This window comes from Pristis pectinata, chromosome 41 (assembly GCF_009764475.1).
Source record: "Pristis pectinata isolate sPriPec2 chromosome 41, sPriPec2.1.pri, whole genome shotgun sequence".
Lineage (NCBI taxonomy): Eukaryota > Metazoa > Chordata > Chondrichthyes > Rhinopristiformes > Pristidae > Pristis > Pristis pectinata.
In genome coordinates, this window is record NC_067444.1 from 5126085 (window position 1) to 5270263 (window position 144179).

At 43.7% G+C, this 144179-nt stretch overlaps 1 protein-coding gene and 1 long non-coding RNA gene across 9 annotated transcripts; both read right to left on the reverse strand.

Annotated features, from left to right (window-relative positions):
• Positions 1 to 29696: 29696 nt before the first annotated feature.
• LOC127566438 (uncharacterized) lies at positions 29697 to 115045 on the reverse strand. 8 transcript variants are annotated; one of them, XR_007955716.1, is made up of 15 exons: positions 114986 to 115045; positions 71439 to 71471; positions 59161 to 59439; positions 57181 to 57483; positions 47369 to 47659; positions 45638 to 45934; positions 42175 to 42264; positions 41138 to 41165; positions 40704 to 40747; positions 39069 to 39105; positions 38611 to 38654; positions 36407 to 36447; positions 35460 to 35568; positions 34843 to 35256; positions 29697 to 29831 (listed from the first exon to the last, which is right to left on the reverse strand). XR_007955716.1 is itself a non-coding variant. In XM_052008850.1 (13 exons), exons 1-13 carry the CDS (start codon positions 115014 to 115016, stop codon positions 35503 to 35505), a joined length of 1584 nt encoding a protein of 527 aa, XP_051864810.1. In that variant the 5' UTR covers positions 115017 to 115045; the 3' UTR covers positions 33809 to 35502. The 8 variants fall into 8 exon arrangements, 2 of the variants coding, with proteins under 2 accessions (XP_051864810.1, XP_051864812.1); XR_007955714.1 differs by having other exon boundaries at positions 34843 to 35568; XR_007955715.1 differs by lacking the exon at positions 114986 to 115045 and adding an exon at positions 82058 to 82143 and having other exon boundaries at positions 34843 to 35568.
• Positions 87376 to 99210, reverse strand: LOC127566439 (uncharacterized). Its single transcript, XR_007955720.1, has 4 exons — positions 99158 to 99210; positions 93453 to 93536; positions 90539 to 90579; positions 87376 to 89286 (listed from the first exon to the last, which is right to left on the reverse strand). It is a non-coding gene; the product is annotated as an uncharacterized LOC127566439 (long non-coding RNA).
• Positions 115046 to 144179: the final 29134 nt, after the last annotated feature.

Below are 144179 nucleotides of genomic sequence, written 5' to 3' on the forward strand. Positions count from 1 at the left end.
CGACTATGTCGCAAAGGGGCACAGACAGAAATTCTGCGGCGTCTGTTTCAAGGCAGAAGTGGAAAAGAATTTCCACGCATAATATGTTTATTTTTAAAGAGTAGCTGATGTATTTTCTATTGATTTGCAAAACTGAGCCCGGATCACTTGCACAGCTGCGTGTCCATATCGTGGCTGCACTTTTCATTTGGACGAACATTATTCAGATGAACCAGTCAAAACACAAAGAGCAGTAGCACGGAGATCCACGGTCACCTTTGACTTATCAGACGTCCTGCGGACCTGGACACGTCAATTCGTCTGTCAATATCAAACGATTGTATCAGGCCGGACGATAATGTCTAAACAAAGTGATACGGTGGCGAGAATGGCAGTGGGTCTGTATCAATTTCCTTTCCTTTCATAGCACGTGAACCCCCTTGAGATCCATTCATACTGGGCAATGCAGAAATATTCTCTTGCAGCGTAGGGGAGGAAGATTTTGATGGTGCTAACTACGGAGATCGTGGATGGTCTCGTCATTATGGACAATATCCGATAGATTCAATCACGCTTTCACGGAGCTATTTCACATTGATATTCTTTGAATATTGGCAAATATAGTTCCGCGAGCTTGATAAATGTCACAAAAAAAAATCTGGTTTGCAGTGTGAAGTGTTAGAAGGGCAGCGTATAAAATACTACTGGAACTACTTCAACGTGAATTACTGCAGGGCAATCCTGTTTCGGAAACCTATCAGATATGTTTGAGATGGTACCAGGTGGAATAAATATAGACACACCCGCAATGTGATGCATCTGAACATTCAGGAAGTTTTCAGCAATTTGACACACGGGAGTTGTTAAAGGAAATAAAGATCATGTAACATTGGTGTACATGGAATACTGGTTAAAGATGGAAACTGCAAGAAAGAATGCACCTGACTTTTTTTGCATCTGGAATACCGGACTATTGCAGGGCACCGTGTTCATTTTTCGTTCCCGAATTCCTAAAGCTGATGGTTTGGAAGGCAATCGGAATGTTGGAATTTGTTACAAGAGGACTTAAGCGAAGATATCTAACTCCAAATGTATGGGGAACTGGTAAGGTCGCATCTACGATATTACATACAGGTCTGGTCTGCTACAAAGGTCAATTGCGATCAACGCAGAGCAGTAGCGGTTCATCACATAGATTCACGAGATAGCAATTTGTCGAATGTGGAGAGAGCAAGTAGATTTGGATTGTAACCTTCTGAGTGAAAAAGAATGAAAGTAGCTCGCAATCGGACGTCCTGCAGACTGACAAAGGAATCTGCTTGTTCGAGTTGTCACAGACAATCTCCAGCAGATTCTTAAACGGGTTCACGCAGCTCTTTTATTTCGGAAGTTTGTGAATATTGGGAGGTAGAGATCTGTGAGCCTGATATTCGTGATAGAAAAACTGGTGGGTTGCAGTGTAAATTGGTTAAAGGGCACTGGAGATATAAAGATGAGTATTGGATATAATCGACGTGAATTACTGAAGGTTAAATGTCTTTGGGATACCTATTGGATATTTTTGAAGTGATACCAGGTAGAATAGAAGGGTGTGTTCCAGCAATGTGTTTCATGTGTGCTTTCAGGTAGGTAACAATCATAGAAACAAGAGATATTAAACATAATAACAACCGGGCGGCATTGCGTGCAGAGAATATTGGTGATAGGATGGGAACAGGGAAAGAAAACACGTGACCATTTTTGGTTCTGGGATATCGAACCACTGGAGGGCACGGTGTTCCCTCCAAGGGCCAGAATAGCAAAAGATGGACGTGCAGAAACAGCGAGCAGTTCGTAAAGAAATCGGAATGTTGGAATTTGTTTCAAGAGGACGGAATTTTACGAGCAGACATATCTTCCTCCAGATTTATAAGCAGCTGGTATGATCGCCTCTGGAGTATTAGCTACAGGTCTGGTCTCCCCAGGAAACGACAAATAACGTGATAAAAACAGACCAGTGGCTGATCAGCACATTGATTCATGAGATGACAATTTACCGTTTAAGGAGCAAACACGCAGATTTGGACTGTAATCTCTTCAATTCAGGAGAACGAACTCTCTTCACCTCCATCGATGCTGAAACAAGGCGAAAGAATGCACCTGACCCGCTTTGGTTCTGGAATATCGGATCAGTCACGGGCCCAGTATTCCGTTCTCGGGACTGAACTCCTGAAGTTGGACGCCGAGGTTCAGCCAGCAGTTTGGAAGGCAATCGGAATGTTGGAATTTGTTATAAGATGATTGAATTTCACAAGCAGAGATATCTAACTGTAACTGTCTAATTAACTTATCATATCGCATCTCGGATATTGTGTGCAGGTCTGGTCTGTCCAGGGAACGAAAACTAACTTGCCATAAAGGCAGAACAATGGCGGGTCACCACATTGATTCATGCCGTGTATGGAGAGAATAAGTAGACGCGAACTGTAATGTCTTGAGGTTAGTAGCATGAAACTTATTTACAGGGAGCTGTACCGGAAGCACCAGAGAAAGATGCAGATAGATGCAGAGCTGATGATTCTGCTGAGTACAGGGTCGCAAAACGTCATAGATTGAAAATAGTTGGAAGTTTGCTCAAACCAGAAGTGGAAAATGAGTTCCATGTCTATGGTCTGAATAATAAACTATCTCACCAAGAGGGCGTTGCCGTCTCAATGCAGGTAACAATGATGCTATCACCAGGTCATTTCAGGTACAAATTTGTAGGCCAACATTTATATATGAGACCAATCACTTTGTTTTATCTCGCAGATATCCCTCACAAACCGACAGTCTCGCTTAACCGCGAGGATGAAGTATTCGTCAAAGGGGAGAGTGCCCTGCTCACTTGTACAGCCGCGGATGCATATCGTGGCAGCACTTTTTATTTGTACGGACAATATCCAGAGAAACTCATCAAAACACAGAAAGCGTCATCAGGGCAATCCAAGGTCAGCTTCAACTTAACAGATGTCCTGGGGACCGGGATGGAACACTTCTTCTGTCAATATCAAAAGACTGTGTCAGACCGGAGAATAACTTCTGCTCGAAGTGATAGGTTGACGATAACGGTAGTGGGTATGTTTCAATTTCCTTTCCTTTCATAGAAACTGACACCGCTTTAAATCGATTCATCCAAGTCTATGTTGAAATATTTTCCTGCCGCGCAGTGGAGGAAAATGATGCTTTCAAGACATCTGGGCATCGCTCCACATACAAGCAGAGACATATTCCTCTAACTTCATAGGGAACTCTGAACTCGCATTCAGAATATTGTGTACAGGTTTGGTCTACCCAGGCAACGAAAAGTTGCGAAAAGGGGAAGCAGTGTCCGGTCACCGCATTGATTCATGAGATGGCAGGTTGTTGTTCATGGAGAGATTAAGTAGGTTTGGACTGTAATTACTTGAGTTGAGAAGAATGCAAATTGCTCGTTTTAAATTTTTTCGAAGTGTCGGAGGGATGGGGAGGTAGATACAGGTGATAAAACACGACAGCACAACACAGGCCCTTCGACCCACAACGTTGTGATATTTTATCCTGCTCTAAGATCTATCTGATCCTTCCCTCCCACAGAGCCCCCTATTTTTCTGTCATTCATGTGTCTATCTAACAGTCTTTGAAATGTCCCTGATGTATCTGCCCCCACAACCTCTGCAGGCAGTGTGTTCAACGCACCCACCACACTCGTACCCCTGACAGCCCCTTATACCATCCTACAATCACCTTAAAATTATGCCTCCTCGTGTTCGCCATTGTCGCCCTGGGGAAAAGTCTCTGACTGTCCACTCGATCTATGCCTCTTATCATCTTGTACACCTCTATCACGTCACCTCACATATTCCTTCTCTACACAGAGAAAAGCCCAAGCTCCGTCAACCTATCCTCATAAGACATGCTCTCCAATCCAGGCAACATCCTTATAAATCTCCTCTGCACCCTCTCTAAAGCTTCCACATCCTTCCTATAATGAGACGACCAGAACTGAACACAATACTCCAAGTGCGGTCTAACCAGAGTTCTATAGAGCTGCAACATCACCTCGTGGGTCTTGAACTCAATACCCCGAAAATGAAGGCTAACACTCCATACGCCTTCTAAGCAACCCTACCGACCTGCGTGGACATGGACCCCAAGATCTCTCTGTTCCTCCACACTGCTAAGAGTCCTGCCATTAACCTTGTATTCTGTCTTCGAATTCGATCTCCCGAAGTACATCACTTCACACTTATCCAGGTTCAACTCCATCTGCCACTTCTCAGCCCAGCTCAGCATTCCACCAATATCCTGTCCTAATCTGCAGCAACCTTCTACACTATGCACAACACCATCAACCTTTATATCTTCAGCAAACTACTAACCCATCGGCAGATGCCAGAGGTACGAAGCAAGGAGAGGTGGTTGAAGATCGTTTATCCGACTGGATGCTGGGAATTAGCAGTGTGCCGCAGGGGATGGTGTTGGGAACCTTGATATTCGTTTTTAATATTAATGTTTTGGATGGGAATGTTAAAGGATTGATCAGTAAATTTGCTGATGGCATGAAATTAGGAAGTGTTACTGATAGTAAAGAAGTTTAGTGTAGAGTATAGGAGGATCTTGAGTAGTTAGGGAAGTGGGACGAGGAGTAGCAAATGGATTTCAATACAGATAATTGTGAGCTGATGCATTCTAGAAAGTCAAACCAGCGTGGAATTTATACGGTGAATGGTAGGACAGCAGGGACTATACTCAGACAGAGAGACCGAAGATACAAGTGCATAGTTAGTTGAAATCAGCGTCACAGGTAGGCAGGGTTGTCAAAAAGGCGTTCAGAACGCTGGCCTTCATGAGCCAGGACATTAAGTCTGGGAGTTGTGACATTATTTTTACAGTTGTGGTGGTCGTTATCGAAGTCGCACGTGGAGTACTGTGTGCAGTTTTGGTCAACCTGATATAGGAAATACGTGGCTGAACTTGAAGGAGTATTGAAAAGGTTTAGGTGGATATTGCAAGGATTAAAGGCGTTGAGCTGCAGGGAGAGGTTGGTGAGATTAGATCTTTATTCTTTGGAACGTAGCAGAAGAGGGGTAAACCGAAAGAAATGTTTGAATTTACGGTTGGTAACAGCCTCTCCTCCCTTGTAGGTGAGTCCAGAACTAGGGGGCATATGTGTGGAGTAAAAGGGGAAATATTTAAAAGGGGAAAGATTAAAAGGGACATGGGCGGCAACTTTTTGGCGCAGAGTGTGGTGACTGCATGGAACGGCCTGTCAGAGTAAGCAGTTGAGGCAGGTACAATGGTATCATTTATTCAGCACTTGGATAGGTATATGGGGCGGGGGGCTGAGCTTGGAAGGATAGGGGCTCAACGCAAGGAATTTGGACGAGCTTGGTGAACAACGCGGTCGGCATGGACTGCTCGACCGTAGGTCCTGTAACTGTGCTGTATTGCTCTATGACATTATGTGGAGTTGATCCTTCCGCTGACGACTATGTCGCAAAGGGGCAGAGACCGAAATTCTACGGCGTCTGTTTCAAGGCAGACGTGGAAAAGAATTTCCACGCACAATATGCTTATTTTTAAAGAGAGGCTGATGTATTTTCCATTGGTCTGCAAAACTAAGCAAAAGAGCAGATATTGATGACGTGCCTGGGTCCCTTCAGCTGACAGAGGAAACTAAAGTGCGGACTGATGAGACATCAAAAGATTAAATCGATTTTGTATTAGTCTCCACGCCAGGAAATCTTACGATATCAATAGATTTTTCGTTTAAAATGCATGCAGCGTGTCAAGAATTAAATGTCCATTAGGTGCATTAACGAAGAAAAGAACGCGACCGAATGTTGACGGACGCCAGGACTGAGGATCTGAATCCTGGGACTTTGAAGTGGGCAACTATGGAGATGTTGAGTGACCTGGTTGCGACAGACAACTTCCAACAAATTCTATCACGTCGAACACCGCTGACTCAGAAAGGAGGGGTTTGAATGTTGCGAAATATCGATCTGTGAGTCTGACGTAAGTGAGAAGAAAAATGCCAGATTGCACTGTAAAGTGGTGAAAGGGCACCTGAGGTAGAGACAAAGGCTGCTGGATGTAACCGACGTGCATTACTAAACGATAAATCGTGTCTGAGATCCCTGTGAGATACTACTGAGAGATTACTGGCAGAATAGATTGGAGCGCGCCAACGTCATTGTGCGCTTCGACCTCCAGGGCGGTTTAAGAAACCTGCCAGATTTGTGAAATGAAATAAAGGATTCGCCGTATCGTGGTACATTGAATGTTGGTTGAAGTACGGAAAACAGGGAGAAAGAGCACAGGTCACCTTTGTTGGTTCCGGAATATTAGACCAGCTAAGTGCACCGGATTCCCTTCCAGGACGGAACTCGGAAGTAGATGCATCCCCAGCAATTTGGAGTACAATAGAAATGTTGGACTTTGTTATGAGAAGATTTAAATTCATAGGAATATAAATCTCCGTCTTATTAGAAACGATCTGGGAAGATTGGGTCTGGAATGTTGTGTGCTTGTCTGCTGTACTCACGAAAGAAAAAATAACTCGCGATAAAGGCAGAGCAGTGAAGATCACCGCGTTGAATTATGAGATGTCAATTTATGGGAGATGAAGTAGATTTTGGATGCAATCTCGAGTGCAGAAGAATGAAATTCGTTCACATTCAGTGGTGCCTGAAGTAGCAGACGGATTGACAGGTAAATGCCAAGGTGCTGCTTCCGCCGAATACAATGTCACACACTTAGTGTCACACGCCTCATTTAAAGAGATGCATTTTCAAGGCAGACATGGAGATTATAATGTGATGCGGAAGGTTGTGAACTGTTAACTCTCTATCCAATATAGTTGTGGTGGCGTCATATGGGTGACCATCATTATTGCATGGTAAGATCACTTTATATACCCGTTTGTAGGTCACTGTCTGTCTCACAATACCATATGTTTTGTTCTTTCCACTTTTCCCTCACAAACCGACACTCTCTCTTAAAATGTGAGAATGAAGTACTTGTGAAGGGACAGACTGCCCATATCACTTGAACAGCACGATCTGAATAGGCAGGCAGCGACAATTTTGTGTTCTGATGAGGACAGGATAGACCGGTCGAAACTTACAAAGTCATCTCATGGCAATCCGCAGTCACCTTGAACCTAACAGACACCCTGCGGAGCGAGACACGAATCTTCACCTGACAATATATTATGAAATTATGTCATACCGGAAGATAACCTCAGAACGAAATGATACGGCGATGATAAGGGACGTCCGCAAGTGTCAATTTATTTTCCTTTCACAGAACCGACACCAATTCAGGTCAAACACAGGACAATATCATGACATCATGTTGCTACCTGGTGAAGGGAAAGGAGTGTTTTAGTGAATGGAATCTTCGCTCCAGTTACAAAGCACAAGACCTGACAGACTGATATTTGATATAATTGAAACAGTATTTCTGAGTTAATGGAAGGAAGTTGTTGAAACCACAACGTGTCTCCAGGTGGGAGCTTTGTGTTCACTGCATTGATTCACAAGGACATTTCACCGAAATGTGAAAACAGGATCAACGCTGCAAGATAAAACGGTGCATTCCTTTGATAATAGATGATAATAAGTTTATCTTAAAATCAGCGAATGCATTAATAGCTGATGGAAGTCATGGAGAGCGAAAAACGGGAAGCCGAAGATCACGAAGCTCCCTTTGACCGACATGGATAAATTACTGCATAGAACAAGACATCATGAATTAATTGAAGAGTATTTATGTTCAGGGTAGAACACAATGGACACCTGTCGGAAACAGCGGTCGATTTCAGGGTAAATGAAGGTTTCAGGCAGATAACCATTGAAAATGTATATCAATGGAGGTTAATGGTAATCGATGTTCAGAGGCCTCACTACTGTTGGCATGAAGGCCTGAGAGTTCAAATAAGTTCAATAGGACTATCGTAGACATTGCGTTTGTTACGGAAAACATTTAATAGATCATATCATGGTTCAACTCCGCTAGTTTATGCAGGAGGGTTATTGATCGGTGGAAGCACCAGACCAATGATGCTGAAGTCAGCGATAGTTTTCTGCATGGTATTAATGTTAATCTTTAACTCCACATTGCAGCCTTGTAGACCCGCTCTAATGATAAATCCTCTCTCTGTTGAATTTAAATCGTACTCCCTTTACAGCAATTACATTTTTGATCTCAGCATATGTCCAAACAATATCCCAGCCGTGATCTCACCAGGGGCCATTGATATTCTCCTAGGGCACCTTTACCCTGTTTGGCAAAACGCTCTGGCAAGAAAAAAAAAACAGATAAACATTTTCCCTCCTCATCCCCTACTGCACCTGTACCCCAGCTTTCAGTGACTTGTAAAGATGGGCACCCACGTTCACTTCAACCTAACTATTGCCCAGTTGCTCCAGATTTTTCAAATACTCGCCATTTCCGTTTCGTTTCCGACCCGAACGGCTTCATAATTCTCGGCATGGTCCTCCGTCTTCCATCATTTTACCCATTCTGTCAGTTAACTTATATCTCCATGAAAACTCCCCGTACCTTCGTCTGTAGCTCACTTAAATGTGTGACGTTGGTCCTCGCAGTTCGTTCTGTGATTGAATACCCGGGGCCGCACCACCGATCACTGTGATGCCAAATCGTCCTGGTCTGATAAACTGAGGAAGATCCGTTTAATCTTTTCTGTTTGCTATTTCGAAGCTAAAACAACTCTCAATCCACGCTAGTGCATTTCCATTAATGCCAAGGGCTCTATCAGTGTTCGCAAATTCCTGTTTTCCAATAGAAATCTGACAATCAATGCAGTCCGTCTGCATGTACCCCTCAAAGATTCTTAAAAGCAAGTCCACCGATATGCCAGTGGATTTATGGAAAAGTATCTACCTTGCAGAAATTATGGCATACCTTTATCAGTGATATCATTGTGTCTGTACGTGCGTTGATTTCCTATCCGTTTGTGCAGACATCCCAGTTGGTTGTGGGAACAGTAAGTAATTGCTATAATGGATATTGCACCATTATAAGAGTTGCATTAGTTGTTAATGTTAACTCTCATCACTGTCCAATTGAAACTCAATCTTCATGATGACTGTGGGAAATGCCATTGACAGATCCACTCCCAGAGAGTTTCCGCCTGATTCTTCTTTGATTTTCTTCTCCTCGCGTCGCAATGTGTCACAGTGTCCTGTAATCCATAAACGTTCCTCGTTTTACACCTCTCCAACATGTGATATTTTGAGTTTACGGAAATAGTTGTGTGTTTCATTTCCAGCAGTCACGTTTTCTTCCTTGCGTTTGCAGATCTCCCCAGACCCATTATATCTGTGGATTTCACTGATGTCGTTCAGGGTGGAGACGTTACCTTTAACTGTACAATCCCACAGGCGAACCCAATCCGAACATACTACTTAGACAGGCACGGGGGATCAAATAACTCAATTTCCCAGCCTGTCTATGCAGGGAACCATTCAGGGACCTTTACGATCAAAAATATAGATCTCGACAAGAGCGGCAATTACTCCTGTCGATATGAATACGTGGAAGGAGAAAAGAGTATAATGTCGGCGCACAGTGACTCGATACATTTATCTGTAAGAGGTGAGTGGGCCCACTTGCATAGTGGGCGTAGTTCAATTTCCTGTTTTATGTAACTTATTCTGCTCACTGAAATAAAATGTTAACCATTCTGCAGGGATTATAATGGCCAACGGAAATCATTAGATTCTTTGATATCAAGAATATTCTTTGATGCATTGATATAGGTGGGGGGCATAGGTATAAGCTGAAAGGGGAAGATTGAAGAGAAACTTCGGGGGCAACTTCTTGCACAGAGGGTCTTAGCTATGTTGAATCAACTGCCATAAAAACTGGTTGAAGCAGGTACAATTACAAATAAAAAGAAGCATTCAGACAGGTACATGAATGAGAAAGGATTGGAAGGTTATGGTCCAAACGCTGGCAAATGGGACTCACTTGGATGGGCACTTTGCTCGGCATGGACCAGTTGGGTCGAAGGGCTGTATTAATCTATGACACTAAGAAGATTGTCAGCAGTCAGAAGTTCTGCATGACTGTAATGCGTTGATTTGCTATTCTTGATCCATTCTGAAAGACAAATATACCGGAAGAAATTTTGTTTTTGTTCTGTATTCAATATTTTAGGATTTTCTTTGAAGCTTACTTGTTACTTGAGCATCCCAGCACTGACACTGGGTTCCTCACTAAATCTTCGCAAAGGATCACTGTCAAATTTTTCTTTGCTTTATTGATGTTTCACGTGTTCTGTATTCCTGCCGAATCCATATACCTGCTACAGCTCACGTGACATTATTTTGTCTACTTATCCCGCTTCAGCGAAATTGGTTGAACCCTGGATTCCAGCGTTGACTGCCGTGACCCTGTTGCTCATGTTTGCTGCAGTAGGTCTCTACTGCTGGAGAAAAGGTAGGTTAACCCGTGCGAGGAGTCGTCCTTTACTGCAGAGTTTTCTCACTTTGACCCCTCGAACAGCAATCCACCACTGAATACCTAACCGTGGGTTATCTTGCGGATCCCAAACCTGTTACATCCTGGTCATGCACCCGCAGACTCTGCAGTATTTACGTTGTTGTAGTGCGCATGGATTTGCCAGAGGCCCATTTCCCGAACTCCGGTCACCTCAATTCCGTACCAGATATAGCTAGCTTGCAGACTCTCTCTCTCTCTCTCTCTCTCTCTCTCTCTCTCTCTCTCTCTCTCTCTCTCTCTCTCTCTCTCTCTCTCTCTCTCTCTCTCTCTCTCTCTCTCTCTCTCTCTCTCTCTTTCAATCTCTATCTCTATCCCTGTCTCTCCCTTCCAAGCAGCCTGTTCAACGCAATGTCTCGTTCCATCGGACCATCCAGTACTATCAGACATTGTAGTTTGCATATGAATCCGAATTATCAAACTGTTGATTACCGAGATGGATTTGAATTCATTTGTGGAAAGGCAAAATTGAAATGATTTTTAAAGGAAATACTTTACGGAAATAGATGAAGGCAATAAGGTATATCAATTCAAGTTCCGACATACTGTCTTCCACTGCCCAGAAAGAAAAATGTCGAAGATGAATTGGAAGAGTTCTATTCCAATGCTTAAGTTTCCAAACCTATAGAAATATATCCATTTTTGTTTATTCCCAGACGAAGATTATTCTGATTAAGGAAGCAGATACCCCTATTCGGCTCAAACAACTCTGCAAGGTTACTGAGAACGCATGTGTCATATGGACACGTCACTTTTACTTGTCGTGAAATCAGCCATCTCGATTCGGGCTGAAGCTTTGACCTGTGTAGAGCCAGGAAACTTGCAATAACCGCGAGACTTGTGACCATTGGGAGACTGCAATATCAGGTGAAAATGTGTCCAGGTTAGCACGCAAAACCTCGGAGCCCATGTCATCAAGTCCTTAATCTGATTTTGACAGTATTGTGACAGTGCAATGGAAAGGATGTCAAGCAAAAGAGAGGTTGCGTCTGAACTCATACGTTGTTTAGATCCAGTCAAAAATTTGAAAATGCTGTAAACACTCAGCAAGTAAGATATCATCTGTGGGGAGAGGAGCAGCGTTATCGTTTAATTTGAATTGCCCTCAGTTGGAGCTGAGATAAAGGAAAACAGGTTAATTTAGACTGCAGAGAAAATGGAGGCGTGTGAAGTTATTGGGTGACTCCTGCATGCCCTGGAGAATTGTATCAATGGATTAATGGCGCAGTTAGGTGCTGATTCTGTAACTGCCTTCGCTGTGGGTATCAGAATTGGCTCCTTCCACTATAATTTATCCATCTATGACTTTTCCTTTCCCCCGTTCAGTCTGACTGAGAGTCATAGAGAAGTACAGGACCGATACCGGCCCTTCAGCCCAACCAGTCCATGGTACCGACCCAACAAGTCCCTATTCACTGCGTTCGGCCCAGATCCCTCCAAGCACCCGCCCCTCCATGTACCCACCAAAGTGCATCTGAAATAACACTATTGTACCTGCTTCATCCGCTTCCTCCGGCAGCTCATTCCAACCGTTGCGTGAAAGATGTGGCGCTAAAGTCACTTCTAAATGCTTCTCTTCTCACTCTAAACCCATACCCCCTCGTTTTGGACTCCCCTACCCTTGGGAAGAGACAGATACCATCCACCTTATCTACGCGTCTCCTGAATTCCAATACCTGATCCATGCCTCCCATAATTTTAAGGTCGCTTTTCATTCTCCTGCTTTCCAAGGAACAAGCCTGGTCAACCTCTCCCCGTAACTCAGGCCCTCTCGTCCTGGAAACGTCCTCGTAAATCTTCTTTGCACTCTTTCCAGTTCAGCCATATCTTTTCTGTGATAGGGCGACCAACACCGCACACAGAACACCAACTGCGGCCTCACCAATGACGCATACAGATGCAACATAACAGCCCCACTCCTGAACTCAATGTCCTGACTGGGTCCGTCCGCCAGTCTGGGTATGTCCACCTGCCCGGCATATTAAGACATATTACACGCCTCTTCCCACATTGCCTCACCACAGATGCAACTCAGAATAAAGATCCGGTTCTGACGATGGATCTTTCAGCTTACACTTTAACGCTTACTCCATGACTGCAGGCGCTGCCCGATCTGCTCGCTGTTTCCTGCGTTTACTCATTTTAATTCTGTTTTCCTACTTCTGCGTTTTGTTTAAATTTCACCCTCGTTTTCACCTTCTCATGTAACATCCGTTACCTTCAAAAAGTTTTGGATTTGCTCGCGGTTTTATTCTGTTCCAAAATGCAGAAATTTCAGCTGTTCATAGAAGCATGTTGTTCTCGACTGAGTTCTTAACTGTTCAGTTTTTAACTTCACCTTTGCCTCCTTGTCATTCACAGGGAAGTCCGGAGGCCGTGGAGAATTGAGGTGAGTACACAAGTTTCTTAGAACTCAATGGATATAACACTCATCATTAACTGGTGGGGAGCATTTTCGAATTCTGAATGCCATCTCGCAACCACGGTTAAGATAAAACTCCCCAACATGTAACACAACGGAGCACCCTAACCCAATATCTTGGTATTTAAATTGTAAGAGGAGTATTATGCAGCAAATTATTTCCCGGTTGCACATTGATTTAGATGACAGCTCTCCGAAACATCTCTGCAAATATACCACATAACGTGGTTTCGAAATTTGGCTCTTCTTCGATTCCATTTCAAAAATTATGAAGAATCTGCACCCATCCACGGTTAAGGCAGAATTCTCCACATCATACATGTTAATGCTGTGTGTTAACACCTCTCAGACTCCTGTGGATAATATCTGTATATTGTAATCCCTTCAATAAGGTCATAGCATCATGACTTTAGGTCAGTCAGCCCGCTGATCAGTGACGCACGTTCGTCTTCCACCATTGGGAAAAATGCATTGCATTTCAATGTTGATCATCCAAAGTGCATATTTTCACATTTTGTCATGTAATTGCAGCTGTCGTGTCCTCGGGCTTTCACTTTCCTGCCAATATTATGTTGTGTGCTCCATGCACATGTCCAAAAAGTATGCAGAAAGTTCACGTGTAATCTGGTATCCGTCAACGTCAATGTCTTGCTGCCTTTGACAAGTAAAATACGGTGACCTTCTAACCTTTGTTGATTTCAGGGCCGTACCGCCTCCTGTAGTCCGACCTGATGACAATCACGTTTGTAAGTATTGTGTAGTAGCCAGAATTACAAGAGATGTTCATTGTGTTTTGTTTGTCATTTGATAAAACACAACGAACACATGTTATTATTGGAATGCACGTGACTTTGCAATGTGCTCGTTATCTTGTGAATCTGGCGTGAACTGTATTCGGGATCCATGTCTCAAAAAACGGCCGTGCTCTGAACCAGATGTAACGGATACGTCACACTTTATATGCCTGTCACTCAACTAGCCATTTGAACGGTGGAAATAGTCCAGACATAATGGATTTACAATTGGTTTATTATTGTCACGTACCGAGGTAGAGTGAAAAGAAGGCTTATGGAATGCTTGCTTTCATTAATCGATGTTCTGAGTACAGGAGTCAAGAAGTTATGATGCATCTCTATAGGACTGTGTATAGGCTGCATTCCGAGTATTGTAAAATTGTGGTCACCTCACTACATGAAGGATATCAAGGCTTTAGAGAGGGTGCAGAGGAGATTTACTAGGATGCTGACTGTATTAGAGGGCATGTCCTATCAGGAGAGGCTGTACAAACTTGGGCTCTTTTCCCTGGAGCGGCCGAGGCTGAGGGGTGATCTGTTGTAAGTGTATAAAATTATGAGTGGCATAGATAGGATGAACAAGTAATATCTTTTCCCCCATTATTGAGCGATCCATTACCAGAGGGCATGCATTTTAGGTGAAAGGGGGTAGGATCGGAACAGATGTCAGGGGTAAGTTTTTTTTACTTAGAGAGTGGTGTATGCCTGGAATGCGTTGCCTGATAGGGTGGTTGAGGCAAATTCATTGGGGGTCTTAGGAGGGGCTTGGAAAAGCACGTGATTAAGAGGAAAGTAGAGGGCTATGGTCAGTATGTAGGTAAGAGGGATTAGCCGAAGGGCCTATTCTGTGCTGTATTTTTCTGTATTTGATGATCTAAAGTGACTTTGGCAATCAGAGGCACAGTTGACACAGTGAGGTTAGATTATTTGTTAATCTGAGCATATAAATATTTACAAGTGTGTCGAATCCCAGAATGGAAATTGGCTAAATGTTTGCAAAGTTCTGAAGATATTATTTTGCGAACGGATTTGAGAATCTTCTCAACGGGAAAATGAAGTCGTAAAACGTCGTGCTGCAGCGCCATCACCAGTGAGATGCCGGAATTACATGAAGTTTTTTTTTTCGGCGAATACTCCCGTCCATCCGATTCACTGATGACTATGAAGTTATCATTTTTTTATAATCCCGTTTTATTTTCTCCACAATCCCATCAATATCTCCCGTATTCCGCCACGAATTAACAAACCAGGACAATTTCATCTGTCCAATTAACCGAACTGCGCAGGCGCATCTGTGAGTTAGGAGAAACGTGGAGCATCCGGGGGAAACCCGCATGCTCAGAGGGCGAACCTGCAAACTCCACGCAAACGAGACCAAATTGAACAGAAATCCCTGAAGCGGCGAGACAGCAAGGTTACTGGCGGCCTGCTGCCTCACTCTGCCGCACCTGATGTCTGCTTTCGGGTCGGAGGGAAATGGGCAGAGACAATGAGTTCCAAGTACAATGAGATCAGCCTCAATGAAATTTGATAGCCAGCTCCAGCGTGGTGGGAAAAAAGGACTTCTAATCATTGCATTGTTATTTTGGTCTTATGTTATTCGTTTCTGTTGCTGTGCCTGTATTTGATAATTTGGGGGGCGGGAAGCACCTGACGATTTGTGGAATCTTGGTCTTCATACAGTAAATCAAATGATATGATATACAGCAAGCTCAAATATATAAACTTACAAAGAAGGATTTCAGAAAAAAAAACGAAAACTGCTCCAGGAAACTATAATCCAGATTGAAAAACAAAATGTCTCATGTCAGGGATGTAGAATTCAACATTTCTCTTGTGGGGCTACCTCAGAATTTGTTTCTTCCGATTTCAATATGTGTTGGATGTGTTGAAGTTAGCAACAGAATGCATTCCGTTGGTTAATCATTGTGTGCAGAGGACAACGCAAGCCTTAAACAGATGAAACATTCCAGTTCTGACGATCGCGGGCAAATCGTGTCGTCGCCCTCGGCTAAAGCTTGGCCAATCCACTCACGACTTGGAGATCGTGGGTAAATTAAAAGTACAACAGAGTATAGACATTGGCAGAGGAAAGTCCATTCACTGATAGTGGAGCAGGAAATGAAAATTAAGCATTTCACCCAACGCATCTACGGTTGAACAACGATCTGCTTCTACGAACACTTTCAGGTTAATTGTCCTCTGGAAACTTGTGCAAGTGTGTAGGAGAGAATCTGATTGGAGCTGATGAGAATGTGTGGTGAATACATGAACACCTTTACACAAATTCTACACTGCACCCACAGTATTCACCACACATTCTCATCAGCTCCAATCAGATTCTCTCCTACACACTTGCACAAGTTTCCAGAGGACAATTAACCTGCAAGTGTTCGTAGAAGCGGATCGTTGTTCGACTGTAGATGCGTTGGGTGAAATGCTTAATTTTCATTTCCTGCTCCACTATCAGTGAACGGATTTTCCCCTGCCAATGTCTATACTCTGTTGGATTTGGCGAGAAGAATGGTCAGTTCGGGGTTGTGATAGACATGTCAGCTATTGACCTTTGCAACTTTTTCTTCTTGAACATTTGATGGATTTTTTTAAACTGCTCTATTCTGCACCCGCCCGCACCAAGCACAACATGCAGCACTTCTCAATAGTATCAATCAGCCGCTGTTATCGTAGTGATGTCGGTTGGAAAGCAGTTATCTCACATTTCCTCACAATTCACTCTTGACCTCCGGCGCTGTCTGTTTGTAGTCTGCACGTTCCAGTCGTGACCAGACGGCGTTCCTCTGGGTGCTCGGGTTTCATTCCTCGTTCAAAATACGTGCGTAATTGTGGTGCAATTGACCGCTGCACCAGTGCAAGTATAACCACGCTCTTGTAAATGTTAAATTAAGCGTTTTAAACATTGATGTGTTGATTTTATTTTTGTGCAGATGCTGATCTTAAGGAGATACCTAAAATGAACAATCGCAGGGTAAGTTGTAAATTCCCCTTTCGTGACAATTTATAATTTCCTTTTGTTTCCAGAAAGTTATCCAAATATTGTTTGTTGAACGTCGGAGTGCACCATAGATTTCTTCCAGCATTCAGCAGAAAACGTGCATTTGTTCTGTCAATTTTGTGAATGTACATTGAACGGGAAATCGTCCGGGAGTGTACATTGATTGTTACCCCAGAAGTTCCCACTCCTTCCTGCTGCAAAATCACACAGTGCCACGGATTAATCTTTTAAAACGCGTTTATTAGCAGTATACTGGCAGGGATAATTCTCCTGACTCTCATGTAGAGTCTTTATCGGAGGTCTCCACAATACAGAGGGGCAGATATTAATTTCTACAGTCCTTGTCACACACTTAAACGATGCAACTACACCAATTTCAATTGGGGAGCCTAAGATGCAAATACAACCATCACACTCATTGATTAAGACAAACCTCACAATCATTGCTTAAGACAACCATCACACTCATTGTTTAGTATAATTGGATTACAATCAAGTTTTGGACATAGTAATTACCATCTGGTCCACCTGGTCTTGAGTCAGGGGCTTGCGTGCGTGGTATTTTTTTCGTAGTTATATGTGAGGTCACAATTTCTTAACCCTTTACTTCCTCAAGTGGAGATTTCCCGTTTGTTGACTCGTCTTCACGGAGTCAACACGTGACTCTATTCGGAACGATGTTCATTCGTTGAGTCATAAGGTTGCGCCGCCTATAGGAAATGATGGGCAGGGCTCGACTCTTCTGGTGACAGCGCTCTCAGTCCATGGTTTAGAATATTCTGAAGTGTAGACAGTTGCAAGCTGACTGTCCTTAATGTCCGGAACGTGCAGGATATTCTCGTGTAAGCAACGCGATTACCTTCTTCCCCCAACTGAAGCATCTAGTGTTGTAAAAGTTACTCGAGGTCCCTTCATACCACTGCAAATATTAACTTGCTCGCTGCTCCTGGAATTAAGGGTATTTGTTTTGCTGAGGTTGTGACTCGATTAGGCTGAGTTTGTCCGTTCTTTGCGACCAGCTCTCCTTGCCCGCGAAAGAAGACGATCCCTCCTTGATATCAACCCAACGACCTTGGGCTGGCATAATTTAGTGCATCTTTAATCACATGCATTCAGGGGATAACCTTCAAAAAGACCCACTATAAACATTTTGCCTTAATCTGTGCAGCAACCGCTCATCTGCCGGTAGAACTGTCTTCAGCTGTTAACAGATAGAGACCACCAAATGACTCACTAACCAATTGAATCGTTTACCTCAGGATAAGAAAGAACGCTTTGAAATCCACGGCGAGGATGGCACGGTCTATGCAGACCTCAAGCTGTAGAAGGTTCAGAGATCTTCCGGGCATCAGGTGTGTCCATCTCGCCAGAATACGCGGTACCGACCAATGCAATGCTCCTGTGCATTTTAGCCTGCTCCATATTATCCGGCGGCATTTAGCATTTGCAAAGAGCTTTTAAATTATGAAAGGAGCGAATTTCCTCTCACCCTCCTGACCTTTCGCTGAACACGCAGTGCCAAGACCAGTCTATCTGCCCTGCAATGACGTTCCCAGAGAATGAGTTCATCCTCCATTCATTGTTTCGCAATGGAAGTGCAGTGTGCGTTCCTTGTTAATGGAAAATGTAGAAAATAGGGGTGAAAGTTAACTATTCGGCCTCTTGGATTCTGTTACACCATTCAACACGGTCATATCTAATCTTCCATTTTAATAAGATATTCTATTTCGCTCTACAACACCTCTCATGTCTTCTTTGTAGTTCGGTCCCAAAGTTTGAACTCAGCTCCAAATCCTTTGGAATAACACACGGAACGGTAGCGGAAGCAGGTCAAGTAGGCCCTGACGCCTGTCTATCAGTGTTGAAGATCATGGCTGATCATTGCCTTCAGCATCACTTACCTGTACGAATTCCATATCACTGATTACAAACATCTGTGGACCCAAAATACAAGCGATAGAGCTCTTCGGTCATGTTGGCTAGAGAGCACCCACAGCGGTGCAGAAATTTACTCCCATACCAGTCCTAAGTTAAGTCGAATTTATTGTCATCTGCACAAGTACATGTATGCACATGTGCAATTAAAACGATACTTGCATCGGCATGATATAAGCAAAATTCACAAGAAAAACGTAAATCAAACATACATTATACACAATTTGTGCAAATCCAAACACGATCAGAAGGAAAAAAGAAACATTTTGGTGCAAAGTGATAAAAGTGGTCATCGTGTCGGTAAACTGCAGTGACCATGGTCCTGCAAGTTTGTTCAAGAACCGAATGTTTGAAGGGAAGTAGCAGATTATGACCCCTGCTTCTAGATTCAATTGAAATATTATTTTGCATTTACCGTGCCATGACCATTAAGAACTTTATTTTATGCAACGTGGTCACCAATATCCAGTATAGTATTGGCAAACTGTGTTCAGCATCTTCCAGAAAGAAAACACAAGCCGATGAACATTTGTTGAATTCCGTCCATGAGAAGTAAATGTGTTTTTCTCTCCACGGAGACAATAACAATGAAAAATAGCCATTGGCAACTTAATTGCCAAAAGTGGTCTTTACACGGTATGCATAATGACCAAAAATCTGTTTTCTGTTCAAATTACTTGCATGTTAACTTCTGTGTACACTCACCCATCTGAACACCAATACACTTCAATTTAAGATGTAAAAACATCTTCTCTCTATTATTCTACCAACCTGATTGACATCATCTTCTTCCAAAATATCGTCTGTCTGTGACGTCATCACCCCTTTCCTTCTTCTGTCTGGACAGCCCTGAGACTATCTGCAGCCTCCGCGCCACTAAACCTATCACCCAGCTTTGCATCAAATACTACAGTAATCGGTTGATCGAGGATTAGGTGTTGTGGTACTTGGGGAAGATTTCTCTGTTTCATTTTGTTTCATTTAATTAATCAACTTATTTTTGCCTCCTTGGATCTTAAAGAATGTGCATATTAAACTGAGCTTCCAAACAGAAAATAGCCCAGCTTTATTCCATGTGATTTATTGCTCCGGGTTTTCCGACCACTTAACCTTTATACAGTGGATCCATCTTAGTGATTTAAAATATGGAAATCATTGTGTAATTCGTTATACCGATCGATCAGTAAAATGTCACCTCGGGGAGAAAACGATATAAAACGTGTTAAATGAGGCGAATGCTTCTAATTCTGGGATCTGTCTCTGTTCGATTGTTCCCTCTGCGTTAAGCTTGGGCTAGATGTATTGCAGAATACCAGCGGTAGATTGCAGTGGATAAATATTCCTGTTTCCGGCATTAATGCTTTATAAGATATTTGGAGATGTGTAAATTTGGCTGTAAAACTTTGATTATTGAAATAAGTGCATTGCCAATTATGATGTTCTTTTAACTCGATAACGGCCTTGTGGATGTTTTCAAAGTCTTAATTCGATTCGATAGCAAACAACAGTATGGAACACCCTAACGGCATAAAACTCCAGTCTCAGAGGCAAAGTGGGATATTTTCGAATGCTTGATCGAGGTAGATGTTGATTAAGCAAGCACAAAGATGTTCCAAAGTGCAAGTTGCAGATTGTTGGGAAGGGAAAGCTAAGTTCTTCCACGTGTCATGAATGTGCTACTTGCTGGGTTAAATGAAGACTGTAAATTGCTCCCATTATGGGGGAGAGAAGACGTCAGTTATTCGGATAGAGGAGGAAAATGGGATGAGCGTTATACTTAGTTTATTTGTTACTGTGTATATGATGGTCCGAAGAGCCTAGTTTTGTCATAGAGCAATACAGCACGGATAAAGGCCCTTCGGCCCAACCAGTCCATGCTGACCACGTTGCCCAACCCCAACTAGTCCCAATTTCCTGCGTTCATCCCATATCCATCTAACCCTCTAAGCCCCTCCATGTACCTATCCAAGTGCTTCTCTTATGATACTATTGTACCTGCCTCACCCACTTCCTCTGGCAGCTCGTTTCATATACCCACCACCCTCTGTGTGGAAAAGCTACCCTCAGGTCCCTTGTAAATCTCTCTCCTCTCACCTTAAACCTAGTTTTGGACTCTCCTACCCTGAGGAAAAGACTGTTACCGTGCACCTTATCTATGCCTCTCATAATTTTAAACACTTCTATAAGGTCTACCCTACGTTCTAAGGAATAAAGACCTAGCCTGGTCAACCTCTCCCTATAACAGGCCCGCTGGTCCTTGCAACATCCGCTTTTCTGCACTCTTTCCAGTTTAAACACGCCTTTCCTATAACAGGGTGACCAAAACTGTACACAGTACTGCAGGTGCGGCCTCACCAATGATGCATGTTTTATAGTTTATGCTGCGCCTGACAGAAGAAAGCCAATATATATCGGTTAACCTCAGAATCAATGCAATTTATACCTCATTGAAAATAACCAATCCGTAGCTGCATGTGAGGAACGGCGTCTCACTGGGGGTGGTCGCAGTGCGGTTCGAGAGAGTTATTGCGCAGAATAAAATGAAACAATGCGATTGCTGTAAACGTGTGCTTGAGATCTCGCATGGGCTTTGTGGACTGTATGACCTTTTTTCTGCACTGTATGATTCCATACGTAATGTTACGTGCCGGCAACAAAAGAAACACACCGAGTCATGTATAAGTGTTAAAAACTATTTTATTATTAACTACTTACGATAATCAGAAAAATAGAAATGTTAGATGTTAAACATTAACCCCTAAAACTAAACTGGAAGTGTGTGAGTGTGGCAAATTCCCAAACTCCAAGTCCAGGAATAGTTCTCAATCTTCAGTTCAGAAAGCCATGAGGTCAACCGTGAGGAAAGTCTTTTGCGAAATCACCGTTGACTGAAGACAAAATGTAGAGAGATAATGGAAAAATTACGAAATCCAGATGTTCCACGATAGAACCCGTCCCACACCTCAGTCACTGATGATCTCCACTGCTTTGTTCCGAAGTATCTGCCACCCCGAAAGGCATTCGAGACCTGGCCGTCCACACAAATATCTGTTTCCCTCTACAGGTTAACGACAAAGTGGACTCCACCGGATTATTCCAAAACTCCATCGGTGGATTGTAGTGACAGACACAGTTATTTTTCTTCATCCACTGATACAGAGACCAGCAGGCAGTGTCTCTCTCTTCCTCTCTTTCATTTCTAACTGAACCAAAACGTCGGCACGTCGTTATCTTCTGCCGTTGTCGTAATGACGACACACACAGACACACACACACACACACAGACACAGACACAGACACAGACACACACACACACACACACACACACACACCTGTACTATGTCTTAAAGGGACATCCACAAATAGCAACCTAATCCGTAACAGTAATCATTGCATAACATAGAACATAGAACAATTACAGCACAAGTCAGGCCCTTCGGCCCACAAAGCTGTGCCGAACATGTCCCTACCTTAGAAATTACTAGGCTTACCCATAGCCCTCTATTTTTCTCAGCTCCATGTACCGATCCAACAGTCTCTTGAAAGACCCTATCGTATCCGCCTCCACCACCGTTGCCGGCAGCCCGTTCCACGCACTTACCACTCTCTGAATAAAAAAACTTACCCCTGACATCTCCTCTATACCTACTCCCCAGCACCTTAAACCTGTGTCCTCTTGTGGCCATCAATTCTGCCCTGGGGAAAAGCCTCTGACAATCTACCCTATCAATACCTCTCATCATCTTATACACCTCTATCAGGTCCCCCCTCATCCTCCGTCGCTCCAAGGAGAAAAGGCCGAGTTCACTCAACCTGCTTTCATAAGGCATGCTCCGCATCCCAGGCAGCATCCTTGTAAATCTCCTCTGCACCCTTTCTATAGCTTCCACATCTTTCCTGTAGTGAGACGACTAGAGCTGAGCACAATACTCCAAGTGGGGTCTGACCAGGGTCCTATATAGCCGCAACAATACCTCACGGCTCCTAAATTCAATTCCCCGATTGATGAAGGACAATACACCATATGCCTTCTTAACCGCAGAGTCAACCTGCGCCGCCACTTCGAGCGTCCTATGGACTCGGTCCCCAAGATCCCTCTGATCCTGCACACTGCCAAGAGTCCTGCCATTAAGACTATATTCTGCCATCATATTTAACCTACCATTGAAAGGTTAACCGGAAACCTGAGTGGTACGAGATTAGGAAAGCGAAGTAATCGAGAGCTTTAATGAAGCTACAATATGCTTGGTAATTCCACCGAAAATAAATTAAGCCGATTCTTGCAGAGTGGAAATATGCACAGAGCATGCTAGCAAAACATGAACTTCAACGGTTCAGGCAATGTCGGTGGACTGAGAAATTCTCCATGTTTCTCAGTCCAAAGCAAAACAGAAAACTCAGAATATTCGGCAGGTCAGGCAGCATCCGTGGAGAGAGAAGACAATGAATAAGGTCTGAGCTCTAAACTGAGAATGTGGGAAATAGTCAGCTGGCCAGGCACGTCTGTGGAAAGAGAAACATAGTGAAAAGCTAACGAGATGTAGAAAGAAGCTCGGCAAATCAGAAAGTTAGAATGATTACAACTTCAGCCGTATTGACATTCCGAGAGAGTTGTGTTCTCTTGAGCACAAGATGCAGCTGATGGCACAATGGTGTGAATCAATCAATTGACACGACCCCGTTGCGTAATCTGCCACAGCACCTAGCCGTGGCTTTGAGCTCCAATGTTCACTATCGACTGGCTAAAATACTTAAACTGGCGATGACCAGTTGGCTTCGAAAAGTTTAGAGTTGTTGTAAACCTAGGTTTGGTGTAGTGTGACTGTGTGTGTGTGCCTGTTATGACACTTCCGGAGTCACATGCATTGATTAAAAGAATAACAAAAAGCCATGCTTGAACTGAGATGGGCACGGTTTTGAATGGATATTTCAAGTTTGCACAACCGTGGACCAGGTCGTGGAAGCCGTGGAAGTAAGAAAAATCAGGAGTCGTGTCTTAGAATATATCTACATTATCACAGAGGAGATATTGGCGGCCTTAAGGTATATTAAAATCGTTCAATCCCCGGGACATTGATCCTAGCCGTGTGCTAGGGAAGGAAGTGTAGGGACACTGGCGAAGATACATGCATCCTCCTTAGCCACGGAAGAGACATCGCAAGGATGGATAATTTTGTGCTCTTATTCAAGCTGTACTGTAAGGAGAAACCAGGAAACTACAGGCCGGTGAGTCCAACGCCAGTGACGGGAAAGTTAATGGAGGGGATTCTGAGAAACGGAGTGAATCTTCATTTGGAATGTTATGGAACGATTAACGATTATCACCGTGGCTTTTCAGGCGAGCAATCGTTATGTTGAAGTGGTAAGGAAGAAAGTGGACGGGGGCAGAGACGCAAACGTTGTTTGGGTGTAGTTTAGCAAGGTCTTTGAAAATGGTTCGCATGGTTGGCTCGTCCGGAGATTAAATCACGTGGTTACCCGCGTGACCTAACCAAAGTATACAATATCTCTGATCTTTTTTAGGCATTACGATTTTTGTGTATTGTTATTGGTATTGGTATTGGTTTATTATTGTCACTTGTACTGAGGTCCAGTGTAAAGCTTGTCTTACAAATCGATCGTACAGATCAATTCATTACACAGTGCAATTACATTGAGTTAGTACAGAGTGCATGAATGTAGTACAGGTCACCTCAGTGCTGCCATCATCTTCGTGTTTTTTTTAATTCAGTGCATGAGGCCTTTTACCATATTTATAAGATATACGCAGGCACTTTTTATGGTCCCCTATGTTTTTCCTTCTTCTCACAAAACCACTGCTGCTTTTAAATTTATTGATATTGGTATTGGTATTGGCATATTATTGTCACTTGGACCGAAGTACAGTGAAAAACGTGTCTTGCATTCCAATGGTGCAGGTCAATTCATTGCACAGTGCAGTTAAATTGAGTTCCTACAGAATGCATTAATGTAGCACAGGGAAAAACAAAAACAGGACAGAGTAATGTGTCACAGCTGCAGAAAAAGTGCAGTGCAATAAGGTGCAAGGTCACAACAAGATAGATCGTGAGGTCAGAGTCCATCTCATTGTACAAGGGAACTGTTCAATAGTCTTATCACAGTGGGGTAGAAGCTTTCCTTCAATCTGCTGGGACGTGCCCTCAGTCTCCTGTATCTTCTACCCGATGGAAGAGGAGAGAAGAGAGAATGACCCGGGTGGGTGGGGTCATTATTATGCTGGCTGTTTCACCAAGACAGCAAGAGTCCAAGGAGGGGAGGCTGGTGTCCGTGCCGCGCTGGGCTGTGTCCACAACTCTCTGCAGTTTTTTTGCGGTCCTGGGCGGAGCAGTTCCCGTAACAAGCCGTGATACATCCAGACAGAATGCTTTCTATGCACATCTGTAAAAGTTGGTGAGAGTCAAAGGGGACAAACCAAATTTCTTTAGCCTCCTGCCAAAGTAGAAACGCTGATGAGCTTTCTTGGCCGTGGTGTCTACGTGATTTGCCCAGGACTGACTGTTCGTGCTGTTCACTCCCAGGAACTTGAAGGAATTTCAGGCTGGTGGTTGAAAGTGCAACTTTAAAACTATTGTTGAAATGCTCCTGTGAGAGTGCGAGTGACAATGTGTTTGAACTTGGGTGATATTGGCCATTATTGATGGCCTTGGTGCCGGGCTGTGAAATAAGCAAATCGCAGATCTGATTGTGTCGTCGCCGATTAACTGGACTCTGACAATTTGCAATTCTTTCTCAAACACTCTTTATTTTACTTGTGCACCAGAAGAAATTATTACATAATAAAATGTATATGTTGCAGAACACTCACAGATTTAAAATACCCTTTGGCCATTCATCATAAATACACTTCAGTAAGGTTCTCCCGAGGTATTGCATATGAAATTACTTCTCGCCTGTTTCGACTGGACTTCGATAGATCGCACTGAGGATTTCGTCCCATTCACGCCTCCCTGCACGGTGAGTTTCAGGCAGCGAATATATCAATTTAGATTTTAAAGATTTCTTCGCAACTCTCCAAACAGTAGAAAGAAAGCGCCGTTATTCCTGCTCCACTGCTTGACGATTGGACGTACCACAACTCTCTGGGGAACAGTGACCTAGACTGTTGCTCGCACAGAGAACAGCAACATGAATTATTGCAGAAAGGAGGCTGACGTGACATCGTGACAACGCAATCAATACTACATCACTGGCGATATCTAATTTGGAATGCAATGTCATTGGCCGGTGTAATATTCAACAGGTTAGCCTGTGCACACAAGTGAAGGATTACTGACGAAGGAGCCTGCCAAGGTCTCCAAACATAGGGCACCACTGACAATTGTTACAGATTGTTTGGGTCCCAAGGTCTCATCCTGCTCAGGAACTGCAGTGTTGGGAGATATTGCTTGTTTTATACATAGAAGGCAATCAGTTAGACAGCAAATTTTCAGGTCATATACGCTGGACTACAAAACATCTGAGCGACGGTACTTAATCCAATCGCCAGGAGTGTAGACATTGCATGACGAGTCATTTATCGGCTTCGAAAATAAATTCAGCAGTGGGTTCAGTGGTTCTAAAGAGTTCAGTCCTGGAATCGCCATTCTTCACAAAGGGCTGGTGGACCTGCAGATGTCAATGTTCTGTTACAGACAGTAAGGTTTACATTGACAAAACAATACAACTGTTGATGGCAATGATTGGGAACTGGTAGTCTGAGGTGATGCTGGTGACTTGAGAAACGATCCGCAGACGTTTCAGTGTCCGTGCAGGGAGTCACATTTCACTGACTGCAGGAAGTCACGGTACATTTTATGACTCGGTTATTCATGATATACTTTTCTGAGACAGTCATGATCCGTTTGCTGATTTCAGAACATGCTGCAGGTGAAAATGAACAACAGAAAATCTTCAGTTTATTACGTCCTGTTATTTTATGGGAGAAGTGAATCAATTTAAGCGGATTGCTTCTATTGATTTTTTTCCCTACAGATCGTCTTCAAGAGAAGACAAAGGTAGCGGAGACGCAGGCAATTTTCCCCCATTTTCACGATAGGAAAGGAAAATTTGAAAGACAATCTATTTAGTATCAACGACCATATAAAGCGATTGGATGTGACGTTTCGGCTGATTGCACAGGCAAATTTTCCTGCAACCAGTCACCATAATCGACTTCACTCCCATCAATGCTCTCCTCTCTTCAAAGGAAATTATCTCAAATGCGTGACAACTGCAGAGCAATCGATAGAGTCTTCATTAGAGTAATATTATATGAAAACACAGTGAAAGTGGAGTTGCATGGTTTTCTGCGCCGTCAGATATGGAAAACCAGAACTGGTTGAGAAGCCGGCTTATTTCATTGTGGTTCAAATGATTACTGAAATAAAATCGTTGGAATAATAAACAATTCAATCGTTCCGACAAAGACGGTGGAGGAGACATGTTGTTAACTCTTGTAGAAAATCCAGGAATTATTGGTGAACGATGGCCCATTATTCCGTCTTGCAACCAGAGCTGGCAAAAATATCCTTTTCTCGGAGAGCAGGCGGCTGATTGGAGAACTGACAGAAGGTATACAAAGTTATTTTGGGAATAAATAGCGAAGAAATGTTGGAGAGTGTGAAACATTTATCTACAGCAGATTTGCTTCCTGTAGAGGACAATGGTTTCGGGTAAAGGGTAAGATTTGCAGGCCATCTAAAATAGATATTGGTTTCATCTGGATGGTACAGTTGCGTGAAGCTCTGCTCGTTCTATTTAGGAAGGATGTGGAGGCTACGGACAGGGTGAAGAAGACATTTGCCAGGAGGCTGCCTGCATTAGAGGGTATTATCGATCTGGAGTTGTCGGCCAATCTTGGGTTGTTTTCTCCGGAGCTTGGGAGGCCCATGGGAGTTCTGATATTTTGCATAATTATGAGAGGCATCGATTAGGGTAGACAGGCAGAATCTTTTTTTTCCTCAGGGTAGAAATATCGAATACTGGAGGGAATAGCTTTAATGTGAGTGGGGGGAGTTTAAACGGGATGTGCTGAGCAATTCTTTTATACAGGGAGTGGTAACTGGCTGGAACGCTTTTCCAAGGGTGGCGGTGGAAGCAGATCGTGGCTTTCAAGGTGCTTTCGGACAGACATATAAACATCCAAGGAATTGAGCGATATGGATCATGTGCAGGCAGAAGACATTAGTTTAATTTGGCATCATGGACAGCACAGATATCGTGGTCCGACGGGGCTGTTGCTGTGCTGCACTGTTCGATGTTTTATAGCAATAGAAATCTGTAATGCACTCCCTCGGTCGGTGGAAGAGCCAAGTACACTCTCAGCGTTCAGTAAATATCCGAAGTTAAATCTCCAAGGGCAAGAAAGCCACGGACCAATGATGCTAAATGCATGGGTGGCATGGGCATCGAGAGCTGAAAGGCCAGTCTCTCTGTTGCGTAATTGCTCTTCAATGTCTGTGGGAACAGGTACTTCCCAGTAACTACATCGACCACCACGTGAGAAGAGACCTTTACAGATCCGAAAACTACTTTATTCTTTAATATGCAACGTTTCACAATAGAACACCCATAAATCATTGATAGGTACAGCAAGAAGATTCGTCACTTCAAATAAACTGGAGGGTTTTTATTTAATAAACGTGCCCGAAGTGTAATACGGTGTGCGGGAAAAAAATGAGTCAGATCCCAGTGGTTTTGGGAAGTTACTCTGTTAACGAGAATTATTTATAAAGGGCTTGCAAGTTCATTGAGTGATAGACCAATAGAGGAAGTCCCCGACTTACGAACGTCGGTAATTACGAACCGACTTTCGCTGTCACCGGGGCAAGTGCGCATGCGCGGATACTGTTCCAAGTTTCACACAAAATCGGGTTACGGACAGTCTCAAAAACGGATCCCGTTCGTAACCTGGGGAATTGCTGAACATCTCAACTTCGTTGTCGCTTTGTGACATCAAATTGCAAAGAACAGATCTTTCAGCGTTGGAGTCTGTAAAGTACTGGTGTTCGGTGCGTTACGCGTTTGCAGGCATCGCTGAAGTTAACACGCGGATAAAGCGAGCGATCAGGAAGTCAAACAGTATGTGGCAGAGGATATGAGATTTAACGGCAGGATCCTGAGACGGTTATGTTGGACCATTGACTATTGCTTGGGGATCTGCTCTCCCGACAAAAGGAAGGATCTACCTGTGATGGAGCACGCCAAACAGTCGTTTAATCAGGATTCATTTTCTGGGCTGGGATGATTTTGCACCAGCAGATATTAAGAAGACAAGGCCTCAGTGGGGATCAAGGTGCGTGTTTTCAGGGTCTTGGCAGGTTATAACATTTGCATTGCAGCGAGAAGCTGGAGGCACGAACTCACAAGAACGGATTAGCTGTTTAGCACAGGCGTGGAAATACATTTCTTCAATAAAGGTAGCTAATGTTTGTTCTGCTGCACCCAGGAAGTCAACGGAGGCTCAGTTGCTGAGTATACCAGAATCAATATATGATTGGAAAGTAGTATAATTCAGGAGGTACAGGGTTAGGACAAGGAAGTGGTGCTCATGGAGAATATCAACCGTTTATGGCTTCACAGGCTCCACGACATGCCTGGCCTCTTCCTAACCCGCGTTGTGTTTTATTTAATGGATGAGGAGACGAGTTTATGCTTTGGCACTTTCGACTTGTAAAGAATAACGGGTGAAGGGAATACGTTTACTGAAAGCGAGGACCATCAGTGTCACGAACCAGCAACAAAAGAAACACACTGAGCATGATTCAGTGTTAAAAACTATTTTATTAATCACTACTTATGATCATACGTGAAACGAAAGTAAAAATGTTAGTGTGTTAGAATTCAAAAATGTTAAACCTTGAACGTTAACCCCAAAAACTGAGCTCTTCGTGTGTGTGTGACAAAGTCCCAAACTCCAAGTTCAGGAATGGTTCTTAAAGTTCAGTTCCGCAAACCATAAGGTGAAACATGAGTAAGGGCTTCTTCAACAACCACCGTTGTCTGAAGATAAGACTTAGACGTAGAAAAACAGAGAGAGAGAGTAAATACGAAATCCAAATGTTCCACGATGGAACCCAAACGACACCTCAGTGTTTACTCGGTAGTGACTTCCTCACCCCGAAAAGCATCCTAATCGTGGTCGTCCACACACAAATACCTGTTTCCTTCTACAGGTCAGCAACAAAGTGAACTCCACCGGCCTACTTCCAACTTCCATACATGGATTTCAGTGGCAGACACAGTTATAGTTTCTCATCCATCGATAGAGAAAACTAGCAGGCTGGTGTCTCTCTCCCTTCTCTCTCTCTCTCTCTCTCTCTCTCTCTTTCTTCTTCTTCTAACTTCTTCAACAACGTCATTACGTCCTTTTTCTTTTATTGACGTAAGCACGCCACACACACACACACATACACTCTCTCTCTCTCTCTCTCTCTCTCTCTCTCTCTCTCTCTCTCTCTCTCTCTCTCTCTATCTATCTATCTATCTATCTATCTATCTATCTATCTATCTATCTATCTATCTATCTATCTTAAAGGGACATTCACTGAGTCCGTAACACCTCCCACCTAAAAAAAAAATTTCCCAAGAAAAATTTAACCGCGCATAGAGTTAGTAATGTTAATAGTTATCATTCTACACAACTACAGACTATCAGATTAGTACAGATACATGTTTCCCATTTAACATCGGGGAAGACAATCAGCAATCACATTATCTTTGCCTTTCATGTGAGTTATCATGAGATCAAACTCTTGCAAAATTAAACTCCAGTTTAACAGATTTCTGTTCTTGTTTTTGACTCGGCTCAGAAACACCAATGGGTTATGATCTCTATATACAGTCAATGGTTTCTGAGCGGTGCAAACATATACACTGAAATCTTGCAAGGCTAAAACAAGCGACAGTAATTCTTTCTCTATGGTGGAATAATTCTTTTGATGCTCATTAAATTTCTTTGAAAAGTAAGTTACAGGATGGTCAATATCATCAAGGTCACTTTTCTGTAACAACACAGATCCTGCAGCTTCATCACTGGCATCTACTGCTAATGAAAATGGCTTTTCAAAGTCAGGTGATTTGAGCACAGGATGGTAGCATAAAATGGCTTTCAGCTTCACAAATGCTTCTTGACAAGAATCTGTCCAAACAAACTTTACTCACTTCTTCAGAAGATTAGTTAGGGGAAGAGCAATATCAGCAAAATTTTTACAAAATTTTCGATAATATCCAACCATTCCCAAAAAATCTTCTAACAGTCCTCGTACCTGTGGGAATAGGGAACTCAGATATTGCTTGAACTTTTGCCTGAACAGGAGCTTGCTTGCCTTGACCTACAACATAACCAAGATACGTCACAGTGGCATGGCCAAATTCACTTTTAGCCAAGTTAACTGTAAGGTTAGCCTTGGAAAGTCTTTCAAACAACCTTTCTAACACAGAGATGTGATCCTCCCAAGTATCATTCCCGGTCACTAAGTCGTCAATGTAGGCATCTGTATGTTTTAACCCATGAATCACTGAATTAATCATTCTTTGAAATGTTGCCGGAGCATTTTTCCCTCCAAATGGCAAAACATTATATTCATACAATCCAGAAGGGGTTACAAAGGCTGAAATCTCCCTTCCTCTATCTGTTAATGGAACACACCAGTACCCTTTTAATAGGTCAATCTTTGTAAGAAATTTTGCCTTTCCCACTCTGTCTATGCAATCATCCACCCTAGGAATAGGGTAAGCATCTGACTTCGTTACAGCATTCACTTTCCTGTAATCTGTGCAAAATCTAACAGTTCCATCAGGTTTAGGTACAATAACACAGGGCGAACTCCAATTTGAAGTAGAATGTCTAATAATATCATTTTCCACCATGTATTTGATTTCCTGATCAACAAGTTTACTTTTTTCCACATTCATTCGATATGGGTGTTGTTTGATTGGTTTTGCATCCCCAACATCAACATCATGGGTAATTATCGATGTTCTGTTTGGAACATCTGGGAACAGATTTTTGAATTTTAAAATTAATTCTCTCATCTGTTGTTTTTGTGAAACTTGTAAATGGTCCAACTTCGTTTCAAGGTTCTCCAGGATATTTTGGTTTTTTAGTTTCGATGGAACAATATTTGGTCTAAATTGGCCTTCCTCAACATCAACATCAGGCATTCTAGAAACAACCTTCACATCACCCAGCAAGGCCACAACTGAATCTCTTTCATAATAAGGCTTTAGCATGTTTACATGACAGAGTTGTGTTTTCTTACGTCTATCTGGTGTTTTGATTCCATATGTTAAATCAGTCACTCGAGATTCAATAATATAGGGTCCAGAAAAACGAGATTGCAATGGATTATTTTGGCTGGGGAAAAATACCAACACCTTTTGCCCCACTGCAAATGTCCTAGGCCGAGCACGTCTATCAAAATATGTCTTCATTCTTATCTGGCTGGTTTTCAAATTCTCGGTCGCTAGCTGGCAGACTCTCTCCAACCGAGTTTTAAATTTTTGGACATAGTCCAACAGACTCAAATGCACTTCTTCTATCTCCTCACATGAGAGTGCTTTTTCTTTCAATTCTGTCAACTCAGGGTCCTTTGTCTGTTCCACCATAAACTCCTTCCTCGACAAAGACAAATCTTTAAATTCAGGCTCACTTTAAGGATGTTGATCCTCCAGTGAAGACAGAAAAGTCTCAGATAAGGCATCATAATTTTCTTCCTGTTTAGGACTGTCACAAGGAACCACATCAGACTGCACCGGACTGTCTGTCTTGGCTAATTCTTTAGCTCTAGCTCGAGTCACCGCACATGATGGGTAAACAACTGGATCATTCTCAGACTCATCAATCCTTGGTTTGGTCGTTAACCGTACCACAGGAACAATTTCTCCATCCGCAAGGTAATTCCCCAATAACAAAGAAACTCCTTCCACTGGTAACCTAGGTCTTATCCCTATCTCGACTGGTCCTTCTACGAACTTTGACTTTAAAAACACCCTGTGTAAAGGGACAGATATGGTGTCATCTGTAACGCCTCGCACTAGATTTACCTCACCAGTGTCACTTTCTTCACCAAAATTTAAAACACTGTCCAGCAAGAGAGATTGGCAAGCCCCAGTATCTCTAAGAATTTTCACTGGCACCTGGGGTGACCCATCATTCAGTGAAACAAAACCCTCTGATACATAAGAACGGAATTCCTTTCTCACCTCCTCCAACTTTTCCGCTTTTACCTCTTGCAAGGACTGATCTTTAACAGCATCTCCTAAACCTTTTTGATTTTTAATTGCCTGAAAGCAAACATTGGGCACAACTTCCTTCCTTTTCTTCAAAGGGGCACAATTAGATATCACATGGCCAGGTTTCTTACAGTAATAACAAGTACGCTCAACAGGTTTCTCCAGCCCTGGCTTCTTTTCATCCTTCCTTTTTTGATTACCTCCCAATTTAATCTCCGGTTTACCTGGATTGTCCTTGTAACTCTTTTGAAAGGTTTTAGGTTGTCCCCATTTGGATTTATGGGTTAAAGCATAATCATCTGCCAACCTAGCAGTTTCTTGTAAAGTTTCCACTCCATTTTCATTTAAATATGTTGTTAATTCAGCTGGAACACATCTTTTAAAGTCTTCCACTAATATCAATTCTTTCAATTTATCAAAATTCCCATCTACATTTTTAGCCATACACCATCGTTCAAAACATATTCTCTTTCCATTGGCAAATTCCATATGTCTGATCTGCAGATCTCCTCAAGTCTCTAAATTTTTGTCTATAAGCTTCAGGTACCAATTCATAGGCCTTTAACACAGCTTGTTTTACCTTGGTATAAGCAGCTGCATCCTCAACAGACAAAGCAGAATAAGCTTTTTGAGCTTTACCTTTAATCACACTCTGTACCATAAGAGCTAATCCTCCCTTTGGCCAGTTTGAACTCACAGCAACCTTTTCAAAATGTTGGAAATACTGATCAACCTGATCTTCCTCAAAAGAAGGGATAAATCGAACTTCCCTGCTGGCTGAAAAACCATCATCAGAATCAGATTCCAAACTCTTACGCTTCATTTGTAACTCATGCTTCCTCTGTTTCTCCTTCTCCTCACTATCCAGCTCCATCCTCTTCAATTCCATCTGCTTCATTGCTAGATCAGCCTCTATCTTCATCCGAGTTATCTCTCGTTCAGCCTCTAATTTCTTTTGTTCTCGTTCAGCCTCTAATTTCGTTTGCTCTCGTTCAGCCTCTATCTTCAACTGGGTTTGCTCTCGTTCAGCCTCTAATTTCTTTTGTTCTCGTTCAGCTTCTAATTTATTTTGCTCTCGTTCAGCCTCTATCTTGGCCAGCTGCACCTGTGCCTCAGAAATTGCTATTTCACTGCCAGGAAACTGTTTTAACACTTCCTTCTCAAACACCTTCTTTTCCCCATAATCGCCAGCTATCAGTCTCTGAATATCTGCCTTTCTCATAGACTGCTTTACTTCTGTAAGGTTTAGCCTTGTAGCAATCTTTATTAGATCATCCCTTTTGGCCACCACCAATCCCTTTTGGGTTGGTGACTCCAAAAATGCCTTAATATCAATTGCTGCTGGTTTCCACACACACAAGCCAATTAAAAAGAATTTATCAGACCTCCCTCAAAAATCTTTGGATTGAATCCCGAACGAATCTCGTCAATCTGGGGAACGATCCCAGACGACACTCATTAATCTTTGGATTAGATCCCGGACGAGGCCCCAATTTTGTCATGAACCAGCAACAAAAGAAACACGCTGCGCATGATTCAGTGTTAAAAAACTATTTTATTAATCACTACTTATGATCATACGTGAAATAAAAGTAAAAATGTTAGTATGTTAGAATTCAAAAATGTTAAACCTTGAATGCTAACCCCAAAAACTAAACTCTTCGTGTGTGTGTGTGTGACAAAGTCCCAAACTCCAAGTTCAGGAATGGTTCTTAAAGTTCGGTTCCGCAAGCCATAAGGTGAAACATGAGCAAGGGCTTCTTCAACAACCACCGTTGTCTGAAGATAAGATGTAGATGTAGAAAAACATAGAGAGAGTACATACGAAATCCAAATGTTCCACGATGGAACCCAAACGACACTTCAGTGTTTACTCGGTAGTGACTTCCTCACCCCGAAAAGCATCCGAATCGTGGTCGTCCACACACAAATACCTGTTTCCTTCTACAGGTCAGCAACAAAGTGAACTCCACCGGATTACTTCCAACTTCCATACATGGATTTCAGTGGCAGACACAGTTATTGTTTCTCATCCATCGATAGAGAAAACTAGCAGGCTGGTGTCTCTCTCCCTTCTCTCTCTCTCTCTCTTCTCCTTCTTCTTCTAACTTCTTCAACAACGTCATTACGTCCTTTATCTTCTATTGACGTAAGCACGCCCCACGCACGCGTGCACACACACACACACACACACACACACACTATCTTAAAGGGACATTCACGGAGTCCGTAACATCAGTTACATCATTGAATTGCGGGTAGGAATCGAAGGGCCGAGGGGCCTCCACTTGTCCCCACGTGCAGCGTTCCATGTTAAGCAGCGACACAGACTGAAGATCCCCGGTGAACTAATGAATAGAAGATGAAGTCATAATCCGGGAAACTCATGTCAGAGCAGATAGATCGGCCTTGTTGCTGTGACTGAAGAGAAATATCAGGGGAGGTGATGAGGATTTGCTCACTTCACCTCTTCCAGCGTTCATTGCAAGCACGAAATATCACTGGATGAGTTGAAGCAAGCTGAGACTGCTTCGTTCGGCGCCGACTATACCTGTGAGACGGACAGTTCGGATGCGCCGAGGACTGTAAAACTTCTAGGTCTTCACTGCCGCATACACCGTGTCATTTGGGTCGTTCATTTGGGATGTTTCTTGCCGGCCCTGATGTGAACGATTGGAATAGTTAGTCATTCGATGGTCTCTCAATCTACCAAGAGCCGAAAAGAAATTTATCGGCAGGTCAGTCTGTGCAATAAGAGAAGAAAACGAAAGAGTCCCGGTGGAACATTTGTATTGGGCCTATTTGTAGGCTGTTGTCTGAACACGAACGATTACTGGTGAGTACAATATAGCCAGCATTATGTTGTTCTGCTAATATTAAGGAGGTATTGGCCCCTTTCACGTGAATCTGGGAGTTCGCTGCAACTGCTGAATGATCCCACACTAACCGTGCACAAACTCACCATGACAAACGTCCCAACGATTAACCCCAAGGGCATCGGACAAGCTAACATTAGTTGCCTGGTGAACGACGCCGAGAGAAGTATTACAGCCTTAACTGTTTCAGTCGCGCAAAGCATAGAATTGTCTTTTTACTTAAAGATCCCCACGATTTTCCGCAACTTATGGGCAGCGATATTATAACTGGCGGGAATTGTCTGCAAATCCCCGAATGCAAAAATTCGGGCAGGAAACAGCGATTGTCCCAAACCCAGAGGTGTCACAGCCTGACAGGTTACAGAAGCATTGTTCCTAAGGGGGTGACTTATTTATTCGGTTAAAACCAACAAATAACCATTTAACTCCTATCCCCACCTGAACACTCATCCCTCTTAGTCCTTCAGGATTTACTGGATTGAGATAAAACCATGAATATTCTCCTTAAGACCAGGAAGGTCTCTTGGCAAGAGTGGCAATGGACAGATAGTATTTGGACCTTTTTTTCTGGCAGCGAACCATTGAGTTATAAGATTGCATGGAGGACTCGTTTTTAACTCACTTTGCGTTTCTTCGGGAGAGGTTTCATCTTTAGGTCGGCATCTGTGGTACAAATAAGAAAAATGCATCGATCACTAACAGCATTTTAATACTTCCATGACAAAGACAAGACTCTCAGAGAGCAAGTTTTATTTGGTCATGATGTTCTGCTTCGATTGTCAACGACTAAACATCGGTTTTCTATATTTTCATCCGGGCTGGATGAAAACCATCGCCGTCCATCAAGTTGGTCTGGTTCACAGAGTTATCCTGATCAGCCTCTAAGATTTCAGGTAACTCTTCTTCACACATTCTCGACTTCACCCACCACTGCACCACCTCGGCAAACTCCACCCTTCAGTTACATTCCAGGGTAAATTCAAATGGGCGACTGATGCCCCAAAAGGCACATCTTTGGTATGTGGGTGGAAACCAGAACGCCTTGGCAAACGTAGGCGGATACAGCGAGAACGTGCAAAATCTGCGCAGAGAGAACCGGAGTTCAGGATGGAAAACAGACAGCTGAAGTTCTGATGTGGAGGCCTAACCACTACTTCCCGTGACAGCATAACTTTCTGACTGGGATTGATGCAATTCGGTGTGACCTTGTTCAGGGGAGATAGCCTTCAGTTGAAGATCACAAGTAGCCTTGTTTCTGCGCGCCTGATGGTCTGACACCGAGATTGGTAATATTGGTATCGTCATTTGTACCCTTGTTTTCTCATTGCAAAAGCCAATCTTTTCCTATACATGGTCAGTTTAATATGCCACATCCCTTCTATATCAGTCTTAAATGTGCACATGATCTCTTTTCATTTTGTGCATTCCCTCCCCGTGCTGCGGTTTCCTCCGACATCCCAAGGAGTTGTTGCACCTGACTTCCCGAATTTTCATTCCCGCTTAAGTGGGAAATTGAACTCTGGTTGGATCACACTTGGATATTCTGTTCAGTTCTAGTCGCCTTATCATAGCAAGGATGTGGAAGATTTTGGGAGGGCGCAGAGGAGGTTTACCAGGAATCATCAGTAGGATTAAATGTCAGTACAGCATCGTAGGGCGAAGGGCCTTGCTGTGCTGTAATGTTCAATGACCGATGGATCGTAGAGAATGTCTTATGAGGAAAGGTTGAGTGCGCGAGGGCTTTTCTCCTTGGAGAGAAGAAGAATAAGAGGTGACTTGATAGAGGTGTACAAGATGAGAAGAGGCAGAGATCGAGTGGACAGTCAGAGACTTTTTCTTCCTCTGGGCGAAAATGGCTAACACGAGGGGGAATAATTTTAAGGTGATTGGAGGAAGGTATAAGGGGGATGTCAGGGGTAGGTTTTTTACACAGAGAGTGGTGGGTGCGTGGAACGCGCTGCCGGAAGAGCTTTTGTGGGCAGATACATTAGGGACGTTTAAGAGACTCTCAGGAAGGCACGTGGATGATACAAAATGGAGGGCTTGTTGTGGGAGGGACGTGTTAGATAGATATTACAGAAGGATTAAATGTCAGCACAACATCGTGGGCCTAAGGGCCTTGCTGTGTTGTAATATTCAATGTTCTATGTTCTAGTCCACAGGGAATTAGCGGCATTAGGGAGCGAGAATTCGTGGCAGGGAAATAAAATAAAAGGTTGGATGGAACTGATGGGATGATCGGTTGGGATCTGACATGGGGAATAATGGACTCCTTCCCTTTTACAGTTAGTATGGGGTGAAATCAGTCGGGCGAAGACGATGCTTTACAAATCTCGACTCTTCATTTGCACATCAGACTGTAATACCCATGTACCAATGGCGAAAGTAATCTGCAAATGCAGTGAATATTAAATCTAAGATGCTGGAAGCACTCAGCAGGTCGGCAGCATCTGTGGAAAGAGAAACAGATTCAACGTTTCAGCTCATATCCCAATCCCCAGATGCTGCAGGATGGTGCTGAGTATTTCTGGGACTTTCTGCAACGTTCGTTTCTCGAACACAATGCAGTATTGCGTCCAAATTTCACCCCGAGGTTAACTGAGTGACAAGCGCACAACGGCTAACATCTGCAGGGTTTTGGATTGAGATCGTGGACCTGATTTGAGGATCTGGTGTTGAATGCAACTCACAGCAGATTCACAGACGGCGGCGGTACAGAAAAGACGTATTCAATGAGTAAATCCGTATTCTTTCTGATGTTTGAAACAAGTGAAAACAGGCAATAGCCGGTCTGACTTTATATAAGAAAAGCGAAATTACACTTACAGACGACGTTGCCATGAGTTTGCACCTCTGGAGGCGGATCGACCCTTAAAACAACACAAGTCAACATTTTAGTCATCTTTCTTATCTGACAAAGGCTGCAAGGTGTTGAAGTTTGCTGTTAACAGGTTTCAGATTAGTATACTGCATATTACGCAGGAATAGGTGGGCGTGACTTTTAAGGATGCCGAGTGTATTCAAAGCGACATGAGCAGATCAGTGAATATTCGAAGAAAGGCAAATGACATAAACCGCAGAAAATGTGAAGCAATGAACCTTAGTCGAACAAAATAAAATAAAAGAGACTTTTTTTCAAATCATGTAAGATTTAAGGTTATTCCTGTTCAGCCGGACCGGGATGTTAACGAGTTATGAAATGTTTATCAATACGTACTGCAAGCAGTTCTGAATACAAAGATGCCTATAGTTTGCACACAGTTCTGCTGAAAATATGCACTCACCTCATTTCCCCACGGCTTCTGATCTTCTCTGTGACCGCTGCAGATGTAAAACAGAAGTTAAAAGGAAAATGAATGTGTTGTTTTCACAGTGGGAAGCATCTTTGAAAATCTCAAATTTATGCCCCTTGCCGCAAATAAATCTGTCATAAATCGAAGTGTTTCATGAACATGGAAGACTTAGATTAACCCAGAAGAAGGTGTAAACGATGGGTTAAGATAAGAGGTGCATTGCTGAGGCCGAAAAGCGCAATAACACAAATCAAAAGATACTGGGACACTCAGCGTGTCAGGCTGCATCCGCCGAGACAGAAACAATTCCGTTTCCAGAAGAAGATTTTTTTTTCATCCACACTAGGAAAAAGTGAATAAAAGTTCATAGTTTCATAGAAAAGAAGGCCCTGCAGCTCATCGAGTGTATGTCGACCTTTCAGCGCCCTTTACCACCAATTATAATTTATTTTCCCACATTCCCTCTAAGTCTCTCCTGGATTCTACCCCATCATCTACACTTCAGGGACAATTTAGAGTAGCCAAATGACCCAATGCGTTACGCATCAGAGGAGTGAGGGACGAACAGGGCCATCTGAAGGAATCCCACCTGGTCACAATCAGAAAGCGCAAACACCTCGGTAACATCACCGGAAATAATCGAACGTGGGATTTCTAAGGCAGCCATCTGCCAGCTACAGCCTTGTTCATTTTGCTCTATATTATCGTTTGCCATTTTCCAAGATTACACAGAGAGTGGTGGGTGCGTGGAACGCGCTGCCGGAAGAGCCTTTGTGGGCAGATACATTAGGGACGTTTAAGAGACTCTTAGGAAGGCACGTGGATGATACAAAATGGAGGGCTTGTTGTGGGAGGGACGTGCTAAATAGATATTACAGAAGGATTAAATGTCGGCACAACATCTTGGGTCGAAGGGCCTTGTTGTGTTGTAATATTCAATGTTCTATGTTCTAGTCCACAGGGAATTAGTGGCATAAAGGAGCGAGAATTCGTGGCAGGGAGATGAAACAAAAGGTTGGATGGAACTGATGGGCTGATCGATTGGGATCTGACATGGGGAATAATGGACTCCTTCCCTTTTGCAGTAAGTATGGGGTGAAATTAGTCGGGCGAAGACGATGCTTTAGAAATCTCATCTCTTCATTTGCACATCAGACTGTAATACCCATGTACCAATGGGGAAAGTAATCTGCAAATGCAGGGAATATGAAATCTAAGATGCTGGAAGCACTCAGCAGGTCGGCAGCATCTGTGGAAAGAGAAACAGATTTAACGTTTCATCTCAGAGCCCAATCCCCAGATGCTGCAGTGACGTGCTGAGTATTTCTGGGACTTTCTGAAAAGTTCGTTTCCCGAACACAATGCAGTATTGCATCCAAATTTCACCCCGAGGTTAACTGAGCGACAAGCGCACAACTGCTAACGTCTGCAGGGTTTTGGATTGAGATCGTGGACTTGATTTGAGGATTTGGTGTTGAATGCAACTCACAGCAGATTCACAGACGGCGGCTGTACAGAAATGACGTATTCAATGAGTAAATCGGTATTCTTTCTGATGTTTGAAACAAGTGAAACACAGACAATAGCCGGTCTGAATTTCTATAAGAAAAGCGAAATTACACTTACAGACGACGTTGTCATGAGTTTGAACCTCTGGAGGCAGATTGACCCTTGAAACAACACAAGTCAACATTTTAGTCATCTTTATTATCTGACAAATGGTGCAAGGTGTTGAAGTTTGCTGGTAACAGGTTTCAGGTTAGTATACTGCATATTATGCAGGGCGTGATTTTTAAGGTTGCCCAGTGTATTCAAAGCGACATGAGCGGATTAGTGCAAATTACACAAACTGCAGAAAATGTGAAGCAATGAACCTTAGTCGAACAAAATAAAATAAAAGAGATTTGTTTTCCAAATCATGTAAGATTTAAGGTTACTCCTGTTCAGCCGGACCGGAATGTTAACGAGTTATGAAATGTTTATGAATACGTACTGCAAGCAGTTCAGAAAACAAAAATGCCGATTGTTTGCACACAGTTCCGCTGAAAATATGCGCTCACCTCATTTCCCCACGGCTTCTGATCTTCCCTGTGACCGATGCAGATGTGAAACAGAAGTTAAAAGGAAAATGAATGTGTTGTTTACACAGTGGGAACATATTTGCAAATCTGGAATTTATGCCCCTTGCCGCAAATAAAGCTGCCATAAATCGAAGTGTTTCAGGAACATGGAAGACTTAGATTAACCCAGAAGAAGGTGTAAACGATGGGTTAAGATAAGGGGTGAATTGCTGAGGCGAAAAGTCGCAATAACACAGATCAGAAGATACTGGGACACTCAGCGTGTCAGGCAGCATCTGCCGAGAGAGAAAGAATTCCCTTTCCAGAAGAAGATCCTTTTTTCATCCAGACTAGGAAAAAGCGAAAAGTTAGTCATAGTTTCATAGAAAAGAAGGCCCGGCCGCTCATCGAGTGTATATCGACGATTCAGCGCCCTCTACCACCAATTATAATTTATCTTCCCACATTCCCTCTAAGTCTCTCCTGGATTCTACCCCATCATCTACACTTCAGGGACAACTTAGAGTAGCCAAATGACCCGATGAGTTACGCATCAGAGGAATGAGGGAGGAACAGGGCCATCTGGAGGAATCCCACCTGGTCACAATCAGAAAGTGCAAACCCCACGGAAGCATCACCGGAAATAATCGAACGTGGGATTTCTGAGGCAACAATCTGCCAGCTACAGCCTTGTTCATTTTGCTCTATATTATCGTCTGCCATTTTCCAAGATTACATTGCCGAAGACAACATGTTATTTCATGACGAAAAGTCAACTGGTTAACGGGACTGCTTTTCGCCACCTCTGCAAAATTCATACTGAGTGGTATCCGGAGTTGGGGAAACTTTTTTATTCTAAACACCTGCAAAAACTTCTTCAGATTTTAACTTTGATGCTTTCCCTGTAGAAGCCTAATATCTTGTTAATTTTGCCAGAAAATAACCACCCCTTACTGGTGAATTGTTCGTGGGCAGAGGTGAACAAAGCGTGCACCCAGATGCGGTCCCATGGGATTCCCCCGCATGCGTTAACTAACCTTTTTTCCAAATGTAGACGACCAGCAGTGTACTCAGTATGACCAGAGTTAAAACAGCTAAAGGTATAATCCAGGCCAGACCAGAGTTAGCTAAAGGAGAAAGAATGCACAAAATATATCCAGGTTAGCCTGTGCTGTTAATGCTGACAGTTAGACTTTCTATCCAATGGAGCTCAAAAGCTGAGCCAAAAATAACAACATTGATCGCAATCACCCATTTCAAGGTGCAGGGCTTCAACTACAGATTGTAAGATAGAAAGAAAATCCTGAAATATTCCTTATGTGAGCACAAACGTTTGTTCCGGACCCTCTTGTGTCTCAATGTCAACTGTCACAAACCAGCAACAAAAGAAACACACTGAGCATGATTCAGTGTTAAAAACTATTTTATTAATCACTACTTATGATAATACGTAAAATAAAAGTAAAAATGTTAGTATGTTAGAATTCAAAAATGTTAAACCTTGAACGTTAACCCCAAAACTAAACTCGTCGTGTGTGTGTGTGACAAAGTCCAAAACTCCCAGTTCCGGAATGGTTCTTAAAGTTCAGTTCCGCAAGCCATAAGGTGAAACATGAGCAAGGGCTTCTTCAACAACCACCGTTGTCTGAAGATAAGATGTAGATGTAGAAAAACATAGAGAGAGTACATACGAAATCCAAATGTTCCACGATGGAACCCAAACGACACTCCAGTGTTTACTCGGTAGTGACTTCCTCACCCCGAAAAGCATCCGAACCGTGGTCGTCCACACACAAATACCTGTTTCCTTCTACAGGTCAGCAACAAAGTGAACTCCACCGGATTACTTCCAACTTCCATACATGGATTTCAGTGGCAAACACAGTTATAGTTTCTCATCCATCGATAGAGAAAACAAGCAGGCTGGTGTCTCTCTCCCTTCTCTCTCTCTCTCTTCTTCTAACTTCTTCAACAACGTCATTACGTCCTTTATCTTCTATTGACGTAAGCACGCCCCACACACACATACACACAGACTCTCTATCTTAAAGGGACTTTCACTGAGTCCGTAACACAACAAAGTAAGAAGTCATCGTAGAAATGCTTCCAGTTCTGTCTGCTTTGGGCTTTCGCCAGAGAGAGTATCCGAGAAATGCTCACTAACAAGTTACCAAATTATAGATTGCTGCAGAAAATCCCAATCAAAATGTCGTCATTGTACTAAAACTGGGCACTGGGCTTTCAGTATCCTTCTGTGGCTCACACAGGGTTCGGTGACACAAACAGAAAGAAAACGAAATGTTAATTCAAAGATTGCGGGTTATTTGTTGCATTTGAAAGTAAATCGGACAGAGAAAGCGATACATTGAGAGAGAGTCATAGAGAGCGAGGTAGATACAGAGACAGAGAGAAAGAGAGACAGAGCGACAGAGGCAGAGAGAAAGAATGCGAGCAGGTTTACAGTTAAGTATTAGAGTGATGTCAGAAAGAAAAGTTAAAGGTCAAATATTGTATAAAGGTGAATCGTTGTTGGCGTTTAATATATTTTTAAGGCAGTTACCTGTCATACTCTTTTGTGAGCTTTACCTTAGTTTGCCACCTGGAAGGGTTCAGGCTAAATTAGGACAATGTCTGAACGAGAAACCATCCAGCCAAGGATCTTGCTGCTCAGCGCAGTCCTACCTATTCGACATCTATCTTGAGACACTGGAGTAACGGGATACTTTCTCCCTGTATACAAGCTGTCAAGACCCGTGAGTATGTCCTGCATTTTAAAGCGAGCACCTCTCGCTCTTCTAAATTCTATAGATCTCAGACCATTCCCCTCAGTGTCAGCACGTCGGGCGGGGTGGCAGGGAGGGGGAAACGTGGGCAACAACAACTGAAGAATCAGCCTGTGAATATTTGCTGACTCGCTGCGTCAGCTCAACTGACACTCTCAGAGCAGACATTGCCGAAGGTTGAAGGGTCACTTGGCTGAATCGGTCAGCGTCTCTTTGTTTCCACAGATGCTGCCTGACTTCCTCTGTGTTGGCACCGTTTTTAGTTTTTATTTCAGACTCCGCAGCAGGCTTTTCCCCTAATGGTCATGCACCTGAGCGATTTCTTCCCATCTCCGCCCACGCCAACCGATTCAATTGAAGTCATTGGTGATTTGGGTTCGTCTTCGGAAGAATAGTGGATACAGCTATTCATCTCAAAATCTCGCAGTTACGGCGGATGCTGATAGCATCGAAAAGCGGAAAAGAATGCATTGGAAAATTTTGAGAGAAGTGGTCTGATAGGGTCGTAGAGTCACAGGCTTACAGCACAGAAAGAAGCCGCTCGGCTCCCCATGCCAGCCATCAGTTACCCATCCAGAGCATTCGTTTCGCTTCAGCAAAATTCCCCGGTAGCTTTCCATGTCTCAGCGATTCAAGTGTTCATGCAGCTATTTGTTAACCGTTGTGAGATTCATTACCTCCCTCTCACCTTAATTCTCTGCGCTCTGGCTTTCGACCTCTCTCCTCAGGTGAAATGTTTCTAATGTTCTGCCCCATCTCTGTCCTTTATAATTCTGTACACTTGAACTATCTGCCCCCTTCCTCTACTCGAGGAAAACCGTCCATCTCGGTTTTCCGCATTACTGAAACACTCCATCTGGGATAACATCCTGTCAATCTCCTTTCTGACTTCTCCAATAGTTTTGAGACCAGAATTGCATTTAATACTACACCTGCAGACAAACCAGTGTCGTTCCTATTTGCACCATAACCTCCAGTCTCTCATGTTATATTCCCACTGGTTTGCTCTGCTAAATTTCAGTCCTTCCAATATTCATATTGCAGGCATTCAATGATCCGGTGACCGTTATTGCGGATGTGAAAGTGTTATTGTTTGTCAGCCTCTTTAGTTTGAAACTGAAATATAACTAAAAGAAACTGCGAAGTGGGCTCACAGAACAGGACAACAGAACACGGATAAATAAAATCTCATCAGATGTGGAAGCCTCTATGGTTGGAGAAACAGTGTCTGGGACTTCGTCAAGCACAGAAAGATAAACAATATAGTTCAAATGGAATTGACAAAAGTCTTGGAACAGAAGTTCATACCGTCAGTTACAGAGTCATGGAGCCATCAAACACTGCTAACACAATATCCTTTTCATTCCCGGGATCATTCTTGTAAACTTCCAAAGGACCCTCTCCAGTGCCAGCACATCCATCCTTCGCTATGGGGCCCAATACTGCTCACAATACTCCAAATGTGGTCTGACCAATGTGGTCTGACCAACACAGTATAAAGCCTCAGCATTACATCCTTGTTTTCATATTCTCGTCCTCTTGAAATGAATTATTTCACGAGTCCACCCATATTGCTTCACTGGCCTCACAGAGACGGCAGTGTTCTTGAATTAGATTGATCTCAGTGGAACGAAATAAGTTGTACACAATGGGTAACTGATGAAATTTTGTGCAAACTCCGCCATGGCACAGCTGCATGACTGGGAATTTTACTCACCTGTTATAGACAAATGTACAGAATCACTCTGCGCCGACTTTAGCTCCCTTCCGCCCTCAGTAGCTTCGTAACCACAGGTGTAGTTTCCGCTATTGTAGCCATATGGAGCTCTGATGGTGAATGTGACTGAGTTGGTCTGTGCGGTCGCGAACTGGACAACCGAGTAGTTTGATCCCCAGTGCCTGTAGAGGTAGAATGTCGAGTTTGCCCTCTGCCGTGGACTTGTACAGTTGAAGGTAACATGTTCCCCTTGACGAACCTCATTGGAATCCACTGTTATACTTGGTCTGGGCAGATCTGTAAATCAAAGGGAGACGGTTGGAGCAGTCTGAAACACATTGATACTTCTTAAACCCCAGCATTGGGTGTGGAAACAAGGCAACATTTCAGTAACACAATCAACTCAGACATGTGGTGGGACGCGTGGAGAAGAATACCAAAGGTCATAAGGGCAGTTAACCTCTGGGGGATGGTCGCTGATGGGATTGAACACACGCATTGTGAGGATTGTAATTTAATATTCAACAGTGATTGTAGTCAATTCGAACAAATGATGCAATTCAAAATGATAGAGCAATGTCAGAGAGAACAATTCTGGACATTTCCCAGGACAGATGGGGAGAAATGTCAAAACGTTTCCTCAACAACACCACAGGGTTTACATGCAATTGCGATGAACTAAACCATGAAACTCTATCATGGGTCTCCATACATTTCAGCAACAGTATTTTCTACAATTCAGAGTTGCACACTTGAGGAAAGAGAGGAATGGCATTTAAACGTTGGAGAGTGTTGTGGAACAGAGGGACAGAGGAGTGCAAGAGCACGATTCGCTGAAAGTGCCGCCACAGATAGATAGGGTTGTGAAGAGCGCGTTTAGTACACTGGCCTTCATCACTCAGAGTACAAGAGTTGGGAAGTCATGTTGCAGTTATAAGAGACGTTGGTGCGGCCGCACTTGTCGCATTGTGTACAGTTTCGTCGCCCCGCTGCACAAGATATGTTATTACACCTGAACGAGTGCAGGATAGATTTACCAGGATGTTTCCTGCAGCTGGGGCCTTGAGTTACAAGGAGATGTTGCGTAACCTCTAGGTGTAATTGCCGGAGCGAGATCGTTCGGCCGAAGAGCCTGTTTCCGTGCTGTATTACCCTATGGTTCTTTGACTCTGTGACTCCAAGTCCTCGTCAGCCGGCGCAGGTTCGGGGATTGATAGGCCTGAAGAAAATGTCAACCATACCCTGAGAGAAGGGGGAAGTTGGGGCAAACATTCCTATTCAGCGTCGGGCAGATTAGGTACTGACGCTACATGTTCCTCCTCTGTGAACGTGAATATTAGATATCATCTGAGTATACCCAAGATACCGAAGGGTTACTTTGATAACGGTGGGAAAGGCAACATTGGGGGTTTGGTTGGAGGGCTCTAGATGGGTGAGGTGTGTGAAGTGACGTCTTACCATCGGGGACGGAACTGATGACTTCCAAATCTTGTGTTGCCAATTGAGGATAATTTCTTCCCAGACTCGTTCTAAATTAAATAATGGCCCGGGTGACTGCATATCTTTGTTGAGCGATTCGTTGGCAACAGCTGCCAGGACTAAATGTTACTGTGGTCCTTTCAACAGCAGGGCGTTCAATCTTTCCGTAAGAAATAAACAGCCCGGGATCAACGCGAGAATTTCGAAGGCCCTGGACATACATTGAAGTAATTACCTTTCCACATTACTCACCGGCTATTGTAAGCGTCACACTGTCACTTCGCTTGGATGTTACATCCCTAGATTTAACCCAGGCTCTGTAGTCACATTGATACTCTCCTTCCTGGCTGATCTCTGTGACGGTGAAGGTTCCAGTGTTGCCCGTTGTGGTGATTTGATTCTGGTAAAGCCACCGATTATCTTTGTAAAATTTGATACGATAGCTATTCACGCCAGTCACTGTACAGATAAGCGTCACTCTCTCGCCTTTCAAATACACCCCAGTCGCTTTATCAAATGATATCTTTGGAGTGATTTCCGCATCTGCAATAAAATAGAAATGGAAGGAAGTGAACATTAATGTTTCTGTTGTGTGGTGGGGTTTCAATGATTACTCTTTTTAGATGCAAATCTAACGTCGACTTTCCGTACACGACCCAGCTCAAAAAAGGAAAGGAAGGCACCAAACAATTTTTCACGTGCTATTTGGGGAATCGGGGAAACGCGCATCGAAAGAACATGGACTTCTCCCAGATACTAAACATGCCATTTCTTTCAGGGCGAAAGAAGAAAGAACCTCTCACGTGCTACTCTGGCTGTCACACGGTCACTGGGCCTGGATGTTATCTGCCTGAATTGAAACCGCTCTGTGTATTTGCAGTGGTGATTCCCAGTGACAATGAATGTTGCAGGATTCCCTTTGGTGATTTGGTTCTGGAGAACATGCATATTATCTTTGTAAAAGTAGATATTGACGGTACTGAGACCCTTCACGTTACAGCTAAGTGTTACTGTCACTCCTTTCAAATACACCCCAGCCAGCTGGTCAAATGATATGGTTGGAGTTACGTCCACAGCTATGATAAAATGGATTGGATGCACATTGGGGTGTGGAGAAACGAAACACTGATATTTATGCCGTGCACCGAGTGCTCAGTCACTCATCTCTTTCAATGCAAATAGTTTCCTCGACTGTTGGTACCCCTCCAGAACTGAAACAGGAACATAAAATTGAATCTTCCATTTGGAAAAACGTGGAGACACGCGTCGAAAATAAAGTGGGTTTTCCCCAAATACTGAAAGTGAAATTTCTTGAGGGATGGAAGGAAAATGAGACGGTTTCAACGTCTCGTACGATCTAGTTTTAATGCAAATTCAACGTTGAGTTTGCGTATCAACCCACCCATCCCCCACCAATAAAAACGAAGGCACATAAAAATTGTCCGAGAGCCGTTTGGGAACCGGGAAACCGTACTTCGAATTAACATGGAGTTTCCCCAAATACTAAACGTGAAATTTCCTTTGGAGAGAACGAAGAAATAGAGTTTGGAGATCAAGCCAGGGTAGGAATAATATAGTGAATGGTAGGGCCCCGGGCAGTGTTCTGGAGCAGAGGGACTGAGAAGTGCAAGAGCACAGTTCGCTGAAAGTGCAGCCACGGATAGATAGGGTGGTGAAGAGCGCGTTTAGCACGCTAGCCTTCATCAGTCAGACTACAGGAGATGGCAAGTCATGTTGCAGTTATAGGAGACGTTGGTGAGACCGCACTTGGAGAACTACATGCAGTTTCGGTCTCCCTGCTCTGGAAAATATGTTATTAAGGTGAAAAGTGTTCAGAAACGATTTACCAGAATGTTTCCTGGAACTGGGGGCCTGAGTTACACAGAGATGTTGCGTAACCTCTGGTTGTCATTGGGGGGTGCGAGCTAGTTGAGCCGAAGAGCCTGCTTCCGTGCTGTATGGCTCGTTGGTTCTTTGACTCTGTCACTCCAAGTCCGGGCTCGGGGGATCGATTGACCTGAATCAAATGTCAACCATACTCTGAAAGAAGGGGGAAGTTGAGGCATACGTTCCTCTTCAGCGTCGGGCAGATTAGGTACTGACACCACATGCTCCTTCTCTGTGAACGTGAATTTTAAATATCATCCGAGTGTACCCAAGATACCGAAGGGTAACTTCGATAATGGTGGGAAAGGTAACAGTGTCGCTTTGGCTGGAGTGCTGGTGATGAGTGCGGTGTGTGAAGTGAGGGATAACCATTGGGGACGGAATGTGTTAACTTCCATGTCTTGTGTTACCAACTGAAGATAATTTCTTCCCAGGCTTGGAACAACTTAAATAACGGCACGGGTGACTGCATATCTCTGTTGACCGCTTTGTTGGCAATAACTGCCAGGACTTAATGTTACTGTGGTCCTTTCAACACCAGGGCAAGTGACATCTTTCCGTCAGAAGTAAACTGCCCGTGATGAAAGCCAGAATTTCGAGGTCTCTGGACATACATGGAAGGAATCACGTTTCACTATACCCAGCGGCTATCGTAAGCGTCACAATGTTACATCGCTTGGATGTTAATTCGCATAGATTCTACTCTAACTTCATCTGCAAGGTTGCATATGATACCACCGCAGGGTCTCAACTATCGATGAGTCGGAGTATAGGAAGGAGATAGAGAGCTTTGTGACATTGTGTTACGAAAGCAACCTTTCTATCAATGTCGGCAAAGCAATAGCGTTGGTCATTGAATTCAGGAAGGGGGAATGTGCACATATATCTGTCTAATTCAATGGTGCTGAGGTCGCGAGGGTTGAAAGCTTCTAGTTCCTGGGAGTGAAAATCACCAATTCCATGTCCTAATCCAACCACGAAGACGCCACGGCCAAGAAGATCATCAGCGACTTTCCTTCCTCAGAAGGCTGAAGAAATTTGGCAAGTGCCCTTTGTCACTCACCAACTTTTACCAATGCACCATAGAACACATCCTGTCTGGAAGCATCACGGCTTGGTACGGCAACTGCTCGGCACGGGTCCGCAAGAAACAACAGAGAGTTGTCGACACAGCCTAGCACATCACGAAAGCCAGCTTACCCTCCATAGACTCTGTCGAGACGTCTCACTGCCTTGGGGAAGCAGCCAGTATAATCAAAGACCCCACCCACCACAGACATTCTCTCTTCTCCCCCTGCCACCGGGCAGAGGATACAAACTCCTCAAAGCACGTACCACCAGGCTCAAGGAGAGCTTCAATTCGACAGCTAAATACTATTGAACCGTTCCCTCATACAATGAGATAGTCTTGATCTCACAATCTACCTTCTTATGACCTTGCAACTTATTGCCTATCTGCACTGCACATACACCGTGGCTGTGACACTTGACTCTATATTCTGTTATTGTTTTTACCCTGAACCACCCCAAGCACTGTTTAATACAATTGTCTGTAACAACGGTGTGCAAGATAGGTTTTTCACTGTACCTCGGTACAAGTGACAATAGTAAACCAATGCCAGAACCGAAACCAAACATACTCTGATGGGCAACTTGACTGCTGAGATGGTGATGAGATCGCCGTCTGAAGTGAATTGAGCGTCATGGATTCGTCAATAGCGAAACCATCTTCGGCCCTATTTAATATCAGACGAAATGCCTTCTGGACTTTGCATTGTGAGCCCAGCCCAAATGCATTGCCGTCAAAAAGGAATCCGAACCTTCTGGAAGACTCGTTGGATTTTCCGCTCGTCTTATCATTGCAACAACGGTGGGAGTGTTTTGAGCTAAATGTCACCAAGATCCTTTCAAAAGGCAGAGCAAATGACAGCTTTCAACGAAGTCCGAACAAAAAAGCTTGGGATTGACACTAGAATTGTTTGATCAAGTATGAAATACCATGAACATTGACGGAAATAATCCATTTTCCTCGTCACTCACCTACCATTATGAGCCTTACGTGCTCACTTGGCTTGGATGTTATTTGCTTGTGTTTCACCAGGGCTCCGTTAGCTCATTGCTATACCCTCCCTACTTTGTTCCCGTGACCGGGAATGTTCCTGTGTTGTCCTTTGTGGTGATTTGATTCTGGCGAAGCCATTTATTATGCTTGGAAATTGGATCTAGCCGGGATTGGGTCCCGTCACTGTGCAAGTAAGTGTCACTGTCTCGCCGTTCAAATATATCCCAGTCTTTACGACGAATGATATCACAGAACATGGGACATGACCGCACAGTACAGGTCCTTCGGCCCACGATGTCGTGCCGATATTTTATCCTGCTCTAAGATCTATATAACCCTTGCCCCCCACATTACCCTCCATTTATCAATCATTCAGTGGGTATCTAAGAGGTTTTAAATGTCCTTGATATATATGCCCCCACAAGCTCTGCCGGCAGTGCGTGCCGTGCACCCACCACTCTGTGTATAAAACACTTACCCTGACATCCCCCTTACACCTTCCTCCAATCACTTTAAAATTATGCACCCTCGTGTTAGCCATTGTCACCCTGGAAATGTCTATGACTGTCCACTCTATCTATGCCTCTTATCATCTTGTACACCTCTATCATCTCCTCTCATCCTCCTTCGCTCCAGCTCACTCGACCTGTCCTCAGAAGACACGCTTTCCATTCCAGGCCACATCCTGGTAAATCTCCTCTGCACCCTCTCGAAAGCTTCCACATCCTTCCTGTTATGAGGCGACCAGAATTGAACATAATATTCCAAGTGTGGTCTAACCTGAGTTTTATAGAGCTGCAACGTTACCTGGCGGCTCTTGACCTCAGTACCCCGACTGATGAAGGCCAATGCTCCATACGCCTTCTTCATAAACCTATCAACCTGCCCAGCAACCTTGAGGGATCCATGGACGTGGACTCCCAACATTACGCTGTTCCTCCACCCTGCCAGGAATCTTGCTGAGAACCTTGTATTCTGCCTCACAGTGAGAATGTTGAATTTTTAAGTAAACCGAAAATAATGCAAACGCTCAAAAAAAAGCTGAAGAAATTATACTGCAGCAAAATGACTAAGTCTATTCTCTCATTTCACATTTGGTCACCTTCAATGGCACAGACAAAATGTTGTCTGTTTGAATTCCCTACCTCTGTTGTATTTCGATTTAACACACATTTTAACGGCGGCTTGGTAAACGGCATAAAATTTTGTTAGTTCAGGAATTTGCATTAAACACAACCTGCCTGGGAGTCCAAAACATGAAAAAGCCCGGACTGAGAGCTCCGCTCAACCGGAGCTAAACCGACAGAAGATGAAACGAGTTGCGAAGAGCAAGTAACGCAGTCTAATTCTATTCTGCCTCATTTCCCCTTTATCTTGATTCACCTTTATTTTACAGCTCTTGCGTGCAAAACGTGTCTGAAGCAACACGCTATCTGGGAGAGCAGGAGGAGCCGCGGTGTGGACAGTTGAACGAAAAGATGTGAAGCAGATATCTTGATATTATAGTCAGACCTTTGAAAATAAATCTTTTTACCGATATATTTTCAAGTAAAGAATGGACATCAATAATGCAGAAATATCTTGGTTCAGTAGAAAGTGAAACTTACCCACGATCGTTATCTTCACCCTTTCACTCGGCTGTGAAACAACCTCTCTTCCTGACCTGTTCAGTGTATAAGTGCAGAAGTAATTCTCTGACCCATGACTCGTGTCCGAGATGGTAAACACGACAGAGTATGGCGACGAAATGTCTTCACTGCGTTTTCTTTGCACAAGGTGCCGCACAGTACAGAGGCTAACACTCCTGACTGAAGATGAATGGAAGGTTTCGCAAGTAAGAATAACCTCTTCGTCTCTAAGATATATTTTATCCTCACGGTCAGGTGACAGTCGTGGCTTCCCAGGAGGATCTGGAAGAACGGAAAGGAAATCTGAACAGACGATGACGAACCCATCATTCATATTTGGCTAATTTGTGACATGGATGTTTTGTAAAAATTGGAAGATTTAAACAGTTTCTGTTTCATTGAAGAAAGCTAAACTCGAATTCCGAATGCACCAAATACATATTTATGACGAATTACTCTTCTCTTTAATTTTCCAGTTCATGCGAACCTCACCTGTTCTGAGAAGCTAAATATAACATCTGTGGCATTACTTTCTCCGCGTGTCACCACTTTCCCTTTTAGAAACTTCCTCAAACCAACCCTGACACTAGATCCAGCCTTCAGTAGCGCAAACGTGAATTTTTTTTAAAGCTCCTGATCGTTTCCTTATGGCTATATACGGCATTGAATGCTCCGACTAAAAGACGGCGCAGTTATGGATATGTACTGATGTGCTCACGACGTCACTGTGCTGTAGGTAAACTGAAATCTCATTTTCTTTGACACTCATCCGCATACCCACGACGTTTATGATTAAGAAACAAATGTCTCTCGTGTAATCTGCGTTGGAAAATGCTTCCATCATTGAGGTGAAAATCCCGTTGTTTAGCTGCCTCTGAATGCTTTTCAAGCTTTAAGACTGCTACCAAATATTAATGAAAAACTATTCAAGAACACTCATCTTTTACATTTACTCGATGCCTTGAAACATTTAAAAGCTCTGAATGCAATACAAACAAAATATAAGAAGCACGTCTGGACAGATCTGGAACCAAACTGTGACAAAAACTGGGCATGTTCAGGTTGATCATGTTATCTCACTGTGCTCTTTACACAAGTGAAACAAGATGCACGTTAAGTTGTGAGAATTAATTTTCAGCTGTTGGAGTTTGTACTGCAAATTCACTTTTTTAAAAAATCATGGCAAACTGCTGTTAGTTTGGAACTTTGCATTCAAGCGTGGCTACATATAAATAGAGAATTAAGGAAAAACCTCAAAATGAGCTCCCGGAATTCCCGCCTGGCATCATTTCTCCGCAGAATTATTCCACCTTCAACTGAACCGAAGGAGAGTGGACGGAGGAGTAAAGAGCAACCAATAGGGTGCAATATTCGCTCCGTGCAACTGTACAACTCTCTTCACTCTCGTCAACTTGTGAATGAACAGGTGCCTGAAATATTAAGCTACTCAGTAAGAGGGAACGGGCTTGCGCCTGGTTAAGGGCTAAGCAATGCAAGTTCGTGTCACGCACAATGAAAACTAAGATGGACTTGATGAACAGAGTACAGGACAGATCTGTTGCAGTGAGAAGAGAGGACAATCATGACGAGGTTAGGAAAACTTGGATGTCGAAAGAGCTGGTGAATTTAGTCAAGAAGAGAAATGCAACGTGTGGAAGGTGAAGGAAGCTAAGATCAAACAGAGCCCTTGAATATTATAAAGGAGACAGAAAATAAAGGAAATAAGGGAATTGGGAAAGCCAGGGCGTGGCGTGAAAACTTCTTGCCAAGCTGCATTGAAGACAATCCCAAGGCATACTATACATACATCAAGAACAAGAGGACAACTGGGGGCGGTGGGGGGGGGGGCGTGGTGTGGTACCACCCAAGGAAAAGCCAAAGGATGTGGCTGAGGTCCTGAATGAGTGTTTTGTATCAGTATTTTCCAAGCAGAAGGACGTGAAGTACCGTGACGTCAATGTGGAGCGTGCTCATTTCCTCGGGCTTTGCGAGATAAACAAGGAGGTGGTGTCGGGTGTCTTAAAGGACATTAAGGCGGACAAGTCCCCAAGGCCTGATATTTTCTACACCAGGTTATTGAGAGAGACAAGAGATTGGATTGCTGGGGCTTTCACCACTATCTTCCTGTCCTGTCTAGCCACAGGCGAGGTCCCGGAGGACTGGCGAGTAGCTAATGCTGTTCCATCATCTAAGAAGGCAAAAACGGATAATACAGGAACCTACAGATCGATGAGTCTCATATCAATGGCAGGGAAGTTACTGGAGCGAAACCTCAGGGATAGGACTAATGAGGAATTGAAAAACTATGGCCTAATTAGGGATATTCAGCATGACATTCTGTCGGCAAGTCGTGTCTTACCAACTTGATTAGGATTTTCGAGGGGGTGACGAGGTTGATTGATGAATGTAGCGCTGTAAATGCTGTCTAAATGGATTTTATTCCGGCATTTGACAAGGTTCTCATGGGATATTCACACAAAAGATTAAGATGCATGGGATCCACGGCGAATCCAGCGTTTGGATTCAGAACTGGCTTGACCACAGTATACAGAATTTCGTGGTCGATGGGACTTATTCTGGCTCGGGTCCTTAACTGTTGTTCCGCAGGGATCCGTATTGGGACCTCTGTTGTGCGTGAGATAAATATATATGTGTGTTTTCGTGTGTGTGCGTGCGTGCGTGTGTGTTTGTGTGTGTGTGTGTTTGTGTGTGTGTGTGTGTGTGAGAGAGAGAGAGAGAGCTGAATTGAAACGTAAATGCGTGGATGACTAGGTTTGCAGACGGTATAAAAATTGGTGGTGTTGTAGATAGCTTAGAAAACTGGCAAAGGATACAACGGGATATAGATCAGTTGCAGATCTGGGCGGTGAAATAGCAGATTTAATTTAATCCAGTCAAATGTGAAGTGTTGCACGTCGGGAGATCAAATATAAAAGCTCTGGTTTGCACAACGGCGTATAAGAACTTTGGCTGCTGCTGAACGTGTTTATACAATGAGTACAACACACTGAGCTTGGATTTCTCTTGTCCAACTCGGTTTTGCACCAACTCTGCACTAAATTTGTATTTTGCATTTACCATTTTTGCAATACTTGCACTTGCAATTTTTTTTTATTTTTCTCTGTGTTAATTGTATCTCTTCTGTTCTATGTGTGTCCTCTGTTGTGTGAGTCTGGGAGAAAAGACATTTCGTTCCGCCATGTGTTTTTATCGCATCTATGAATGACAATAAACTAACTTGAACTTGAATTTGAACTAAAGAGAAAGTGCTCTGTTAATGACAAGCCCTGTTAAGGTTGACCATTTTATCTCACAGTGCTCCTCTTCACTCACGTCAATTGAGTTGCACATTCAATTGTGAGAATTAATTTTCACCTGTTGGAATTTGTACTGCAGGATTACCTTTCAGAAAGTTATGGCAAACTGCGCTTAGGGTAGGAACTTGCATTCAGGCATGGTTACATGGTAGTCGACAATTAGAAGAAACTCAAAGTGAGGTCTCGGAATTTCCTCGCGGAACTGCCATTAGTTCTCCGCAGAATCATTCCATCTTCAACTGAACAGAAGGAGGGTGGACGGAGGTGTAAAGAGCAACTAAGCCGGTGCAATATTCGCTCCGTGCAACTCCACATTTCTCTCCGCTCAATCTTATTTTCTACCATGTGAATGAAAATGTGTCTGCAATATTGAGGGACTCGGAGGATGAATGGGCATGCGCCTAGTTGAGGGAAACACGACGGTGGTGGAGACAATTACGATACAAGCGTTTAAGAGGCTCTTAGGTGGGCACGTGAATGTTCAGGAAATGGGAGCATATGGACGTGGTGTAGGCAGAAGGGATAAGGTTAGTTGGGCATTTGATTACTAAGTTAATGAGTTCTGCAGAATATTATGGTCTGAAGGGCCTGTTACCGCGCTGTACTGTTCCATAATTGATGAAAAACGGGATAGAAAAGTTAGGGATTTTACTTACAGTAAAAGTCACGTTTGGTAAGAAAGGTTCGTGTATAACATATACAGATTGTAAAGTAAGAAGGTTAACGTGTCGTTCAGCGACAAATGTGGGACAAACAGAGGAGAAGACGTTGACTCGAAACGCCCCTGTACCTCCAAGACTATCCCAGCACTCCCACGTTCTACAGAAATCTCTGATTTTGATCCGTCGCGAAGGCACAAATTCTCCGTCTAACTCCAGATTTCTCTTCGCTCGCCCCTACATTATACTTCCTGAACGAAAAAAGAAGCTACAGTAATCAGCTGCTCAGGAGAGCATGAAGGGACATGCGCCTGATAGTAGGATGCATTGTGTGATACCTCGTTATGTTTAATGAAATCGCAGAAAGACTTGGTGAAGAACTGAATAAAAATCCGGTTGTTTTAAGTTTTCGCTGGTCTTCTGAGCGACATCTTTCCATCTGGAGCTTGGCACAAAGCGCGGGCATTAATTTATACAGAAATATCTCAAAGCGGCAGAAATTGAAACTTACCCACAACAGTAATCCACACTGTTTCACTCGGTGCTGAGGATACCACTCTGCCAGACACCGTCCGTGCATGAACGCAATAGTAAGCTTCTGATCCAGCGCTGTTGAACGTGATGGTGAACTTGGCATCATAGGACGAGGACGTGCATTTCTTACTTTCTGTTGGTACATGTTGTCCGAATCTATACAGATCAAGACTGCAATCGGAGTAGAGATACCTTGTCGTGCAGGTGAAACGGGCGGCTTCGTCTGTCACATATGTTTTGTCGTCACGGTCAGCTGATAGCTTCGGTTTCTCAGGACGATCTACAAGGACAGAAAGGGATTTACACTGATTACGAACTGAGCAGCAGGACGGAAATCTCACGTCTATACATTGAAAAAATATGAAAAACATGCCTTTTTGGAAGGTGGGCCAAAGTAAATGACTAATACATGGCAATGATTATTTTGCAGAGATTGTCACGTTTCACTGTTCCATGAAAGGAAACGTGTCATGCAGCTACCTGATTAGCTGCTTCTCGCTGAAGGTGAAATGATGTGTGCATTTTCACGGGATCGGACATAGAATCATAAACACGCCGTCATAGCTGTTGTTAACATCGGTGGAACCCTTCAGCTCTGGGACAGCCGAAGAATAGCAACCGTATACAGTTCCACATTGCCCCATTTAGTCTTTGCCGCTACAGGCCACGATTCTCTTGTACACATGCAGATAATTCTTGAATGTGATAAGTTGAACAAGACGTTGGTGAGGCCGCATTTGATTTGGAATAATGTGTTCAGATTTGGTCACCCTGCTATTGGAAAGATGCCATTACGCTGGAAAGAGTGCAGAGGTTTAGGAGGATGCTGCCGGGATTCGATGGACTGATCGAAGGAGCGAGGTTGATCAGACTGGGGCTTTACTCCTTGGATCCTAAGAGAATGAGGGTTGAGCTCAAAGAGGTCTATGAAATTACTGAGGAGCAAATATCGGGTGAAAGCCCACAGTATGTTTTCCAAGGTTAGGGAATCAAGAACTAGAGGGCATACGTTTAAGGTGAGAGGGGAGAGATTTAATAGGAAGCTGAGGGGCATTTTTATTTTACCAAGAGAAAAGTCAGTATTTAGAAAGAGCTGCAAGAGGAAGTGGTTGAGACAGTTACATTAACAGCATGTATAAGATACTTGGACAAGCACACAGAGAAGAAAAAGTCTGAGAGGGATATGGGCCAAAGTCGGGCAAATGGGTCGTTGTTAAATTGGAACTTGGTTGGTATGTACCAGTTGGGGCGAACGGACTGTTTCCATGAGATATGAATCTACAACCCTGTAACTAATTCGAGCTCGTTCACTTTTTTCCTGCAGTATGGCAACCAGACATGTGCACTGTACACCAAGTAAGGCCCATTAAACTCCTTCTCATCGGAAACATGACATCCCAAGTCTTGTTCGGCCGCTGAAGGCAAGCATGCCGGACAACCTCTTCTCCACCCCGTCTACCTGTGTTGCCAGCTTCAGAGAACTATGGACTTGCATCCCATTGTCTGTCTGTTTAAGAAGATGTCCTACGGCCCGACCATTCACTGTGTATGCCGACACTGGGTTAATTTACCAAACTAAATCGGTTTTCACTTGTCAGCTTTAAAATCCACCTGCCTCCGATCTGCCACTTTTCGAGTTGGCCGACGTGCTGTTGTAGTCTCAGAAAGATTTCTTTACTACACCAGCATATGTGGTGTCATTTGCAAACTGACGAACCGTACCAGTTACATTCTCATTAAATACCAGAATATATATATCAGAAACAACAGGGGAGCAGGTGTGTGCTCTTTCATATTGCACCCGATCACAACAACGTTGGAGATAGAACTGGTGAAGAGTTTTCAGCATTTTGCATCAATGTTGTAGGTCAGTATTCAATTTGTTTATTTCCCTCCCACCCGTGGTCATCACGTGGAACAGGATTCTCTCAAATCCATACAAGTAAAAACAACTTACCCACCACAGTTATCGTCAATGTTTCACTTTCCGCCCTGTCTGCGCCATAAAAACACATGTAATTCTCTGTTATATTGCCCGTGTGGAGAAACTTGACCGATTTTGTCCATGATCCGTTTGCCTGAGGCATTACTTCCAATCTTTCCCTGCCGCCGTACAATGAAAACCCAGTGGATGAACGTGGAATATCGCTTTCACAAGTAAAAGTGATCGATTCTCCTTTCACGTAAACTTTGTCCGGACGGTCAGGAGATAGTCGCAGTCGCAGTTTATCGAGAGCTGCAAGGACAGAACATATATTTTTTTCCGATAGCGTACGAATCGGATCGTGAGAAATCTCACGTTCATTCAGCTGAAAGTAAAAGAATGCTTCAAAATTCGTGGACATGTTGACTGGATAATTTGCGACACTGATCCCTGTTTGCGCACCGGCAGAATTACCCAGATTCCGTTTCAGTGTTGAAAATGTACCAAAGTGCGATTTGCTACATGATCAGCGTGTTCCCTTTTCCTACTGGACTGTGCATATTTCACCGCTATTTTGGACACCCTCAAATAAATTCATTGTAAAATTACATTTTTTCCGTGAACACCGTTCATGGGTTTTTTTCAAAAATTACTTATCGCTGGTTTATTAGAAACCAGCTGGGATCTGTTCAATCAAATGTAATCTGAGCTGCATTGAACTAGAATACAATGTATCTGTACAGATGCTTTGTTTGTTTTATTAATTCTTGTTCCAAAATTTTGCTACGATAGTAATACTTATCTGAGAATTGAGGCCATCAATTTGCATTGAGGCCGGCAAGATTGAAACATGGAATGCGGTTTGTCCTTTTTCCTGGAAATTCCTGTTTTCTTCCTGTTTTGTTTTTATGAATGGATCACGATGGAGAAAGACAGACAGACAGAGAGAGGGGTGGGGTGGGGGAGAGAGAGGGAGAGAGAGTGTGTGTGACAAACATTGGTAATTGCACTGCTCAGTAAATGCATCAGAATTTTTCAAAGTTTGGCGTGAGTAGAATTGGAAAGAAGCAGTGGATGCAGTGTATTTATACGTTCAAGTAGTTTTCCATCAGGTGTCATTTCATATATTGAATATAATTGAAGAGATTAAGGATGTATATACAGAGGTGGCGGAAACGAGATTTCCACTCACAATTGTCACAAACCAGCAACAAAAGAAACACACTGAGCATGATTCAGTGTTAAAAACTATTTTATTAATCACTACTTATGATAATACGTAAAATAAAAGTTAAAAAAAATGTTAGTTTGTTAGAATTCAAGAATGTTAAACCTCGAACGTTAACCCCAAAACTAAACTCTTCGTGTGTGTGTGTGACAAAGTCCAAAACTCCCAGTTCCGGAATGGTTCTTAAAGTTCAGTTCCGCAAGCCATAAGGTGAAACATGAGCAAGGGCTTCTTCAATAACCACCGTTGTCTGAAGATAAGATGTAGATGTAGAAAAACATAGAGAGAGTACATACGAAATCCAAATGTTCCACGATGGAACCCAAACGACACTTCAGTGTTTACTCGGTAGTGACTTCCTCACCCCGAAAAGCATCCGAACCGTGGTCGTCCACACACAAATACCTGTTTCATTCTACAGGTCAGCAACAAAGTGAACTCCACCGGATTACTTCCAACTTCCATACATGGATTTCAGTGGCAAACACAGTTATTGTTTCTCATCCATCGATAGAGAAAACAAGCAGGCTGGTGTCTCTCTCCCTTCTCTCTCTCTCCTTCTTCTTCTTCTTACTTCTTCAACAACGTCATTACTTCCTTTATCTTCTATTGACGTAAGCACGCCCCACACACACATACACACACACTCTCTATCTTAAAGGGACTTTCACTGAGTCCATAACACCTCCCACCTAAAAAAAATTTTTCCCAAGAAAAATTCAACCGCGCATACAGTTAGTAATGTTAATAATTATCATGCTACACAACTACAGACTATCAGATTAGTACAGATACATGTTTCCCATTTAACATCGGGAAAGACAATCAGCAATCACATTATCTTTGCCTTTAATGTGAGTTATCATGAGATCAAACTCTTGCAAAATTAAACTCCAGTTTAACAGCCTTCTGTTCTTGTTTTTGACTCGGCTCAGAAACACCAATGGGTTATGATCTGTATACACAGTCAATGGTTTCTGAGCGGTGCAAACATATACACTGAAATGTTGCAAGGCTAAAACAAGCGACAGTAATTCTTTCTCTATGGTGGAATAATTCTTTTGATGCTCATTAAATTTCTTTGAAAAGTAAGCTACAGGATGGTCAATATCATCAAGGGCACCCTTCTGCAACAACACAGCTCCTGCAGCTTCATCACTGGCATCTACTGCTAATGAAAATGGCTTTTCAAAGTCAGGTGATTTGAGCACAGGATGGTAGCATAAAATGGCTTTCAGCTTCTTAAATGCTTCTTGACAAGAATCTGTCCAAACAAACTTTACTCCCTTCTTCAGAAGATTAGTTAGGGGAAGAGCAATATCAGCAAAATTTTTACAAAATTTTCGATAATATCCAACCATTCCCAAAAATCTTCTAACAGTCCTCGTACCTGTGGGAATAGGGAACTCAGATATTGCTTGAACTTTTGCCTGAACAGGAGCTTGCTTGCCTTGACCTACAACATAACCAAGATACGTCACAGTGGCATGGCCAAATTCACTTTTAGCCAAGTTAACTGTAAGGTTAGCCTTGGAAAGTCTTTCAAACAACCTTTCTAACGCAGAGATGTGATCTTCCCAAGTATCATTCCCAGTCACTAAGTCGTCAATGTAGGCATCTGTATGTTTTAACCCATGAATCACTGAATTAATCATTCTTCGAAATGTTGCCGGAGCATTTTTCATTCCAAATGGCAAAACATTGTATTCATACAATCCAGAAGGGGTTACAAAGGCTGAAATCTCTCGTCCTCTATCTGTTAATGGAACACACCAGTACCCTTTTAATAGGTCAATCTTTGTAAGAAATTTTGCCTTTCCCACTCTGTCTATGCAATCATCCACTCTAGGAATAGGGTAAGCATCTGACTTTGTTACAGCATTCACTTTCCTGTAATCTGTGCAAAATCTAACAGTTCCATCAGGTTTAGGTACAATAACTCAGGGCGAACTCCAATTTGAAGTAGAATGTCTAATAATATCATTTTCCAACATGTATTTTATTTCCTGATCAACAAGTTTACTTTTTTCCACATTCATTCGATATGGGTGTTGTTTGATTGGTTTTGCATCCCCAACATCAACATCATGGGTAATTATCGATGTTCTGTTTGGAACATCTGGGAACAAATTTTAAATTTTAAAATTAATTCTCTCATCTGTTGTTTTTGTGAAACTTGTAAATGGTCCAACTTCGTTTCAAGGTTCTCCAGGATATTTTGGTTTTTCAGTTTCGATGGAACAATATTTGGTCTAAATTGGCCTTCCTCAACATCAACATCAGGCATTCTAGAAACAACCTTTTCACCATCCACCAAGGCCACAACTGAATCCCTCTCATAATAAGGTTTTAGCATGTTTACATGACAGAGTTGTGTTTTCTTGCGTCTATCTGGTGTTTTGATTATATATGTTAGATCAGTCACTCGAGATTCAATAACATAGGGTCCAGAAAAACGAGCTTGCAAGGGATTATTTTGGCTAGGGAAAAATACCAACACCTTTTGCCCCACTGCGAATGTCCTAGGCCGAGCACGTCTATCAAAATATGTCTTCATTCTTATCTGGCTTGTTTTCAGATTCTCTCTCGCTAGCTGGCAGACTCTCTCCAACCGAGTTTTAAATTTTTGGACATAGTCCAACAGACTCAAGTGAACTTCCTCATTAACCCATTGCTCTCTTAATAACTCCAAAGGTCCTCTCACCCTATGTCCAAACACAAGCTCAAACGGACTAAATCCGATTGACTCCTGGATCGATTCTCTAACGGCAAACAAAAGTAAATGGATACCTTCGTCCCAATCCTTGGTGTTTTCAAAGCAATAAGTCTTCAGCATATTTTTGAGAGTAGAATGAAATCTCTCCAGAGCTCCTTGAGATTCTGGGTGATATGCAGATGATACAATCTGCTTTGCTCCCAGCTCATAGACTATTTGTTGAAAACTTTTTGACATAAAATTACTACCTTGATCAGATTGGATTTCTTTTGGCAAACCAAACAAGGTAAAAAATTTTACAAGAGCCTTTGACACCGTCTTGGCCTTAATATTTCTAAGGGGTATTGCCTCTGGAAATCTAGAAGTGGCACACATGATGGTTAACAAATACTGATTTCCAGTCTTAGACTTTGGTAAGGGGCCAACACAGTCCACAATCACCTTCGAAAAGGGTTCACCAAAAGCAGGAATTGGTTTCAAAGGAGCCACAGGGGGTTTTTGATTTGGTTTACCTACCATCTGACATGTGTGGCAGGTTCGACAAAACATCACCACACCTTTTCTCAAACCAGGCCAATAGAATTGTTTCAAGATCTTCCCTACAGTTTTATTCACACCAAAATGACCACCCAAAGGCATACTATGGGCCAGGTTTAAAATCTCATCCCTATAAACTTTTGGAACAACAACCTGATGAATAACTTCCCATTCCTCAGTAACAGGAACATGAGGAGGTCTCCATTTCCTCATTAACACTCCATTTTTGACATAGTATCCAGTTGGCACTTTTTCAATCTCCTCACATGAGAGAGCTTTTTCTTTCAATTCTGTCAACTCAGGGTCCTTTGTCTGTTCCACCATAAAATCCTTCCTTGACAAAGACAAATCTTTAAATTCAGGCTCACTATAAGGATGTTGATCCTCCAGTGAAGACAGAAAAGTCTCTGATAAGGCATCATAATTTTCTTCCTGTTTAGGACTGTCACAAGGAACCACATCAGACTGCACCGGACTGTCTGTCTTGTCTAATTCTCTAGCTCTAGCTCGAGTCACCGCACATGATGGGTAAACATCTGGATCATCCTCAGACTCATCAATCCTTGGTTTGGTTGTTAACCGTACCACAGGATCACTTTCTCCACTTGCAAGGTCATTTCCCAATAACAAAGAAACTCCTTCCACTGGAAAACTAGGTCTTATCCCTATCTCGACTGGTCCTTCTACGAACTTTGACTTTAAAATCACCCTGTGAAAAGGGACAGACATGGTCTCACCTGTAACGCCTCGTACTAGATTTACTTCACCAGTGTCACTTTCTTCACCAAAATTTAAAACACTGTCCAGCAAGAGAGATTGACTAGCCCCAGTATCTCTAAGAATTTTCACTGGCACCTGGGGTGACTCATCATTCAGTGAAACAAAACCCTCTGATACATACGAACGGAATTCTTTTCTCACCTCCTCCAACTTTTCCACTTTTCCCTCTTGCAAGGACTGATCTTTAACAGCATCTCCTAAATCTTTTTGATTTTTAATTGCCTGAAAGCAAGCATTGGGCCCAGCTTCCTTCTTTTTCTTCAAAAGGGCACAATTAGATATCACGTGGCCAGGTTTCCTACAGTAATAACAAGTACGCTCAACAGGTTTCTCCAGCCCTGGCTTCTTTTCATCTTTTCCTTTTTGATTACCTCCCAATTTAATCTCCGGTTTACCTGGATTTTCTTTGTAACTCTTTTGAAAGGTTTTAGGGTGTCCCCATTTGGATTTATGGGTTAAAGCATAATCATCTGCCAACCTAGCAGTTTCTTGTAAAGTTTCCACTGCCTTTTCATTTAAATATGTTGTTAATTCAGCTGGAACACATCTTTTGAAGTCTTCCACTAGTATCAATTCTGTCAATTTATCATAATCCCCATCTACATTTTTAGCCAGGCACCATCGTTCAAAACATATTCTCTTTCCATTGGCAAATTCCATATAAGGCTGATCTGCAGATTTCCTCAAGTCTCTGAATTTTTGTCTATAAGCCTCAGGGACCAATTCATAGGCCTTCAATATAGCTTGTTTTACCTTGGTATAATCAGCTGCATCCTCAACAGACAAAGCAGAATAAGCTTTTTGAGCTTTCCCTTTAATCACACTCTGTACCATAAGAGCCCATCCTTTCCTTGGCCAGTTTGAACTCACAGCAACCTTTTCAAAATGTTGGAAATACTGATCAACCTGATCTTCTTCAAACGGAGGGACTAATCGAACCTCCCTGCTGGCTGAAAAACCATCATCAGAATCAGATTCCGAACTCCTACGTTTCATTTGTAACTCATGCTGCCTCTTTTTCTCCTCGTTATCCAGCTCCATCCTCTTCAATTCCATCTGCTTCATTGCTAGATCAGCCTCTATCTTCATCTGAGTTAGCTTTTGTTCAGTCTCTAATTTCTTTTGTTCTCGTTCGGCCTCTAATCTCTTTTGCTCTCGTTCAGCCTCTATCTTTGCCAGCTGCACCTGTGCCTCAGAAATTGCTATTTCACTGCCAGGAAACTGTTTTAACACTTCCTTCTCAAACACCTTCTTTTCCACATAATGGCCAGCTATCAGTCTCTGAATATCTGCCTTTCTCATAGACTGCTTTACTTCTGTAAGGTTTAGCCTTGTAGCAATCTTTATCAAATCATCCTTTTTCGCCACCTCCAATCCCTTTTGGGTTGGTGACTCCAAAAATGCCTTAATATCCATTGCTGCTGGTTTCCACACACACAAGCCAATTAAAAAAGAATTTATCAGAGCTCCCTCAAAAATCTTTGGATTGAATCTCGAACAAATCTCGTCAATCTGGGGAACGATCCCAGATGACACTCGTTAACCTTGGGAACTATCCCGGACGACCCCCCAATTTTGTCACAAACCAGCAACAAAAGAAACACACTGAGCATGATTCAGTGTTAAAAACTATTTTATTAATCACTACTTATGATAATACGTAAAATAAAAGTTAAAAAAAATGTTAGTTTGTTAGAATTCAAGAATGTTAAACCTCGAACGTTAACCCCAAAACTAAACTCTTCGTGTGTGTGTGTGACAAAGTCCAAAACTCCCAGTTCCGGAATGGTTCTTAAAGTTCAGTTCCGCAAGCCATAAGGTGAAACATGAGCAAGGGCTTCTTCAATAACCACCGTTGTCTGAAGATAAGATGTAGATGTAGAAAAACATAGAGAGAGTACATACGAAATCCAAATGTTCCACGATGGAACCCAAACGACACTTCAGTGTTTACTCGGTAGTGACTTCCTCACCCCGAAAAGCATCCGAACCGTGGTCGTCCACACACAAATACCTGTTTCCTTCTACAGGTCAGCAACAAAGTGAACTCCACCGGATTACTTCCAACTTCCATACATGGATTTCAGTAGCAAACACAGTTATTGTTTCTCATCCATCGATAGAGAAAACAAGCAGGCTGGTGTCTCTCTCCCTTCTCTCTCTCTCCTTCTTCTTCTTCTTACTTCTTCAACAACGTCATTACGTCCTTTATCTTCTATTGACGTAAGCACGCCCCACACACACATACACACACACTCTCTATCTTAAAGGGACTTTCACTGAGTCCATAACACAATGCAATGGGTTAACGGACACACGAGCAGTGAGAATGTGCAATACGTAGTTGTGTACGGAAAGGGATCGTGTGTGTTGAGGAGCCAAATGTTTAGTGAGGAGATAAACCCGAGTAAGGAGAGGGTCGCATTAAAAAAAGTATCAAAAGCCTCAGGACGGACCGCAGCGGCACAACGCTGGTCACAAACTAAATAAGCAGCTCTCCACTACCACACGCTGACTTCTATCACAGAACAGAGAACAGTGCAGCACAGAAACAGGACCTTTGTGCCGAATGTTCTGCCTAACTGTTTAAATAAGTAATGAAATACCCAACAAAACTAATCCCTTCTGCTCACGCAGTCCATATCCTTCCTTGCCCCGCACATTCATGCGATTATCTGAGAGCCTCCTCAACGCCCCGATCGTATTTGCCTCTCACCATCATTCCAGGGAGCACATTTCAGGCACCCACCTCTATCTGTGTGAGAAAAGTGCCCCGTACATCTCCTTTGAACTTACCCCATCTCATCTTAAATGAATGCCCACTGGTATTAGCCTTTTCAAGCATGGGAAAAAAGATACTGACTGTGTACTCTATTTACGCATGCTTCTCGTAATCTTATAAACCTTTGTCAAATCTCTCCTCAGTTTCCTCCGCTCCGGAGAAACCAACTCAAGTTTCTCCTCCCTTTCCTTCTAGCACACGCCCTGTAATCCAGGCAGCACCCTGGCAAACTTCTTTTGCACCCTCTTCAAAGTGTCGACATCCTTCCAGAATAGGGTGAACAGAACTGAATGCAATACTCTAGATGAGGCCAAACTAGAGTTTTATAAATCTGCACCATAACTTCCTACCATTGAACACAATGCCTCGACTAATAAAGGCAAGCATGGAAAATGCCTTCTTTACCACCCATTCAACCTGTGTGGCTACTTTCAAGGAGCTATGAACTTGGACCCCAAGATCGCTCTGCTCATCAACACTTTTCAGTTTCTTACCATTAACAATGTACACTCTATGTAGATTTGATCTCCCAAGGTACAACACCACATTTCATCGTGTTAAACTCCATCCGTCATTTATCCTCCAATCCTTACAACTGGTCTGTATCCCGCTATATCCTATGCCAGCCTTCTACGCTATCCACAACACCGCCGATCTTCGTATCATCTCTAAAGTTACTAAACTACCCTTTTATGTCTTTATCCAGTTCATTTAGAATATCGAACACTACAGCACAGTACAGGCACTTCGGCCCGCGATGTTGTGCCGACATTTTTCCTGCTCTAAGATCTCTCTAACCGTTCCCTCCCACATAGCACTCCATTTCTCTATCATACACACACTCACACACACGCGCGCGCGCGCGCAGACACACAAACACACACACACACACACAAACACACACACACACACACACACATATTTGTGTGTTGTGTATGTATGTATGTATAGGTACATCACAAACTGCAGAAATCCCAGTTTGGATCCCTGCAGAACATCACTCATCACGCACCTCCAGCCAGAAATTTTCCATCGACCACTACATTCTGTCTTCCATGGACAAGCCAATTCTGAATCTAAATGGCCAATTTACAATGGATCCCATGCATCTACATCTTCTGGATGAGCCTACCATGAAAGACATTATCAAACGCCTTACTGAAGTCCATGTGGACCACATCCACGGCTCTACCTTCATCAATCACTCTCGTCACCTCCTTAAAAAACTCAGACAAGTTCGTGAGACACAATGTGCCCACACAAAGACGTGCTGACTGTCCCTAATTCGGCAACGGTTTTCCAAATTCTCATGAATCCTATCCCTAAGCATCCTCTCCAGGAACTTCCCTTCCTCTGACTTGAGACTCACTGGTCTCTAGTTTCCAGGATTATCCCGTTTTTCATTTTTTAAACAATGGAAGAACATCAGCTGCTCGCTCGTCCTCCGGCCAACATTCCATTATCAAACTACTTTGGTAACTAGTTGGCTAACTCACCCTGGATAACATGTGTTCTCACCCTCCCGACCGGCCGACCCATGTAGCACCTTGCTAAAAGCTTTGCTAAGTCCATGTTGCAAAGTCTACTGCCCTTCCTTCGTCAATCCTCTTGGCCACTCCTTCAAAACACTCAAACTAATTAGCGAGAACAATGGTGAATTTATGTTTTTTAACACAACGCAAATGTGGTACATCACCGTTCTTTGAATTCAATGTCATTCCCCACTTTATTGCAAAATTGACCAGAACAGCAATGCCTTCCTTCACGTTTAAGCTGCATAATCAACGCTGCCATTTTTGTAGTGTCTGTAAGCTGCTTTTATCATGCTCTTACGTTAAAGTCTCAAAAGTAACAAGAAGAAGAGACCCAATTGTGTGCCTTGTACAATCCAACTGAGTGTCCGTAAGAACATAATGACATTGGAAATCGGAGAATGAATAGGACATCTGACCCGTCGAGGCTGCTCCGCCAGCTCCAACTATCTGCATTTCCCCATTATCATTAATTCTTTTGCAATGAAAAAATCTTTCTAACTTGATTTTAACCATATTTAGTGATGTCGCCTTTCCTCCTTCCTTAAGCAGAGAATTCCACAGATTCACTATTCTCTGGGAAAAACTTTTCCTCCGCATCTCCGTCCGAAATCTACTCCGCCAAAACTTGAGGCTATGTCCCCTGGATCTCGTCGCACCGATCAGTGGAAACAGCCTCCCTGCCTCTCTATCCTTTCATAATTTTACATGTTTCCATAAGATTCCCTTTCATTCTTCTGAATCCCAGTGAATATAGCCTGAGGCGACTCAAACTCTCCTTAGAGGCTCAACCTCTCAGCTCACAGAATCAACCTGCTGAAAATCCTTCACATTGCCTGCAAATCCAAGTCTATATTTTCTCAATTAAGAAGACCAGCTGCGGCCTCATTAGTACCCTGCACAGTTAAAGCATAACCTCCCTGGTTTTAAATTTAATCCCTCTGGTAATGCACCGCAACATTCCATTTGGCTTCTTGATAACGCGTTGCACCTTTTGCGATTCATGTGAAAGTACTCCCAAGTCCCTCTACACAACAGCATGCTGCAATCATGCAATATTTAAATGACAATACGATTTACTATTTTGCCTTCCAAAGTGGATAACCTCGCCGTTACCAACATTGTGTTCCATCTGCCGGACCCTGACCCACTCAGTTCGCCGATCTATATCTCCCTAAGGACACTCTGCATACTCTGCACAATTTAGTGTCATCAGCAAACTCTGAAACACTACACTTGGTCTCCTTTTCCAAATCCTTTATGTATATCGTGAACAGTTGCAGGCCCAGCACCGACTCCTTCGGAACTACGGTCACCAGTGATCGTCAACCAGAGAAACACCCATTTATCCCAACTTTCTGCCTTCTATTGATTAATTAATCCTCAATCCATGCCAATACATTCGTGCATTCTGATCTCATGGATGTCTTTTGTGCGGCACCTTATCGAGCTCCTCTGGAATTCCAAGAATACAACGTCCACCTGTTTCTCTCAGTCCATTACACCCGTGATATCCTCAAAGAACTCCAGTAACTTTGTCAAACAGGACCTGCTCTTTCTTTATCCCTGCTGTGTCTGCCTGATGGAACCACTTCTATCCAAATGTCTCTCTATTTCTTCCTTCATGATGCCTTCAGCCAATCTCCCGACTACTGCTCTACAGGAATCTGCCTTTTACCTGCTTCCCTTTGCAACGGCAGCGTGACATTCTCCATCATCCAAACCACCGGGACCTGTCCAGAGTCCACTGAATTGTGGTTAAGTATAAGAAACTCCTCTATGATAACTGCCGCCATTTCTGTCAGGCCCCTGGAATGCATTCCTTCGGGACCATGGGCCTAATCTACCCTCAGGCCATTCGTTTACTCAGCACTACCTCTCCAGTGATAGCGAAGGTATCACGGTCCTCACTTCCCATCGCATCCATAACATCTCACTTTGTAACGTCAGACGTTCCGTCCATCGAGAAGAACGACAAAAAATAGCCGGTCAACGCGCCGGCGTTTTCCGCATTTCCTAATATTACTTGCCCATTCTCATCTTCCAAGGGACCTATATTCACTTCGGCCACCTTTTTCCGCCTTACATAATTCTGAAAACCTTTCCAACCTGCAGTATATTTTGTGTTAGTTTACTTTCATAATATATCTTCTCTTCGTGCCTTAGTGGCTCAGCTTTTCTTTGTTTCTTTTTAAAGTTTTCCTAATCCTCCAGACCCCACTACTCGAGGCGGCTTTGTAAGAATAAGCTTTTAAGTTTGATGCCTTCCCTTTTTTCCTTCGTTATCTAAGGCTGACTCTCCTCATCTTTGCTTTTGTCCTTGCTTTTAATTGTACCAACAGGATACCCACCAACCATTCTCCCGTGATTCGGCCATGAGCCGATGTTATATTCGATTTGCCACTAACTTTCCATGCATCAAACTGATTGACCAAATTGTCTTATTGAACTTTGCCAACAAAAGATGCTTAATATTTGCAGATTCCATGCATATTTGCAGATTTATCGTCCTTCATCTTCACCTCAAGAATAGAAGAATAATCATGAGTTGAAAGGAAGGAAGGATTAATCCGTATTTTGCTTACTGTCTGCTGTTTCGGCAGTGGTATCAGTTTAACAGAACAAATTCTAACAATATATTTTAATTTCATCAAATAACGAAGCAACGGAATGTACAGGACAACTGTGTTCAAACTATTATCTTCGGGACAACAAGAAGCAAACTTTGTCACTCACCTTGAGTATCGCTCCTCTGAACCGTCACGGTCACTGAAAAGAGAAAGTAAGAATTAATAATATGAACTTCAACAGCAACATGTTTCAGACAATCATTCAATGTCAATTCGCGGGAGGACCCTCGGCCCACTGTGCCTCGGATCTCTATTTGGCAGCTCTCTCCCGTGAATTACTGAGTCCCCCAAACGACATTTTCAGCCCCAGCCAGCTCTTCACGTATCGCCTTTAAATCTGTGACGGCCGTGCATCTAAACATATTATAGTGGACATTGCACATTTATATCGAACAGGATCATGTCAGAAACAGGAGCAGCAGTTGGTCAAATGGGAGCATAACCTTTCTCTGACACTCTATAATAAAAGGACTCGACCTGTATCTTGATTACACCTTGTGCCAGCTCCCCATAATTCCAGTGTTCCCTGGTTCTAGTAATCTGCAAACACAATAACCGAAAGTGACAGACAGGGCTGAAAACAGAAAAAGACCAGTTTGGTCACGACCAGATGCACCGCTCGCCTGGGTACAGGTTATTTAACAAGACGAGAAAGCATTAAGAAAACAAACATTCCTGTCAATTGCGGCCTTCACTGAAGGTGTCAATGAAAATTGAATAATTTCTTAGACGGAGCAGTTTTTCCTATTGCTATGGAGTCTAAAACTTGACGACATAGATTGTGTGAGAGAGGGCAAAGATTAAAAAATAACCTGAGGGGCAATGTTTCACACAGAGTGTGGTGGGGAGGTGGAATTAACTTCCAGCGGATGCCGCAGCGGCGGGTACAATTACAATGTGCCAATCCGGGATGCACAGCCGAACGCAAGTGTAGAACCTGAATGGCAATTAGACGAGAAGGAAACTAATTAAGCAACTGAAAAGTAAACTTTGCAAAGCCAGAAACGGAAGGGTGTGCAGAGGAGGATAAAAATTGTTATCTGAAATGTTTTGTCCTGTTATCTGCGTTGTCTTACAATAAATAATGCAGAGAATGTCTTCACTTCCTGATGGAAAATCCGATCAATTGGTAAATTGGTATTTGTTTGTAATGCAGAAATGATGCTGGGAGATGATTGTTGATTTCCAGCGATGTTAAAGGGTTGAACTGATTTTACTGCGATCTTCATGATCTTTTCTTTCTCTCAGATAAATAACAACAGGACCTGGCTAGACTGCAGGGGACAAAATATCCTCGAGTCCATGTGTCAGTTTTCATTGCACTACCAGCTGAAAGGTGGGGCTTGGAGACAGCGTTTCAACAAACTGTTAATGAATTTGCAGGCTGACGTTTATGGGGATTGAAGACTGCAATCGTTGGCACCTTTATTTGAAATCGGTGAGTGGGATCTTGAGTAAATTTGGAGGGCATTGGACATTCTGGCTGATAGGTCAACTCGAACTCAAGGATGAAGGAATTGCATTGTATTAAAAGGGGAACAGAAAGTTGCTTCACATGGCTCGTAACCAGTGTTTTCGACTTAGTGAGTTCATTATTGCAAGTAGAAAAGAACTACGCATTACCCGCAGGAGGCAAGGAAGAGACACACATACTTGCAGTAAAATATGTTACACATCCTAAAGTTCTTTAATAGATCACAAGGGTGCGTGGTTATAGCGGAAGTCAGATGTCTCCGTTCAGACCTGCTGCAGTTATCAAAAAGAAGAATTTAACCTTGAGAGTAAGGTCCATGCAATTAAGCACCAGGACAAAATGATGCAACCTTTTTTTATTAATTCAAATATAAATTTAGACAAGCCACGTCACTTTCATGCAAAGTGGTGTTCTGACCATCAGAATCTCATTGTTAATGTCATAACTTGACCTGGATATTTCCCCATTTTCTCCAAAATGGCTCAGCCTGTTCTACAAAGAGCCACCTTGATGGTGTCGGAATTTTGTACCGATCTGCCGATCTACATACTTAACTACCCGCCAACTTCCGACCCAACAACTTTCTCAGCAGGCAGTTCAACTTGCCAGGTACAAAGCATGTTCGGGTCTTGGTGTCAGATGTGAAAGGTATAGCAGGTGAGGGGGTAGGGCTTGGAGAGAACACCTAAGTGTTCAAAGAGATTGACAGTCAAGTCGTAAATTGATGGAATACCAATTGGTAATTCGAAGACGCAGAACTATATATTCCAATGGATGAGTGACATTTTCAGTTAATTTGAAGAATTAGGGCATTATGAGTTCTTCAGACCATCAACGCCGTAGATCAAAATGCCTGTGATATGGAGTTACATTTTGATACTCATGGAGCAGCTTTGGCTCCACGCACAGTGTTGCTGCTGTCGCATTAATAGTATCGACTGCAACCAGAACAAAGAAGACGAGCAAAATTTTTTAGAACAGCACATTGCTTCACTTCACTGGTAACTGGTCACTTCAGGGATTGAGATCCCTGTCGGAAGTACAAACATTTTGGCGTCATCTAGAGAGAAGAGGGAAGTGAAAAGGTACATTGAGAAGAAAGTGGATGAAAACATACCAGCTATTTTTAACTATAAGAATTTCAGCTCAAGGCAGAAGTCCGTTGTCTCAGCTCAGAGTTGCTTCAGCCCTGACCAATAGGAATTAAACACTTGAGAGCATGATCTCTGAAAGGAAGTACACAAAACAGAAGAATGCAACATATTGAATGTCTCCTCATTTAGGGATGAGCGGCATTCTCAATATCGAAGATTAATTACTAATTTTAAGACACATGCGACAATTTCCCCAATTCCCCAAAAAGGGCAGAGATCTCTCCTTCTCTGTCTCAGTCTCTCTCTCTCTCCCCCGCTCTCCCCTCCCCACCTCCCTCTCTCTCCCCCTCTCTCTCTCTCCCCTCTCTCTCTCTCACCTCCCCACCTCTCTCTCGTTCTCTCACTCTCTCATATCTGTCTACCTATCGAACTAGTACATATCCATCTCAATTCTCTCATTGGCGGTCTGACATGGGATTGGCCAGGGAGTAATCAGTTGCGGCAGTGACTCCAACAGTTTCACTCTTCAGATTCAGAGACAAATGAGCCGCTCAGTTCTCTGCTGCTGTACTCCCTTCCCTAATGAACATGAGTCTTCGCCCAGTCTGCAGTTCTATGTGATCTTCCGCAGACAGAGCAGAAGAGGGAGTAAGATACAGTTCCTGAACAAAATGCCATGTCAAGATTTTTAGTAGGATCATTTAGTTTACTTCTATCAGAGACGTCCTTTCAGTGAATTCGAAGAAACCTGAGGCGATAAATGTGTACTGACTATCAGAAACGTATTATTACTGTTAATACACTTCAGATACACACTTCCCCAATACCAGAAATATATTTCTACATTCTTTCAAGCTAACATAGATAATGTTGGAATTTTGCTTCTCCAGACATGCTGCACACCTTCCTGCCTAGCAACACATCCACTTTACAACGTACCAAACATCCAAACAGGTAGGTTCAACTTGCTTGTCACAAGACATGCTCAGATCTGCATGGACCATGTGAGCGCCGGAGCAGCTGAGAGAAAAGTTAAACGTTTGAACAGATTGACAGTGCGATGGTAAACTGACGGAATACAAGATGAGAGTTTTGTGAAAGGTTTCTGCCAACGGCCGAGTAGAAGATTAGGTTTGAGGAAATTGTGTGTATTTAGGAACTCCGGGCAGTTGGTCTTACAAATGAGAAACGTTGCAAATGAAACTTCAATTTCTAGGAAGTTTCAGTTTGATGTCACTGATCACGTTAGCTCCACGCTCAGGGTTCCTGCTATCCCATTGATGAGATCAACTAGAACAGATGGATCAGATTATTTGAATGCAAAACATTCGAACAACATATTGCTTCACTTAACTGATAACCAGTTCTTTCCAAGGAACTGAGCTCACTGACAGAAGTAAAAGAACAACTGCGTTATTTTGCCGGCAACAGGGAAGAAAACACACATACTAATGCTGAAGTACATAAAAAAGCGCAGCCTATTTTTAACCATGAGAACATGCTCTTAGAGCGGAAGTCTTTTGTCTCAGTTCAGACCAGCTTCAGCTCTGACAAACAGGGACTTAACCCTGAAGAGTAAGAACCTGAAGCTAAGCACAAAACAGAAATGTGCAACTCATTAAATTTGTTCAAATGTACTTGTCAGATAATTCACTATTTAAATGACAGGGACGAATTGGCATCAACTTCTCATTGGTTCATTTTAAGCCACGTTCGAAACATTTCACCAATTTCTCCAAAACGAAGAGCTACAGAATCTTTTCCTCTTCTCTGCATGGTGCCCCATTACTCTCCACCACTGTGTTGATGCTTTCTCATTCATGGAGTCTGCAGCAACTGAAACAGACAAAAAGATACATAGACAGGCAGATAGATAGACAGATAAATTGTTATAGATACACAGAGAGACAGACAGATAGATAGGTAGGTAGCTAGCTGGATAGACTGACAGGTCGATAGGTAGATCGACAGACAGACAGAAAGACAGACAGCCAGATAGACACAAAGACAGATAGACACACAGACAGATAGACAGATAGACAGATAGACAGACAGACAGACAGACAGACAGACAGACAGACAGACAGACAGACAGACAGACAGACAGACAGACAGATAGACAGATAGACAGATAGATAGATAGATAGATAGATAGATAGATAGATAGATAGATAGATAGATAGATAGATAGATAGATAGATAGATAGATAGATAGATAGATAGATAGATAGATAGATAGATAGATAGATAGATAGATAGATAGATAGATAGATAGATAGATAGATATGATTATGTCCATTGAAATCATTATTGTTCTGAGAACTGCAGTAGTTCTGAACTGTGAAAGCAGCCTTCGCTTTGAACTACTTACTCTCATGTCCATTAATAAATTTGCATTTTTGATGTTTGTACTTATTCGTTCTGGTATTCGTGTCGTTTTTCTCTGTCGATGAAACAGGGATTCCTGTGGCTGTGGAGTGAATTGAGCACCCGGAAATATATCTGCAATCTGTCAAATGATACAACGTTTCTTTCTATTCATTTAGGTTCCACAATTTTTGTGCAGTTTGTCGAGTTGACTCCATTAATGAGACGTGGTCAACCTCGTGGGTGGCGATCAACGGCGAAATAATGTGGGGCAATAGGGAATATTCTATCAGTACCTATTTGGGTAAAATTGTTGAAATATGTATCTTAAGTGTCTTAAAATTGAGAATGTGTAAAACTTGCTGGCATAGCCCTCTGCCTCAAATTTAGTGACTTAACTAATACCTACATGTCCGTTTCTGTGCTTGGTTGTTTGAACTACCCTCAAGGGTTAAGTTTCTACTTATCCGCGCTGAAGCAGTTCTGAGCTGAGGCAACAAACTTCCTCTATTACAACATTTTCTCATGGTTTATATATACTTTGTGATTCTCACATTCTTCGGTATCAATATGTGTCTTCTCTTCCCTGTTGTCTGCAGATGAGTCAACAGTTCTTTTTCTCATTTCAGTGAACTCAGTACCTGGAAAAGTAGCAGTTACTTGCCAAGTGAAGCAATGTAATGAGGTAATTTTTTACAATCCAGTTCCATGTTCAGAAATAAACATTGCACCATTGGATATTGGTTTGCCCGGAAAACGAATGGTTTCCATGAAATTTTCATAATTATTCAGAACATAATACAAGAAGTAACAGGCGTGTGAAAAGATTATTCTGTCTCTACGACATGCTGTGTAATTCAGCAGTAAATTCGACTCAACTTTGCTACCATCTTCGCCTTTCCCTTGATTCCTTTAACGATTTGATCCTCTATCGAAAGAGACGAAAGTTGACATACTAACTCAAAATTGCATGTATATTTTCAAGAGAACATCACCTTTTGCAATGTCTACACAAATACTCTGAGATTATTACAATTTCCATTTGAGTAAAGCGGAAAGCCAGCAGAGAATTAAGAGGAAACAGTCACACAAATAAAACAAAAGCTGATTAATTCTGCGACAAGGTTCATGCAGAGAAGTGTGCTAACGGAAGGCAGCGGTTTCAACAAAGACAACTGTTGACACAGAGAAGAAGACTGTGCCCCAGCACAAAGACTTCACACAAAAAAAACGACCAAAAACATTTTTAGAGAATACCCACTCAGGGCCTCCAGTCTCTCTTCGTTCCTGCATAAATTTTTTGGACATGTGTTTCTCATGGGGGAGATGGTTGCGCGCATGGTCACTGTCTTCCTGCTGCCAATGCTCATGGTTTACAATTTAACCTATATGAGGAAGGATAAAATAATATTTTCCCCCAACTTTGTAGCACAATCGACAATTCACTCAAGGATAATACAGCATTAATTAATCTGAGGATGTCCCTACAGCGTGTGAAGGGAGCAAGATTTTACATTTCAGAGCCATAACACAAACTGATTTTAACCACGACTTTGCACCATGGATAATGGTTCATGGACAATAGTTTAGCCGGTAGAATGAATGTTTTCCATTAAGTTTCAATAATTATTCAGAAATTAACAGAATAAGAAATGGGAACGTGAATACATTCTTCTGTCTCTCGGGCATGTTGTGTTATTCAGCAGTATATTAGTGGATATTCTATGCAAATTTGCTGTCATCTTCCTCTCAAATTTGACTCCTTTGATCTTTTGCCCATCTATCGACAGAGAGGAATTTGTTCAGGAACTCAACATTACGTGTACATTTAAAGGGAAACCTTTGCAAAGTCTCCTCAAACACTTTGAATTTATCACAAATTTCCTTTGAGTAAAATAGAAAGACAGCAGAGTATTGAGGAAACAAAGAAGTAAAAATAACTACTGAATTCTGCTGCAGGGTGCATGCAGAGAGGTGTGGCAACGGAAGGCAGCGGTTTCTGCTCGCACAAACGCCATATCAGTGCAGAGGCGTTTGGCCCGGACACAAAGGACTGACAGAACCAAGCAAACATAAAATATGTTCACCAAGAAAAAAGTCACCGGCTATTTCCACTATTCCTTCAAATCTGCTGACAATTCTCATACACAGAGGTAGTTACGGGAGAGATGTTGGCCCGCAATGGCCGTTGTCTTTCTTTGGCGAATTCTCATTCACTCCAAAGATTCACTATGGCCGAGTAATGACATTTCCCAAATTACCCACCTATTTTATAGCAACCTATTGTTTTAAATTCCGGTCACAGAAGGAGCAACCTCCCCGTTATTGCCCTCCCGGGCCCTATAATTATTCTGCATGATTTATATTCGATAACATAAACAATACTTGGTGAAAACTTACGCGGCCTACTCAATGTCTCCCTGGACATAATCTGAAGAAGAGATTCGAAGGTAGCAACAGATGATGAATTGCCCCGCTGATGGTGAATGGGATAAAGGCAGGGCCACGGGTATCGCAAAGTTTAATCAGGTTGGGTGCAAAGATAAAGGCGGAAAATATTGGCAGAAGATTCTTTTAACCTCGGTACAGTAGCAGTAACAGAAATATGTTGAACAGAGCTGCATGCAAGCTGCGATCGGATGGCTATTCTAACCTACGTGTCGGCAGGGAACCCAAAGTTGCAGAATCCCACAGCTAAGGAATTCATTGATCATGAAGGACGTGGATTACTTGCTCAGAATACTGTCCAAGTGAGCAATGAAGGGCTTGCTTTCGACACACATTGGTCCAATGACAAAAGTCCTGATTGATGTGCTGCTCGATCAAATGTCCAAAGCGATCACAATGTAAAGCAGGTTTGTGTTAATACCGTGAGTTATTCAGTTACATGTAAACCCAGGGACTGAAATTAGAACGAAGGCTGATAGGATGCCGTAGATTGCATAAATTGACATGGGAACAGGATGAGGCGCAGAGAGGGGAATCAGGAGGGAGAGAAACAAAGCTGGAAGTCAACGTTGGATATTCACTAATTAAATGTCCAAGAACTCTAACGCAGGCAGCTTGGTATGTCAGAGTATAAATAAATTTTTTTTAAAAACAGGTGCATGTTACATGTATAATATGCATGTGCGGGCAGGAAAACTGATGAAACGTGTGGAAATGAAGACATTTGAGTTCGAAGAGACAGGTCACTCAACAATTTGAGACTAGTCGGTCATTTTATAAGATTCTGACTGCTCACTCCATCAACTCGACAATCTTGAACATGTTATGTTTGGTTCCATCAGCTATGCATTTGATAAGGACTTTGAATAACCGATAAACAAGCACTTGTCGCAGTGTGGCAATCGGGCATGGGCCTGTTTGTTGCAACTCTTCTGTTTTTTTCTCTCATTTCTCAGCTATATACTCATCTCGTCTCATTAGAGAACTCGAAAAGTACGATTGTTCTTGCACAGATCCCTGATCACTCTGCCCAAACCTTAAGGCACATTAAGGGTCCATTTTATGCCATTGGAAATATGCTCAGGACAGGAAAAAGGAGGTGTCCTGTTGCAGTTCCCATTCGATTTGTGCCCGTTGACACAAATCGGCCTGCTCCTATCCTCAGAATCTGATTTGCTGTGTCAGTGTGAGTTCATGGAATGAATGGGGGCATACGGAGGGTAATGTGACTGGAAAACTTGTGTTAAAGAGCTGAATGAAGAGGGGAATTGTCAGCTGCCGCACAGTGTTTCATGAAGGACAGTTTTCTCCACCTACCTCGATCTCAGTGTCATGTTCAACAGCAGAAAGCAGAACAAGTGGACTTAGTTTCTCAGGGCGCAATTCTGCCTGAATATTTTCGGTAGAATAGTTTAGGTCTGGGAATACTGCAAGCGCCCGGTCACGGCGACAAGGAAGCAGCTTAACTTGAAGTGGAACAAAGAACAAGCATGAAGAAAATATAAAAGAAAACTGATTATATCTGACTCCAAAGTTCAAACAGATCTGTCAACAGGAAAAGCCAGTCTTTTGAGTGGGAGGAGTTAATTTAAAGAAAGCAGTAATTTGATCTCAATACAAAGAACTATCTGAGATGAAATACGCAGAAGTATTATATTCACCGTCCGTCTTAATCATTGCCTGTCACACCCAGTATTTCTCCAGCTCTTAAATATAAAGAACTGCCAAAACAGGGAGTACCCTTGTCCCGCGCTCCTATCCAACGTCCAACTGCAGTTGATGACCATGTCTGTGTTCGGATATTTACTTCCTCAAAGCAATTAACTGCTGTGTGTGCTGTGTGACAGCAAGGAGCATGTTCCATGACTTTTCACTGGGAGATTGGGGGTGAGCGAGAGGGAGGAGGGGGAGAGAGAGGGGGGAGAGAGAGGGAGAGACAGAGAAATTGACAGAGACGGAGAGTAAGAGTGAGAGAGAGAGATAGAAGGAGAGAGAGAAGGAGAGAGAGAGAGAGCGTGAGGGAAGGAGGGACGGGGACAAAGAGAGGGAGAGATTGAGAGAGAGCTTGAGCGAAGAAGGGACGGAACAGTGAGATAGAGAAGAGAGAGAGAGCGAGAGAGAGGAGCGGGCAGATATGGAGCATGAAGCAAGGCACCGTTGTTTCTCAAGTCCTGAGATGTGCTGAAAAGCAGCAAAGGACTATTTTGCAATGTGCAAAACCGTCATGGAAGGGACATCTGCTGCTTGCTCGCTGCATCTTTTTTTTCTGACATGGAGCTCCGTTACAGGAATGCCTCTGCTTCTTAAACAGGCAGCAAAATTGTTGTTGCGAATGTGACATCAATGGCAGGAGTTGTGTCTGTAAACCTTTTGGGTGAAACGTGAAAATAACGAACACAAATGGCAAATGTTTCACTGCCTTTTCCAAAGAACTCCAGTCTCCGCCCACCCTTCACATTTATCTCAGTGATGTGCTCAACGGCAGCAGAGAAAATGAGGAAGTGCTCTCAAAAGACATCCCCATCTCTCAGTATTGCCTGAAATTTTTTAGCAGGAGATTTCCGTTCTCCAGGCTTTATATATGCCCGTTCGCGTGTATCATGATATTCGGTTTAAATGGAAAAGCGGTCAGTAAATAAGAAAGTAAAGAAAATAAAAGTGGCGATTGACTACTTCTCAAAGAACGTTAAAGCAGCTGGGTGTCACAACGGAATGGTGCGGTTTTAACAGAGAGAAACGTTAATTCAAAGGAAGGGGAAGTTCTCCCCACAAGGCACGAATTCAAACTGAACAAAACAGCTAAAAATAGAGGTAGGCTCTCCACTAACTGTGGGTAACATTTTCTCTCTTTGGTATTGTGTGCTGTGTGAGCTCTATACGTGCATATTTGCTGCATCAAAATTCACCGGACAATACATAGTGTGGAGAATTTTAACAGTGTATTTGTGAACCAAGAAAATGTCTATTGATTTTGATTTCGCCATATAAGATTCCTCAGTAATTTACGTTGTTGTGAAAAGCAGTAATTTCCATTCAGATCAGCAACTTAAAGAAAGTGCAAAAATCAGCACATGCATGACCAGCGGCAGCTATCACGAGAGTAACTAAATCTTCCTATATTGCAGAATATCTGCAGACAGCTTCACAATACCCCTCAACAAAGCAGCAGATGACAGTTTCATAAATTGGCATATTTCGATCACTGATCAATCTATTGTTTGCCTCTTTGCGCTGAATTATTATCGATCACACGGAGCATTTAGCCTCACTCACGCTGACGACTGCGGTCAGTTGCATGACCTGAACAAATCAAGTTCAATATAAAATTGTTTCACCACTCACCAAATAGCAGAAACAAAGCGGCGGTATTCATGGTCTACTGCTTGCTGCTTGGACACATCATTGGTCTGTGGCGAACAGCAACTGAGACTGCTGTTCTTCCCAGGAAGTTTTAAGAGAACGATTGCGAAAGGGGAGCGTGAGATGTCACGTGACTCTGCCACGCAGGCTACACGACTGAGGGTATTATAAGATGAAATGCAATATGTTCAGCCGTTGTGCGCTTCAGCAGGTGAATCTTTGAGCACTGAAACGGATTAGAAAAGAAGGAGATTGAAAAAGGTCTGGAAACACTTCACAACGCTGTTAATAGTTGCAGATCTGTTACGGACTAGGTTACTATTGATGAATGTCTCTTTAAGATAAAGTGTGTGAGTGTGTGTGTGTGTGTGTGTGTGTGTGTGTGTGTGTGTGTGTGTGTGTGTGTGTGTGTGTGTGTGGGTGGGTGGGTGGGTGGGTGGGTGGGTGGGTGTGTGTGTGTGGGTGTGTGTGGGTGTGTGTGCCGGTGTGGTTACGACAACAGAATATAAAGGGCGTTATAACATTTTTGAAGCAGTCAGTCCGAGTCAGTCATGGAAGAGAGGGAGAGAGAGAGACAGACAAACAGACAGACAGCGAGACAGAGAGAGAGACAGAGAGACAGAGAGAGGGAGAGGGAGAAGGAGAGAGGGAGAGAGAGAGAGAGAGAGAGAGAGCAGCCTGCTCGCCTATGTTGGATTTGGATTTCGTAATTACTCTCTATTCTCTCTCGATATTTACGCCTTATCTTCAGTCAACGGTGGTTGTTGAAGGAGAAGCCTTTGCTCACGTTTCACCTCACGGCTTTCTGAAATGAACTTTGAAAACTATTCCTGGACTTGGAGTTTGGGAGATTGCCACACACACTACGAGTTTAGTTTTGGGGGTTAATGTTTAAGATTTAACATTTTGACCTAACATTCTAACATTTTTACTTTTATTTTTCTTATTATCGTAAGTAGTTATTAAGAAAGTAGATTTAACACTTATACGTGACTCGGTGTGTTTCTCTTGTTGCTGGTTCATAACAGATCCATTGTCTCTGAGATTCATGCCATGTTGAGGAACTGCAGAGCTGGGAAGTACTCCTGTTTCTACATTGTAGGCACTGAGTTTTACAAGAAAACTTTCAAGACTAATGGTCTGCACTAGAAGACATTTTAGCGACGGTGTGCTATGCAATCCTCAGGAAACGCCTCAGTGCTTTATTAGTAATTTATCTGCCTCGAAAATAAATTAATCACTTCACTTCATGTGTGTAATGTTTTGAACTATCAAAGAGCCATCCCTCACAGAGAGATTCTGGCAACAGAGCTGAGGACATCCAGACGTCGCAGATATTTTTGCATGGACGAAACGTTTCATTGATATTAATAAAAATATAAAATTAAATAACGTTGATGTTTGAAAGACGGAAGTCCGATCTGATGCTGGTCGTTTGAAAACTGATCTGTAAACCCTTCAGTTCTCGTGCAATTTATACCATAGACCATAGAATATAGAGCTCAAGAGCTGAGAACAAAGATATTGGTCTCCAGTCCAGTTCGGGTGCATATCGACCCTCTTGTGCAGGTCACCTCTGCCCCAGAATAGGTCCCAATTATCCAAATACCCGAATCCCTGCTCGCTGCACCCGCCCCTTGGCCACACTTTGGTCTCTTGTGTTTCTACTTCTTCCCTCAGTAACACGTGGCAATGGGACTAATCCAGAGATAACGGCCCTTCAGTTCCTGCTCGTTCACCTCTTCCCTCACTCCCTCTCCTCAATCTGTAGGACCCTATTCGTTTTCCAACTCATGTCGTTGTTAACCATATGCAAACGACCTCTGGCTGCTCAGAGTTGCCCTTCAGAATGTTCTGCAGACGCTCAGGGACATCCTTGATCCTGGCACCCAGGAGGCAACATGTCATACTGACGTCCTTTTGCGGGCACAGAATCTCCTGCTTGTTGCCCGAAAGGTCGACTTTCATGTCACTATCTCTTTGTCTGATTCCACCCTTCCCGGTTGAGCATTCGAGCTGGTCGCTGTGCCACACAGCTGGAAGCTAATGCAAGGCACTGAAAGATTATCCCTCCAGAAATATGCAAACAGCTCTGCCTGTTACCGAGGGGAATGGCCACAGGGGAAACCTACACTCACTGCAAACTGTCTTTACCTCTCCCTGGTGGTTATCCAGGTAGATGCCGCCTGCATCACAGCTGACTACCTCACTATAACTCTTACCTAGGATAATCTCAGCATCCAGATGGTCCTGAGTGCGTCTAAGTCCAGCTCCAGTTCGTCGACACAGTGATTCAGGATCTCCAGTTTAGCGCACCTCCCAGATGTGCATTCACAACGGAACCCGGAAGGTTCCCTGATCTCCCACATCCTGCAGGAGCTCACACCACTGTCCGGACTGCCACCCAGCCTTCTTTTTATTGGCTGCTGCAAGTCACAATTAGCCAATCCGAAATACTTCCCCGGCCGTGTTCCAATTTAAAAAAGCTGGTCTTTCCCCACTGCAGCTCCTCTCTGCTCAGCTTCCTGGCTGGAAACTAACCAGAGAGAAAAGAACAGCTCCCTTGCTGGGTGTTGGCTAATAGTTTCAAGAATGTTGGGGAATTGCTTATGACAAACAAGGCGCGTGCAGATATGTTTCAATGTGTAGGAATCTGGAAATGTTGGAGGTGTAAGCTGAGCTCTGCGCAGCTCCAGCACGGTATATGTGAGGCACCTACATCTGCAACCTCTGTGCTGATGAAAAGAATCACCCTTCAGCCTTCAAAGTAGAGTGCAATATCGGTAGATATTTCATTTCAAGGTGACTTGCAGTTGTCCAGGATGCATACGAACTCTCATGATTTGAAGAATGCGTGCGTTGTCTATTAAAAACATTGAAGACAATACATGTATGCGGCTTGGAAGATGTGTTTCTATTGCATCCTTGATCTGGCTGGAAGAGAAAATTGCATTAGCATATAGGGCCAGTAGGCGGCGCCTGCAAGGCAGAAACCTGTAAACAACTAAAGGAATGCGAAATAATGCTGGACTTGCTTTGACAGGAGTTGCTGAAATATTCAGCCATTTTCTAAAATCAGCGTGGGTGTATTGAACGATAGTAATATGCAGATAATAAGCATGCAAAATCGCAGCAAAATGAGGGTTGTGGTCACAGAGAAAGATGTGACAGTGAAATGAAACGACGTAAGCATCAGGGGTAGTTTATTAACATTTATTTCGTGAAACCGACACGTCCACTGTGATGGAAAGAATACTTGGATACATACCATCTGGGCAGGAAGAGGACATGGGGAATAGCAAAAACCTCATTTGGATCCAAATTTTTAATCAAGCATCTAATAGTTAGGGGAAGAAAACTATGAAAATGCAAGCAAGCTGACGTGTTTGCTTCCAGAAATTCGAAAAGCAGCAGTGGTCTTGTGAAAAGAATAAACATGAGACACCGTCACAAGTCCCTGCATAAATATTATAAATGTGGTCAAGTCCTCATGCATTGAATTAAATAAAACACGAAGATGATAGCTGCACTGAGATGTCATAAAAATCGTAATGCCTGAAAAATATCAGAGATCTTGGTCTGCGGGAACAGTTACCCGTCCTCGAACTCGCGTATCAAATGATTCACAGTTTGAAATTGACAGAGCATATTTGGGCCGAATTATGAATTCCAGAAGACATTACTTTCCTGCTTATTTAAATTGAATGCATTTTTTAAATTCACTAATTGCTTTATTCGTATTATTTATTAAACTGCTTATTTTAAATGAAGACTTTACTTTCCTGGCATTCAACATCAGAACAAGAAACATGCATTCAAAGATAAGGGAATTGATGAAACGAGATGGAGAAGGGGAGGTCCAGAACCGTTGTGGAACACAGACCCAGGAGTGGACCAGCAGAGTGAATGCGGATTACAACAATACTATGCAATGAAAGGCAGAAAGATAATTCCTCATGAGAGAAGCAATGAAGCAAACACAAAGTTGTGTTCGAGGATACAAAGCGGCAGTTATTTTAGGATTGTTCCAATCTGAGCTCACTTTCCTAATTGCAGCAGTGCAGGATATTTCTTTTCTTTTCCCCCTCTCCTCAGGAGGCGTGGACATCACCGGCAATATCCATAGTTACTTTGCAACCCCTATTACCCTCTACTGAACGGGTACCCCAGTTAAAAATAGAATGCATAACATTGCAGATTTCATTTCAACGAAAGGGAAGTTTTACGATACATGTGACTGGTCCTCGGGACATTTGCAGGAACAGGACGGAATAGCCTTATCCCTAACCCTGAAACATCCAGATGTAATACAGAGGGAAGCACACATACTGCTACCAGAAAGGATGGATTTCACATTTTCGATGAAGCTGTGAAACTGAACGATTTTCAGTGCATTAGACTCGTGGCCAGCAGGTGGAGCCACCCACTAGAAAGAGGGACAGTTGAAAAAAACTGGAAGCAGTCTCCCACAGGAACCATCGAGGGGCCCGGTATTGTTTCAAAATCAGTGAACCTCTCTTTCAATATTTAGTAACTTTATGTCTGCAACTGCTACGGCGTGGTCGCCATTCAGGTCTCTGGATCAACCGTCTGGCACTCAGTCCAGCAATGGTCCAGAGCAGTTTATTTCTTGTTTGAACTTTGTTATTGCCTATGGCCTGCGCAGCAGCACACCAGTCCGATTCCAAAAAAAAACAACAAGAATAGCCGATTCAGAAAACAAAATAGATAACAAAAGTATCTGTTTGGGAGATGGGAATAATATTTTACTATATTTATTTACAGTCTGTTCGGTTCTGCCTCAATATCTCTTTAATGTTGACTTTTACCAGTACATTCTAAAGAAGAACCAGATATATCGGGGAAAATGAAAATATTCAAGACGATCGGAAGTACTAGGACAGTTCAATCAACGTAACAGTTCAGGAAAACACGCATCGTCTAAACTGCATTGTACTATTTTACGAAATCCAATGATTGTGTTGCTGAACCTGTTTGAGATCAGCTGTGATGAAGTCAGTACCTTTGCTTCACTTGCTCGAGTTAGAGAACTGACAGACGCAGACAAACGATGATAATACTTGCAGACTGTCGAAGAAGTTCAAGGAAGGTCAGGCGGGGGCTTGATTTGCAACTTTAAAAAATATTGTTGAAATGCTGAGGTGAAAGAGCGAGTGAAACTGTGTTTGTGCTTGGGTGATATTGACCACCATTGATGGCCTCGGTGCGGGATTGTGAAATAAACGAATCATCAGAAGTGATTGTGCCGTCGCCGAATAACTGGACTATGACAACTTGCACTCGTTTCGCAATCACACTTTATTTCACTTGTGCACACGGAGAACAGTCCGGCCCCTGTCACCGAACTATTCCAATGATTAAACACACGGTTGGCCTTTTAAGCAGATTTTGACCAACTTATACCTTTGGTTATCTTAGAATCCTTTATTTGCATCCATAACATACCAATAACTTCTCCTTAAATTCTCGAAGCAAACATCACACCATCTGGAAAAAAAGCTGAAGATGAAAAGAAGATGGCTTCTACAACAGGATAACGATCCTAAACACACCTCAAAATCCACAATGCACTACCTCAAGAGGCACAAGCTGAAGGTTTTGACATGGCCCTCCCAGTCCCCCGATCTGAAAATTATCGAAAATCTGTGGATAGACCTCAAAAGAGCAGTGCATGCAAGACGGCCCAACAATCTCACAGAACTGTAAGCCTTTTGCAAGGACCAATGGGCCAAAATCCCCCAAACAAGAATTGAAAGATGCTTAGCTGGCTACCGAAAGCGTTCACAAGCTGTGATACTTGCCAAAGTGGGTGTGACTAAGTACTGACCATGCAGGGTGCCCAAACATTTGATTCGGGCCCTTTTCCTTTTTTGTGCTTTTGAAACTGTAAAAGATGGAAATAATAAAGTAATCTTACTTAAAATATTAAAGCAATGTGTCATCTTTAACTTTATGCCTTTTCCAAATCAGGTCATCTTTTACTCGCTCAGCTGTTCACTGGAACAGAAATTTTGACCAGGAGTGCCCAAACTTTTGCATGCCACTGAACCGATGTTAACATGCTGCTAACGCAAGCAATTAGGAAGACACACAGAATGTTGCAAAGCATATGTGCCTATGTGCAAATCCATGTAATTACATCTTCCTGCAATTATGCTAGACCATTGTGAATTAACATTGGGTCCTGCCTCCCCCGGGAGCGAGGGGAAGAACTTGAGATGAATGCACTGCAAAAAGTTGATAGGATTGATTTCTTGTGTTGGATTCTTTTGTGATGTGCAGATAGTCTGTTGAATGCAGGTGATCACTTTGCAAATTAGAAACTGCCGAAGAGTCTTCGAAAGTTAGGTGAAGGACTTTATTTCTCTCGAATCCAGAAACAAGGATTACAGTCCTCGAAAGACTTGGTCAAACATTTAGGACTGATCTGGACAAAAATTCCAACCAAAGTGGTATTTGGATTTTGAGCACCAAGTATTTAGTATTGTCCACCCAGCAAGGCAGCTGAGGTTTTGTTGATGAGTATGTATGGATTGATGTATGTTTTTCAGTTGATATAATCCAGGGATAATTGATTTCAGCAGGAATGATGCGCTCGGGGGAACATGATCTTATTGAATGGTCGAGCGTCCTCTGGGGCCTGTTTGCCTTCCCGCTCGTTCGATTATTTAATTTACTGTAATACATTGGGATTTGAGATCGAGCTTTGCCACTTAGCTACGTGGAAGGGATCAGGGTGCAGGAGAATATGCTGTTGGAATGTCTGATCATCGTTGATATTGTGATTGGTGCGGCAGTTCCATTAGCCTACTCTTGATCCCATTTTGTTTGTTATCTCTTGAGTGACAGCTCGCTCTGTTGTTTCGCAGCGAATCGAAGACGACGTCAGCCTGTGGGCGCCCAATAGTAGGGCTGACGATTGGTCTTGGTGTTGTGTGCGAAGCCCAACTTCAAGAGGGGTGACAGGGAAGTTGCTCAGTTCACCTGGTTCAAAGCATTTTGCAAGCACGAGATGTCGCTGCATAATGTGGAACATGGGAAAACACACGGGAACTTTTGCTTGTTCGGCACAGAGTATGCTGGTGTTGAGAACGCATTGGATGCCTCGAAGACCTTGAAAATCTTTACGGCCTCGCCACTGAATAAATCCCGCCATCCTCATCATCGACTTGAACGGTTTCTTGCTGGCCCTGATGTGAATGGTTTAATTGGTTAGTGGGTCATTTGAATATCTCTCGATCTGTTGACCGCTGAGCAGAATCGCTAAAGTTCCACTAGTTAACGAGAACCAAATTAAAATAAAGAGCACTTGCCTGTATCCCAGAGAATGAATACTTCCTTCGTGAATCAGCTGTTATGCCTGTCATCTATGTTTCCTACAGGTGGCACAATCTCACAAATCACAGCGTAATATTCGTGCTTGCAAAAGCCTCCCGTGGCCTGCTTGCCCGCCTACTGGCTCGATGCTGTAATTTATTACAATAGATTGGGAGCTGATATAAAGCTTTGCCACTGAGCTTGGTGGAAGGGATCAGGGTGTACGGGAACATCTTATTAAATGCATGATCATCCATGATATTGTGAATGGTGGTGCTGTTCGAGGGGCCTCCTCCGGTTCCGATTTTGCATATCCTCTGTTAAGCATCAACTAAGATTGCAGTTTCCCCAGCCAATCATTGAATGGAAGACGACGTCAGGGCGCCCAATGGAAGGGCCGATATGTTGGCCTTGGTACGGCCTGTCAAACCAAACTTCAAGGAGGAGATTGAAAGTTGTTCAGTTCACTTGGTTCAGAGCCTTTTGCAAGCACGAAATGTCGCTGCAGAATGTAGAACACGGAAAAATCCGCAGGCACATTGGTTTGTTCGCATAGCGCCTACTGGTTTTGTGGACATACTGAATACCTCGAAGACCCAGAAAATCTTTACAGCTTCACCACTGAATAGACCATTCTATCCCGATCGTGAACCCGAAAGGCTCCTATCCCGGATGTGGATTGTTTAATTGGTTACTGAGTGATTTGAACATTTCTCAGTCTGTTGACAGCTGTGCACAATCCTGAAGGTTCCCCTGATTAACGAGAGCCAAATTAGAACTCAGATCAATTCCCTGTGTCTCAGAGAGTGTATAATTCTCTCATGGATCAGCTGTTATACCTATCGCTTATATTTACTATAGGTGGCACTACCTCAGACGTCACAGCACAAGAATCGTCACAGCGTGTCTTGTTCAATCCGTGAATCACACAAATGTCTCCAACTTAACAGGGCTCGCTCTTCTCTCTTTGCATTTAACAGACTGAATTATGATCAAGCTGTGTATTTCTCCTGAATTCTAGCCATGTCTGTTGGCCACCCGAGAGCTGACAGTCTATGTTTATTTATTCTCTGGGAGCAGACATCTTAGATATAAATTGTAATGAAAGCATCATTTTCAACTTACATTTCGTCTCTTCGGTTGAGGTTTCATCCTGTGATCAGCACCTGCAGGACACAAGCAGAGGATGTCATTGTTTCAACATTTCCCAGACGATGGTTTGACCCTCCACCGGACAGGTTCTGTTTCCTCCTCATGTTCAGTATTTGGGATCAATGACAGAACTCGCGTACTTCCATGTTTTCATCCGGATAGACAGAAGGTATTTCGGCCGATCCAATGAATTCTGGTTCACAGAGTCATCCTATTCCGCTTCTCATTTCCACTGTGACCTCAGGTTTCCACTTTGGCAACACATCCCCTCCGCATCTCCGCACCTCCGCATCTCTGCAGACGCTAGGCAAGTTATAGTGCGTAAACAGCGCCTCAACCGGCACATCGATAGGATGTGGGATGGAACCCGAACCCCGAAGAAACCCAGGCAGCCACAGTGAGAACCTACAAAGTCCACACAAACAACATGAGGAGAGAACCCGTCCGTGAAGCCCTGAAGTTTTGCGCTGACCACTATGTCACCGTGACAGAACAACTTTCTCACTTGGCTTGATGAAAGTCACTGCTCCCCGGTCCAGACCAGACACACTTCAGGTGAAGAATCTACGTAAAATTGCTTCGACCTGCCTGATGATCTGCGAATGCTCACATTGGTATCGTCAATAAAGCCCCATTTTCTCATTGCATAACCAATCCTATGATTATATTTGCTCGGCTTCATGCCACCTTCATTCCACATTCATTCCAAAACCAAAGAACTGGTCATTGACCTCAGGAAACGTGGAGGTGCACACGTTCCTGTCTACATTCATGGTGCTGAGGTTCAGAGCGTTGAAAGATTCATATTCCGAGGTGTAAACGTCACCAATCGCCTGTTCATGTACAAAGCACATGGACAGCATCGCCACGAAATCCGACCAGTGCCTCTACATCCACAGGAGGCTAATGAAATTCGACTTGTCCCCGTTGACTCTCGCTATTTTTTATCGATGCATCACAAGAATCATCCTATCCGGATGCATCACGGCTTGCTATGGTAACTGCTCTGTCCGGGACCGCAGGAAACTGCAGACAGTTGTGGACACAGCCCAGCACATCACGGAAACTAGACTCCCCTCCATGGACTCTGCCTGCACTTGCAGCTGCCTCGGTAAACAGCCGACATATTCAAATACCCGACCCACCAAGGACATTCCATCTTCTCTCCCTCCCGTCGGGCAGAAGATACACAAGCCTGGAAGCATGTAACATCAGGGTCAAGAATAGCTTCTATTCCGCTGTTATGTGACTATTGTACGGAACTCTTTTACCTGAAGATATACTCTTGAGCTCACAATCTACCTCGTCATTGCCTTACCCCTTATGGGCTGCCTGCACTGCACTTTCTCTTTAACTGTGACACAACATTCTGCGCTCTTTAACTGTTATTCATTTGCTCAAAATCGATGTACTGATGTGATGAACTGATCTGTGTGGAAGGCATGAAAGACAAAGCTTCTTTTTCACTGTACCTCGGTACACGTGACGATAATAAACTCATTTCCCAATATTTGTCCGAATTTAATCATCGACCTTCTGACTGCTTGCATTTCCTCCTAGTAGCTTTGATTTTCAGCCATTTGAAACTAAAGCAGCAGCAATGTGCGCAGGAGATGACAAGAAGTCAACAATGGTGGAAATTGGAGGGAACAGTTAAAGACGGGCGGGTTTCGTTGACCAGACGCTGAGTATTGAACGAGCGCACGCAGAATGTCCACAGGCCAAAGGGCAGTTATTCCGAAAGTCACTGGTTTTCTGATGCTGGGAATTATGAGGGGAAGACATGTAAAAGAAAGAGTTGAGGCAGCGAACAACAAAGGTAAAGAGAGTGAAGGAATCGATGAGCAGATTATCATAAGGGAAAGGTGCAGAAATTCCAGGCATTTGGCACTCACTTTGTCAAAATATTGACACTGCATTTGATGGATGTGGTCAACTTAATGGAAACAGGGCAGTGAGTTAAAGCAGAGATTCAGCTCTGAGACGGTTTTCCAATATGAGTGGCTGCGGATCCGGGTGTAGATAAGTCGGAATAGAGGCGGATGAAATTGAGACGTTTCCTGTTTGGATCAAGCGCTTCTTCCGGATGACTGAGCGCACAACTTTCACGATATATTGTCACAATGTTGGGAACGAATGGAAGACACACGTTAACTCATCGACTTTGTTGATTAGTCCCTGCTTAATTACATTGCCCAAGTCGGTTCTTCGTTTTTTTTCCCTGTCAGGGAAAAGAGTCATTTCGGCTCACCGGGTCCGTGCTGTTGTTAAGCTCTCATTAAAGCCAATCCTGATTTACTCTCCCCACGTCCCCATCTACTTTTATCTGTTTTATGTCAGATATCGACACACGAGTGACAATTTATCCCGGTCAATTAAGCCAGTGCGTATGTCTGTGTAATATGGGGGGAATCCAGCCCACCCAGTAGAAATTCGCGGGGTCAGCTGAAGAACGTGTAAACTCTGCGTAAATAGCACCGGAAGTCAGAAACGAACCAAGGAGCCGAGAGACAGCATTCAACTCGCTGCGTCACTGTTCCTTTTTCGGACTGTCTTCCACCTTTTTATGAGATTATATTTTCTCAAACATTATATTTCATGAAAAGAACTTGCCGAATTAATGCCAAAGCTTCTGGTCAACGCTGCAAAATTACCCCTGTGGTGTCCGCTGGAGAATGGGAAGCTACCGTTCCTTTCTCATCATAAATAACTGCGAACTCTTCTTCAATATCAACCTCCAGTACTTTATCTCTTCATACACAATATACTGACAATTCTTGCCTGAAATAAAGTGCGCAGTGCAGGTACGCAGTTAGAAAGACAGGCGCACGATAAGCGTGCTGTCACTTACGTTATGTGGGGGTTCCGCAAGCATGGATTAACTTACTTTTTAAACCACAGTAGAGTCCCGAGGCAGCAAGCATTTGGATCAGGTTCACGACAGCTAAAGCTGGAATCCACGTGTATTCAGCTAAACATGGAGAGATCAGACAAAATATTGCCAAATTAAAGTTTATATTCAGATGCCTATTGCAGGAATTTATTGAGAGAGGGATAGATAGATAGATAGATAGATAGATAGATAGATAGATAGATAGATAGATAGATAGATAGATAGATAGATAGATAGATAGATAGATAGATAGATAGATAGATAGATAGATAGATAGATAGATAGATAGACAGACAGACAGACAGACAGACAGACAGACAGACAGACAGACAGACAGACAGACAGACAGACAGACAGACAGACAGACAGACAGACAGACAGACAGACAGATAGATAGACAGATCTACAGACAGACAGATATTTAGAGTTTATTCCAGTTAAGGTTCAAGTTGAGTGAGATAGAAAATACGCATATCACATCGGAGAATGTCGAATTACAATTCTGTATTGTTTGATAAATTCAGCAACGTGATGTTACATAATATCTCATCGCATTTGTAGTTTTTAATCTTGTTATGATTTTATTTTCGGTGTTTTAAACGCGATTAATAGCCTTTTTAACTATTTTTTCTGGCATAATGTTTTTTTCAGGTTTAAATGCATTTGACACCTGGAATGGTTCAGGATGGACCAGGAGAATGTTTGGAGGACAAATTGCTCCTCCAGGATCTTTCTCCTCACCGCAGTCCTCACTGTTCGATATTTATTTTGAGACACTTGAGTAATGGGGAATAATCTCTCTTATCCAATCTGTCAAGTTTCGGACGTATGTCTGCGTTTCAAAGACAACGTCTCTCACGGATCCCAACTGTATACAGTACAGAGCTAGTCGCTTAATATAGGTTCATTGGGCAGAGACCCAAGCGGGGAATCGACCTGGTGAACCATCGGTGCACTCGCTCTATGGCCTCTATTGTCCCTTTGAGAGCAGAGTAAGCTTAAATTTGAAGAGTCACCAGCCTGAAACGTTCACCGTTTTATTCTTTCCATGCAATCTTTCCGACCTGCTCTGCGCTTTTCTCACTTTCTGCTTTCATATCAGAATTACTTCAGATTCTGCAATAAACGTGCCGGGGGTTTTCACTGACGCTCGCCATGAAACAGTGGAGTCCACCGCCTGCGGAAGCCGTTGTTGACTTCCAAGGGACTCTTAGATGGCCACATGAATGATAGAGAAATGGAGGGTTATGTGGAAGGGAAGATTTCGATAGTTGTTGGAGTAGCATAAAATGCCGGCACCACATCGTGGGCCGAAGGGTCTGTACTGTGCTGCCGTGTTCTGTGTTATATGTTGAATAAAACATGTAAGCATTTGCTGCAGGTAAAATGACATATGATGTAACGTGAAATCGTCACACCCTGTTTTGAACCTTATGTCTTGCGTCTAACAACAATTTAGCCCTTAACTGCAAAACCGTTCTCTCGCTCTGTCTCTTATTCTGTCTCTCTCTCTCTCTCACTCTCTCGCTCTCTCTCGCTCTAGCTCGCTCTCTGTTTTCTCAATTTCCCATTTGTAACTGCAAGAAGTATACGCACATGTGACATTTTAATGACACAGGAAGGACAGGGGAAAAATGCTTGCGCAGACACAATGAAAATCTCAGTATTTCCTTTCCATCCTACAATCTACGGGAAAAGCCCAGCACTTGTGAGAATCATGGCTTAGATCTGCAAATCATCCATTCATTCTGCTTAAGCATATGCTCTCTGGCTTTAGACATCTCTTTTGCTGAAATGTCTCTGCCATCTACGCCATCTCTGCCGCTAATCATTTTCTCTGCTTGAATTATCACACTTTGGCCGAATAAAGCAAATAGACGATCCAGTCCAGTACTGAAAGACTCCATCTCATATGACACCGTGACCAATCTCCTTTGCGCCTTCTCCTATCGCGTGGTGATCAGAACTGAATGTCATACTCTACCTGTTGACTAATCAATGTCCTATATATTTGTACCATAACCTCCAGCCTGTTGTGTGCTAAGCCCATTGGTCTGGTCTGTTAAATATCACCTATTGCAAGGCATTTCTATAGGAGGATTTCAACGAAACATTTGCCGTTCTTGCCGCTTTAAATGCGTTTTGTTTTAGTATTGTTCATTTGAAACTGAACCTCAAGAGTAGATGTTAAATAATAGGGAGATGAACTACATTAAAATGTGCAGGTTAAAAGGAAAACAGAACACGTTAAAATTAAGACTCATCAGATCTGGTGGCGTCTATGAGTGGAGAAACAGAGTCAGGAACACTTCGCCAACCATAAAATAATCTAACTCTAACGAAGTTGCAAACACGCTTCGGATAGAAATTCGTAACGTCGGCTCCAGAGTCATGGAGTCATGGAGTTAAACAGCACGAAAAAGGGCGCTTCGGCCCGAAATATCCGTGAGGACCAAGTTTCCCAACTGGGCAAGGCCCATTTGCCACCACATCTCTCCAAACTTGTTCGATCCATGGCATCATTCAGATGCATTCTGAAGGTCGTAATTTTACTCGCATCTACCACTTCCTCCGGCATCTCGTTCCATATACCCAGCACCCACTGTTGAACAATCTTGACCGTCTGCATCCCTTTAAATCTTTCACCTCTCAACTTAGACATATTACCTTTCGCTTTCGACTCCCCTACCCAGCTTATGCAACATATATATGCCCCTCATGATTTTATAAACCTCTTAAAGGTCACCCTCAGCCTGCTAAGTGCAGGTGAAAATAAGAGCCTCTCCTCGGAACCTAAGCCCCCCAGTCCCTGCATCATCTTCGCAAAGGCCGAGCTACCAGAACTGTGCGCATTCCTCCATATGCGGTCTTACCAAGGATTTGCACAGATGTAACATGACGTCCCAACTCCTGTACTCGATAATCTGACCGATGATGGTCAGAGTGCCAAACGTCTTCTTCAACACGCTGTCGACCTTTGTCGCGACTTTCCGGGAACTATCTGCCAGCAGCTCTCTGTCTCTCTGTTCTGCAGCACTCCCCAGACACTACCACTTACCCTGGTTTGCCTTATCAACGTGCAACAAATCGCATTAATCAGAATTAAACTCCGCCTGCCATTCCTCGGCCGAGTTGATCACGATACCGTTGTAACCCGAGATAACTGTCTTCACTGTCCACGATACCACACATGTTACTGTCATCCGCCTGTTATTAACCATTCAACCTGCATTCTCATCCAAATCAATAACATGATCGGAAGCAGACCCAGCACAGATGCGCTGGTCACAGGCCTCCAGTCTTTAAAGAAAACAAGCCACGGCACAACACTGTGTCTCCTTGCATCAACCCAATTTTGTATCTGATTGACCAGCTCTCCCTGGATCCCAACCCAATGCAAACAACATCTACAACACTTCCCTTGCTTATCTTCTCAGTCACGTCTTCAAAGAATGGAGCAATTTCGTGAGACACGATTTCCCACTCACAAAGCAACTCCGACCTTCCTCAACTGGTCCTTGACTTAACAAATGCATGGAAATCCTCTCTCTCTCTCAGAAAACCCCAATACCCATCTGTCACTATCTTTAGGCTCACCAGTCTGTAATTCCATGGCTTATCATTGCAGCATTTCTTGAGTAAAGGCACAGCATTAGCCACCCTCGAGGCGACTGGAACCTCACCGGTGGCTGCAGATGATGCACATAACTCAGCAAGGGATTTACGTACCTCCCCCTTCTGTAAGGCGCACACTCTTCAGGACACCACTGTTAACTTCTCTGAGTTCCCTCGCATCCATGTCTTTCTCCGCAGTAAATACCGGAAAGAACTCACCCATCTCCGCTGGCTCAACACGCAGGATACCTCGTTGATCTTTCTGGGCCACTATTCTCTCCCTCGTTACTCTTTTGCTTTTCATGTACTCATTTAATCACTTCTGATTCTCATTTCCTTCATCTGCCAAAGCTCTCTCAGATCCAATTTTGCCCTCCTGACTTTCCTCAAGCGTATCCCTTTGTCCCGTATACACCTTCGGGGATTCACTTCATCCCAGCTCTCCATACCTGACAAATTGCTCCTGCATTTTCCTCACCGGAACCTCAAGATCTATTGTCATCCTGTTTTCCCTACTCCTGCCAGCGTTGTCCTGCACTCCAATAGGAACATGCTGTCCCTAAACTCCTCCTGTCTCACTTTTAAAAGCCTCCCATTTTCCAAACCGTCCGTTACCTGCAAACAGACTCCCCCTATAAACTTGTGAAAATTCCCGTCTAATTGGGCTTTCCAAAGTGGTCTTGTCCCAACTTAGAACGTTAACCTACGGTCCAGTTTCATCCTTTTCCGAGACGATATTTAAACCAAAAGAATCATCATGACCAGTCCCAAATCGCTCCCATACTAATACTTCAGTCACTCGTTCTGTCTTATTTCGCAAGAGTAGATTGAGTTTTGCTCCTTCTAGTAGGGTCATTTACATGATAATTGACATTTTTCCCCTGAATGCACTAAACAAGTTATTCTACATCGAAGTTCTGAACACCATGGCATTTCCAGTCGATGTTTTGGAAGTTAAAATCCCCTCCAGCTATAACTGTGTTATTCTTACAGCTATCTGCGAATTTCCAAGATATTGGTTCCTCTTTTTCCAACTGAGTGTCGGGATTACAATAGTAGAGCCCCATCACAATGATCGTCCCCTTGTTATTTCTCAATTCCACCGATATTGCCTCACAGGCCTCAGTGAGAGGCAGCGAGTGTTGTTCAATTATTTTGGCTTTGATTGATAGTGAAACGAAACAAGTTGCACACTAATAGAATTTTAAACTAATAGAATTGTGGCTAATGATCCTAAAATACTGCCACACTGACACTTCAGACACTTGCTCTGCCTCATTTTCCAAGAGGAGGTCGAATTTTGTCATCTTTTCTTGTCAGGCTTCAATTGGGCATCTTGGTCGGCATGGACCAGTTGGCCCGAATGGCCTGTTTCAGTGCTGTATCAATCTATGACTCTGTTGTCCTCAACTACTGAGGGCCTGTAGTACAATCACATCAAAGTTACCACCCACTTCTTATTTAGACCGTGAGACAGAGGAGCAGAATGAGGCCATTCGGCCCTTCGAGTCTGCCCCGCAATCCGTTCGTGGCTGATTTATTTTTCCCTCTCAACCCCATTCTCCGGCCTTCCCTCCTCAACATTGACGCCCTTAATAATGAAGAACATCCTTTCCACTGCTTTAAATATACCTCTCCGCGTCCACTCAATATAGACCTTTCAACGTTCGGTAGCTTTCAAAGGAATACCCCATCATCCTTCTGAACTCCAGCGAGTACAGTCCCAGAGCCACAAAACCCTCCACATACGTATCATTTTCGTAAACATCTTCTGGACCCTCTCCAATGCCAACACATCCTTCCTTGGATATGGGTTCAAAACCGCTCACAATACTCCAAGTGTGGTCTGACCAACGCCAAAAAAAAGCCTCAGCATTACATCCTTGCTTTTATATTCTCGTCCTCTTGAAATGAAGTATTTCTCAGTTCCACGCATATTGCTTCACTGGCCACACAGAGGCCATCAGTGTTCTTGAATTAGATTGTTCACAGTGGAACGAAATAAGTTGTACACAATGGGTAACTGATGCAATTTTGTACAATCTCCGCCATGGCAAAGCTGCATGGCTGGGAATTTTACTCACCTGTTACAGACAAATGTACAGGATCACTCGGCGCCGATGTTAGCCGCTTTCCGTTCTCAACAGCGTCGTAACCACAGGAAAAGTATTTGCTCTGATCCACATCTATATCACTGATGGTGAACGTGACTGAGTTGGTCTGTGCCGTCGCGGACTGGACAACCGAGTAGTTTGATCCCCAGTGCCTGTAGAGGTAGAATGTCGTGTCTGCCCTCTGCCGTGGACTTGTACAGTTGAAGGTAACGTTTTCCCCTTGACGAACCTCATTGGAATCCACTGTTATACTTGGTCTGGGCAGACCTGTAAATCAAAAGGAGACAAAGAGACGGCTGCAGCAGTCTGAACCACATTGCTACTTCTTAAAGCCCAGCTTTAGATGTGCGAGCAGGGCTACATTTCAGTAACACAATCAACTCAGACACGTGGTGCGACGTGTGGCAAAGAATCGCAAAGGGCGGGAGGCCTGTTAACCTCAGGGGATGGTCGCTGATGGGATTGAACACATGCACTGTGAGGACTGGATTTTCATCTTCAACAGTGATTGGAGTCATTTCGAACAACTGATACAATTTTTAAAGATGATGTGAGTCATCGATGGAGTAAACGGCCAGTATCTTTTTTCCAGCGTTGAAACAAAGGCAGACGGCATGCATTTGAGGTGAGGGGGGATAAATTCAAAGTAGATGTGCGGGCCAAGTTTTTTTACACACAGGATGGGGGGGGGGGGTGCCTGGAATGCCCTACCTGGGGTGGTGATGGACACAAGTATGATACAGGCGTTCAAGTGTCTTTTAGATCGACACGTGAATGTGCAGGAAATTGAGGGATGCGGACCCAGTGCTGGCAGACGTGATTACAAACGTTGGGCATTTGATTACTAACAATGAGTTCGGCAGAACTTTGTGGGCTGTAGGACCGGTTACGGTGCTGTGCTGTTCTGTGTTTGATGAAAAAAAAAGGCAGGTAAAAGATAGGGATTTTACTTATTGTAAAACTCACGCTTAGTAAATACGTTCGTGTACAATATATACAAATAAGAAAGTAATAAGGTTAAAGTAAGTGGGGAAAACAGAGGAGAAGACTTTAACCTAGAAGTCCCTGTATCTCTGAGACCATAACAGTACTCCCCATTCTGCAGAACTCTCTAAGTTTGATTCGTTCGCGGAGCCAGCAATATCCCGTGTATCTAGAGATACTCTGTTTCCCTGTTGCCGGACTTCCCTGTTTCTCGCCTTCCCTGTTTCTCGCCTTCCCTGTTTCTCTGTTTCTGGCCTTAACTGCTTCTCTGTTTCTCTTTTCTCTGTTTCTCGCTTTCTCTGCTTCTTGTTTCTCGCATTCTTTGTTTCTCGCCTTCGCTTTTTCTCCACTTATCTCCTTTGTTTCTCGCCAGCTCTGTTAGAGTTCGCTGCTGCTCAGGACAACATGAAGGGACATACGCCTGATTGAAGAATGAACTGTGCGTGTCCACGTTATGCTCAAGAAGGAGTTTTGAGGAACAGAATAAAAATACGATTGTTTTAACTTTTTGATGGTCTTCTGAGCAACATCTTTCCATCTGGAGCTTGGCACAAAGCGCGGGCATCAAATTATACAGGAATATCATAAAGCTGCAGAAATTGAAACTTACCCACAACCGTAACCGTCACTGTTTCACTTGGTGCTGAGGATACCACTCTGCCAGACACCGTCACTGTATGAACGCAATGGTAATCTTCTGATCCAGCGCTGTTGACCGTGATGGTGAACGTGGCATCGTGAGACGAGGAAATGTCTTCTTTACTTTTTGTTGCTATTCGTTGCCCGGGTCTGTACAGCTCAACACTGCTATTGGAATACAGACGCTCGATTCTGCAGGTGAAATGGACGGCTTCGAGGATTAAATATATTTTGTCGTCACGGTCAGCTGATAGCTGCGGTTTTCCAGGACGATCTACAAGGACAGAAAGAGATTTACACTGATTGCGAACGGTGCAGCAGGTCGAAAATCTCACGCCTATGCGGTGAAAATATATGAAAATAACACGTATCTTCAGGAAGGTGGGCCACAGTAAATGACTAATTCATGACTATGATTATTTTACAGAGATTGTCAAGTTTCACTGTTCCAAAAAAGGGAACGAGCCATGTAGCTGCCCGGTTACGTGTTTCTCGCTGAAGTGGAATGATGTGTGCATTTTCAATGGATCGCATGCAGAATCATAGACACGCCGTCATAGCTGTGATTCACACCGATGGAAGCCTTGAGCTCTGAGACAGCCGAATCTAATTCTGCATTGCCCCATTTAGACTTTGCCGCAACAGATCACCATTCTCTTGTACACGTGTTAATAATTCTTGAAAGTGACAAGTTGTAGAAGACGTTTGGAATACCGTGTTCAGTTTTGGCCGCTCTGTTACAGGAAAGGTGCCGTTACCCTGGAGTGTGCAGAGGTTTACGAGGATGTTGTCGGGACTCGATGGGCTGAACTATGTAGAGAGGTTGAACAGGCTGGGACTATTCCTTGGATCGTAAGAGAATGAGGCTGAGCTCAAACGTGTCTATAAAAATGTGAGTGGCAAATATAAAGTTAATGCACACAGTCTATTGTCTAGGGTTGGCAAATCATAAACACGAGGGCATACATTTAAGCTGAGAAGGGAAAGATTTAACAGGAACATGGGTGTTTTTTTTTACTAAGCGAGTGGTCAGTGTATGGAATGATCTGCCAGAGAAAGTGGTTGAGGGAGTTTCACTAACAACGTTTATGAGATACTTGGGAAGGTACATAGAGAAGCAAGGGCTTGGAAGCATATGAGACAAAGTCCAACAAATGTGTCCAGCTCAGATGGGAAGTTGGTCGGCTTGGACCAGTTGGGCCGAAGGGACGGTTTCCGTGCGACATGCATCTTCAACAATACAACTAATTCGTGCTTCCACCTCAGACCTCTTGTAATTACATGCAACCTCTTTCTACCACCAGTTTCCTCTGGTACAAATTTCATGGGAAATTCCCTTTTTTCTCTGACCTGGAGTCCTTGGAGAGGGTGCAGGAAATGTTTACCAGGATGCTTCCTGGATTCAAGGGCATAGGATAGGAGGAGAGTTTGGATAAACTTGGGTTGTTTTGTCTGGAGCGACAGAGGCTGAGGGGAGATATGATTGAGGGTTATCAGATTATGGGAGGCAAAGAGGCACAGACAGAGTTCACAGCCAGTATATTTTCCCAGGTTTGGAATATCTAATACCAAAGGGCACGCATCCAATGACGTTCACCAGCGCCTCTACTTCCTCAGGAAGCTAAAAAAATTTGTTTTGTCCCCTTTGACTCTCACCAACTTTTACCGATGCACCATAGAAAGCATTCGATCTGAATGCATCACGGCTTGGTACGGCAACTGCTGTGCCCAGGACCGCTAGAAACTGCAGAGAGTTGTGGACACAGCTCAGCGCATCACGGACATCAGCCTCCCCTCCTATACCTCTCGTTGTCTTGGTGAAGCAGCCAGCATAATCAAAGACCCCACCCACCCGGGACATTCTCTCTTCTCTCCTCTTCCATCGGGTAGAAGATACAGGAATCTGAGGGCACGTCCCACCAGACTTGAAGGACAGATTCTACCCCATTGTGATAAGACGATTCAATGAGATGGACTATGACCTCACTGTCTACCTTGTTTGACCTCGCACTTTATTGCACTGCACTTTCACTGTAGCTATGCCACTTTACCAAGTAGTTATTGTTTTTACCCGAACTACATCAATACACTCTGTTCTAACTCAATGTAAATGCATTACGTAATGAATTGACCTATACGATCCTTATGCAAGACAAGCTTTTCACTGGACCTCGGTAAAAGTGACAATATTAAACCAATACCAAATTAATTTGAGAAGGGGAAGGTTCAAGGGACATGCACAGGTCAACTTTTTTATAACGCAAAGAGCCATGGGTGGCTGGATGTTCGACAGCGGTTTTGGCGGAGGTAGATCCAATAGAGGCGTTAAAGAGCCTCTCAGATAGGCACAGGACAGTGCGGAAATGGAAGGATCTGGACATTTTGTAGGCAGAAGGAATTAGTTGGGCATTCGATTCCTAATTTAATTCGTTCAGCACAACATTATGGACCGAAGGGCCTATTCCTGTGCTGTACTGTTCTATGTTCCATGTCCAATGCTCTCCGCTTTACTGTTACAGGAACTGCACGCAACACTTAAGCTGTTATACCAACAGAATTCTGCACACTTCCATAACATCCCTCATTTCATAATCTCCGTCTCAGATAATAAAGCATTCCGCATGCTTCATCTTTCTCTTTGTTCTCCTGTTCCATTCCAAGTACATTCTGGTGGATGTATCGTGAATGACTTGCTTTTCTTTATCACCACTTAATATGGCTCATTCCAGTACCCTCGGGCACCACCCCAAATGCACTCGAGCAGAATTCCCTGGGTTAAATGCCATTCATCACTTCAATGCTCACTTACCTGAACATGCACGCCTTCCTTCACGTTTACGGTTTGAAGACAACTGGACAGCCAATTCGTAAGCTTCTTGTGTCACCATTATTGGACAGTACAGACTCGACAGACCGATATCAGAATTAACAACCCTGATAATTGTCGTCTTCCAGTTACAATGGGTTCCGTCCACCATTACCCATGGCTTCCTACCACTGAGACGCTTTTATGTCCAATTATCCCCTCTCAACGAGATTTCAACCAGGTTCTCTCATTTCATAGAGTCAAGAAGTCATACAGCACGGAATCAGACCCTTGATCCCAAATGGCCCATTCCATAGAACCATAGAACAATACAGAACAATACAGGCCCTTCGGCCCACCATGTTGTGCCGACCTTTAAACCACGCCTTCCTTCCACCTATCCCCCATTTTAAATTCTCCCATATGCTTATCTAAAAATCTCTGCCAACCTATCTGCCTCCACCACCACCCCAGCGAGCGCATTCGATGCACCAAGATGACTATCTAAGCTTGTCCCGTTTGCCCCCGTTTGACACATATCCCTCTGTACATTTCCTATCCGTGTCCCTGACCAAATGTATCTTCAATGATGTTGCTGTATCTGATTCAACCACTGCCTGTGGCAGCTCACTCCATATGTGTACCGCCTGCTATGTGGAAAAGTTGCCCCTCAGTTTCCTATTACATATACCTCCTCTCTGTGTGTGCAGTTTTGGGCCCCATATCTTAGGAAGGATGTACTGATGTTGGAGAGGGCTCAGAGAAGATTTACGGGGATGATTCCCGGAATGAAAGGGCTTACATACGATGCGAGTTTGTCGGCTCTTGGACTGTACTCACTGGAGTACAGAAGAATGAGAGGGGACCTCATAGAAACATTTAGAGTGTTGAAAGCACTGGACAGAGTAGATGTGGTTAAACTGTTTAGTCCAGGACTAGAGGGCACAATCTTATAATTGTGATTCTCGATCTTAGAATTATCTTGTGATCTTGTACCGGTTTAAAACAGAAATGAAGAGAAATTTCTTCAGCCAGAGGGTAGTGAAATTAGGAATTCTTTGCCACGTACAGCTGTGGAGGCCAGATCATTGGAGGCGTTCAAGGACGAGATCGATAGGTATCTCATTAGTCAAGGTATCGAGGGATATGGGGATAAGGCCGGAAATTGGGGTGAAAAATGAATAGTTTCAGTTTAGCTCATGGAGCAGACTTGATGGGCCGAATGGCCTACTTCTGCTCTTGTGATCTTGAGACCTTTGCCCTCTCGATCTTGATTTCCCAACCTTGGGGGAAATACTGTGCGCACTCAATGCAGTCTTTTCAATGCGCTTTCTTCAGCCAATTATAATTCCGTGCAATTTCATTGTTTACCCTCAGATTCCTCTGGGCCAAAGTAAACCAGCAGGCAGAGTGAGTCTTTCCTTAAGGCTCAATATTTACTGCACAGGCAATACCTTTGATCTTTCCATGCATTTTATCAACTCCAAGTGCACTTTGTTCCGTTCTGCTGTTGCGTGAATGGCGCACGGCACTCGTTCTCTCATCACAACAGCAAGAAATACCGTTCCGTAAAATTCAGCAGTTTATACCCCCGGCCTTTAGCTGTTGAAGCGCCCCGTGCGCTGTCTCCTTGTTGTCCTGTTCTGTAAACGCACAGCATTTGTGCATTTGCAGTTCATTGTCCTTCTTTGCTGCTCACCATCGACGACCCAACATGGCAGATCTGCTGCATTCCGATAACACGGAGCACCACCGCAAATTCAACCCGTTGCAGTTTCCTGGCTTAGATATCATTCGTCACTCTACTGCTCAGGTGACCTGACCAGCTGTGCTTTCCTTCAGTTTTAAGCTTCATATTCCGCTTTGGTAAAATCTGCAGGATTTCCTTTCCATTACCTTTCATTAACGTCTGGGTCATTTATTTCCATCATATAAAACGAGTTCAGGTCCTTGTGCAAGCCCTCTGATTATCCGTAAACCATCAACCCTTGATTTCTGTAATTGTACTGACTTTATATCCATTTTGACACGACAATTAAGTTCTATTTCTCCTCATTTGTTGACCAGATTACCATGTTGATCGAGTGAGAGGAGAAAAGACTTGCTTCATTCGTGAGGACTGCATGGACATCGCAGCAGCGCTCTTCTTCCTGTTCCCCACAACCAGGAGGTAAGGTCGAGCCAAGACTGAATTTATTCATGACTGTTGCAGGGTTCATCATCGGTATCATCCTGACACAATCGGCGAAGGTAAATAATTTGGGTGTGGTCAGCTGGCAACAACTTCAACTTCACTGGGTTCTGACAAACAAGCCACAGCCTTCTCACTCACCTTGAGCATCGATCCCCTGGAGATTTCGGATCACTGAAATAAGAAAAATAAGACTTAGTTCTATGAACTCCCAGTATCAACATTTTTCAAATAACATCCATAGAACATAGAGCAGTACAGCACAGGACAGGGCCTTCGGCCCACAATGTTGTGCCGACCTTTAAACCTCGCCTAAGACTATCTAACCCCTTCCTCCCACATATCCCTCTATTTTAAATTCCTCCATATGCTGCTCTAGCAATCTCTTCGAATTTGACCGATGTACCTGCCTCCACCACCTCCCCAGGCAGCGTATTCCATGCCCCAACCACTCTCTGGGTAAAAAAAAACTCCCTTTAACTTCCCACCCGTTACTTTAAAGCCATGCTCTCTTGTATTGAGCATTGGTGCCCTGGGGAAGAGGCGCTGGCTGTCCACTCTATCTATTCCTCTTAATATTTTGGACACCTGTAATATGTCTCCTCTCATTCTCCTTCTCTTCAAAGAGTAAAGCCCTAGCTCCCTTAGTCTCTCCTCATAGTACATGCGCTCTAAACCAGGCAGCAACCTGGTAAATGTCCTCTGCACCCTTTCCAACGCTTCCACATCCTTCTTATAATTAGGCAACCGGAACTGGACATAGTACTCCAAGTGTGCCTATCCAGACTTTTACAGAAATGCATCATCAGCTCGCGGCTCTTAAACTCGATCCCTCGACTTATGAAAGCAAACAACCGATAAGCTTTCTTGACTACCCTATCTACCTGTGAGGCAACTTTCAGGGATCTGTGGATATCCTCATCTGTGGATATGTTCGTCCCACCCCTGGTTACACGTTAAATGACAACACTGAAATACAGACAAGGGACAGAGGAGAGAGTGGAGATACTGATACGTGGATTTTTAAAATACTAAACAAGAGGGTAATTGGTGACGATCCTGCCGCACATTGAACATGTGACCAGCAGGAGAAGCCCCCAAAACAAAGTGAACGTTGGGACTAATTTCGGGAGTAGTCTTTGGTGGGGAATATCGAGGTATTCAGTGTTTCTCAGAATTAACTTTAATAATTTCAATAGGAATTGGAAAACACAACGAAAAATGTGTTCATTGCAGCAAGCTGACAGCTCTCCTTACTGAGTAAAAGAATGCGTGAAAAAACTGAGCAGTTAATGTCACAGAACGGTATGTGAATTATTATTCCTTGAGTATTGGGATGTCTAATGCAGTGCAACGTGGTAGTAAAAGTAAGGACGTTTCCTAACAGTTGGATATCATGAGGAGATGATAAGAAAGGAATTTGGGATTAAAGTTCACGTCCAAGATGTGACAAAAGCCTGAAATCAAGAAATAATATGGAGAAGTTTGTTTCAAGAGGGTGAAAAGGAACCAAGTTTTGGTAGAAATGAAACTAACCTGGATGCAATCCTTTTTCTAAAGATTATTAAAAACCTTCTAATCCATTGTTTAGGATGGAACCAAACATCATAAAGAAAGGTTGCCTCAGCAGTGAGATCGAATTAAACAATCAGCAGGCCTTCAGTTATAACGGGGACATCATAATAAACACTCGACTAAAATGGGCAGAGGCATTGACATTTATACTGCGCAAAGTCTGGTATTTAGTACATTGTGCTTTCCATTGAAACCAAAGAATTACATGAACACAACGCAGTAATTGTTAACTTCAGCCATATCTCAAGATCGATACTTGAGTTGAGCATTGGGCATGTGGTAGTCCAGACATTGATTTTCATCCCTCTTGCACCCAGATTTGACAGAGATACTGGTCATACTTGCACAGGTGGTCGCGCAAATTGCTGAACCTCCAGTTCTTATTTTGGAAGTGTATCTTCAAGAATGTGGGTGACAAATTTATACGAGAGGGCAGTTGTATTTGAATCTGTACATTACAAGTGGGAGGAGTTCCGGCTCGTAAATATCAAAGGGGTGGGGATTGGCATGATGCCATGAGTTTCTGCGAAAAGCAACTCAACCAGGTCAAAAGTCCATTGTGTGCATGCGCGTTGCTCTGATGGACGAGCCGTGAGAAGTAACTGGTTGCTGTGTAATTTAAGGGAACGCACTTACCTCTCAACCAGGAAATACAACTGCATGTCCAGTGCTAGCGCGCTGTTTGCGAAATGACAGGGCATTCAACGTTCAGAATATCAACTGCGACACTTTTGCATTTGACAGGAGTTCGTTAAGCACAACTGGCCGCTTCTGCACCGCGTTCTTAACAACACCGGTCTCCACCCACTGTGAAGATGTATATCATAGTGACGTCCTCAAGTATCCAGCAAACAAATTGACGAAGTGACCTAACAATGAATTCCCATCTCTCAAAATTGCCTGCAGATTTCCACCAGAGCGTTTATTCATACAGGTTTAATGCATGGGCGCTCACGGGTATTACCAGCAGGCTTAAGCTGAACGCAAATTCTTCACTTTTACCGATGCACCACAGAAAGCATCCTATCTGGATGCATCCCGGCTCGGGACGGCAACTGCTCTGCCCGGGACCGCGAGAAACCGCAGAGAGTTGTGGACACAGCCCAGCGGGTCGCGGACACCAGCCTCCCCTCCGCTGTCTTTACCTCTCGCTGCCTCGGTGAAGCAGCCGGCGTAATCAAAGACCTCACCCACCCGGGACATTCTCTCTTCTACCCCTCCCATCGGGTAGAAGATACAGGAGCCTGAGGACACGTCCCACCAGGCTCAAGGACAGCTTCTACCCCACGGTGATAAGGCTATTGAACGGTTCCCTTATACGATGAGATGGACTCTGACCTCACGATCTACCTTGTTGTGACCTTGCACCTTATTGCACTGCACTTTCTCTGTAGCTGTGACACTTTACTCTGTACTGTTATTGTTTTTACCTGTACTACCTCAATGCACTCTGTACTACCTCAATGTAACCTGTACCACCTCAATGCACTCTGTACTACCTCAATGTACCCTGTACTACCTCAATGTAACCTGTACCACCTCAATGCACTCTGTACTACCTCAATGAACTCTCTACTACCTCAATGAACTCTGTACCACCTCAATGCACTCTGTACTACCTCAATGTACCCTGTACTACCTCAATGTAACCTGTACCACCTCAATGCACTCTGTACTACCTCAATGAACTCTGTACCACCTCAATGCACTCTGTACTAACTCAATGTACCCTCTACTAACTCAATGCACCCTGTACCACCTCAATGCACTCTGTACTACCTCAATGAACTCTGTACTACCTCAATGCACCCTGTACTACCTCAATGCACTCTGTACTACTTCAATGCACCCTGTGCTACCTCAATGCATTCTGTACTAACTCAATGTCACTGCACTGTGTAATGAATTGACCTGTACGATCGGTTTGCAAGACAAGTTTTTCACTGGACCTCGGTACAAATGACAATAATAAACCAATCCCAATACCAATGGCAAAGCGTTCAGAGAAAAGGAAAGAATGTATGAATGGAAACTGCTTGCTTCCGATAACAACAGGATTGCACAACGAAAGTCCGCGGTTTTAACCGAGAAAAGCCTAACTTCAAAGAAAGGGGAACGGGCAACAATACAAGAGCTCCCAGAGAAGTAAACAAGTACCAGTGTGTGTAAAGTAGACACAGACTGTGAAAAATGCATTTCTCTTCCCTTGTTATTCCTTGTTGAGACAGCTCTGCATTTGGATTTTCATCGCCGTAGCAACATCGTCCATAAAACACAGCTGACAGATTGAAAAATTCAACCGAACTTCCTGAATATCTCTGACGACTTCGCCACAAGAAATCAGAAGGGACCTTGGGCTGCAATGGTGCCCTCTATTGGGAAAAGTCACTGAGGTAAACGTAAATATTTAACCGCAAGCGTGACTAATTCAAACTATTATTGAAATAACTACATGGCAGCATTTCGGCAGACTGCTTTCAGAAGTTACCACATAATTCATCAGAAATTATCAAGTTGCATTTTTTGGAGTTCCAGCAAAGAATTGCTTACCCAACCTGGGTTTGCCTGTTCCTACTGAATTATAAGAGACCCAATAAAAGTTTAATCCCGTCCACGCTCACTAGCACAGTTATATTACACATACCGAACACATCTATTCAGATACAAAAGTGCTTCAGAATATACCAGATAATAGCAGCAAAGGGGCGGGGTTCATGGTCTATTGCCTGCTGCCTGGACACACCATACTTCTGCAGCTGCTACCAGATAAGCGACTGAACCTCTGCACGTACGCGGATGTGTTGAGAGAAAAAATGCAGAAGAGGAGGACAGATTAGGTCACGTGACCCTGCATGCAATGCTACAGCCACGTGTTTTGTCTAACTTGACATGCAACAGCTTCGGCCGCTCGGAGGTCCAGCAAACAGTGGAATGTTACAGGTTACAAGGTACGCTGCATCGCTTCTCGACCAGTTCTCAAACCACCACTATCGACATTAACTTCGAGCACTGCAGCACCATTAACTTCGAGCACTGGAGCATCATCACTAACTGAAGAATCCTCAGAAGGACTTCACGTTTGCTGAAATACTGCCGATCATTACACAGCAATTCTATTTCCAATTCTAAAGATGCTCCGAAATCCGGTGCCGAGGGGGACAAAACATTTTGCATTCAAGACACTCAGCATTACAGGCAGACTTTCAAACCTCATGACAAAAGAGATTCTGGAACCTGGAAGCAAATGAGAACACTGGAAAACTCAAAGCGTCAAGGCACATCCGTGGACGCAAAAGGTGTATGCCTACCTTTCGGGTGGACACGTTGCATCAGGACTGAAAGGGAAGAGATCCGATTGACAGTATATCGCATAAGAGGAAGGGGCGGAACACACGCAGGGGCTCGACACGTGTAACCAGATGAGGAGGGTGGAATAATGTTAAATTGGCACCAAGTGTCGGTACAAGTGACAATAATAAAGCAATACCAAGTACGTGCGGGATGGGGCGGGGATGTTCTGGACAACGAAATATTTCAGCGGAGTTACTCAATATTGGAAAATGTTCACTGCATTAGTAAACGTCCTCCTACGAGAAGAAATAAATATTTGCGCTGAAAGGGTAAAAATGTTTTTCGCTGTGAAGTCGCAATCCGTCAAAACTGCTCATGGCGTTCTAAGCAAGAATATCCAGAACTGGCAGACATTTTTTGGTATTGACCAGTGGTTATGTTGAAAATATACCAGAGATATAAATTTAAATGCTGTCAATGCTTGGGGATTGGGTAGATGGCGATGTGGTGGTGTAAGAAATGGTCTATAGATTATTCAGTGTATCATTTATGCTGTAACATTTCACTGTCTGTTGGAGCTAACGACTCCCATTTGGACATCAAGAAATATTCCCGTTTTCGAGGAATTCAATGCCTGTGCCCTGGTGTCAGAACAGGTTGCAGCTGAAATAGAACTCAGTACCTCCAGGTTATTACACTCGCTCGTTTCTGCCAGAAGAATAAAATTCCGGTACATGTATTCTCATTGCATTATCGGCGGATATTCTTTCTCCAGACAGCAAAAGTAAAAGCGACGCAGTTAGTTTTCTGCTGGAGGAGTGACGCGTAGAACGAGCAGTGATAGGTTTCGAAACAAAGGGGTTAAACTTCTGGTTATCAGCACTTACATTTATTGCACAGGGAACAATCTTCTATCACACCCAGCCCCCACACCCACAGCCCTCCTCACCCTCAGTAAATCGCTCCTGTAGCTTGCTGCAACTCCTTACAGGTTTGGAATGACGATGTTTGGAAAATTTAATGTCATCCTGAAAATCGATTAAAATGTTCCTTGCAAATGTGAGTGTTGAAATTTTAAGAAATCTGTCGCCATTGACTCGGTCATTCTTGAAGCTTTGGCTACGATTTTAAGTCTGTCGTCTATTACAAAATCGTAATTCTCTCCACTTCATCGGTGAAGGTTCATTCGGTCGGATCATTGCTCCAGGTGCCCTGGATTCGAGTGTATCCAGGACTTCCATGAAAATAGAATGAAATTGGTTTATATAGATTTATATATTAATTTATAGATTTATATACTTGTTTTTATATAGCAAAATGAGTGGACTTACGTTCTCAGGACAGAAGGCTGCCTGAATATCTTCAGTAGAAAGGTTTAGGTTTGTGCATATGACAAGCAACCGTTCACAACGACAAGAATTAACCTTAACTTGAAGTGGAACAAAGAACAAACATGAAGAAAATACAAAATAAATGTCTGACTCCAAAGTTCAAACAGATCTGTCAACAGTAAAAGGCACCCCTTTGAGCGGGAGGAGCTAATTCAAAGAAAGCAGTAATTTGATCTCAATACAAATAACTCTCTGAGACAAACTAACCAGAAGTATCAGATTCACGGTCTGTCTTAATCATTGCTTTGCCCGCTCAGTATTTCTCCAGCTCTGTTTTTAAATAAATGCGAACATAGGGAGTAACCTTGTCCCACGCTACTATCCAACGTCGAACTGCAGTTTATGACCAGGGCTGTGTGAGGATATTTTGTTCCGTAATGAAATTGGCTGCCATGTGTGCTGTGTGACAACACGGCCAATATTCCTTACTCACAATACACCAAGATTTTTGACAGATAGGGAGGGGGAGAGCGAGAGGGAGATACAGATACACAGAGACAGGGAGAGTGAGAGAGAAGAGAGAGAGAGTGAGGGGGGGGAGAAGGGGAAGAACGGACCGGGACAGAGAGGTAGAGAAGAGAGAGAGAGATGGGGATGGGTCTGCTGTGGAGCTCAAAGCAAGTCACCGTTGGGTATCTGTGCTGCGACTTCCTTTTTTCATCCGTGAGCCTGGACAGCAAAATCTCCAAACGGACCATTGTTTCAGCTCAGAGGCTCCTCTGATGTGGAGACTTTTCACGCAGTGCCTGTAGACCTTGTGGGGAGAGCAGAGACTGCAGTGAGATTGAAAAGCTCTCTCACAACGGTGCTCGAGGAGGCCATTCAGTTTCTGAAAATGCATGTCCTAGTTTGGGGAAACAGCATGGGTAAGGAGATGGGTCCTATTCATTTCAGACACGCGGGGGTCTGAAAAGCATTGTTGTCCTGTCGGGTTCCCTGGGTAAAGACATGACCGATGCCCGGAGATGAGATTAAACACCAATGACAAGATTGCATCTATTGCCTTTATCCTCGGTATCAGTGATATGGGTTGGTGATGCAGATTATGCTGAATGATTTATCAGCGTTCTGGTCCAAATTAAAAGCAGAAACGGACATATTAACATTTCTGGATTAGGTGGCCGGTCCATCGTCAAGCAGCTAAATTTGCAAAGGTGGTGTAAAGACGTACGTAGGAGAACAGCCTTCCACCCTTGGGGCACAGGCACAATCAATCGGGAAAGTTGGGACTGTTCCATGGGGACGAGATAAATGTGATTCGGAAAGCGAAATAAAGTTCAGATAATTTCCGGAAAAACAAACTGAAGAAAAAAAAGAAAATCCGCAAATGTTCAGCAGTTGAAGCAGTATCAGCGTTTCCCTTACCTCAGATGTGTATTTAGCATCACGTTAACTGCAAACCTTTCCCATAGTCCCTGACACACTGGACTCAATTTAAACCGGTTAATTGGCATATAAACCCTCCCGTCTTTGGCAGCAAATCAGACCTTCTGGGAAAGTTCAGAATGTCGCAAAGGGAAGTGTCAAACTCCACACAGGCTGCACCAGAGGACAGAAGTGAACGCTGGACCAAATCGCCGTGAGATTGCACTCCTATCAGCTGGGACACTGTGTGTTCCCAGCCTTCCCTCTTCTGATTTCTCCGGTGTCCTGCTGGATTCAGTTCCGAGTTGAATCAATCAACTACAAAGGGTAGTTAAATTTTGAAAACAAAACGGCATCAGCATTTGGAGAGGGAAGGTATGTCTAAGGTCAAAAATGTCTTCAGGTGTGCTGAAAAGCAGCAAAGGTTTCGCGCTTGCGTAAAACCCTCATGGAAGGGAAATCTGCAGCTTCCTCGCAGAATCTTTTTTTTCTGACATGGAGCTCCGTGACAGGAATGCCTCTGCTTCTTAAACAGGAAGCAAAATTGGAGTTCTTGCGAATGTGGCAGTAGTGGCAGTAATGAGTCTTTGAAACGTTTGGGTTGAACTTGAAAATAACAAGTGCAAATTGTAAATATTTCTCTGCCTTTTCCTAAGGACTCCAATCTCCGCCCACTCTGCAGATTTATCTCAGTGATGTGCTCGACGGCAGCAGAGAAAATGAGGAAGTGCTCTCAAAGGACATCCCTAACTCTCAGCATTGCCTGAAGTTTTTCAGCAGAAGCTTTTCGTTGTAGAGGCTTTATATGTGTTCGTTCACCTCTATCATGATGTTCAGTTCAAATGGTCAGTAAATAAGAAAGAAAATTAAAGTGGAAACGATCTACTTCTGAAAGAACGTTAATGCAGCTGCGTGTCACAACGAATGGGGTGGTTTCAACCGAGATAACCGTTAATTCAGAGAAAGAGGAACTTCTCCCCACAAGGCACGAATTCAAACAGAACAAAACAGCAAAACAAAAGAGGTAAGCTCTCCACTGACTGGGGGGAAACATTTTCTCTCTTTGGTATTGTGTGCTGTGTGAGCTCAATACGTGCATATTTGCTGCATCAAAATTCACTGGACAAGACATAGTGTGGAGAATTTTAACAGTGTATTTGTGAACCAAGAAAATGTCTATCGATTTTGATTTCGCCATAAAAGATTCCTCAGTAATTTAAGCTGTTGTGAAAAGCAGTAATTTCCATTCAGATCAGCAATTTAAAGAAAGGGCAAAAATCAGCACATGCATGACCAGCGGCAGCTATCACGAGAGTAACTTAGTCTTTCTATATTGCAGAATATCTGCAGACAGCTTCACAATATCCCTCAACAAAGCAGCAGATGACAGTTTCATAAATTTGCATACTTGGATCACTGATCAACCTACTGTTTACCTCTTTGTGCTGAATTACTATCGATCACACGGAGCATTTAGCCTCACTCACGCTGACGACTGCGGTCAGTTGCATGACCTGAACAAATCAATTTAAATATAAAATTGTTTCACCACTCACCAAATAGCAGAAACAAAGCGGCGGTATTCATGGTCTACTGCTTGCTGCTTGGACACATCACTGGTCTGTGGCGAACAGCAACTGAGACTGCTGTTCTTCCCAGGAAGTTTTAAGAGAACGATTGCGAAAGGGGAGCGTGAGATGTCCCGTGACTCTGCCACGCAGGCTACACTACTGAGGTCATTATGAGATGAAATGGAATATGTTCAGTGGGTGTGCGCTTCAGCAGGTGAATCTTTGAACACTAAAAAGGATCACCAAAGAAGGATATTGAAAAAGGTCACAAGATCACAAGACAAGGGAGCAGAAGCAGGCCATTCTGCCCATCGAGTCTGCTCCAAGGAAAAGAAATGAGAAATGGGGAATGGGGCGGGGAAACGAAAAAACATCTTTTCTTCTCCAAATTTCCGGCCTTATCCCCATATCCCTTGATACCCTGACCATTTAGATATCTCCTCCTTGAACGCCCCCACTGATCTGGCCTCCACTGCTGTACGTGGCAAGGAGTTCCACATATTCACTACCCTCTGGCTAAAGAAATTTCTCCTCATCTCTGTTTTGAAACTGTACCCTCTAATTCTAAGATTGTGCCCTCTGGTCCTGGACTCACCCACCAAGGGAAACAGCCTAGCCACATCTACTCTGTCCTTTCCTATCAACATTTTAAATGTCGCTATGAGGTCCCCTCTCATTCTTCTGTACTCCAGTGAGTACCGTGCAAGAGCCGACAAACGCTCATCATACGTCAGCCCTTTCATTCCTGGAATCATCCGCGCAAATAGAACCCTCTCCAACGTCAGCACATCCTTCCTAAAATGTGGGGCCCAAAACTGTACACAGTATTCCAGATGAGGCCTCACTAGTGCCCCGTAGAGCCTCATCGACACTTCCTTACTTTTATACACTATGCCTCTCGAAATGAATGCCAACATAGCATTCGCTTTCTTTACCACCGATCCGACCTGGTGGTTAACCTTTAAGGTATCCTGCACGAGTACCCCCAAGTCCCTTTGTACTTCCGTACTTTGAATTTTCTCTCCTTCTAGATAATAATCTGCCCGCTTATTTCTGCTTCCAAAGTGTACAACGGCACATTTCTCAACAGGTCTGGGAACACTTCACAACGCTGTCAATAGTTACAGATCCATTGTCTCTGAGACTCATGTCATGTTGAGGACCTGCAGAGCTGGGAAATATTCCTTTTTGTGTATTGTGGGCACAGAGTTTTCAGCAAATCTTCCAAGTTCAATGTACTGCACTGCAACACATTTTAGATTCGGTGCGCAACGCAGTCCTCAGGAAAGTCTTTTGTCTATCTCAGAAATTAATTAATCATTTATCTTCGTGAGTGTTATGGTTTCAAAACTTTCAAAACGCCATCCCTCGTAATAGAGCTGAGGACATTCAGACATCACAGATATCAATGCATTGACGAATCCTTTCATTGATATCAATCAAAAAATATATATATAATGTTTGAAAGACGGAAGTCCGATCTGCTGCTGGTGGTTTGAAGAATGATCGGTAAATCCTTCAGTTCTCGTACAAATGATACCATAGACCACGGAATATAGAACTCAGAGCAACGCACATTGGACAAATCACACAGGGACTCAGAACATCGAATAGTAGAGACGAGGAACTGGCCGGTAGGCCCACGATGTCTCTCCGGACTATTCTGCCAACCTAAACAAATTTCATCCGCCTCCATCAGGCCCATGTTTCTGCATTTGCCACCTCTTCACGTGTTTGCCGAAATGCTCTTCAAACGTTACTCTCGTCTCTGCTGCTACACGTCCTGGCAGCTCGTTCCATTCAGTTACTATGTATAAAAAAAATTCCCCTGTTAGTCTCATGTAAACTCCCCCGCCCACTCACGTTACACATACACACTGTACTATTGTACCTTTCTGTTGGGGGGAAACGACTCGGACCATCTCAGTGTCTCGAACGCTGAAGGCAAGCACACCCGAACACCTTCTTTCCCACTCTACCGACTTGCATCACCAGTTTCAGGAAGCCAGGGAGTTGCACCCAAAATCACTCGCTGCATCACGGCCCTTAAAGGCCCATTTACTGTATGGTCTCCTCTTGCACTTTACCGCCCAAAACACATCAGTTCCCCGCAGGATATTCCCTCCTGTCATTCCTCCGCCCAAATGTTCAACGGATCTCTTCCCTGCTGTTTTATTTGGCATTCTTCTTCATTTCACGATACTCCAATAATTTCTGGGTCCTCGTCCAACCACTGAAATTTTCGTCCAAGTCATATGGAGACACAGCTATTGTCATTACATCCTCGACAAAAGTCCATCAACTTTGTGATCCACTGCCTCCACACTTAAATCCAGACTGACTATCCCAGATATAGCTATTCCTTTCCAAATCCGGGTGATAACTGCCCCTGTGAGTTTTCTCCAAAAATTCCTCTCCGATGCTCTAAGGCTCACCGGCCATGTTGTCTCTTGGATTATCCCGATTGCCCGTCTTAAACAAAGGAAGAGTATTGGCTATTGTCAAGTTTACTGGGACCTCGTCTGTGGCTAAAGAGGACAGAAATATCTCTGCCAATACGACAACAATCGTTTCCCTTGCTTCCCTCGGTATACTGGGACAGGCCCAATTTGGCCTTGGGGTCTCACCACCCGTAATGTTTCCCTCCGATGTCCTTGAGTGCACCTGCCCATTCCCTTGAGGAAGTAAAGGGTTAAGAAACTGTGACTGACCGTAACTGTGCATGTAGCCGATGGAAAAATAACTTGCAAGCAAGAGCAGGCAAGCTACTGAATCAAGCTGTGTCCGGGACCTTGGTGGCAGGCCAATATTCGAGTCGGTAAGGGTGGTGGGTGTAATAAACAGACTGCAGGCAGCTTGTTTTGAACAATGAGGGTGATACCTGTCTTTTAATCTCTTGATTATAACTCAATCATGTTGGACAATAGGTGCGATGTCTGTCTTTGGTTCTCTGAAACCAGACCGAAACTCGTGGAGCCGAATTCATTAAGCGTGCGTGACAATATCTGTATAAATTACTGTCTGCTGCTTTTTGGACAGCGGAGACCTCCGATAAAGACTCGACATGAGAGTTTGAGGAGAATTCTTCAGCAGTATACTGCTAACAAACGCGCTTTACCGAATCAACCTTGTGGCACTGTGTTACTTTGCAGCGGACAGAATTGGGAACTCAATATCAGGACAATTTGGCGAGCCAGCCAGGAATCCAAGACGAGGTGTCGGAAGCGGCGTGAGCCATCGACGGGGATAACGACTACTGAGACGGAAGGGCAGTACCCTCTTCTTTCTCAATAGATAAAGGAATGCCTTGGGATTTCCATTAATCTTCTTCCGCGGACATTCCATGGTCTGATTTTACTCCACCGGACTCCTCCCTCAAGTTATTTCCTGCTTCTGTTGTACTCCTCAAAGTTATGTCCGCTTTCATTTTCCTAAACTGTGCATTATGATTCCGTTTTCATTTGGATGAACTTACATCTACTGTCAAGTTCCTGAGACATGTCGTCCCAAGCTCTCACCTTTACTGGGGCCTGCTATTCCTGAATTCTCAACAGCATGTCTTTAAAATGGTCACACATGTGAGTTCCGCTCTAATACCTTTGTAATTAGCCCCAGCCTCATTTAGAATATTCCCTCGGTATCCAGTCTCATCCTCGTCCTTAACTGCCTGAACTCTCACGGGGTTACCGTCACTGTTCCTGAATCCTCACTCACTGAAACGTCAGTCACCTGGTCAGGCTTATTTTCCGCTATAAGGTCGACTATGGATCCTTCCCCGGTGGGCAAGCTCCATATTGGTTTTAGAAGCCCGCCTGGATGCAACTAAGAAAGTCTGCTCCATCCATGTTGCTGGGACTCTGGCAGTCCCAGTCAATGTCGAGGGAATTAAAATCTCCCACGACAGCAACACTTATTCTATGCCCTGATTTTATTTTTCTTCCTCCATCTCCCCCTGGCGATCTGAAGTTTATGAGTAAACCCCATCGCTGTGATTGCAACTTTCTTATCACTGGGCTCCACCCATTTGGACGTCGAGAGAGGTGCCATCGAGCCTATACTCTCTCCGTGCGTGTTTGACATTCTCCTTGAGCAGTACTGCAACTCCCCCCAGCTATTCTACATCACTCTGTGTCACGCCTGAAACACCTAAACCCTGCAACATTGAACTGCCAGTCTTGCCTTTCTCTTCTTAGTTCTTTTTTAATTGTATTTACAGCGTGGTAGCAGGCCCTTCCGGCCCAACGAGTCCGCGCCGCCCATTTTAAACCCATATTAACCTACCCGTACGTCTTTGCAATGTGGGGGGAAAACAGAGCACCCGGAGGAAAGCCACGCAGACACTGGGACAACGTAAAAACTCCTTACAGACAGTGATGGGAATCGAAGCCCGATCGCTGGCGCTGTAATAGCGTCGCGCTAACCGCAACGTTACCATGCCGCTTCTTGAATGACCACAGCATCGTCGGTCAATGTAGTAATCTCAGCACGAATTTCATCTGTCGTACTCATAATGTTCCTTTAAATTAAATAAATGCACCAGATAATCACTCCCGCCGTGTCCATTAACATGGCCCTGGATATTCTTCCTATTCGGCTTACTTGACCTGAATTCGAACTTCCCCTGAATCCCGGCACATTCTGACTTCCTGCCCTGGTTCTCACCTCCGCCACGCCTGTTTAAACCCTCCCGGGAGGGAGTAGCAATCCTCCCTGTTCGGATATCGTTGCCTTGCTTCTTCGGTTTAGGTGAAACCAATCCTTCTTGTGCAGGGATCACTTGCCCTGCAAGAGAGCCAAATGATCCATGTAACTGCAGCCCTCCATCCTGAACCAGCGCTTTAGTAACGCTTTCAACTGCACTATCTTCCTATTTATTGCATTTCCCTGACTGCATGAACGATACGTTTACCTGCACAGAGAAATGTTTGATCCGTTTCCTGGTGCCAGAGCATGTAACAGATAAAATTCAACACAGCACCTCAAGGTTACTTTGTCGGTTGTCTTGAACCTGAGGTAGTAAAATTACGGCGGATGATTTATTCTGAATATATTCTCTGCGAACAGCTGCTCAGCAGGGGACAAACCGATACGGACATCTGCTGGTGTCCCGGGTTGTTGGAAATCTGAGGAAGAGCGCTAAACATCGCATGACTGAGACAGATGAACTTCACGAAGGGAATTGAGGAAAGTCTGTGCACCCTGGACCAACGCAGACTCACTATAACGTCCCAGTCCCCTGAGGTCTTCCAATCCTTGGTTTCTTCCGATTTTGCTGTCATGTCCGTTGCACTGAAATAAATGCAGTTTAAACCATCGGTCCTTCCTCTCTCGTTGCCGGTCTCCTGGCTGACCTGTCCACCGTACCTGCTCTCATTGACTGCAGTGTTTGCTGCAGACTTCTCAAGTGCCTCACTTCTGCTCACCAGAAAATCTCTTTCCGAGACCAGTTCAGGTGCAAATTATCGTCCAAATCGCTTCACTTCTTCCTTCAGTAACATGTCGCAACGAAAGTAATCCAGAGATAACGGCCCTTGAGGTCCTTCTTGTTTCTCTCTTCCCTACATCCTCTCCTTAATGTACAGGACCTCATTATTTTTTTGCAACCAATGTCGTTGTTAACTGTAGGCTGCTCACACTTGCCCTTGAGAATATTCGGCAACCGCTCAGGGACATCCTTCATCCTGGCACCCAGGAAGCAACATGTCAAATTGACGTCTCTTTGCGGCCACAGGATCTCCAGTTTATTCCCCGAAATATCGAGTTTCCTGTCACTATAGCTTTGTTTGAATCCAACCTTCCCGGATGAGAATTCGAGCTGGTCAAGCTGCCACAGACCTGACTGCTGATACTCCCTCCAGAAGTATCCAAACAGCTCTGCCTGTTACCGAGGGGAATGGCCACAGAGGAACACTGCCTTTACCTTTTCCTGATGGTCATCTAGTTACCTGCCGCCTGCACCACAGCTGCCGACCTCCCTATAAACCTGATCTGTGATGCCTGGTCCTGAGTGAGACCAGGTCCAGCTCCAGTTCATTGACGCGATGGTTCAACAGCTGCAGCTGAGCGCACCTCCAGCATGTCCTATCACAAGGGAAACTGGTTCACTGATCTACCACATCCTGCAGGAGCTCACACCACTGTCCTGACTGCCACCCAGCCTTCTTTTTATTGGCTGGTGCACAGCACAATTAGCCAATCAGAAATGCTTTTTCGGACCTTCTCCTAAAAAGGAACTGGGCTTTCCCCACGGCTGCTCCTCTCTGCTCAGCTTCCTGGTTGGAAGATACCCACTTAGAAACGAACAGCACCTTAACTGGGTGTTAGATATTACTTTCAAGAATGTTAGGGAATTGCTTGTGACAAACAAGGCGTGTGCAGATGTGTTTCAATGTGTAGGACTCTGGAAATGTTGGAAGTTGTAAACTGAGCTCTGAGAAGCTCCAGCGCTGTGTATGTGAGGCACTTTCGTATGATCCGCGATGCTGATGAAAATATCACCCTTCAGCCATCAAAATTAAGTGCATTATCCGTGGATATTTCATTTCAAGGTGACTTGTAGTTGTCCAGGATGTATACGAACTCTCGTGACTTGAAAATATGTGTGTTGTCTGTCAGGAATATTGAAGAGAATACATACATGCGGCTTCGAAGATGTGTTTGTATGACATCCTTGATCTGGCTGGAAGAGAAAATTGCATTAGCATATAGGGCCAGTCGTTGGAGTCTACAAGGCAGAAACCTGTACACAACGAAAGCAATGCGAACTAATGCCGCACTTTCTTCCACAGGAGTTGTTGAAGTGTCCTGTCCGTTTCGACATCAGCGTGGGTGTACTGAACGATGTTAACGTGCAGTTAATAAGCATGTAAAATAGCAGCAGACTGAGGGTGGTGGTCACAGAGAAAGATATGACAGTGAAATGAAATGACATAAGCATAAGGGGTAGTTAATTCACATTTATTTCATAAAACCGACATGTCTGTTGTAGTACACTGTGATGGAAAGAATACTTGGATACCTACCACCTGGACAGCCTCACTTGGATCCAAATTTTTCATCAAGCATCTGATTCTTTTGAAAAAGAAAGGTTGGAAACCTGTCTGCGGCAGTAAGTGAAACTGAAGTTGATACTGGTTGGACGATCTGGACAGGGAGGAGATCAACCAGATGAGGCATCGACTCCGAAGTTGACAAGACCTGCAGAACATGCCGCAAATTAAGTCTGTTACGTCATTTGCGAAAAGCAGGACATTGACCTCAGAGAGTCTGGGCGGTATAGCAGGCTCAAGTATAAAGTTAGGGATCTTGACTGAAAACATATTGTAGTGGTTACCATGGAGTCATTAATGTCTTCATTTGCACGTGTTGTTCTTTAGAGTTTCTCTTTTTTCAGAGCATGCGGATGCCACTGGCAAAGCTGCTGTTTAGGGTGCGTCCTTAACTGAACGGACGTCGTGTTTCAGAATACCTCGATGGACATGGAGCTACGCGTCATCCAGACTAACTGATGAAACTCCTTTCATTTCAGGCTTGAGGATACCGGGTGGTACGTTTCAATAAGAATGGAGTTAATTCAGGATTTAGATAATTTCTTGAATTCGCATTACCCAGCTGCCATGATTACTTTGGATCTCATGTATGTGGGGTGATATTCCATTATTATGGCTGTTACTCTCGTTGCTGAACCAATACGTGTACAGTCAAGTGAAAGACTGAAAGAAACTTGAGAAATATATGTCTGCACGATGGGAATAACTTTTTTCATTCAGCAATCTCCGGCAATCTGAGGTGAACTGCTTGCAAAACTGTTGGAGTCTGATTGACAAACAGCTTTCAGAAGGTACCAGCTAACTAATTGAAAAGGCAGAAATAGAACATCGATTCAATGGCAAAAAAAAATGCAGAAGAGTATGACTGGCGTGTGCAGCGTAAAATGTTCTGCAAAAGGTGAGCTGGGGGTACTGAGAACATCAATCACTTCGTGGCCCAACGAATAGCAGAAACAAAGCGGCGACGTTCATGGTCCAGTGAGGGCTGCTGGGGCACATCACAGGTCGCTGGCGACGAGAGTCTGAGGATTGTTCACCCCGAAAAGGTGAGAGAGTAGTTGCACAACGAAAAGCTCAGACAACGTCCTGGTGCTGCAGCTGACGCGACATCACTGAGGTTTGTCCAATTTGTAACGTAATATCACTGGCCCGTCTCTGCTGCGACAGGTTCGACCACTGGTAAAGGGTCACTAACTGGGTAGTCTGTAAACGACTGTCACTATATTCCGCCCCAATTTTCCGTCATGTAAAGGAACTACACCGCTGACAGAAAATTTTATTGCACATTGAAGACACTCAGTTTTAGGGGACAACTTTGAAATAGCATGCGCTGAACCAGGAAATACTTCAGCGACTGTACTCAGTGCAATCCTCGGGAGAGCGTTCCTTCCACTGTCAGCCATTTACCTCCTCCGTATATGCAGACATAAGTGGACTCTGTTGGTGAAAAGAGGTTACCTCTGATCTCGCCATCCTTAGTACTTATAGCAACATGGGCGAAGACACCTTAAAGTCGAAGATGTTTTGTTGCACAGACTAAGGTGATATTGTTAGAAAGAAAGGAATGTCACTGAAATACGTTAATATTTGGGAGTTGGATGTCGGAGTTGATGGTGGCAGTTTGAGAAATGAACTGCAGAAGTTTCAGCGCCAGGGCACGATGTCACATTTCACTCCTTGCAAGAAATAACTGTTCTTTCTGTTCCATGAATATGAATGATAAACGTGCCTGTACCGAGAAAATATGAAATGAGTTCCCTGTTGCCCTATTGCTACTATTCAGCTTGAACAGAGCTCGGCCAGGTTACTGCATTCGGTTACCTTGTGCCAGGAATAGTGAAATGAAACATCATTTATTCTGATTTAATTTCCCGCAGAGGGACGTTCACCAGAATACAAATATAACACAGGGTGTAATCGTGAACCCCCATTCTGAAGTAATGATTTGCGCGATAGGCAACATAAAAAATTGGAAGACAGGCGGAGTAAATATCGATAGAGATCTATAACAATAGGCTATCACCCGTTATCCTTATTGTGCAGTCAAAATTCCTTAGTTCCAGCCACGGTGAACCTCATACAGTCCGGCTACCTCCCATCAATATTTTACCCATCCAGGCAAATTATCTCAAATATATGCCAGCTCCGTCTCAATTTTTTTAATCTTCATCGGATCACAAAATCTTGTCTTCATAAAATCTTTTTTTTTCATAAAATCCACTTCATTGAAGTGTTGATGTTTGGGAAGTGTTTTGTGCAGTTGCGTCCTGGAAGCAGATTTGTCTGTTCTGTTGTGATTGGGAGAGGTGAAATGATGGAGCGGTTAGACAAGCTGGTTTCGTTTATTTTTAATTGCAAATGACTGTTACAAAATAAACCCGCAAAGTAGCCACAATAACAAATATGTCAAGCGTTCGCCCCATGACATGGTGGGGTCATGCAGTTAACTGTTACATGCATTTCCTGATATTCTCTGTAAAATACGCACAGCTGCCTTGTCGTGCAACTGTGTAAACATTTACCAAGAGCTGGTAAACATTTTCCTTGGGGAGGAAGAGGCTAATTGGGGAATTGAAAGAAGGTGCACAAAGTTATTTGCGGCATAGGTATGGAAGACAGCATGAGACCTCTCTCCACAACAGAGGTGTGCAAGACTAGAGGGCAGAGGATTTTGATGAAGGGTAGGTTTGAAGGGGATCTGAGGGATATTTTCTTTTCACCAACTTGGTGACCAAAATCTGGAGCGCACTGTCTAACCGGGTGGTGGAGGCAGTTTCATTTGAAACAAATATGAAGTATTTAAACCAGAATCACTCAGTCTTAGAAGGTTGCAGACCAATTATATTGGTATGTATGGGCGCCATGGACATGGTGAACCGAAGGGTCTGTTTGTGTGCGCATGATTCTGTGATAATTACAGGGCTCCATCTTATTGTTCACTGTCTATCTGTCTGGAGACTTAGTAAACATATAAAAGCCGCCATGGTGTTAATACATCTTTATGGATCTACAATGCATTTTAAATCTGCAACGCTTTATATAAAAACGCTAATACTCAGCACACCCAATAAAGCACAAATGCCGGTAGCAGGTGGGATTTCTCCCTTCGGCTAAACTGTTGGACCTCCATAAGAAGCTGGGCCCAAATTCAATGAAAAAAAAAAGGCCAGGAAAGTAAACAGCATCAGATCCCAGAGAAACAGCATCACATCCCAGAGATACAGACATGTCACCAAGTTAAAACGAATTTGCATTTCCTAGAAGTCGCATCCTAGTCGTTAGCAGTCACTTGTTCCCGAAGGAACTATGTTAAGTCATGGCAAGCGGATATAATTTCTGGACAAAAATATGAAGTCTTCCGCCTCGGTAAATTAAGTTTAGAAAATATAGTATTCTGCAATTAGACGTTGTAAGGTGGTTTTACGTGAGCAGAAATTAACATTTAGTTACTGCAAGCAATTAAGAAAACATACATAACATTGCAGAGGATGTCCGTAATGAGGGGAGTACATCTAACTGCAATTATGTTGGACCATTCCCAATTGCCTTGTCTCACAAGAAAAATGAGGATAAGTACTTGCGATGGAAATACTGCAACGTCTATGGGATTGATTACTGGTTTTAGATTATTCTGTCATGTGCAGAAATGCTGTTGAATACAGGAGATCACTTTGAAAAATGCAAAAGAGTCTTCGCAAATCACGTACAGGACCATATTTCCCTTGAATCTGGAAAGAAGGGTCACAGTCCTCCAAGGTTTGGGTCAACCATTTCGGATTGATTGGGCAATAAATTTACAACAAAAGCAGTTAATCTCTTGATTTCTCTACCCTCCAAGGCACCGGTGTTTAGCTGCTGAATATGTAAGGATCAATCAATGTGTGTATATCTAGGCTGTACCGAGTCAGGTTGCTATTTGGTGAATGTCCCTTTAAGGCACCTGGACAGTAGAGTAGCTTTGTGTGTGTGTGTGTGTGTGTGTGTGTGTGTGTGTGTGTGTGTGTGTGTGTGTGTGTGTGTGTGTGTGTGTGTGTGTGTGTGTGTGGTGTCATCAAGACAGCAAAAAGACAATAACAGCGTGCTGACTGTTTTGCTCAGTGAATCGAAGTGAGTCGGAGAGAGAGAGAGAGAGACTGACTGCTGGTCTCCGTATCAGTGGGTGAAGAACCATAACTGTGTCTGTCACTACAATCCATTTATGGATTTTTGGAGCAAACAAATGGAGTCCACTTTGTCGTTAACCTGTGGTGGGAAACAGGTATTTCTGTGGGTGGCCACGTATCGAATGCCTTGTGGGTGGCAGACACTTCAGAAGAAAGCAATGGAGATCATCGGAGATTGAGGTGTCGTCTGGGTTCCATCGTGGAACATGCGGATTTCGTAATTTCTCTCTACATTTTCTCTTCAAAAGCCTTCGCTCACGTTTCACCTGACGACTTGCTGAAATGAGCTTTCAGAAATATTCCCAGACTTGGAGTTTGGGAATTTGCCACACACACACATGTACACACACACACACACACACACACACACACACACACACACACACACACACTTTGAGTTTAGTTTTGTGGATTATGTTTGATATCTCACGTTTTTAATTTTCTTATTATCACGTATTTATTAATAAAATAGTTTTTAACATTTGGACATGACTCAGTGTGTTTCTATTGGTTGCTGGTACGTAACAAGGGAAATTGGATTAGTACAGGTAAATTGCGCTGAGGGAAAATATCGGCCATGATCTAATTAGATGGCCGAAGGTCCTCTGGGGCTTTGCCCTCCTGCTTACTCGATTCTGTAATTTAATATCAGTGATTTGGAGCTGAGGTCAAGCTTTGCCACTTATCTACGTGGAAGGGATCAAGGTGTACGAGAATATGTTATTAGAATATGTGATCATCCTTGATGTTTTGAATGAAGGGACAGTTCCAGTGGGGTATTTCCTGTTCCAATTTTGCATTTTCTGTGTACAGCAACAACTGGTTCTGCGGTTTCGCAGCCAATCACTGAATCGAAGACAACGTCAGCATGTGGGTGCCTAATAGTCGGGCTGATCCGTTGGTCTTCGTGTTGCGTGTGAAGCTAAACTTCAAGAGGCGGAGAGGAATGTTGCGCAGTTGACCTGGTTCAGAGCTTTTGAAAGCATGAGATGTCGCTGCATAATATGGGACGCGATAAAATCCACAGGAACGGCACAGAGTACACTGGTGTTGAGAGCACATTGGATGCCTCGACCTTGAAAGTCTTTACCGCCTCGCCACTGAATAAACCCCACCATCCTCATCATCGAATTCAAAGGTCCCTTGCTGGCCCTGATGTGAAGGGTTTAATTGGTTAGTGCGTCATTTGAGTATTTCTCAATCTGTTTACCGCTGAGCAGAACCCAGAAGCTTCCACTCATTAACAAAGAAACAAATTGGAACTAAAAGCAATTGCCTGTATCTCAGAAAATGAAGAATTCCGTCGTGGATCACCAGTTACGCCTGTCACTTGTGTTTTATAGGTGGCACTGCCCACACATCACAGCGTAATATTCGTTCCAGCGTGACGTGCTCATTCCGCGAATCAGACAAATATCCTAACTTTAAGAGGGCTCCCTCTTCCCACTATGAATTTTCCAGATTGTATTGTAAAAACTCTGTATTTTCTCCTGAATTCAAAGAAAGTCTATTGGCCAATCGACAGTTGACAATGTTTCTTTGTGGGGTTTTTTTTCTGGGAGGAGATATCTAAGTTAAAAGTTATAATGAAAGGATCATTTCCAACTTACATTTTGTCTCTTCTGTTGAGTTTTCATCCTGTGATCAGCACCTACAAGACATAAGTAGAGGATTTCGTCAATGATTCAAACCACCTTTTCAACGTTTCCAAGACGATGGTGAGAGAGGTTGCTTTGGAGAAGTTTAATTTCGTCATCATATTCTGTTTGTGCTCTCAATATTTTTTCATCCGGGATAGAAAGAAGACATGTCGGCCCATCCAATGTATTCTGGTTCACAGAGTCATCCCATTCCGCTTCTAATTTTCCCTGTGACCTCAAGTTTCCATATTGGCAACGGCACCTTAATCCAAACCCGTACATTCTACCGTTCATCTGCACACGCGAGGCAATTCACAGTACTTAATCAACCCCTAAACCGGAAAAACGGTGAGACGTGAGAGGAGATCCGAACGCCCGGGAACCCAGGCGACCACAAGGAGAACCTACAAAATCCACAAACACAACATGAGGTCAGAACCCGTCTGTGGAGCTCTGAAGTAGTGCGCTAACCACTATGTCACCGTGACAGAATAACTTTCTCAATTGGTTTGATGAAATTCAGTGCGCCCTCGTCCAGTGCTGACACACTTCAGGTGAAGAGCACATCCTGTATACATTTGATTCTGCGTGCTGGTAATCTGCGAACGGGATTGCTAGTATTTGCACAGTCACTACAACCCATTTCCTCATTGCAAAATCAATCATATTTGCCCTGTTCCGGTCCAACCACGGTCCATGGCCGAGAAAGTTCACTAGCGCCTGTACTACATCAGGAGGCGAAAGAAATCCGGTATGTCCGTGTTGACCCTCACTTTTTTTTTAATCGATGCATCACAGGAAACACCCTCTCCGGGTGCATCTCGTCTCGGTCTGGCAACTGCTCTTCCCAGGACCGCAAGAAACAGCAGAGAGTTCTGGCCACAAGCTCGGCACATCACGGAAACTAGCCTCCCCTCCATGGACTCGGTCGACACATCTCGCTGCCTCGGTAAACAGGCAACATAGTCGAAGATCCCTGCCACCGCAGACATTCACTCTTTGCTTCCTTCCATCAGGCAGAAGATACAAAAGGCTGAAAGCACGTACCCGCCGGCTCAAGGAGAGCTCCCCCCCCCCCCTCCGTTCTAAGACCGTTGAACGGAGCTCATGAACGTTAACATGGACCCTTGACCTCAGAATCTATGTCGTTCTGTCCTTGCACCTTCTTGCCTGCCTGAACTACACTTTGCTTGTAACTGTAGCACAATGTTCTGCAGTCTGTTATTTCTTTTTTCCTTGCACTTCCTCAATGTACTGATGTGTTGAAATCATCTGCAATGGAAGGTATGCAAAACTGAGTTCTTCACTGCACCTAGGTACACCTGACAATAATAAACCAACTCACCAATTTACCAATATTTGTGCTGCATTACTCGTCATATTTCTGACAGCAAGCAGCCAGCATCATCAAAGACCCCACCCACCCGGGATATTCTCTCTTCTCCCCTCTCCCATCGGGTAGAAGATACAGGAGCCTGAGGGCACGTCCCACCAGACGGGCTGCCCCCAGAACATTCAACGCAAAAATACATTTCACTGTGTGTTTCGATGTACATGTGACGAATAAAGATCTTATCTTATCTTAAGGACAGCTTCTACCCCACTGTGATAAGACTATTGAACGGTTCCCTTATACAATGAGATGGACTATGAGCTCACGATCTACCTTGATGTGACCTTGCACCTTATTGCGCTGCACTTTCTCTGTAGCTGTGACACTTTACTCTGCATTCTGTTATTGTTTTTACCTGTACTACCTCAATGCACCCTGTACTACCTCAATGCACCCTGTACTACCTCAATGCGCTCTGTACTACCTCCATGCACCCTGTACTATCTCAGTGCACTCTGTACTACCTCAATGCACCCTGTACCACCTCAATGCACGCTGTACTACCTCAATGCACTCTATACTACCTCAATGCACCCTGTACTACATCAATGCACTCTGTACTACCTCAATGCACCCTGTACTAACTCAATGCACTCTGTACTACCTCGATGCACCCTGTACTACCTCAATGCACTCTATACTACCTCAATGCACCCTGTACTACATCAATGCACTCTGTACTACCTCAATGCACCCTGTACTACTTCAATGCACCCTGTACTACATCCATGCACTCTGTACTACCTCGATGCACCCTGTACCACCTCAATGCACTCTGCATTACCTCAATGTAACTGCACTGTGTAATGAATTGACCTGTACGATCGGTATGCAGGACAAGCCTTTCACTGGACCTCGGTACAAGTGACAATAATGAACCAATACCAATACTCAGCTTGCGTTTACTCCCTGTGCTCCAGTATCCCCCCTTCCGCTCACCGAATCTGTGCCGTCCTTTAATACTCCATTAATACCAACCCAGATATATTCCCCCCACCCCACCCCCACCCCCACATTCCATTCTACTCTCTCCAAGATTCTATTAAATACCTGCATTCTGGGGACAGTTTATTCTGGTGAATTAACCCAATATGTCCATGTAATTGTGGGCTGCCCCCAGAACACTTTACGCAAAAAGACGCATTTCACGGTGTGTTTCGATGTACATGTGACTAATAAAGATATCTTGTCTTGTCTTGTAATGTCAAAGCTTCTCGTGAATGCTGTAAAATTACTCCTGTGGTGTCAGCAGGCAAACGGGAAGCTTCAGTTCCTTTCTCATCCTAAATAACTGCAAAATCTTCTTCAACATCAATCTTCCGTATTTTACCTGTTCAAATATAACATGTCCACAAGCATTGCTGAAATGAAGTGCCCAGTGTTGGTACGTAATTCTAAATGTGAACTTACGATCAGTGGACCGTCAGTTGCATTGTAATCGAATCCGCCATGCATGGGTTAACTCACTTTTTATGCTGTAGTAAAGGCCCGAGACAGCAAACATTAGGATCATGTTCACGGCAGTTAAAACTGGAATCCACGCCCGCACATATTCAGCTAAACAGAGAAAGATGGTTCAAAATTTAGCCATTTTAAAGAGTGTACTGAGATGCCTGCAGCAACAATTTATTGCAAGAAAGGTCGGTAGTAAGTATATAGATAGATGGATAGATAGATAGACAGACAGACAGGCAGGCAGGCAGGGAGGTATGGAGGTATGTACATAGGTAGGTAGGTAGGTAGATATACAGACAGACAGGCAGGCAGGCAGGCAGACAGACAGATAGATAGAGAGACAGGCAGGGAGGTAGAGAGGTATGTAGGTAGGTAGGTAGGTAGGTAGGTAGGTAGGTAGGTAGGTAGGTAGGTAGGTAGGTAGATAGATAGATAGATAGATAGATAGATAGATAGATAGATAGATAGATAGATAGATAGATAGATAGATAGATAGATAGATAGATAGATAGATAGATAGATAGATAGATAGATAGATAGATAGATAGATAGATAGAGAGATAGATAGAGAGATAGATAGAGAGATAGATAGATAGATAGATAGATAGATAGATAGATAGATAGATAGATAGATAGATAGATAGATAGATAGATAGATAGATAGATAGATAGATAGATAGATAGATAGATAGATAGATAGATAGATAGATAGATAGATAGATAGATAGATAGATAGATAGATAGATAGATAGATAGATAGATAGATAGACAGATAGACAGACAGACAGGCAGGCAGACAAGCAGGGAGGTATGTAGGTATGTAGGTAGATAGATAGATAGACAGACAGACAGACAGAGACAGACAGGCAAGCAGGGAGGTATGTAGATATGTAGGTAGGTAGGTAGGTAGGTAGGTAGGTAGGTAGGTAGGTAGGTAGGTAGGTAGGTAGGTAGGTAGAGAGAGAGAGAGAGAGAGTCAGTGAGTTTATTACAGTTCAGGGTTTAATTCGAGTGAGACGGAAAGCATGAATCCCTCATCGAAGAATGTCAATTTGTAATACTCTATCATTTCAGATATTCAGCAACGTGAAAGTACACCATATCTCATGTTACTTGCAGTGTTATCGTTTAGTTATTTTATTGCGCTGTTAGATCGGCGTTCAATAGACTTTTAAAATATTTATCTGTCATGCGAGGTTGTGAGGTTTAGCTGGATTTGACAGCTGGAATGGTTCAGGACGGACTGGGAGAACATCTGGAGAACAATTTAGCTGCCCTTGGATCTTTCTCCTCAGCGCAGTACGAGATGTTCTATATCTCTTTTGAAGAACTTGATAATGGGGGACATTCTCATTACAGAGGTAAATGAGGTTCAGAGACATCTGGAATTTTCACATTCTTTATCCCAGAGCAGTGAATGGCAAAACCAGACAGCATTGCCTGAAGGTAAAGACTGACTGCACAGAACACAAGAGCCGGTAGGATTTTTTTTGTGTCAGTATTTAACAAGGCAAAGGACGTGGACCATCGTGACTTCAGTGTGGAGCGTGTTGATATGCCAGGGCATTCTCGATAAAGAAAGATGTAGTGTCGGGTCTCTTCGAGAACATGAAGTTGTATAAGTTCCGAGATATGCCTCAGCATGGAATATTCATGACTTGAGATTACTGGGGCCTTGTGTAAGATCTTTGTGTTCTCTCAAGCCACAGGTGAGGCCCCGGGGGGCTTGCGAGCAAGCAGGGAAATAGGGATAATCCTGGAAACTATATACCAGTGGTCAGGTCAGTGGTAGGGGAGCTATTGGAGCGGTTTCTTCGAGATAGGTTTTGTTAGCATTTGGAACTCCTTGGCTTATTGTGGACTGTCAGCAGGGGCAAGTCATATCCTACTAACTTCATTGAGATTATTTGAGGAGGTGACGATTATGATTTACGGGGGGCATAGGTGTGTGGATATTGTCAACATGGATTTCGGTAAGGCGTTTGACAGCGTACCACATGGTAAATCCATCCAGAAGATTGAGATGATTTGGATTGAATGTGACTTTGCCGTTTCGATTTAGAATTGGCAAAGGTCGGTTGCGTCGTGGATAGTGTGAAAGATTGCCAAAGCTTACAGCGGGACAGAGATCAATTGCAGAAATTGGGTAATAAATGCCAATTGAAGACCAGTCCGCCCAAGTGCCAGGTTTTCCGTTTCGGGACATCAAACGTAAAGAGGCAGTATGCAAATAATGGCTGGACATTTATCAGATTGATGAACAGATGGATCTCATAATCCAACCAACAGCTCCCTGAAAGTCACTGCAAACGTGGGTTATTTCCTTTGGAGCGGCGGATTCTGTGGGAACATCCGACAAAAGGTTATTAAATTATGAGAATCATTATCGAGAGCCGATATCCTTTTTTCCCATGGTCGAACTCTCCAATACGAGATGGCATGCATTTAATGTAAGAGGGGATAAGTTTAATGGGCGTGTGCCGGAAAGATTTTTGCACGATTGTGGCGTGGAAAAGGCTCTCAGATAGACATACGAATGTGCAGAGATTGGAGACATATGGACGTTGTGTAGCCAGGGGGAACTAGTTTCGTTAGGCGTTTAATTGGTTCCACACAACGTCCTGAGCCGAAGAGCTTGTTCCTGTACTATCTTCGATGTACTATCTTCGATGTACTATCTTCTATGTTCTTGAACATGTGCCAAGTGTTTTCAAACGTTGCTGCTGTGGGGGAGATGTCTTACTCTATGCCTTCTCCTTACAATTTGGTATTACTCACTGACATCCTCGCCTCCTCTCCTCAAGGACACAGCCATTGCTGAAACACCCCGGCCCAGGTAAGATCCTGGACAATCGCTTCTGCACCCTCCTCAACAATGTGGCGGCGAGAACTGCAGAGGTTACTGAAGCTGTGGACTAAATATTGTCTTTCGAATTTGTGACGTTAACTCCTCCACTCTTATATTCTCTGCCCAGTGCTGTGCCCTGTTCAATTTCAGGAATTGCACCCCATTAATATGGCGGCAGGTTGCTTATCCCTTCGCCTTTATTGCGTCTTCTCAAGCCAGTTTCTCTTCGGATATATATTCATGCTTTACAGGATTAGATCACTGCCAATTCGAGGTGGTATCTGTCACTTCATTCGGTTTACCTCAGTGGAAACAAATAAGTTGCCTTGAACGGGTAACTGATCCACTTGTGTGCAAACCACGCAAGGAAACAGGATGAATTTCGCCCGCATGACTGGTGTACTTACCTTTCACGGATAAATATATCGGATCACTCGACGCCAATCTGACCCTCCTTCCTTTCACCACAGCTTCGTAACCACAGTTGTAAGTCCCGCTCTTCTCCCTATCGACATTACTGATGGTGAAAGTGACAGAGTTGATCGGCGCACTGACGGGTTGGGACACCGAGAAGTTTAATCCACCGGGGCCGTACAAGTAGAACGTCATGCCTGGAATTCCCCTTGAACTTGTACAGTTAAATGTGACGTTCGCACCCTGAACCACATCGCTGGAATCCAGCGATATTCCTGGCCTGGGCAGATCTGTCAAGGAAAGGAAGAAGGAGAGATGATTGTTTGAAAGAGAGAGGCAAGGAACACAAGGAATTAGGACATATTGTGAGGCAAAGGGAGAAGTGCAGCAAAAGGCAGGAAGGCTGATATTCTTTGAGAAGATCCTAAATGGATTTAACACGGGCAGTGTGAATATTGTCTTTTTTTTTTCAATTTGGAACATGATTATAGTCAATTCGAACAACTGGTGAAAAGGTTTAACATCTTTCCAATGCTATGCTGGGAATAGCTCTCTTTTCCCAGAACAACATTGGAAAGATGTTAAACCATTTTATGCACATGTGCTGTGAAGGGTCATGGCTGTCATGTGACAGTGACAACACTGTCCCCTCTGGTAGGATGACAGCATTGCTCATCGGGTCGCAAGCGACACCACTGTCAATCAAGGTTTGGCTCCACCCCTGCCCCTCTGGGCACACCTAGCCATTGGCTTTTGTAAACCACCTTTGCACCTGGCCCCGAGCGATTGGCTTGTGAATCACCTGGGCTGGCTCCACCCCCAGCCCTCCAACAGTATAAAAAGTGCCGCCTGCTTGATTCTCTCTTTTTGTCTCTCCGAGGATGTGGAGGTAAGCTGTGCACTACTTAAGGGTACTTAGTTAAGGATTCCGGGGAACAAAGAGTCGATGCTTGCACTGAGGGTGGCAGGGGTCGTGTCTTGTTTCTTCCTTGATTTGTTTGTACCTAGTTTGTTGTGTGTGTGTGTGCATCTCACCCCCGTTGCGATTTCCCCCACGTTCGCGATCACCAGTGTGTGTGTGTGTGTGTGTTAGCCCTGTTATCCTGTCCCCGGTTTGTCTTTGTGAATGAACCATTCTTAAACTCCAAAGAGTGTGTCCCGTGTCCTTGCCCTTGAAGACCTCAGAGAACCTTTTCTCGCAACAGCACAAAGCCCCAAGGATGAAATAAAATTACGTTTGGCCGAAAAACAAGCACGTCACTGTTTTGACTTCTTTCTTACCCTTGGCGACAAGTCACCGTACGCCGCCTTCCAGGCCCAGCAGGTAGTTAGGAAAGGGAACTTTTAGCTGGTATTTATTCCCGGATCATTTTACTCCAAGATAAATACTTGGCGATAACACATACTTAACAGTATGGAAGAAAAAGTCTGATAAACTCAAGCAACCAAAAGAGGAAATAGGGGAAAAATATGTGAAATGCCCAGAAGGTGAATTTGCCTTCTGAGGTGGAAATGAGGTCGGAGAATCAGGTGAGTTTTGCGGAACGGAGAATACAATAGCGATCTCAACCGTGAGGCAAGATCAGACGAAATGCTTTCTGCATTTATTACAGCTAACGGAGTCCGATGTCATTGCGGACGACAGAGTATCTTAAATTTGTGGAGAAACGAATTACTCGTTCGGCTGGCCAAATCACGGACTTATAGACGGAAGTGTTTCGGGCTAACATCACTGATCTTTTCAACAGCAGGGTAAATTAGCAAGTTTGACCAGTCGGAAGAAAAAAACTTTGCATCAAAGCTGGGGTTCGTTGGGCGCGTATCAAAGAGGAATAACACTGCTGAGAATAATCTCATTTCCTCTTCACTCACCTGATACTGTGAGCCACACGCGTTCACTGCGTCTGGATGTTATCTGCCGGCTGAGGACCCAGCCCCTGAAATCGCAGTCGTATTTCCCTTCCTGCTGTGATCCCGCGACCAGGAATGTTCCCGTGTTGCCGTTTGTGGCGATTCGCTGCTGGTTAAGCCATTGACCATCTTTGTAAAAGTAGATGGTGTCGGGAGTCACTCCTTTCACCGTACAGATCAGGGTCGCCCTCTCGCCTTTCAAGTACACCCCAGTGGGTTGTTCAAATGACAGCGTTGGAGTTAAGCTCACATCTGTGTTAGGAGTAAACGGTAGAAGCATGACGGATGTGTAGAAATGGAGCATCGATCAACAGCTACTCCCTTCAAATCAAATCGTAACATCGACGATTGGAACCCCTCCCTCACGGAAGCCACAAAGGAAAACTCAGGTTCCAGTTGGAGAATCGAGAAAAAACGGGTCGGAAAGAACATTATCTCTCCCCCTGAGGATGAAATTGGAATTTCCTTTGGGATGGAGGCAGACTGAAGTGGTTTCAAGGCCACTTGTCATGTGAAAATAATTTCGAGATAGTCTGATGAGATACGACACCCGGTTCACAGAATGAAAACCAGTCTGACAAACACAAGAACAGAAGAAAATCTGGGACTAAGACTGAGGAAAATCTGGGAAATACTCAGACGGTCATCTTGGCTGATGAAGTTGCAATGAAATGGGCATTTCTGATTGGAGAGCAATACCATTTGTAACCGTAACCCCTACATACTGTTACGGATTAGGTTACTATTGGTGGATGTCCCTTTAAGACATAGCACAACTCTGTGTGTGTGTGTGTGTGTGTGTGTGTGGCGTGATTACGTCAACAGGAGATAAGGACGTGATGACGTTGTTTGGAGCAATCAGTCAGAGAAGAGAGAGAGACCTGCCTGCTGGTCTCTGTATCGACAGATGAAGAACAGTAAATGTGTCTGTCACTACAATCCACGGATGGATGTTTGGAATAATCCGGTGGAGTCCACTTTGTCGTTAACCTGTAGTGGGAAACGGGTATTTGTGTGGACGGCCACGTCTCGAAAGCCTTTCGGGGTGGCAGATACTTCGGAACAAAGGAATGGAGATCATCAGTGACTGAGGTGTCGTGTGGGTTCCATCGTGGAACACTTGGATTTCGTAATTACTCTCTATTTTCTCTCTACATTTCCTCTTCAGTCAGCCGTGGTTGTTGCAGAAGCCTTTGCTCACGTTTCACCTCGCGGCTTGCTGAACTGAACCTTGAGAACTATTCCTAGGCTTGGAGTTTGCAACACACACACACTTCGAGTTTAGTTTTTGGGGTTAATGTTCAAGGTTTAACATTTTTTTACTGCTAACATTCTAACATTTTTACTTTTGCTTTTCTTATTGTCATAGGTAGTTATTAATAAAGTAATTTTTAACACATACATGACTTGGTGTGTTTCTCTTGTTGCTGGTACGTGACAACACACACCTAGATTATTGACGTACACGACAGACATTTTAGATTTGCAGATTCCCTGTGCTATACGATTACTTACAGGATTTCATGTGTGGGGGGGGGAGGGGAGAGCAACTTTCGCCCATCACGCCCTGCCCGTTATCTCTCACCAAATTTTGCATCCAATCTACCAATTTGGGCCCGATCGCATGGGGTGTCGCCGGGGAACCACGTGGCCACGGCCAGAACGACAAACTGCACAGTCAGCACCCGAGGAGGAGGTTGAACTCAGAAACTGTGAGGCAGGGGCTCCACAAGAGGCAGCACTGTGCCGCCCCTATGTCATGCCAGGTGAACTTTGGCTTGACGTTGACCTTGCCATTCCGGGAGCTTTTCAGGTGATGGTGAACGATCCAATGTCGTTCTTTGTGGTAATTTGGTTGGAGGAACGCCGTTGAATACTTGAAGTCGATTTGCTTGGAATTCAGTCGTTTGGGTCAGGTAATGGGCAGCACTTCACCTTTCAAATACACCCCGGTTTGACCTCCAAGTGATATTTATGGAGTTATTTCCGCAGGTGAGGTAAGCAATAAGTCGCTGGAAAATGGCATAACTGAAATAATTTCTACTCCCGTTGCCTGAAAGTTCATACTCATTAACGACCCAATAACCCTCCAGTGTAAACGGTTGATTCCACAGAACTAATCAGAGGATGAGGGTGGTTGTTGTAAGAAATGGTCATGCATCAATTTCTCTGGTGAGCTGTCGAAATGCAGTGAGGGATGACGGTGAGTGTTGTTGGGGAGGGACTTGCGATTGTCTCATTCTACTCCGTCTGGATCCTGGCAGACAGCAACATATGAGTCGTCCCTCTTGCCCACGTATTGGTTTATTATTGTCACTTGTACCGAGGTACAGTGAAAAACTTGTTTTGCATACCGATCGTACAGGTCAATTCATTACACAGTGCAGTTACATTGAGTTAGTACAGAGTGCATTGATGTAATACAGGTAAAAACAATAATAGTACAGAGTGAAGTGTCCCAGCTACAGAGAAAGTGCAGTGCAATAAGGTGCAAGGTCACAACAAGGTAGATCGTGAGGTCAGAGTCCATCTCACCATATAAGGGAACCGTTCAGTAGTCTTATCACAGTGGGGTAGAAGCTGTCCTTAAGTCTGGTGGGACGTGCCCTCAGGCTCCTGTATCTTCTGCCCGATGGGAGAGGGGAGAAGAGAGAATGTCCCGGGTGGGTGGGGTCTTTGATTATGCCGGCTGCTTCAAGACAACGAGAGGTAAAGACAGAATCCAAGGAGGGGAGGCTGTGTCCACAACTCTCTGCAGTTTCTTGAGGTCCCAGGCAGAGCAGTTGCCGTCCCGAGTCGTGCGGTGGGACAGGACGGAGCGGGAGATTTTGCTGCGGTTGCCTAGGACGGATTGCGAGAGAACGAATTTATCGGGCTATTGCCTGGGAAGTCTACGGGACAGATTTGATATTTCAGACCCTAATCCCCAGAAATTTCCGATGTCCCTTTACAACGTCAATGGGATTGGCAGATACTTCACCTTATCCGATGTAGGTTCACGCGTTGCCACTTTACAGTAAACTGTAAACCGCGTTTCCAGTTATTTTGTTATCTTTGAAAGCACCAACCGGTTGACCATCGGGGACAGTTCAGAGGGTGTTAAGAGTTCACCGACGTTAGTGTTTCTGGAATTACATAAAGGGGGAGATGGGAAACATTCGGGAGATATTCTCCGCTGAAAGAATTCCTGATTTTACGCAGTACTTTAACGCTATTGTTCCAAATGCGATGTTTGCCTTGGTTGGTGATCTGATGATGAAACCGTTTGGAGAACCAAACGGGACTCCATCGGGACAGGAAGAGGCGTCGGCACACGCCTTTGCTCTCCAATTATTCGGATTTTCTGGTTTCTTCTTTGCAACCTTGTAAAATATATGTCATTATCGCAAAATAATGACGGCGGTGGCCGCACACCTCAGACGATCTCTCTGGTGGCAGTAAGAATTGGTGGATTTGTGTGAAAATGTTTGTCAGCCCCGCTGCTCCTCCCCATCACAAGGTGGGAATAATCAGCTGGCGAAGGATTACTTCTGGTGGATACAGAACGGGGCTTAATCAGAACCATTTTATGTCAAGAGAAAGTGCTTTGCTTGCAGTGTCTTCTGCTCTGCACCAAAGAACCCACACGTTTATTCAGTGATCCAATTGAAGAAAACTTTTTCTCAGTCCCCAAAGGTGCCGTAGTCATCGATCACGGTAATATCCCAAGCACGTCCAGTGTAACAGCTCTCCCTTTAGCCTACTACTCGGTTTAAACGAAGAATAACCTGAGATCGAGGAGCAACATCTACTCATTGCGTTGCAGAGTCACATAAACAGGCACTTTGGTCCACACCGACCATCAGATGCTCGTCTCTGCTAACCCCATACCTAGAATTTGGCCCACAACCTACCATATCTTTGCGATTCATTTCCGTCTGGAGCATTCTCAAACATTGTAGGTAATTCTGCCTCCACCAGTACATGAGGCAGTGTCTTCCAGGTTCCAACTACCCTCTGAGTGAAAATATACTTCCTCAAATCACACGTAAATCTCACTCCTGTCACTATAAACGTGTTCCATGATTCACCTTTTCTCTGAGTGAAATGATTCTCGCTGCCAACTCCATAATCTGCATATTTTAACACTTCCTGTACTATAAAGCTTCACAAACTGCCCCACGTCATTCTGCATTCTGTTACTGATTTCCCATGCACGACCTCAATATCACGAAATGATCTGAGTGGATGCCATGCAAAGCAAAGTTTTGCACCGTACCTCGGTACATGTGACACGAACAAACCGATTTGCCAATTTAACAATTTACTTCAGTGAAGTTCCTCTTCTGATTTTCCTGCTCGACTTTTGAGACTCATATATTTTCAAGGAAAGCGTGGGCATAAAATGGGATTAGAATCTCTTAATCTGGCAGAAAAGAAACTTACCCACTACGGTCACTTCCACCATTTTACTCCTCTCCGAGCATACCTCTTTCCCTGACATGATCTGTGCATACACGCAGAAGTAAGATTCTGACCCAAGCTTCATATCCGAGATGGTGAACGAAACGTTGTATGGCCTGGAAATATCTTCTTTCCGTTTTGTCTGTAAACGTCGCTGCACGGTATGGAGGGAAACATTGCTGACTGACTTTCGCTGGAAGGTTTTACAGGTGAAATTCGCCTCTTCGTCTTTCAAATATACTTTATCCGCACGGCCTGGCAATAGTTCTGGTGTCCTGGGACGATCTGGAAGAACGGAAATGAAACCTTAAGAGACAAAGGCAAAGGCCAAAATCTGACAGACGGAGTCATTCTCATAGTTATACAGCACATAAACTGACCTTTCGGCCCAATTAATCCATGACAACATAAAGTGCCGATCTAAGCAAGCCGGATTTGCCTGCGTTTGGCCTATATCTGGTCTTGACTTCAGGAAAGGGGGCGGTGTACGTGCTCCTGTCTACATCAACGGCGCTGAGGTCGAGAGGGTTGAGAGCTTCAAGTTCCCAGGAGTGAACATCACCAGTACCCTGTTCTGGTCAAATCACGTAGAAGCCACGGACAAGAAAGCTCACCAGCGCCTCTACTTCCTCAGGAATCTAAAGAAATTTAGATTGTCCCCTTTGACTCTCACCAACTTTTACCGATGCACCATAGAAAGCATCCTATCTGGATGTATCAAGACCGCAAGAAACTGCAGAGATTTCTGGACACAGCCAGCGCGTCACGGACACCAACCTCCCCTGGTTGGACTCTCGCTGTTTTGGTGAAGCAGCCGACATAATCAAAGACCCCACCCACCCGGGACACTCTCTCTTCTCCCCTCTCCCATCGGGTAGAAGATACAGGAGCCTGAGGGCACGTCCCACCAGGCTCAAGGACAGCTTCTACCCCACTGTGATAAGACTATTGAACGGTTCCTTTATACGATGAGACGGACTGACCTCACGATCTACCTTGTCGTGACCTTGCACCTTATTGCACTGCACTTACTCTGTAGCTGTGACACTTTACTCTGTACTGTTATTGTTTTAACCTGTACTACCTCAATGCACCCTGTACTAACTCAATGTAACTGCACTGTGTAATGAATTTACCTGTACGATCGGTTTGTAAGACAGGTTTTTCACTGCACCTCGGTACAAGTAACAATAATAAACCAATACCAATACCAAATATTAATGAATTAAGAAAGGATTCAAAAGCTGGGCCCATCCCGGTTCTTAACAGGAGCTAATTGTATCCCATTAAGTGATGTGATAAATCCACAAATGTATTTATTATCTCAGTAAATATAGAACGGCTTACCAAGTGAAAGTGCAAGATAACAGAACAAGGATGCACAGCGGAGGCTTTATAAGCCGGACGTCAGACCGCGTTGGAATATTGTGAGAAATTTTGGGCCCTGTGTCTCAGAAAAGATGTGCTAGCCCCGGAGTGGGTCCAGAGGAGGTTCACAAGAATGATCCCAGGAATGAAAATGCTTCAAGCTTAAGGATCGTCTGATGTCCCTGGGGCTGTATTCGATGGAATTCTGAAGGATGAGGCGGATCTCATTGAAAGCTGTGGGACAATGAAAGACCAGGATAGAATGGACGAGGAGAGGGATGTTTCTATCAGCAGGAGAGTCTAGGATCCGACGGCACAGCCTCAGAATAAAGGACGTCCCTTTAAAGCTGGGATTTGTTCTGCCGGAGGGTGGTGAATCTCTGGAATTAGATCCCAGAGGGCTGTGGAGGCCCAGCCTTTTCTATAGAACCATAGAACCATAGAACAGTACAGCACAATACAGGCCCTTCGGCCCACAATGTTGTGCCGACCTTCAAACCACTCCTAAGACTATCTAACCCCTTCTTCCCATATGTCCCTCTACCTTAAATTCCTCCATATGCTTATCTAACAATCTCTTCTTGCCCAACGTATCAGCCTCCACCACCACCCCAGGCAGCGCATTCCATGCCGTAACCACTCTCTGGGTGAGAAACCTCCCTCTGAGGTTTTCCTTGAACTTCCCACCCATTACCTTAAAGCCGTGCCCTCTTGTATTGAGAATTGGTGCCCTGGGAAAGTGGCGCTGGCTGTCCCCACTATCTATTCCTCTTAATATTTTGTACATCTCTATCATGACTTTTCTCATCCTCCTTTCCAAAGAGTAAAGCCCTAGCTGCTTTAGTCTCTGCTCATAATCCATACTCTCTAAACCAGGCAGCATCCTGGTAAATCTCCTCTGCACCCTCTCCAACGCCTCCACATCCTTCCTGTAATGAGGTGACCAGAACTGGACACAGTGCTCCAAGTGTGGTCTAACCAGAGATTTGCAGAGCTGCATCATCACTTCACGGCTCTTAAACTCGATCCCTCGACTTATGAAAGCCAACACCCCATAAGCTTTCTTAATTACCCTATCCACCTGTGTGGCAACTTTCAGGGATCTGTGGATATGAACCCCCCAGATCCCTCTGCTCCTCTACACTGCCCAGAATCCTGCCATTTGCCTTGTATTCCGCCTTGGAGTTTGTCCTTGCAAAGTGTACCACCTCACACCTCTCCGGATTGAACTCCATCTGCCACTTCTCAGCCCAGCTCTGCATCCTATCAATATCCCTCTGTACGCTTCAACAGCCCTCCACACTATCCACAACACCACCGACCTTTGTGTCATCTGCAAACTTGCCAACCCTCCCTTCCACCCCCTCATCTAGGTCATTATTAAATATCACAAAAAGTAGAGGTCCCAGAACCGAACCCTGTGGTACACCGCTCGTCACAGCCCTCCAATCCGAATGCACTCCCTCCACGTGGATTTAAGGCAGAAATTGGTAGGTTCTTCATTGGTAAAAGGGTCCAGTGTTATGGGGACGCTGCAGGAGAATTGAGTTGGAAAAAATCAGCGATGATGAAATAGCGGAATGGAGCCCATTGTCCGGATGGCCTAAATCTTTGCCAACATGTTATGAGTTTATGGCACCTGTACCACTATTCAACTTTCCGTTACACGACCACAATTGCAAAGGAGATATGATTGGGGTCGTTTGCCGATCTCTGGCAACATAAACAATGTGCCTTCAGATTTCTAAATAATGCATTTGAATGTTATTGAATAAGTGAAGCTTCTGAAGTGTTGGTCGTTCCCTTCAAATCACTTTCAGTCAAGAGGAGCTGAACGGGTTAGGTCGAATCCTCACAAGAGCTGAACGTGCCATCGCCAGATATGGAGGGGAGAGGCTGGGTATTCGTGTCGTTCGGCGAGGAGGCATCTGAGAAGCCGGACGTCGGACAGGAATGGAAGGAAGGCCACGAACCTCGGGCGAGAAGCAGACAGAGGACCGGATTGCGCAAAGTTAGCGCGAAATAAGGTGGGAACAATGAGCAAAAATAGTCAGTGGGGGGGGGGGGGGGATAAGTGAAAAGTACGATGAGACGTAAGCGTTGAAAGAGAGACCGTGAAAATTACAACGAACGACTGGTATTTTTCACTAAAGTGAAGTAACTTCTGAACTAAATCGAAGACTCATATTTGGTTCAGAGATAAAGGTCAGGCAAAGAGAGAGAAGTCTTCACCTCTAAACGGCCGCTCCCCACAGAGCTGTTCCCAGAGCTCTCTGCTTATGAATTATTGAGAGGAATAGATAGAGTAGACAGTCAGCGCCTCCTTCCCAGGGCACCAATGCTCAAGACGAGAGGTCATTGCTTACGGTTATGGGTGGGAAGTTCAGGGGAGATGCCAGAGGGAGGTTTTTCACCCAAAGAGTGGTTGGTGCATGGAATACCCTGCCTGGGGTGGTGGTGGAGGCAGATACATTGGACAGGTTCAAGAGCTTGTG

Bases quoted from the DNA above. Each gene is read 5' to 3' on its own strand.
- LOC127566438 (XM_052008850.1), bottom strand. From the start codon at position 115,016: ATGAATACCGCCGCTTTGTTTCTGCTATTTG. The intron at 71,472-114,985 runs GTGAGTGGTGAA...TTCTCTTTTCAG, and splicing joins CGCTTTGTTTCTGCTATTTG to TGACCGTGACGGTTCAGAGG. The intron at 39,106-40,703 runs GTAAGTGTAATT...TTACATCTGCAG, and splicing joins AACTCATGACAACGTCGTCT to CGGTCACAGAGAAGATCAGA.